Below are 106,015 nucleotides of genomic sequence, written 5' to 3' on the forward strand. Positions count from 1 at the left end.
GATTTGATTTAGCTAACAATCCAGGCTAAACTTTGCTCCTCCACCAAATACAAATAGCTTAGTCTCTAGATTTAGATGCATCACTTCAACAATACTTCATTGATACCAATTATTCCCACTTTTCTCAAGTGAGGTATTTGGTTTATTTGTGCCATCTTGTGGCATTTTATGGCATTACAGAGAGCATGCAAAAATAGACGACCAGGATTTTTTCAGCAGAAAAGCCGAGGAATGGTTACACAGGGGGGGAAATGCAAATAAGTTAATTTGTGCGCAACAAAATGTCCTGCACATGGTTGTTTGATTTCACACATGATGGGTGGGAGGTGCACCAGAGACCTTACAATTTCTACACAAACATTAAAAAGTAAATTTTCCAAAATAGGTCTGACGATATCTGATGACTGAGTTACCTTAGCAGAATTTGGGCCATTAAGTCAAACTTCAAGCTACAGTGACATTAACCACAGCGATGAACACACTACAAATAACTGACACCTTATCGGTCATGCCTTCTTTCTTTGGAAAAAAAAAATATATATATATATATTTCTTCCTGCCGATTCTGGTCTCTGCTTCCACAGTAGAATCAAGCAGCTGGTCACAGTGCACACTTCCCTTTGAGGCAAAAGCCACTGGCCGCTGTAATGGGAACACAGCAGCTATATCAAAAGTGTCTGTTACTGCATGAGCATTATGCTCAGCTTTAATTGGCACTGTGGGGAGCTAACGATTAGTTAATTTATGTGGTTTTTGGACATATTACCACCCTCATGTAGCGAAGGCAGCCAAAACAGAACGCAATCAGCATCGGTGAAAACCGACCATTTGTTAAGGCAGAATGAATTAACACAGCTCTTGTACCGGATCTCATTTGATGGCGCAGATGTAATAATGACCGCAAGTAATGACGCTTCACATTTCCATCTGAATGATGGTTAAAGGCTTTGCCCAGCGAGTCATTTTGAAATCTTGCAAGCGCAAGAAGTATGTGGCCTGGAGCCTGACTCATTAGGATGGATGGATGGATGGATGGATGGATAGATAGATAGATAGATAGATAGATAGATAGATAGATAGATAGATAGATAGATAGATAGATAGATAGATAGATAGATAGATAGATAGATAGATAGATAGATAGAGTCCACTTTTTATGACTTTTTAGATCACATTTAGTCCATTTTAGAACGAGAGTGTGTTCTTGAATGTACATGATGTCATAATGCCTCGACGCACCCTGCTAAACGAGATAATGGGATGGTGGAAATTGGTCTTGCAGGGCGTGCGCGCGCAAACACGCACACACTCACACGCAGACACACGCGCGGGCGATTAGTGGCCTCCCGTGCAGCCAGTCAGAGAACCTCAGCAGCCGGGGGAGGCTGAGGGATGCTGCCGGTGGTGGTGGGTGGAGGGTGGCGGTGGCGGGGGGGCGCGGCAAAGCAACAGTCCCAGTCTTGCGACATCCTCTCTCTAGAGAGAGAGAGCGCGCGCGCGTATTCGGAGTCGGACCGGAATCAGCGGGACAAAGCATGGGAAGCATGGCTTGTTAGAACTTTGAACCTGCCATGCAGCTTAAGTTTGGAGCTGACGCACGGCGCGCGGTTTTACAGAGGTGATCGACAGTCCGATTGGCAACATGTGGCACCCGAAATATTAGGCACCTCTCACGGCGCGTCAAGTCCCCAACTCTTTATTCCCCCCTCTCAGTGATGGAATGAAGACGAAGCCTATCATGGATGATAAATCCAGCAAGCTCATCCTGGTTCCTATCCTGGCTGTGCTTTTTGTCACGATAGGTTACCAGTACATCTGTCCCGCCGGCAGCCATTCGTGTCCGCTGAAAAACGGAGACGCGCCGCGGGGAGTGAGCCTGCTCTCCGCCGGGTACCAGGACGGGGACGATTTCGGGGACCAGGACTTGGAGGACGACAGCCCCGGCAAGGTGCCGTCCCAGTTCAACTTCACGCAGCGAGACTTGGACCGACGCGTGGAGTTCAACATGAAAGGGGACGACGTGATCGTGTTCCTGCACATCCAGAAGACCGGCGGCACCACGTTCGGCCGGCACCTGGTGAGGAATATCCGCCTGGAGCAGCCGTGCGACTGCAAGGCCGGCCAGAAGAAGTGCACCTGCCACCGGCCGGGCAAGGACGAGTCGTGGCTCTTCTCACGCTTCTCGACGGGATGGAGCTGCGGGCTACACGCCGACTGGACCGAGCTGACCAACTGCGTGCCTGTCATCATGGATAAGAAGGAGGTCCAGAGGAATAAAAGGTAAAGCTAAAAAATAAGAAAAAAGGAAAAAGAGCATGCACACATCTAAAATGACTTTAAAAGCTCAGCATTAGGCACACAACTTTCCCATATTATGTTTTGCAAAATCACAAGTGCTTTAACTGTTTGGCGTTTATCACTATCACAAGAAAAAGATTTTAAAAAATAAACTTTTTTTTTTTTTTATGACTGTCCTGGCCCACATCTTCCCACTAACAATCAATGTGTACTTTGATACAGTACCTCCCTATATTGAAAACTTTAAATGCAACCAATCACCTTCCAATGAGGGACATTTTTTTCGTATCAATACCTGCAACCTGAGAGAAAAAGCATCCTTTCACACTCAGCATGCAAACTATAAATAGACAAAAGGTTCTGGTCCTCATGTGCTCATCAGTCCCACACAATGAGGCTCTGTCTATAGCAGTGCCGATAATGTTATTCCATTGCTGCTGCAGTCTGGCCCATTAACCAACTGTATACGGGATCTTTTCAATGATGTTATTTGCCAAGATGTGTTAAAGCACTCCCTGTGTTTACTTTAATGGCCAATAGATCACCGTTCTACTCGCACAATTGTTTTGAGAGGCTCTACACTACAAACACACTTAGACTCACTGAACTATGATGGGGGGGGGGGGGGGGGTCCATGTAACGCACACATCTTCCTTGGCCTGGTTTGAAATGTGTCAAACTGTTTTTTTGTTTTTTTAAATGTACTTACTGTATGGCCTGGGAGTTACTTTATTCAACTGCAGCTTACCAGGAATTTATTAGAGGTAAGATGTTTGTTTATTTATTCATATTGATGCATTACACAATAATATTTTAAAGCCTTTTTCTCATTTGTGTGGGGTGGGGGGCTGATGAGTGAATTTCAGGGGGTCATGTTGGAAGAATAAAAGTTAGCACATCATTCCTCAATAACGTGTATTAAATGTGCCATTATATGCTGTGGTTTTTACATTTACTTACCTTTACCGCAATGAGTTGTTTTCAAACTAGTATTAGACTATAATTCATATATTGCAATAATATAACATGAAATTCATGGATCAGTTGATTAATAAATGCCATAGAGTGGCACTACCTAAGGCTAAGGCTCTTCAATCTACGATCCGGGGGCCATTTGCAGCCCGCCATACAGTTTTCAGTGGCCCATGGCATATACTAAAACTGACTTTGTGTCACTACTACTAATAAATACTGTAGCCTCTCTAGATATTAAAAGAAGCAAACAAACTATTTACAAGTACAATAACACACTGTCTGTCCACATAACTATGATGACTAGAGATAACTCATTTTTTAGAAGAAAAAATAATAATTTCTTCCACTTTTTGCTCTATGTATGCATGTTTGGTCAATTGAAGACTCTGAATCAGTAGTTCGCAAATGTTTTACACTAAATACTGCACTTAAAAAAATACTTGTCTCTCCAAATACCATCATGATGACCGAGAGTGAATGCATATTAGGCCCAAATGTTCACCAAAAACAAGGCAGAGGTTTTATTCCTAAAAAATAAAAAAAAGACAATGTAGCATTGCAAAATTTGAACATTGCTCCTAAATATAGTAAAGTTAAAAAAAAAACGTATTATTTAGCAACACAATTAAATGTATTGCATATAAAAGTTAAATGAGGATTTTACCTACATAGATGTGAATGTAATGTCATTTTGTAAACAAACAAAAAATAAAACATTTCTAAAAGAGTAGATGCAAATATTTTGTACTTTAAAGTTAAATCCAGCTGAGCTGTGACAGCAGTACAGCAGATGCACCAAACTTGATTTTTATTCATTTTTTATTAAGTCACTGTACCATTATGTTCAGTTTAAAATTTTAATTCAGTGATTTTTTTTTGTGATTTTTTTTTTTGCATACCACTAGGGAGCCCTCAAGTAGTGGCACATGTACCGCATTTTGAAAGTGTGAATAGGAAACCCAAGTAAGCACGGTGAGAACACGCAAACGCCACACAGGAAGGCCCAACCCGGGATTCAAACCCAGAACCTCTGCAGAACTGTGATGTAGACATGCTAACCACTAGCTCACTGGGATGCAAAATATGTTTTACTTGATGATTACCTCATCCAGAATCAATAGTCCTTGTCTTTAATGGTATTCACCATGAAGAATGGATGGAAAAAGGCTTGGTTGACAATTTTGACTGTGGAGTGGTCTCGAAGAAACATGCACTGCCAAAATCAGCTGTGGTGCTTCTATAAAGATTCATGAGCTCAAAAAGTTTGTAACAGTAAGTTTTTCTCTCAGCAGAACTGCCGTATGCTTTATTCAGTGAATCTGCAAGTCTTTAAAAAGCACTACACATTAGGCTAGTCATAAAACGACACATTAAAGCTGCATCAGTCCGAGTTATCTCCTCAAAATGTAGCTACATGTGCGCATATCAGATTAGGAGCGGAAAAAAAGCACCGCCGGAAATCTTTATAAGGCAGCGAGAACTTCCCATCTCTTGTTTTGAAAGCTACAATCGCACGCTGATGTATTAAAAAAAAACACACACACACACACAAAAAAAACAGGCGCGCATGATTTATTTCTGCTGCGCCAAGTGTGTTTCCTCCACTCAGAAAAGTGCTCAGTGGATGCGACAGCTCTTCATTTCACAGCTGCAGCATCCACTCTGCGCTCACAGTCCTCCCAGCCCCGTGTACTTAAATCCCGCGGCGTCCATTCTGAGGCCATCCTGCCTCCTCTTCCTCATCCGGGACACATTATGGCATGACTAATAGCTTTATGCACATATTACTTTGGTACATCAGCATATTCTGCTGTAATGCCTTAATTAAAGATTCTTCAATTACAGTATTTCTTCACTTAGTGGAGTTTTTATTTACCCAGGGTCAAGTGTTTGTTGAGTGAGGTTTGTGCAAATGTATAATTTCTTTGTAATATTTGTTTTCCCAAGTAAATAATTATCATTCAAATAACGTGAGACTAAATAGGCAATATGATACTGCAGTTCCTTACCATATTCCAAAATAGCATGCATGTTAAATCAGTTAAAGGCTTTAAATGGTCCATAGGTGTCTATGCAGAGTCAAGACTAAAAATTCCAGTCCTTTTGTTTTAAATCTTAGTCCCATCTGCAACAGCCACGTTCAGACTGTACGGCATTTTTTTGCCTCTCAGATTGACTTAGAGTCACAGTGCAGGCGCTCACCTCAACGCCTCCTGAGATGGAAGTGTGTTGGAGGTTGGGGGTCGATGCAAAAAGGCTCATGATAGTGATTGTACCTTCACCACACTGTATTGGCCTATTGGCCTTTTCAGCCCAGACACAGCCAAAATGGCCGCCCAGCCTGGAAAGGTCAGGTGTGTCACAAATGATTAGTGTCTATCTCCTGCGGCATAGCTCATCTGGAGTTTGCTGTCTATCTGCGGGAAAGTGGAAGAGTCAGGAAATTTTGGAGTTTGTATAATCTGATCGGCTGGATTGTGATCGGAATGGCCTTTTATTATTCCGGTGATCGACTGTAATGTCATGAATTGTGCGGTCAATCAATGATGCCATTGATCTGCGAAATAAGACATTACAACCTTGTTTACTCTAGAGTCGTTTTGTGCTGCTATTGTATATATGTGAACCTGAAAGGTGATCTATTTTTTAGCCTTGTTGAGGCGGAAGTAATAGCGCTTTTTGTTCTCTCCCGAAAACCATTTTATTAACTTGTGACCATGCACGTTCAGCCAATCACAGATGCAACTAGCAGGCAGCCCTGTTGCTTTTAACTTTTAAGGATACGAGATAAACGTGGCGGCCGTGGCTCAGGGTGTGGAGACGGTCGTTCAGTAACCAGAAGGTCGGCTGTTCGATCCCCGCTCTCCCCAAGTCATGTGTCGTGTCCTTGGGCAAGGCACTTCACACACATTGCCTCCAGTGCTACTCACACTGGTGTATGGAAGGTGCGAATGTTTGGTGGTGGTCGGAGGGGCCGTCGGCGCCCACTGGCAGCCACGCTTCCGTCAGCCTGCCCCACAGCAGCTGTGGCTGCTCAAGTAGCTTACCGCCACCACCGTGTGAATGTGTGAGTGCATGAATAATGCAACCCCTGTGAAGTGTCTTTGAGTATCTGATTAGAAAAGCTATATAAATCTGATGCATTATTATTATTATTATTAAACTACGGTCGTAATGAACTTGGAAGGTCCCTACAGTTTGCGTAGATAGGGGGGAATCGCTGCAGGAGCCGAATGGCTTTGCACAGCGTCCTGTGCAGATAAAAAGTGGACAAACACAGCCAGCTTCGGCAGCAGGAACAGAATGTGAAGCATGATTTAAGTAAGTGTATGGGTTGTTTACAGCTGTTGTGCCAAGATAGCATTAGTATTTAACATTAGCTTTAGCAAAACTTCAGGCCATCTGAATGACTGGTGATGTTCATGCATTCTTTTTTTTATCTCAGAAAGAGATGTTGTAAACATTACATAATAAGAAGAATAGATTACATGTTATATTTATTGTTTATTGGCATTTTTTAAACAGATTTTTTTGTAGTTTATTTTAGTTTCCCCGATACATTTCAATGGGTGTCAATAATATGTGGATTTGCGCTACGGCAGGGGTTAAACTGTAGTGTAAATATATAAGTTGTTTGACTAAATATAGTTCTCCATCTTTTGAATGAATTAGAGATTGAGTGTTTTTTTGTTCAAACTAGCCAATTGACTCCAAAAACGTTTAACTTTTTTTTTTTTTAATAAACCGTAAATAAACAAGATATTTAAACAGACATATTGGTCCTTTTTGTGATCAGTTTTTTTTTTTTTTAACTTGCAGAAGTCGAACACTACGTTAGTCTGTCAACTGTCATGTTGCATTACTATGCCGCTCCCCATGCCCAAATACTGTATACGTTTTTAGTCCATGTGGTATATTTGGTAAATTGGACATCAAACGAGACATCGCACATGAGCATTTCTTGCTTAATGTACAATATTCATTTTCTTGTCCTTCGTTTTAATGAGTATCCCATCAGGGTTAAATCTGCATTGGACCGTATACTCGCCGTATTTCTGGATAAAATTTATATACGCTCCTTTTTCTTTTTCAGCAGCATTTTCATTGTAATTTATGCTGATGACTCAAGTCTTTGAAAAACAGATATAAAATGGTCATTAGACACTTTCTCATTGCTTATACATAATGAATGCTTAACTCAAGAACAGAGCCGCAGCCTCAATGCAACACATTACAACAGTGCAATACTAATAGTAATTGTCTTCCACAGTTTCTGTAATTCCCCATTACATTGAAATTCCTCCATGCTGTACTACTTTGCACTGCTCCCGAAAGTATCCATCACTTTAATGTCTCCAAGGTTACTGCTGAAGTAAAGGACTGTTATTACTTACATGCCTCAGCAGTGATGTGCCCTAATCCTTTGCTAAATAACATCTCTCCTAATATTTTATTCATAATAATTGATGCGGAGAGGAGATCCATTTACTGTGTAGTAGTTTCAACTTACGACTCAGATTGTTAAATCATGCATGTCTGTTCGCCAGACGCAACTCGTGCCGTTCATCACTGTTGGCCTCCTTCCTCCCGTCACAGTATTGAATGCAGCAAGCATTATTATTCAATCAGGGTTAGTGCATTTAGCACAGTTCAATGGAAATTCTATGGTGGAACACAATCCGTCCTGGGACAGAAAATATTTGCAAACATTTGGAAATAGCAGGCATCTACTCTAAAATGTTATAATTGTCTATATTAATAATTTATCAGACAATATATATGTTTTTAATTTATTGAAAATGTTTCCTTTGATTCAGAATTACTAAATATGATACAGTAGTCCTTATTCAGACAAAGCTGAAAGAAGAAAGTGGAAAATGATCATCTCGTACTTCCATGATACGCTCGTCACAACGATGGGATTTTGGGTTTATTACATGTGCAAGTGTCTTCCGCAGACCGGAGACTGCTTTCTTGTGTGTGCGTCATTAATTCAAGTCTTCATCGCTGCCAGCTCTGAGCAGTAATACAGTCTCGTTGTTAATTAAGTGCTACCTATATTGAGAAGGCAACAGCTATACTGTATGTCAAGTATTTTTTCCACTGCCTTGACATGGCAGTGGCATCTAGGAAAAGTGTTTACTGTTAGATAAGAACATGTTTCAATGGGAAGTAGTTATGCATAACCCCCCCCCAAAAAAAAATGGTTTAAATGGTGGCTTAGGAGAACTATATGCATATTTTTTTAAGAGTTCAGAGTTAATAAACATATTTGTGACATTTGATTCTTGGGTCAACTTACACAAAGAATAAAGAGCTACAGCGCACTTAATATCCACTTGTCACTCCGTGATTCGAATCCCACCATTTTTTGGGATGTTTCTAGACTCTGAGACTGCAGGTTCACCCCTTTGCATCCAGATTGTACATGAAATAGCGCATACGCAAAGCCACCACTGGCTAATTGATCATGTTACGTATAACAGTGGGGCCGGAATTTCAAGTACACCCCATTAGTGATTGACTTAAGTGATTTTGGTTACGATTAAGAAAGCCGTGGAAACTGGCTAGATAACAGAACTTAAATTCTTATGAGCTATTTTTGTTGTCATCATTGTATTGCCCCAAGCAAATGTACATTTGTTTGTGCAAAATTAACACAAAAGTGGAGAAACAAGGGTGGTCGTCATTTATTCCTTGACTTTTTAATGACACATCACATCTTTTCACCTACTTGATCAAATTACTCCTTCATCTGCTTCAGTATTCCCATGGCAACCAAAATAAGAAGTCTTCCCTGAAAGAAATGTTGAATGATTTTAAACAACAATAGAGGAGCTGTCTATCAATTTAGTAGAGTGGTGCTTAAAAACAGCCGACCGCCATCATCATTCTTTCTCACCATTTGGGGAGGTTATTAATCTGCCATTATAAGGTTAGGGGGTTGAGCAACATGATTGTTCCATAGAGGCTCGGGCAATTATCTAAAATCCCGTTCTTGTTTCCTAAGTGAGGAGTGACCGAAGAAATTGAATCCAGAGTTAATAATCACAGCAGCCTGCAGCCACTCTCACCTTTACAGAGCTCTATAGTGTGTTTCAGTTCGATGTTCTGTTTACTTGGCTGCAACTTCATTGATTCGGTTCATTCCTATGGGTCTTTTTTGGTCTGTGCGAGAAAGCTCACCCTATCAGCAACATGGATCAAAAAGACAAGTTAGCCAATGTACCTGTGAATATTTTCAGGACATGATCGAGACCAAATTAATCACAAAAGAGAATTATTATTATTTCGATTGGAAGTCAGTTTATTGTTTGTTTTAAATTTGATATATGCCTGTCTCATAAAACATGCGCAGGCATCGTAAAGTACGCTTAAGTCTAATTTTTAGTCTAAACTTTGATTTGTACTGCTGCCAGGACTGTAGACAGTACTTGACACAATACAGTGAACACTGTACAGTATAATAACAGTCAATTTGCAACCTACTTTAAAGTAGATTGTCCGGAAGCGTATATTTTGTTTCTTTTCTTTCCACTTGAATTGAAAATAGGAATTAGTGTCCCAGTTCTTCTGTTTGATACTTGAAGCACCAGGGAGCCCTGAGACATCTTCACACATTTTTGTTGAGTCCGCTTTTGTTGAATAGCTTTGCTGCTCTGTGCCACTGCGACATTAGCATCACAGGTGTATATAAGTTGTTATGGTTGCGCCTCAGTGTCCATTTGTCTTGGGACGTTAGTGTGGCTGGAGCTTAGACTCTTTCTTTAAAAGCCACTCTATGTAATGAAAGCCGAGCAGCTTGCCAAATCAGCCTTGTAGGTTCTGTGAGGCTGCTGTCAAAAATACTTGCTGGTCAGGCAAATATGAATCTCCAGATGTCTGAATCAGCTCTTACAGTGTGATTAAAGGATGGCATTTGGTCGAGTGGCTGGATCCAGTCACAATTTCCTGTTTCACTTCAGCTTTGTATGCAGTTCCATGTAAATGACATATTTTTCATCAAGCATGAAATAATCAAGAACTTTCTTTTCCTGACATTTAGATTACACTGTGGTATGAATCTGCAGTATAAACCATAAACATGCATCTCTGGGAGCTAACACAGCTGATTTAGTTCAGGCAACACATGTATCCCTTTATGGGGGACACATTCGAAGGCACCTGGAAAAGCCTTGTCAGCTCTTGTTAAATGGGAGGGTCAGGTCTTCTGGAGATTTCTTGGTTCAGTCATATACAGCATCATAATGCTAGGTTGCTACATGTAAGCATAGGTCAGTTATTATATTGGTTTCAGTAAGTAAATTGGAAGAAACAAAACTCACAATATGCAACAGTAAAACTACTAATTTTTCAGAAAATGAGTAACTACATATTAGCTTTTCTTAAAGTTAAAGTAACACTGATTGTCACACCCACCTAAGTGGGGTGAAATTCATTCTCCGCATTTGACCCATCCCCTGAGGGAGCAGTGAGCAGCAGCAGGGGCCACGCTCGGGGATCATTTGGTGATCCAACCTCCCCAATTCCAAACTTTAATGCTGAGTGTCAAGCAGGGCGGCAATGGGTCCCATTTTTATAGTCTTTGGTATGACCCGGCCGGCGATTGAACCGACAACCTCCCAGTCTCAGGGCGGACACTCTACCACTATTCTTTGTAACACCAAGACCTTGTTCTTTGTACCTCCAAAATAATCACTTTTCAGGGGACCCCCAAAACGGCAAGTTTGTTAAATCATTAACTTTGCATCATCAAAGAGAGCAAGCCATTTTCACCACTCTAGATTGGTCAATAATTTGTAAAAAAAAACAAAAAAAAACACCCACACGTGAACTGACCACCAGAACAGATTTTTTGGGGAAAATATTATATTTACCAAATTATGCCGACGCCAGCGATATCCTTCAATGTAACGATATCAAAGCAACGTTAACCACAAAAATTCTCAAAATAGACCACTTTTTTGCCAAGGTAAAAAGCCAATGGGCTCCCTGACTGTTGGTAAAGATTGAGGAGAAGAGATGGGCTAAAACCTAGACCGACTACCCGCCAAACGCTTTCCCAATTCAGGGGCTGCACCTACCAGATTGTGTAATCAAAAGTACAGTACAGGTGATCTGGTCCTGTCCAACCAGCATGAGACCTCCAGATAGGCCTGAGGCCACCTTGGAGCTGGAGGAGGTGGCTAGAAACATGGAAGTCATCGGAGAAGATAATGGGGTGTTTATATGACAAACTTCAGAGGACACGATCAATCAGGTCCTTGGCAGCAACACATTCTGAGGAAACAACACAAAAGTCCATCTTTCAGGAGATTATACAGTATTTTAACCTTACTTAAGTCATGTATTTCAACAGAAATGTCATAGCTGTAAAAGCCCCAAAAGTCGAATACATCTGTTGATTTTAAGTGAGTAACAGCTCAATACAATATATTTGTGCTTCTACTATTCAATATTCAGAACCTATTATTGTCCATACCTTCGGACACTGTTTCTCAGCCCCGGTCCTCGAGTAGCCCAATCCAGCTTGTTTTTCATGTCTCCCCAACCAACACAGCTAAAGATTGTGATCAGGCTTCATGTAGAGCTTGCTGATTAGCTGATCGTTTGATGCACGTGTTTCTTGTGGGAGACATGGAAGACAGTTTGGATAGGGGTACTCGAGAACCACTGCCTTGGGATATAGAAGGCCTCAAAACACAGAAGTGATGCATCCAGAAAGAAAACACACACACACAGGAGTAGAAGGCCACAATTGTGCTCTGCATGTGAAAGACCCTACAAACAGCCTCACTCTGTGATATGACGTCATCGGCCTTCAAATGCAACATCTGAAGGACGCATCCCCTAAACTGGGACTGTAATAGCTTCAAATGACAAGAACACTGACAAGGATCCATCAAAGATGGAAGTGAACGAAACACAATTAGTTTATTCATGCAGACTCGAGGCAGCTGGTCCATGTCAAGGACAGGCAATGAGATAATTGGCTGACACGGGAAGGGTAGGGCAAGCTAACAACACCTGCTGAGGCTAATGACAGAGACAGAGTGACAGATGCAGGGGAGAAAAACCCCAAAGGGCTGGCAGAATGTGATTGGCTGGGCACAAGAGGGCATGGCCCGAATGACTCGATACAACCACTACTCAGAAAAGGACTCGCTAAGACCATACATGTGTGAAATCACACTTCACAACTTTGCTGCTACTTTATTTTACTTGGATGTTTGACTTAGTATTATTATGGTTTCATCTAACATGAACTGCAAGCTCCCTCAGATGGTCTCCTTTGATCAGACATCAGCCAGAAACGGAGCTAAAAGCAGAAGATGCCACAGTGCTCGCACTGATCTAGTTAAATATAGTCATCAGTAGATGGGAATGAGTCAGCGAGTGCAGTGATTCAAAGATTCGGTGGTTAATGTCCCCAAGAGTCCTGTTTGGTGGCTGAGTGGCTTAAATGCTCTTATTAACAGGGGGGCAATTAACTTTGGCTCTGTTTTTCCTCTAATTGGCAAAAGAACATTCTCGTTCGGTGCTTGAAATAGTCCATGAAATGCTATCACGCAAAATTAGATTTATACAGTAAATTCTCTAATATTGCTGAGCCGGAGTGGCTTCATCAGCAAGTTCGTTATTACTACCTGGCTGCCCTGCCCAGATATTTGTGCTCTCCTGTGATTGCCGTCTTTTTAATCACAAGACTCAATTTAATGCTGTAGTCGACTTCTTTTCTTGACATATTCAACAGAGACGGGGGGGGGGGGGGGGGGGTAGCAGAGCTCGGAAGGTAATAGTTCACAAGTGATACCTGCGAGGCATGAAAAAGGCAAGAATAAGTGACTCTGCATTTGATTTATTGTAACAACCTGGAGAAAGGTCATCTGTCCTTATTTGGGGCGGGCTGGTGACAGAAAGTGCGGAAAGGCGAGCTGGGGGCTCACGCCATCCCGCCATTTGGATTCAGCGGTCGACTGAGCAGCGAGCTCACTTTAAAGCCCAGGTAGAGTCACCTTCATCACCATCTAATCTCCCGCATGGTGTGTGCGCGGCGACAGTATCTTTTGACAGGATAAAGTCGCTTGACGTTGTAGGCTGTGCTGGCCAGCAATCTTTCGGCCTATGTAAACGCCTTATGATTGGATGAAGGTGAGTTCAAGTGTGCTTTCGCCACATTATGCATCAGAGATTCGAATAATGTATCATAGCCTCTTTACCCTTAAATTTCGAGAACAGATGGACTTATCTATCCATCCATTTCCTTTACTACTTGTCCTCATTAGGGTCCTCGGGTGAGCTGGAGCCTGTCCCAGCTGACTTTGATTGAGACAGACTCACTGGTCCTCAGTTGGTTGCAGAGGATGGCAGGGATACATTTATTTTTATTATGATATGAATCATATACAAAGTGATTGCATTTTCACTGATTGGTGAGTAATTTAATTTTTGTTAACGAGCATATTGTTCCAGAGTCTTGATCATGTTGCATGTTTTGCCGACGGAAAAAAACGTGTCGTTTCCCACTGGAGCACTATCTCTCTCTGTGGAATGCATTTTCCTGCATTCCCACCTCTATTGAATAGTGTAAATTGGGTCCCATGTCACAGTGTGGTATAACAAGTAAGGAAGGAAAACAGGAACATGTTCCAACAAGAAATGATATCACAGAGTGCTGGTGTGGAACACAGAGCGCAATTCAACAAAGATTCCAAATCATTTAGACATTTTGTTTTAGTTGATATAGAAATTGACAACTAAAATTAAAGGATCTTCTCAAAAAGTAGAAGCCAAACGTTTTTTAAAAAGTTTTTCAAACTAACTTTTTTTTTTAAATGCGCATGCGGAAGACCATCCTACCAGCTCTCCTGCTCGTCTGGGGGAAACACCTACACTGTAAAAATGGGGAGTGATATTTATTTGAAAAAGCCTAGTAAAGGTTGATGCACTTAGAAATTCTAAGTATTTTTTTTACAAGGAATTTAACTAGAATTTCTGATGTGGAAAAAACTTTACTAGATTTTTTTTTTTTCCAATTAAATCCCAACATTTGATATATCAAGTGTCGGGAACGTGCGAGCTCATCTTCATCAGTCTCTGCAGTCGGCCGCACTTCATTGACGGATGTCCTCTTGTGACTTTCAGCCATTTTCAAAGTATGCGGTGAGATCAGTGGAGCTACAGCGAGTTCAGCAGCTACATGCTACAAACACTCTAAGTGCTCATGCACAGCTAGGAACGAGCACGCACGACGTTGTTATAGCAGATTGATTGACGGGATCGAGAACCAATCGTTAAAATGATCCACCCGGAAGACGCAGCAACAAAGGATCCTTGAATACACCTGTAGCCAAACAATTTGTTAAGGTCATGTGATTCACAAGGTCAATCCCAAGGTCAACTAAAGGAAAAAGCTGAAAGATTACTAAAATATGTAAATTTCCATCAATACGTGTTTTGTGAAGATTGACCTAGTAGTTCCTGGGATATAATGTTTCAAAGGAAAGTGGCCACGCCCCTTTTGTCAATGTGGAAATTTGGTGGGCCGTAGCTCCCAAACCCCTACTCCAACTGACCTGAAATTTTAGATTTTGTGTTGTCCCACCATTATCACCACGTACACCGACTTTCATTCAAATCACAATTTTCAGATTTTTTTTGGGGTGATTTTGCATGGAACGAACTTTTTACAGTGTGGTGTCTCCCACATATTGAAGATCAGTGTGTCCCCTACTTTATACGAGGTGTGTCAGAAAAATTCCAAGAATGGTGTCACACATATATTTCGAACCCAGTGCATGAGAACAGGAGTTGTAGCAAGATAATGCCCAAGTTCACAATTCTCTGAGCATCTGACAGTTCCTGGCCAAGAAGAACATCTCCAATGCCGGAGCAACCTCCCATTGTGATTTTTTAAAATGTTTTCCTCTTTCCCAAACTCAAGGGGAGCTTTTTTGAATATGTGGATGACATCAAGATGCCTGTGACTATAAGGCTGTAGAGGGTTAGCAAGAATCCTTCCAGGAAGTCTGGGAAAGTGTGTTAGACTTCAGGAGAACTACTCCGAAAGAGAAAAGTTTTAGTTTTTTGTTTAGATTTAAAATATATCTTTTGTGACATCAGACCTGGAGCTTTTCAGACACTCCTTGCATGTGTTGCCATTCAGCACATCATAAGAGTGCCGCCGTGCGTGACACGGCCCTCCTCAGGTGCCACATTACTGCCTGCGAGGTAGAGCTTTAAATCCCACTCACAAATCCAGGGATCAGTTGAGCTCTCATCATGCTCAAATAGATAGTCGCCTTCGCTTCATTCATCACGCCGTTTTCGAGCCTCAACCGCCAGCCTGTTTACTCTCTCTCTCTCTCTGGGAGGCTGGTGGGAGGAAATTGTCCTCACACTGGAAGCATTCACCTCCCTTGTAATGCCGGGCATGTCCGTGAATCCTAATAAGTTGAACGGAGGGGAACAATGCAGAGTTCTTGCTTTCGGATGCCGGCAGCAAATGGCCTTTCCCTCCTTGCAGGTGTCATCAAGAAGCAGATTATGCCTTTGTTAAATATTTCAAGATGGAAAATGTAGCCATCCATATTAACAGCAAGTGACATGAATTAGAATTGATTCACATTTTGACGTGCCTATAAAGGGCAGTGTATAGCAAAAAGGTAGTTAGAGTGCTTGGAGAAGGCGATGTGGGGTGCCAACATGACTAATGGGCCTAACCTGGATCTATCGACTCGCACACAAAAATACCGGAGGATTGATTGGACTGCTTATGCCGCTGCCGCAATCGCACCATCGATGATATGGTTTCCCTTGTGTTTGTCAAGTCACCGCTGCCTTTTTGAAAAATGATGGCTCTTATTATCAAGTCTGATCATGTCTGATGCTCACTTTTAAATTCAACCTGCCTCATCACCTCTACATTATGATAACAGATGGATATTTTCTTTCCTCTTATTGAACGTGCTTGTTCATATTCGGCACTGTTTGATTATAACAGAGGCAATGACTGTCATGACTCCATTCAGATTGGTTGTCAGAAAAATACAGGCGAATATCCAAAGTAGAATGCCCCACAAGTAGGATTTAAAACAAAATGTCCTTGAAGTTTCTTGGGAGCTGTTCAACTTTGGGAGTCTGTAGCTAAAAGCTAATGAATAGCATGCATGTGATGTTACATTTCTCTTTGATGTGTTAAGTATCAGATACTTTTACAGCAAATATTCATGAAGAAACTACGAAACACTATAAAACGTCAAATTGCTTTAAATGGGGGTGGCGTGGCTCCGTGGTAGAGTGGTTGTCTCACAACCAGAGGTTGTGGGTTGGATCCTATGCCATTGTGACTATGTCAAAGTATCCTTAAGCAAGATACTGAACCCCCAGTGGCTCCTGATGCTACGTCATCAGTAGGCGAATGAGTAATTGAATGTAAAGCGCTTTAAGGGCCTTGTAAGGTGGAAAAGCGCTATATATAAATAAATAAAAAAGAAGTACAAAAATAACCTGCCTGACGTCCAGTTAGCCTGCGACCCTAATGAGGACCAGTGCAATAGACAATGGATGAATAGATAGAGTAACTGATCGTTAACATCCTCCATAATCGACTGATGTCAAGTGCCCCACCTTATTTAAAGGCGTGCGGTCATTTCCACTTCCCTCCAATGCTAACGGAGAGCACTGAACATTGACCATCTGTTCTCACTCAAGAGCGTGGGTCCATGCAGATGATTGATTCAGGTGCGGTGAGGAGGCGAAAAGAGGGGGGCCTCAGGGTGGTGGTGGTGGAGGTGAGAAGGGTATACCGCTCTGTGCTGTGTCCGTTAATCATACTGTATTATCACACAGTAGACATTTATCACCAAACACCAAAGGCTGCGGTCTACGGGGAACACTGGAACCAATCTCATCGCTTACACACAATCCATCCCTGGCCCAAAGAGAAAGTAGCATTATTGGGTGCTACCGGACCCATAAATTCTATGACAAGGGGATGTTCCTAAATAGAAAAAGTCAAAAAGCAGAGTGGCGAAAGAGGGGTTTAAAAATCCTATTTTTACTTCATCCACCAACAAAGCCTTGAGGGGGCTTGGCGGTCAACAGCAGGGAGTGCAAACATTTGGAATTAACCTGGTGCAGTCAGAGCTGAGGCACCCCTCCTGCTCAAACAATGTAAACCTTTGCATGCTTGTTTAAGATACCATTGAGACGATTCAAAGGAGTGTTCACATTACAAAAGTACCATTGGACTTGTCCCTTTAAGACAAATGGTCTATTTTTTCTCTCACTGCTGTCACTCTAAGTACAGAGAGACCAGTCTGATTAGACGAACCCAAATGTAAAAAAAAAAAAAATCTGCACTTCATCATTCAGTGTTGGAAATTTAGGGGAAATGAACTAACTCGACCTCTTTCAATATACTCCCTTGTTTGTGCTGCTTGTGTTACACATACAGCAGTTCAAGTGACAGCAGGTATTCTTTTTTTGTTTTGGTCCAGCTTTGGCTGACCGAGCACCAGCATACCCATCCCTGCAGGTGGGCGAGTGCTGCTTGCATGCTGGAAATGTGTTGTTAACGGCCACACGGACCTGAAAAGCGTTCTGCCTTGTGCTTTCTGTATCAATGGACCAGATGGTTTGTCTCCGAGGTTCACCTTTGGGACAAATGGATCCACAACAGTTCAATATGAATACAATTGAAACTCCAGAATTGTACACAATCTGTTCTGTGACTGGTCGACCTCCAGTTTGTTCAATTTACACGTTTTTCCATTGTAATGAATTCGATTTTGAATAGTTCCTTGTGTAGTCAAAACTGATCATAAAACCATATGTGTAATTTTAACATTGTCTTTTTAACAAACTTAAGAGTGATTCTAAAATTAATAAACCAATATAGCACAATTTAACACTTTAAAAGCTGCAGTGCTTAGATTGTTTGATTTAACGTATAGGTTATGAACGGCATCTTTAGAAGGACACCTGTTGGGGAAAAAAAATGGATTCTTCAGGAGAAGTCACTACTATAGGATCATTTTCTGCTATGGAAACACAAAGTAAAATGTTTAGATTGTAGAGGTGTGCATCTCTCCAATAAAAGATTCAATACATCGATAGCTGCCATTTCAAAGATGGATTATTTTAAAGTGAAATGATTCAGTTCCATTCAGTGGTATTCCGTTTCAATATGATACACCCCAGTACTCTTAAGACTAGCACAGATCAGGGTTAGCCCCCAGCCATTAGCTTTTGGCTAACATTGGGCTTCTTGTTAGCTTCCGCTGTGCATGTGTCAGCACAACTTTACTGAAACTACGCAAAATCTGCAATTAGTGTGTTGTCAAACATATCGCAACTATTTACTAAGTATTTTTGCCCATTTTAACTTGTTTGAGCAATAGGACCCATCATTTTGTGATATAACAATCGGTTACAGGCGCAATGAGCTAACGTTCAGTGATTTCCACAAGAAAATGTGGTGAATCCGTCATGGCGACAGCCCTGTATTATTCATTTTTACAGAGGATAAAGGTTATACACCTGTGAGTATTGTCTCTCTATATGATAGATGCTATTCACGAGCCCATCTCTGGTGTTTGCCATTACGTGTTAGCATCAAGCTCATGAACTTTAAGGCAAAGTTACGTGATTGTTTTAACTACACAAAGTGTAATTCTCTTTGTAAACTTCAACTGGGAGTGGCATTAAGCATCTTGAAGCGACTTTTCAGAATGTCTTTTTTAGCATTTTTGCTTTTTCTCAGTGAGTTCTTTTTTGTGTTATTTTGTGTTTGATATACAGCAAATGTATAAACAAAATAGCCCAATTTGTAGACGTGTGTTCACTGAGTGTTAAAACACCTCCATAGGAGCACACAAATTCATCCTGATTAGTAGCCTCGGGATTGGAGCGTACAAGCTTGCACTCACAGCATCTCACTTGTACCCGTAAGCCTTGATAATGGCTTCCACAGCAGGATGGAGGTTTTAAAAGGCAGAGAAATAATGTTCCACTGGTACATTTGGCGAGGAAATGCCAAGCCCTCATTTGTTAGGCTAAAGTATTTGAATTGTTTTTGTCACCGTCATAATCCATTGTTGCTCAGATGTTTGTGTTAGTTGTTCATTTACGCCCTGTTCTTTATTGATGCCATATATTTGCGTAATTGCCATTTGTAATTTCTCTTGCGCAAGCAGCAAACTGGCTTTATTGCGACTAGTGTTTTATTATGGTTCCCCTGTAGTTTATTAATTACAATCACTGCATGACTTTTATTCTCCTAATATTTGGCTGCCGGTGCCTCTTGTGAAATGATTGCGCCTGAAAAGTGCAATGAACAACAAGTTCAGCCCGCAGAGAGTCTGTGTCGGCCAGACCTTTACACTGGAACGGGGGGGGGATGGGGGATAAAATGGCCGAGCGAGGCTGCCTATTTGACTGCCGGCGTTGATTGTTTAAAAGCACCGACATTCCCGCGGGAGCATCGCACAAAAGCAAACAGAGGCCTGTTTATCAACAGCTTTGATGAGTGTTTTGTCACATTACAAAGACAAATAACGCCCAGGCAAGGGTAACAACTGTTGATTTTTAATTTATGCATGCAATCACAACAATTAACGCAAGCTCAAAGTCAAAGCCATCTAACCAAGATCAAACCCAATCCATTCGGGGACGCTGGTCGGCCAATCAGCATATCCCAATGGAAATAATGAAAATGAAAATAATCCACTCCAAGGTGAAATTGTTGCCTTTATTTACCTTACAGGCAACATTTGAAAGTACACATGGAAATGTTACTTTTAATTGCTTGTGTACAAATTAGTAATGTTTGAGACCAAATTTTCTTTCAGACCGATACCGGTACGAGTATGGTACTCTTGAGTAGTCACCGATACAATACTAAGAACTGAGACTGCTAGTACTTTTGATGCATAAATTACCCCCCCCCCCCCCAAAATGACAGACCATTTTAAAGGAATACCTTTATATCCCAATAGTATTTTTTTGCTTAAAGTGAAAGTCAACCTTAAACATTTCTTGACAATAATAATATATATGTGACCTCACTAGTCTAAACATGACATTCTAATAAATATTCTTCTTCTTATCCTTCATAAAGGTAAGCAGAGCTGCATTTAATAATATTGGGTGTGCAAATTTGCGTTAGCTAGCAGCGTTAACTTGATGAAGTCGGCGAAACTTTATTGGTGCGGTGGCTGTGGGTCATTTGTGTTTTTTCATTTTTTTCACATTCTGAGCTTTTTCCGTTGAGCATGGATGACGCCGCTCGACAAAGGTACCAGAGTCTAACGGCTTTGTATATGAGTTTGCTTACCTTCTCTGCCATGCTTTTTTCCAGCATCCACACATTTAATCAACCAAGGTGGCGTGTCACAACTTCACGCTTCACGATTTTAGAGGCATATTTTTCTGAATCACATGACCGTATCTGTGTTCAATTATTCTGATTCCGCACTCTGAAGGCGAGCGCCAACAGCGTGAGCTTCTTAATGTCATGAGAGGCTTCAGTCCATTGCAGCATAATGAATCGCCCCTCATCTTGACATGTCAGACAGGCCGTCCAGTAATATATATTCATGTCTGCCGTTGGACACGGAGCCACCAGGAGGGTGGTCCTGCGCTGTCAGCACCAGCTGCTGATGTGCACTGGAGGGAAGAGAGTGACATTTAACCATGTGAGGGGGGCCGTCCCTGAAAGCCCTGCTGTAAAATTCGTGCGACTATGTCCCGCACATTCTACATTCACAACATTAGGTACATCAAAGTGAACATTACCTTTGCAAAGGTAGATTTTTTAAATTTTAAATCCAGCTCTTTTATTAGATCCCCCTGTAATGGTACAGGTATGCTCAATGTGAGCCCAGCAAAGGGTTAAAGACATCAGCGAGATTCTACTTCCCCCGACCCAGTCAGGGGAGACAAACAACAAAATCAATACTCCCACTCTGGACAGTTCACAATGAGGGTCTCCCCCGACACCTCTGTCTGTCTGTCACAGTCATTCCCTCAAGTGGGAAGTGCTGACAAGGTGGGTGTCGGAGAGCGACTGGAGTCTTGTTCAGCACCACAGACAGCTCCACGCAATTTCTTTGACTGGATTTACGCTGCAGAGTTCATGCAGACCGTCTTTATTTATTTATTTGTTTTATTTTAAGTGGCACAGTTGAGATATGCATCATGACAGTGCAAAGAGAAGAAGCAAACATGGAATCAGACATCTTCAGATCAAAATCCCACCTCTTCCAAATGTAGCAGAATAGGACATACCTTGACATTACTGACATACTCCGATTGGGGGGTGTATATAGCTGGGTCTGTCAAAAAACAACAACGCACATTTAAAATTTCAATCTGAGCTACTGCAGAAACATCAAATACGGTCTAAATATGCTGCATTTGTCCGTCATTAACAAGGTTTCAGCAGGTCATTAAAAAACATTAAAAGGCTTAAATGACATTAAGACGCATTACATACGATATCAAGAGGCATGCTTTATTTTACATACAACGTTGTGCAAAGGAGTCACTCTAACACAGTTTGCCAAGAATAAATGTGATGAAAATATATTTATTTGTGGGGGCTGGTGAATAGTTGTAATTTGCAATGAACAAAATAGTCTGGAGCCCACGAGTTGCTTCGTGTTCCAAATACCAATTGCTCTGAATTTAAAAAGAAACTAACAAATAATGTTCCTGTCAATGTCCAACATGAAACACTAATGCCACCCAGTGGCAGAAAAATGACCTCAACACTAATTTATGACTCGGTGCATCACACAGCTTTAAACCCTAACTGGTAACTCTATCTTCATGAATTACTTACTATAAAGTTACTTTAACAATGAACTAAAAATACAACCACATTTGTATTCTGTAACCATTCATGTCCACTTTTATTATTTGTTAATTAACAAGAGTATAAAACCTTGAAAAATACATTTTATTGTACAACAGATGTGATTAATTTATGATTAATTGTGGAAATTTTGCGAATAATTACGATTGTGATTGCAATTGACTGACAGCCCTAATCTATAAACAGTCCATGCATATACATATGTATGTACGTATATTTGTGCGCATTTGTGCAGTGTGAATCCAGCCTTATAGACAACAAGGCCTGTATTTTTTTGTCAGACATCTTTTTTTATTTGTTCAAATATTTGCACAAGGATGTGATCCAAACAAATTAATACTACTATACTAAGACGGGACCAGATTGAGCGCTCTAGTGTGTGTAAGCAACCTACGCAGTTTGTTTGAGGCAATTTCATTATGGTATTAGCATTACGCTAATTACTTTGTGGGCTGTGCTATTATGCACTCGCTGCAAGGACGTATGACCAGAATGACATGCTTTTTCCGTGTAGCTTTTTAAACGACTGCATGAATAAATTAGCTACTTTCCAATCTTCAGTGCGTCTTTAGTCAGAATTTCTTGACATGTAGGGCAGTTATATTTTTCCACACATCCATTTTCTGTAGCGATTTTCCTCATGACTTTGGGCAAGGGGCAGAGTTCACCCTGGACTGGTCGCCAGCCAATCGCAGGGCACATACACAAACAGTCATTTACGCTCACATTCACACAGATTGTAGCGTAACTTGGGTTCTCTCTTGGACTCTTAGTACACATTCACAATATTTCGTAGGGTTCTACTGACATTTAACAAACTTTCATTATTTCATTATTTTTGCTGCTTTGTTAAAACAAAGAAGGCATCGGCAGTTCTTGTAGGAATTCAGTATCTGCTGCTACCCTACAGCTACAGGGAGTAAACAACACACAATTAATCAGTTTGTGGTTTATTATTGATGCCCTAACGGCATTTTTCATACAAATATCTACTGTAATTATAACTTTACTACTCCTGTCAGCGTAGATTGATGACGGTCTGTTCCGACCTGGGTACAAATTCAGGTTACGTCGCTGCCGTAGGAACGGAACTAGAGGTGCCGCAATTAATCGATTTAAGCGTTTAGAGACCTTGTTTACCTTAAAATGACGGAAATGTAATTGTGTCAATTGTGTTTTTGAAAAGTGGCGTTCTCTAGGGTTGTGAGTATTGCGATGCAGCTATTATGCAGTGTCCATTTTCTATCCTGCTTGCGCTTATTGAGACACAGTGTATATTATAGGGTAGGTAGGAAGGAAGGGATTGCGCTACATTTCTCAAGGGAATAGTGAGTTTCAGCAAGAGACGTCCACAAGAGTGAAGGAAATGGAGTTGCAGTTGGTGCGAGACATCCCTTTTCTTAAGCCCATAATCTAATACTTTCCCTAAAACCATTCCGTTTCACTGCACTTTCAGAACCAAGCAGTCACAAAGGCCATACTCAGCGGCGTTTTTTGCTGCACTTCAGCAAAGAAAGCCACAATGAAGGGAGAGTGCTTTGCCACCTACAAAAGCAACATCAAGCAGCACATGTGGCCGAGGTGTGACATCCGCATTTGGGCCATGACATAGGTAACGGCACCGGTGGCCCCTCTGGGACTGATTGCTTTTTTTTGTTTTTGGGGGGGGGGTCAACATATGGCATTATCATCCTGATGGGTGTCAAGTAGAAGACAAGCTTCGCTAAAAAGCATTGGTGTGACCTAACTATGCTCATTGTTATTGTACGATCAGTCCACTGACTGATTATTTTTGTGTTGTATCAAAATAAACCATTTGCTTTTATGTTTTTAAATAAAGGGATCGAAATTAAAACGTTTTATTTATTTATCTGATTTGATTAATTAAAAGATAGAGAGAGAGAGAGAGATAGAGAGAGAGAGAGAGAGAGAGAGAGAGAGAGAGAGAGAGAGAGAGAGAGAGAGAGAGAGAGAGAGAGAGAGAGAGAGAGAGAGAGAGAGAGAGAGAGAGAGAGAGAGAGAGAGGGAGTGAGTGAGTGAGTGAGAGAGATACATAAAAAAAAAATATATATATATGTATGCATGTATGTATATATATATATAAATTGGGGGGTGTATCTCGCCAGAAAAAAAACGATTCAATACGGTTTTCGATGCCTGGGGTGCAATGATTCAATTTGGTTGGACTCAGTAGAATTATGATTCGATATGGTACGGCTCATGACTTTTTTTGTTGTCATTTTACATACATTTGAATGAACTTGCCATTTCCTTCTAAGATACATCTATCCAATAAAAGAAGATTCGATGTATGACTCAATATATTATATCACGGGGGAACAATTTGGTTCGATTCAATGCACTCGCATCTTTTAAATCAAAAAACAATTTTCCGGTTCAGAGGTTGTTGTCGTTGTTGTTGTTTTTACACCCTGAATGAAAAGTCTAACATTTTTCTCAAAGTGGCCTAAAATCTTCCTTAAAACTGCAGATACCTTGCCAATAAATATTGCAAAAACGTCTCCCAAAGTTTGTGCTCTGCTGTCTGGTTTCCCCGTGAATTAAAATAGCTTTACAATAGTGTTCCTTTAGCCGTGAATTGTTGGTTATGGTAGAGAGAACATTATGGATCGGAACAGACCACTCGCGGCGAACACCTCTTGTGAGACTGCGTTTCTTGTCATAATGGAGCAGTCGGTGGGTGGCTTGGCGGGAACACGTCAACAGTTGCGTTTATCCATTTGCGCAAGCAGACTGGGAGGGTCATCCTCATCGCTGTGCAGCGCCAGTGGTAATGAAGCCACAACTATAAATGGTCTAGTCATTCATGATTAAATGGCATGCCATGCCTGAAGTAATTGCCTTAATTAGCTATTGAACAGGTTTCAGGGTTAATGGGACAGCAGGTTGGCACTCAACTTGATTTACAGTTGGAAGTTAATGATTTTACTCTCATCCTCCCCTCATTCCCGGAGATGATTTGATTAAGCGTTGGGGAGAAACAGATCCCCTTGTTTGTTAGTACAAAATCAATTTCACGCATGGCCGAGCTATCTGTGACAGTCTTTTTGTTGAGCAAGCCAGGTCCTCAGTCAGCCGGCGCACACGGGACCGAGGCAGAGAGCTAAATCTGACGTCCGGATTGGCGGCTCTTCCTCCTCTGAGCTCTTCTGTCACGACGGAGCAACCAGTCCCATGTGTTTGGCGGAATAAGCCTGTGTGAGCAATTGGGAAGCAGCTACCGCCCAGAAATACGTTTTACATGACATCTCAAAAAAGGTGATTTCAAAATAATCCTGAAATACACAGATGCAGTGACTATTGTTTTTGAGTAAAGATCAATCAATATCCATAGCCATTCTCTCTTGAACTTCCATTTCATTGAAAACAGTTTAGACTGGCTTCTTTTGTAGTGTATTGCGCCTGCAGCTTGCTGGTTGTATTTTGGCACAGTTGAAATATTACACTCTTCTGTTTTCATTTCTCTATTTGCCCCAGGCTGGTTTTGCAGATAAATACTCTTCTTCTCTTTTTTTTAAAGGAATATGTTGCTTCATCTTCTTCTTCTACTATTACATTGCAGTCATTTTTTTAAAACAGATTCTCACACCCACAGCTTTCGGGTTTGACGTGGTAATGTTTCTGTGTAGTTTACCCAGGTCGCTGTCAAATCATGAGTGGAGATAATCATATCATAATATTCCAATTATCCTGATTGCGATATCACAGTATGGCTAAAAACACATTAATTGACATGTGTTGTATGGGTAGCCAGCTGTGTAGGGTGTGTGTACGCTGCAGTCAAGATATTGTCGGTTACTATGCACTTGATTTGGTCCTATATTTGTCACTCTAATTTCTTCATATAGGCCTATAATCTGTCATATAGAATTTTGTGTGGTCCTAGCTGGAGTTGCCATGTGAGTTCCATGTGTTCTGCATCCAGCCCAAGGGGTCTTTGTTTTGTTGTCGAGGCTTCTTCGTCAAGTTCTTCAAGGGCATCTATATCCAGCCCTGCGCTACGTTGTTACTTTGTATTTGTGTATATAAGGACTCAGATTTTCAACTTCCGTGTTTGTTCTTCAATATATATATATATATATATATATATATATATATATATATATATGCGGTATAACCGTACAACTCTTATTTTATTTTTATGTCAAATGCATTTTTAATGAATCACTGTATGTTACCAGTACATTTTTTTTCTCTATTAAGTGCTAAGTTCAAGGCCAAGTTTAGGCCAACCACACTACTGTATTTGAATGTTGTTATTATTAGGACTGGCCTGGGTTCTAATACATTTTCCTTTTCCGAGCCCAATATCGATTGATAAAACCATGAATCGATTCTTTAATATATATTTCCCTATTAATATATGAGAAAATGTCATTTTAAAGGCCTAAATGTTTTTGTTTAAATGTATATATTTTTTGTATCTTGCAGGTTTTTTTTTATTTACTGTAAGTAATTTCTTGCATTTTAAGACAATTTGGAATATTTACAATTTATATTCACAATTATTGAATTAGAATTAGTATTTTCAATTTATCCTTGCTGATGTCAATGTTTGTGTAACGATAATATTTTACATTCATGAACAAAAAAAACTAAATAATTTCAGCAGTTACTGTCATAATTTAATTAGGAATTTAATGTTTGTGGAGTGTTTAATCATGTCCTTATTTTTTTTAAGAATTGACGTTCCATAAATATATTATATTAGTCGATATTGGATTGAATGGAATTGAAGCGAATACAATGGTACTAATAGTATTTTTTGAGGCAGTACTTGGTGTAAAAAGGCAGCGAGCAGCTTCACTAGCTTTTTGTACAGTTGTATGCTCCTCCAAATTACAACCATAATAATCAACATATTGTTAAATTAAATAGTAAAGACAGATATATATATATATAAATACATATATATATATATATATATATATATATATATATATATATATATATATATATATATATATATATATATATATATATATATATATATATAAATACATATATATATATATATATATATATATATATATATATATATATATATATATATATATATATATATATATATATATATATATATATATATATATATATAAATTAATCCATCCACTATCCTGTATTGGCTCTCATCTGATTATACTGGATTATTTAGAGAAATGTTCAGGAGCGTATACATTGTTGGAAAGACCATCTCTTCGGATGAATCAGAAAAAGAAAAAAAGAAAAAAAACTGTCCACGCTGGAAATGATCTGCTGGGCTGCTTATTGTGAATGCCGATTAGACGATTTGCCATTTGTGTGTCTGGCTTGCTGCCCTGCTCCATCTGCTCAGTGCAGATTGTTTGGAACATATCAGGGTCAATGACCAAACAACCATATTTGACAAGTGAACACGTTAGAGCTCTTGTTATGGTTATAATCACGGAAAAATTCAAATGAAAACCCTTGAATATAGTCGTCGTTTTCTAGAACAACAATCCACAATTGTTTATGCGATCATTAAAAACAACTATTCACAACTATGAATCATTTTCAGTCTCCGGTGTCATTCAGTTTTCATGTAGCCTAAATATACTATACAGTATGCACTCCCTTTAAAGTCACATGCTTCATCGCATTGATAGTTTGTTACAGTATCAACAAGCAAAGACGGCATAAAATAAAAAAAAATCTATCGACTTTGAGTAGTAAAATGCAAGAAAGATTCTGCCAGGCTGCAAAATAACCTTGCTCAACCCCATTGGGGGGTCATAAAAGCGCACAGTCGCACACGGTGAGTGCATAGCTTTACTTGGGCTGAAAGCTGAGTAAATCAAACTTTGACAGGAGGAAAAGTAAACAAGGGAGGAGGAGGAGGAGGAGGAGGAGGAGGAGGAGGAGGAGGAGGAGGAGGAGGAGGAGGAGGAGGAGGAGGAGGAGGAGGAGGAGGATGCTTGTCTCGATGGAATTCTGAGTCAGTCTTTGTCCTGTTTGTGGAGTCACAATAATGACTGCATGGATGCTGTGGCAGTATTTTCTATTACTGTAGTAAACACCTGGAAACACAAGTTGAGAACAAAAGTTTTCATCTTGCAAGTAGAAATTTTACAGAGAAAATTGCATCCTGTCTTAATAGGTTCCCCGTGATGTCACACTGTTGGAGGTCATCGCATTGTTTTGTTCCGGTGCTTTTCGAATACTCCTGATATCAACGGCCCAAAATCCATGTGGCATTAGGCTTTTAAGTCCTTTTTTTTTTTCCACTATTCTTTTTTATGTGTCCATATTAACAATAGGGGCAGCACAGTGTGTAATCATTAGCACGTCTGCCTCACAGTTGAGAGGTCCGAGCTTCGAATCTTGGCACAGGCCCTCCTGTGTGGACCTTGTTATCCCTCCCTGTGAGTCTTTCTCTCCATTCGTCCATCTGTAGTGCTTGTCCTCATTACAGTTGCAGGTACGACGGAGCCGTTTCCAGCTGACTTTTGAGCCAAGGTTATCATAGTTAATAAAAATCTAGCACAGGAAAAATATTTTCATTCATGAAATACAATAAACAAAAACGTATTAAACTACAGTATAATTATAGTAAAAATGTCCTTCAATTTTCGTCGGTGTCAATCATACATGAGCTTTAAGGGTATTTATTTTAGTATTGGTGTACATCCGTACAGAAGAAGGAGGATCTTTTGAGAATTGTAGTTGACTTTATTACGCAATACTTAGTGACTATTTTCTAATCTTGCAATCAACAAACATATATTAAACTAAATATAAAACTCGTATAAGATACATGAGATAAATGCATCAATAAGCGTGCATTTCTTGTTCTACGTCCCCCTCAACACTTGTTTATCACTCTGGCTGTTTACTCGGTGCTCGGGAACTTCTGTGGCCCAAATGAAAGGACTATAACGTTGAGCGCCGGATGATGCGCGACAAGGTTTTTCATCTCGGCTATATGGAGTGCCAGTGTTCCCCTGCGATGACAGCGAATTCTGCATTAATTATGCCGGGGATGCGGAGACCTCATCATGAGAAGGCAGTAGGCAACAAAGATATTATCCTGGCACGTCCCTTTCCTTTCCTTCGCTCACTTCCTTATTGTCTCTTCTCATTTACCGCCGCCTTTCTCTGCTCAACACAACCCCGTGATCAACTTGTCGGCACTGCAGAGGCCGGCCGCTCAGATTGTCAATGAAACTTTCGTCGTCCGGGCGGCTAATGCGGGGGGGGGGGGGGGGGGCTTCTCTGACGTCGTGACGATAGCGAGGCTGTGCGTGGGGAAGCGTTGGAGCGATTGAGGTTGAAGGTTGTGGTATTGTGCAAGTAGAGCACGGCACAAACATCCGAGCTGAGCTTAAATCAAACCAAGCTTGTTGATTTTACGTTGCTGACATTTCGCCCGTGTTTGTTTTCCCCTGAGCGCAAAAATGCAATCACCTGTCACAGCATTAAGTACACCTGCAGAATCGAATGGGATCCAATTCAAGGGCTGTACCGAAAAAAAATCCATTTTGATGTGGAATATGGGTAGGGATAGACAAAAATGATCTCAGTATGTCAGTATGATTCATAATGACAGAAAACTGCAATAATATTAAACGTATTGTCCGAGGCCAAGGTACTTCCACCCTGAGGCCAAGCACTGTCAAAAATGTATGGATGGCAGATTATAAAGTATTTCAATAATCCATCGACCAAAACATCTTTGCATGGGCGCCTTTTGAGGCCAATCCATACAGGAATGCCACAGAAATTAAAACCCATCTGTTGTTTTTCTGTACAGCGTTTCCTCATTACAGCCACAGGAAATTGGAGCCTGTCGCAGCTGACTTAAGGTCAGAGGTGGAGTACCACCTGGACTGGGTGGCAATCAATCACTAGTCAACACCAAAATTCTTGACACCATCTGAACTAAATAAGTTTATCTTGGTCTCATCAGACCACAGCACATGGTTCCAGTAATCCATTTCCTTGTTCTGCTTGTCGTTAGCAAACGGTATGCGGGCTTTCTTGTTTATGTTTTTTCTGACATTTAACTTAATTTGGTAAAGTTAGTTTCAATTAAACATGCATGATTACTTGATATAAACATTGGGGGGGGGGGGATCAAATGGCATTACCCATGGTAGTTAGCTATGTTTAATAAGCGTTAGGTTCGTGGCATGTTCCGACCTACAAATTCAGGTTACGTCGCCGCGGGAACGGAAGTCCGTCATTAACCGCGGACCACCTGTGTCCCCATTTTCTAGTTGCACAGTTCAGGTAATTGCGATAAACGGAGGGCTATAACAATACGACTATTCTCTCTGTCCCATTAGACTGCATTAAATAAAGCAGCATGACACGTAGAAGATAAATCGTGGATGCGATCGGGTTGAAATCCAGAGCTACACTTAGCGTTCCTTTACTCTCGGGGTGACCAAGATCAGCAGCTACACTCCTCTGAGATGAACCGATAAACTATAAATGCTGAAGAGCTCAGAGCCGAAAGTGGCGAAAATAGCCTACATTTCCGTCTGCTAATAAAGGCCATTCTTCTGTCTCTCTTTGGTCCTTCTGAGCAACTGCCAAAACGTCCAAAACACAGGAGGAAAGGATGTCCAGACTGTAATGGTCGCGTGAGCGGTGCTGGCATCTCGCAAACGCCTGACAAGCTCTGCAGCTGCCCGCCTCTAATAAGCGACCGAAGCTTTGCTTCATATAGAAATCCATTTGGAGATGTTGCGCGGGTGAACATCACACTTAGCTTTTGAAGTACGATACTTGTCGAAGAGTCAAGTTTACACAACAGGAAGGATCTAATTTGTGTTTTTCAGGCAAAGAGATGGGATAGACTGAAGCGTGCTGGCTACTGACTCAGCCATCTGGACGAAGGGGCATCCCTGTGTCCATCTGTGCTCACTTCAGTCATACAAGGGAGAAGAAATCCAAAGTGACATCGAAAGGACAATTCTTAGTTTTGAAATTACATGAGGAAGAAAATGGCTTTACTGAATCCTCCAAAGTTGACCACAATCTGTTCTGTGACACTGGTTGGCTTTCGTTGTTGATGTTTCAAAACTACTTTTCCCGTAGCAAATAATGCTCAGTGAACCCTTCCAATATTGCGGTTCAGTGATGTTTTTTCTTACTGTAATGCTCTCGCATGTGGGAAATGAGAGCCACAGTCGTAAAATGCACATTTTTGCGACTTATTGAACGCCTGGAAAACAGTAGAACATAATACAATGAGCACAACCACACAGGAGATGCTCTCATCCCCAGCTTCCACACAGACACTCGGAATCTCATATATATATATATATATTTTATATATTTATATATATATATATATATATATACTCACCGAACCCTGACCGGGTTAAGCAGTATAGAAAATGGATGAGTGGATGGATGCATTGAATGTTACTGTTAAAATGCCACTTAAACTATTACATGAACAGAAAGCAAAGATCATATGATGATGGCAGTTTGACTTTGGGAAAAATAATTCCAAATATAATTGATCTCAATGGGAATTTTTATCTCCTGGTTGACAGTGTGCCGGATGTCGAAAGTATTAGATAAACAACTTGGATCTCTAATGTCATCCGCACTTCTCCCAACTGCATCTTACTGGATAATGTGTCCGTATTGATCGAACATTAGAGTTGACGTCTCCTTTTTAGCGATGTACGACCCCGTGTAATCGTAGTGTTGCATGATGATATCGATTATTGTGCTGCATGTTATATTCATGAAGCACAAAGTTAGTTTTCCCGCTCTATTGATTGTTTTTGCAACGCAGCAGTGAAATCAACCAGTGAGGTTTTGTATATGAAAGACATCATAGACCAAAATCAATAAAGAACACCATAACTATATTGCATTTGATCTTAAACAGATGCTTCAGAATTGCGGATTGTGTTTTATTTTTTTTATTTAGTATGTTACGTTACGAGAATGTTTTTGCCCTGACAACAATAAAAAAGTGCCAATTAGAGCGGTCCCTGTGAGTTCTGGCGAAAGGTCATTTTCACTTGCTCATATTTCCACCCAGTAACCCTCCTGCAATGCGGCAGACCACAGCCAGGGTAGAGAATAATAATATTTTTGGGCTCATGAACTGATGACATCATGTCGGTCTAAACCTGGCTCCTTCTTCTTTTTTTTATTGATTTCAATGCACAGAACTGTATAAGCAGGCCGCTTCTGTATGCTTTATAAATAATGTATGAAAATTGTTGCACCAGGATGATGGAGTGCCCAAGTATGCCTGTGACATTAGCTGATATTAACACATTGTAGATGCTATATTTAGGTATATACACTGTATCTTCCTGCACCTTTTTGTTTTTTTACCTTTAAAAGTGGCTGAAATAGACTCATCACACCTGGTGGGGTAAGGGTGCCTGAGAACTGATCAAATTCAGAGCACAAATGGATGCGGTGTGAGTCCAGTTTCTGGAATTATCCCGGAGACTGATCTAGCCTTAATTGAACCCTCCGTGAACTTGTTCACCACTTGGGGAAATGTCAGATTTGAACCCAATGAGGCGATTATAGTGCTGAGCCATTTTGCATCAGCATAATTGCGCATTGCTACACAGCTTGGACATCTAATGTGCAATTTGAGAGGGGACGTTTAATATGCCATTTGGAGTGACAATACCCAGTATAGCTCTTGTTCCAACATTAGTTTGGTTTAAAGGAGGTGGAGATTTCGGCTGTGTTCACACATCAGGTTTGGTTCTGTTAAAACGAACTCTGGTGTTCTGATTCGGTTTGTGCGATTAGTAAACACAATCATCTGAATGCTAGCGTACACTGTTAAAGATGCATTTTTTTGGACGTCGCAGCTGGTCAAGATGGAATTTTGGTTCGGAACATTTCATTTTTGTCACACAAATGCTGTCCAATCTGCCAATCAATCACAGTGAGGCCCTGAACTGAGATTCCAACCCAAAACCTGCCGCCTGTGATGCAAAAAATGAATATCAAACTTTCAACATGAACAGCCGCAATAATCATTCAATAACAAGAATGTACATTTAAATTTCTGTCAGACTAATTAGGATGATATAGCTTTACAGAAAACAGGGCAGTAAAATCATTAGCCCGTCGGCAGTAGAATAATTACATTTGACCATTATTTTTCATTTCACTTATCCTAATGTATTTTTTTCTTGTGGTTCTTATGATCCATTATTCTTTCCACTCACTGTATCATTCACTGTGGGGGGAGTAATTAATTTGCAAAGATAGCACAGATAGCTAGACCCGAAGCCACTTTTAAATCGGATGTCAACCTCATTTAAGAAGGAGACTTATAGATGTTCCGCCTCTGCCTCTGTGCTCATGCTGCATTCTCCTTTTTTGCACACCATCCAGATAAATGCTAGATCAAACATAAGCATGCCCTGAGAAATCATTACATGTACTTAATTGGTCTGAAAATTAAGATTTAGTTATGACAAATAATGTCTGTTTTCAGCTACCTATGTGATCGTCATACTGTATAGTGGGAGGCTGAACATTTATATTAATCATAAACGTAAGGCGCAATGAACAGAACTTTTTTTTTTTTTTTTTAGGGAACCACAGTTCAGAAAACCTCCTTAATGTACCTTGCAAAGTAAGTTGAGTAAGGAGGCATGACCATCAATCAATAAATCAATACAATACAGTAGACAAGGTGTTATGTTATGTCCTTGACTGAACCTCATTTAAAGGAGCTAGCGCTTAGCAAAACTTTTACTGACTGCTTCAACACAAGTGTCGCTGTTTTCTATTCAGCATATCTCCCAGTTGAACTATTAGTACACTCTTTGTTGGTGCTGGCACTCGACGACACCTTTACTGCGCCTCGAGAAACCCGCCAGTCGCTTGGCAACATGAAGCAAGGACGTTAGCGCAGCCTTGTTGACAGAAAATCTCCGCGCAATTTAGTGGTAATAATGGCTTCGCAGGACCCAGACGCTACACTCGATTTGTTTTCATGTAACATGCTCTTCATCGCAGACTATCTTTTAGTTTGACGCTTTGTATGTTGAGTTTGGGACTTTGGAGAAAAATGTGAAAGACGATCATTAGCTGCCATTAACTGATCAGGGCTCACGTTGGTGGGTCGTCAGTTTTCTTCTTTTTTTTTATGTGCTGTCAGTGTCACGGATGCCATGTCAAATCTCAAGATAAGAGTCATCACCGAAGTTGGTTAGATTTGACATCGATTTGATCGGCTGGATTGCCAAATCGAATATCGGCTAGTTATAATTTGCCGATCGATCAATGACATCATGGAGCAGATCCGCAAAATAAAACATTGCAGCAAACATTCATTCCAGAGACGTTCGGTGCTGTCGGTGTTAATAATCCAAGGTTTCACAGCATATACAGTTGGGTTTTTTATTTTATTTTTTTCCCTAATATTTATAAATAACTAGCTTTTTTTCACATATTTTTAATGTATTGAACGTTTATCAACGTTTTTTGTGAGAATTGTTAGATAGTATTGACAATGACAGTAAAGAAAGAAGTTGTTTATTAGAAATATTAATCCATTTTATGATGGGATCAGTGATTGGTTATCATGTTTAAAAAATTTGCTTATCAATAATCACCTCCAAAATCTTGATCATGTAAAGCCTAGTTAACAATCATTAAAAAAAAATCGATTTACCAGTATGGCTGCTCAATTATGAAGAAAATATTAATCACATTTATTTTGGTAATAATTGAAATCATGATTAGGACGATCATTAATTTTTTGGTGCAAAACAAGAAAATGTTTAAACTATATTAAATAAAGACTAATACAATTTGTTGAAACACTATAATTATGCAAGTTCCTTTTGGATGAAACAAAATGTACTATAGAAGTATTAATTATTTTTTTTAAATAAAGGTGCAAATGTATGAATTTAAACAACTCAAAAATGTGTGATTAATAAGTGTGATAATTGAAACTTTACCAGTAAATGGAATTGGTAGAACATTTTTATTTTGCTGTATTCTCTCTGTTTACATTTCAAGAAAGTACAATATTACGGAGGACTTAATTTATTTTAGTGGTACAATCCAAAAAGTGAAACTCATATCAGATTCATGAGTCCAACTTTTCCACATTTAATTTTGACATCCCAAATTTGCCATCTCAAAATATTACAATATTATATTATTTGAAACAATATTTTTTAATATAAAAATTAAGTCCTGAACCTATATAATACGTGTATGACACTTTTTAAATTGAACTACTGAAATCAATCAAACGACTGCGGCAAAAGTTCCTTTCCAGGTAGAAATAGTTGCATCTGAATATACCAACTCAAATAGGGGGATAAATCTCTGCTTTGCAATTATCCAGGCCATTAATCTGCCTTTTGTTCCATTGTACTTCCATGTTGTGTTCTCAGAGCTCTGCAGTCAGACCATAACTTTGTATCCAGTCTGTTGTCCTCAGTCGGAGGTTCTGTTCCCTCATAGCGAGCTGCGACAAGAGACCAAACTGTACCAGAACCTTTTGGGTCAGTCAGCGTTGAACACAGAGCAGAATTGCAGAATCAGTGACTATGACTGTAATGTGATCCCTTTTCACTACATTCCTGTCCCAAAGTCCTAGGCCTAGTTTTTACTGTTCCGTACTGCATGCGAGCTGGTGAAATCCTCTCCACAGAAATGTTCTGTGCAGACCCAATCAGCGTCGGCCCCAATTCACAGCGGAGGGGGTTCATGGCAGAAACAAATCAGCGATGGCCGTTTGATATCGTCTCTGCAGAGCAAAGTCACATAATCCAGTTTGTGGCCAAAAAAAAGAATAAAAATACTAATTCAAGCGCAGCCAAATAATCCCCTGAAATAACAGGCTTAACCGCTAAAATCCCTCTCTAATTTTATCTGGAATCTTCCAAACACTGACACCACAATGACATCAAAGCAGGACAGGAAATGCATGGCAAACAAATAAATAGACGTCCGAGTGGCATTAGGGCTTAATACGTGGCAGAGTGGAGCTTTAGGAAAGCGGCGTAGGTTTCGGCTTGGCGGGAGTGCGATGCAGCGACATGGAGAGACGCTCAATCAGACGCATCCAGCCCGCTGTGCCACTTATCCCATTGCGCTCGCCAGCTTGACGGCCTGCAAAGCACTTTTTTTACGCTTCGGCTGGATGAAGCCATTGTTCGCAGTCGAATGTGGACGAGATATTTCCTCGCTTGTCAAATCCAAAAGCTTGCAAAAGTCGAATAAAAAAACAACAATCATATGTTCAGTATTTCCAAGCGCATTTTGCCACCTGGATTTTAGACCAACAGTTTTCGGATATACTGACATGTAGACACAAGTGTCTTCTTTTTAAAAATAAAATTTCGTACATTCAATTCATAGAAAACTGAGATTTCCCCCCAAAATTCCTGCAAATACAGCGTGACTTCCAAATTGACACCAAATGATACTTTATTTAAAGGTCAAACAAATCTTTCCCCAAAAGTTAAACCTTAAAAGTATTTTAAAAATGAGAGCACATTAACAATGTGCATGGTGGATATAAAAAGTCTACACACCCCTGTTCAAATGACAGAAAACAATGAGACCAAGATAAATCATTTAAACACTTTTTCTACTATTAATGTGCATAAACCTGTAAAAATGAATATTGTGTTTGCGGAAGTGCACACACCCTCTTATAACTGGGTCTGTGGCTATGTTCAGAATTAATCAATCACATACTGTACAAACTCATTTTTAAGTGTCACTGATTAATGTCAGATGTTCTAGAGGGCTTTTCCCTGATATTTATTTTGTTTGCTAGCAGAAGCCCGGCGGTTTTACTACTAATTGGAACTGTTCATAATTCCCTCCAGCATAATTTTAGACCTCCACCAAGGCAGAGGAGTAACTACTACAAATTCATAAATAACTGCATGGGGTCCTCACTCAGTTTACGGTGGAGTTACAGTATGTTCCTACGATAGTGACTTTACCTGAATATGTACATACGACGCACAATAGTCTATCACTAATAAGTTAACAAGTTACATTCCTACGGGCAATTTTTTGGAACACACCATAGTTTATCACTAAGCTATGCTAGCACAGTAGTTAAGTCATAATTAATAAATATATGTATGAAAAAAAAATTCCAAGCCGTGAATATCAAACACATAAATGAAAATCAGTCGATATGACTCATGCATCTGCGTGAAATAGATCATTGTGCGAATCGAACCCAGTGTCTCCCGCCACTAACACACCTGATTCATGAACAAGATCGCAATCAGGCTTCTACAGAGCTTGCTGTTTAGCTGATCATTTGAGTCAACTGTGTTGGAGGAGGGAGACGTGGAAAACAGGCAGGGCAGGAACTCTCGAGGACCAGAGTTCCCTATCCCTGATCTAACCTCATAAGATTAAACATCAAAACATTCTTTGTCAACACGACCTTATACAGTTGAAAGCTACTGTTATAAACATTAGTTGGGAGTCGGGACTTGTGAAAATATGGTGGCCTTTAAAGGTAAAAAGAGGCCATTACAAGTGACAATATCCGATTACGGGTGTCCTGGGTTTCGAAGTTAGAAACAAACAAAACAATCAGTCACTGTTATTTATATAATTATTAAGCAAAGCCGGCTTCGTTCCTCAAACAAATCTCGTACACACAGAAGCATTTCAAGACTTGCGTGTGTCCAAAAGAAGACGCTGAGGACGTTTTCGGCTGTAATGTATACGCCAAGTCTGGAGTGGCGCAGCCACAGGGAGTTAAAGGAAAGCGTAGAAGAAGTATCAGCGAAGAAGACAAACACTTTTTTTTTCTAACTTTATCGCAATCTACAGAACAAACACGGCTTTTTGCATGTATCGGAACAACATGAAGAAGACGAACACAGGAGAAGTGACAATGGCGGGTAATTCAAGTACAACACCGCTTGTTGAACGTGGGAATAAGGAAACAAAATATTTTGCTGCAAAAGCATAAGCAAGCTAAGGAGGCTGCGCAAAACCACTACGACACGGCTATCCGCCATTGTTGTTGACAGACAGGCGGTTTGCGCGTCATCGAGCTGCGACCATTACGTCATCGCTGGAGGAGTATCCTGCATTCGGTGTCCAGACGGACGCCAAATCTTTCCACTCCGGAGCCCGGTTTCAAAAGTGATCGGTTTCGAACCGCGCCATCGTGTGGACAAACGGCCTAAACGGTAAGAAACTTGTGAGGATACACTGAAACTGGCTTTCGTGTGGACGGGGCCTAAACCAATGGTTGTGTGTGTGCGCGTGTGTGTTTTCTTACATGCTTGGTAAGGTTAAACATCTGACATTTTGTTCCTTTATACTCTGAAAAATATATATTTTTTCCCAGTCTGGGAGCTTCTTTGTGAGCTCTCTCCGTCTGCAGGGAGGTGCCAAATAAAAGAAACATTCCACCGTAATGACTTCTTCCTTGGCACATCATCAGCGTGTTTGGTAATAACATAATTGTTCTAATGGACAATGTTTCCTAATTATATTGACTGTTGGAATGGCAGTTTAATGAGCAGTACTGACACAATTCTCGTGCTGTTATCATTTGAAAGTACACTGATGATAGCAGTATTTTTAACAGGGCCCGTGTCGAGAACTTGGGATGACGTGTCAAACAGAGCCGCGTGTTCAAAGGTGGTAATTAGCGGCGGGCGGAAAAGTGCCCGTAACTCAAGGACACAGCACGAACACCTCCTAGCTCTCTTCTCCACCTTCACCAAATGCTTCCATTGCTCTGAATGTTGCCTGGGGGTCATTCTCCATATTTTTTTTTTTATCTCTTTGCTTCAACACTTCATATTCAGCCCCATAGGCTTTGCAGAGGAAATGAATGACACACACACACACACACACACACCAGGCGGCAGTTTCATCTTCCACTTGAAGTCGTTTTCAGTCATATTCGCTTCCATATGCTCAATCAAAGATGACTTTTGAGTATGAAACCCAAAAAGTAAATGTGTTGTGTCTCTTTGAGCGAGGCTGCGGTGAGACGGTATAGAGAACATCCATCACTTGAACTCATCTGAGTTTTGTCTCACCTACGTTAGGATACAGACGGGCGTGTTCCTCCGTGTCACCGTAGCGCTGAGGTGAGGACCGTTTTCCCAGAATGCAGCGCTACGTCGTGTGGTAATTGGCCAAGGAGCACAGATGCTAAATGGCAAAGTGAAAGTGAGATAAATGTGGCTTTGGGTCAATGCTATTATGCGGTTTTCATTTATCACCTTAGCGGCAGCCCGGAGGAGTCACTTTAAACGGAACCGCTGTTGCTGAGTAGAAACAAGCTTGACTGGAGACAATTAAAAGTGAAGCAGTTACTTAAGTGCACGTGGCGTCTTTGCCTTATTTAAGTCAACCAGCGTGATGCTAACACACAATTCAAAAAGGAAACTAGCATCAATGTCATATTATATTATTATAGACCTTTACCCCAGATATGTGAACACAAACGGTGAAGCAACACATGTAGACAGACAATATACAGTAACAATACTCACAGGCATACATTCTTTATGTTTTGTGAAAAACAGCTCTAACCCTAGACAAAGTGCAATTTCTGTAGAAATTGCGTGGGAATGCTGAAAAGCGGATTGCTATTAGCTGAATGCTAAGATTTGAATGCATGAGCTTGTGAAGTAAATTGAAAGATAAATTACTAAAGTACTAAAATGTGGTTCCAAGCGGGGTTTGAACGCAGGTACTCCATGGTGGAAGGCAATTGCTCTAACCACGGAGCTAACGTGACTTGAAATCATGGCTAATGGCGTATTTATAAGTGTAATCTGATGCTGAAAGCTAGCATGCATTTAATAATTTCAGTGAAATTATAATGCACCTCTTGAGTCAGTTGGTATACATGTGTATCACTTAGCATAAGCTAATGCCCATGGATATATTTGCAATGTACAATTGAAGGTGGGATTTGAACCCGCGATCTCCAGGTTACACTTTATTACACTTTACCAACTGCGCCACTGAGCAGTATCAAACAGGTGGTAATGATGATAAGTGTATGTATGGAAGTGGGCGTGGACAGTGGGAACATTTCAACGTCTGCCTCATTGAAAATGAATGGGGGAAAGTTGATATTTAACGTAAAATTGTGCGAATACTGTAAGTAATGTGAAATCAGACAATATATACCCCGGGAGGCATGAATTTTTGAAGCAAGTTGAAATTTGAACTATTATGTGGGAGTTGTTACATGGCAAAAAAGTGTGGAGAATAATGCTTCAGCATTCCTACAATTACTGTAGCTTACTAATGTATTTATTATGTGTTATACTGCCCCCTTGTGACAAAGGTGTGCACACCAGAAGGAATTCCAACTCACCCGCTAACCTAATGCGGAAAAGCGGTATAGAAAATAAATGGATACTAGAGATATGGTAAGACGTAAACATAAAACGTGGACGCACACAACATTGAGGAGTGATCACCTGAACACAATATAAGTGTTAATGACGACATCGGCACATAACACAAGATCATTTAATATGTTTCTCATATTTTCATACATCCAAGAGACTGTGTGCATGCTTTAGTATTGCTGTTTTTGGTTAACCACAAATGTGCTTGGTATTTAATTTTTAAATATGCAAATAATAGAGTCTGTTAACTGAAATAATAGCAGTTGCTAGTCTATTTGAGGGAAAGTTTATTTGTAGTAGCTGAGGCACCCAGCAAATAATTGGGGCACGGCGTCTATTAAAAGGAAGTCCACTTTTTGGGGAAATGGATTTTGACAAACAGAGACTTTGCAGTTTTTCAAACCACTCTTGTAAAAGTCGAATTGATTGCACATAACAACAGAAAATGAATGTTGGGTGGGGGATGGCTGTCATTGTCAACATAAGTGCATTAAATTGTGGGTGATTGTTGTTTCATATGAAATGCTGTGTGTCTCTACTTTATGACACATTCTAGAGTTTGGGTTATGTATGATTTTTTTTTTTTTTTTGGGGTGAAGGCAGTGTGTGTAGATGAGCGTGGAGATACATGTTGGATTAATTTTTAAATATCCAGTAAATCATGTAAATGATCAATTTCAAGGGAAGTCAATCATTTCATTGATTGTTAATATCACGATACAGGGGTCACGATACGATATGATACGTATCGCGATACACATGTTCAAGGCAAGATGTGCTGTATCTCGATATTTTACATTACTTGACATGCATTTTTATGAAAACAGTCAAATGTCTACCCGAAGGATATTAAAGTACCACATTATGCTGGATGGCAAAAATGTTTTATACTTGTAATTTTAGCAGCACTTCCGGTTTATGGTCAAAATGTGTGCGCACTGCATAGCAAAGACCAGCTTTCAGTGACTGAATGTGCAATATCAATTCTGAGGCCTCCATATCGATACGTGGATTGTAAAGAGGCCCGCAACATTTTATTCTCATATCGATTTTCTGAGCACACACCTACCATGGACCAATTACGATAACAAGTCTTGTCATTTGATACTTACAGTGCTACGAGAACAATTGAGGAAAAGAAGAATATAAAAGGAAATGCACAGGCCTGGGAATTAAGAATGCTGCCAAAAATAATCTCTTGGTGTTGCTTGAAGCCATCCTGACAAGAATTCTTTAGTTGATCCACTACAAGGACTAAAAGACTTTATTCTCCGAACGAGACGGAATAGACTGCATTTGACTTTTCCTCGAAGACAGACACGCACTGATCCACTGCCAGCCCTCTTCAGGAAGTCCATTGTAAATAATTGATCCTCCAATATCCAGGATCCAGATGAGGTGATTAAGCTGCTCCTCTGATGGACAGCTGAAATGTGCTTCTATGTCTCGTGGCCTTGGGTCATTCCAATCACCTCTGGCTCACACTTTTTCACAGCCTGTCTTTTTCTCAACTTTTATTTACCTAATTACTGCACAGCAACACGGGTCGAATATATGAATTAATGTCAGACAACAACACTCAATGATTCAAGACGTTAAAAAGGCTTCTTCAATTGCATTGTGACAATAAAAAAAGAAAGGAAAAAAAAGAAATGCCATGCAGCTGCTTTCCAACAATGGCTCATTATAAAAGGCATTTATGCTTAATGAATCGCTTCATTTGCAAACATGTTTTGCATTTACTCAATGCTGCTGGAGACCTATATCTTCTTTGTTGATATTTACTTAAGCATGGGATAGCTTTTACTATAAAGCAATTTTCTGTCATTTATTCTCTCTTGTGAAAATGTGTACTGTTTTTGGTCCTTGTGCTTTGAGTAAGGTTGCGGCTAAAGCCATGTCCTTCCCGTGTTCGCAAACGGCTTCACATGGCACACAGTCTGTAATGGGTGGGCGTTTGGATCCGGAGAAGTTGGTAAGGCAGGCAGTTGGTTATGGAGCTCAACGGCAGGTAGTGAGCGTGAAGGCAGACAGGTTGATGTTGCGTAGGCAGGCTGCTGGGAGTCTTGACAGCTACTTCCATCATTAACTCTCTTGTTGTACCTTTACACAAGTAAAAAAAAAAAGAAGAAGAAAAAAAAAAAGAGAGCTAGCTTTTTACATCAGGTATATTTCCTTGCTTTTCCGTGATTTCTCATAGGGATGAACATTAATGGAATTCAAATCCACATGTAGTAGAATGCCATTTTTAAATGCATGGGCTGCATTAACCCATTCATTCTTTCGCAACCAATCTACAAATCATACACTCTAAAAACAGTTGGGTCAAAAGTAACCCAATTGTGGGTCAAAAAATGGACTGATCCACTTTATGGGTAAATTTGACCCAACTTTCTGGGTTGTTTTATACAATGACCCAATTTTTTGACCCAAGTAAAGGATCTGACCAATATTTACGAGTCCTATTTCTTGACTCAAAGTCCGGGTCAAATAGACCCAAGTAGAGGATTGGTCCATTTTTGACCCATAGTTGGGTTATTTTTGACCCAACGGTTTTTAGAGTGTACAGTCCCACCCAACACTCTTATCCAACGTATCCCTCAAACATCCGCCCATCTAACCGACCATCGTTGTGCATCCATTCATTATCCATACCTTTTACTCATGTGGGATCGGAGCCCCATCACCCTGGCACTTTGACATATAAGAACATATAGAGAGAGAATATACAGTATGTAAATAATGCATATGCATTTGTAGAGTCACCCTTTCGCACCCAGCATAGATATTTTATAGCCTTCAATTACCTCCAACATGCGAGCTCCTAATAGTAGTTGTTTAATATGGGTGACAGTTATGTGTGTTATTTTCGTCAGTACACAGAATAAACAGTACAGCAGTTGACCTTTTCCTTGACAGTAATTGCACAGGCTTCAGAGAAAAAGTAAAGCGTGAACATCCTGCATATACAAAAACACGGAAGGTGCGGGGAGCACACAAACGCACCGCTTCTTCAGTCAGTCAAGAGGAGACCTGGAGTCTCTCCAGCGCTCACATCTTTTGTCGAAACACTGACAGACTTAATATCTGCAAAGCTGCTTTTGTGCTGTCGAAATTGCAGTGTGGAGCCTTGGGAGCCTTGCGGTATTATTTGCCACGATTGCTTTGGATTTCCTGTTCCTGCTGAGACGTGAAGAGTGCTCGTTCTCCAAGCGAGGAGCTGGTATGCACCTAGCACGCAGCATATTACAACCGCTGTACTTGTTCCGGTAGCATCGCTGTAATTGGAATAACGGCGCGACTTACAGTTTGAATACTGTCTGTCCTCCCCGTGAGACGTTAGAATGATTGATGACGGAATTCCTGCGTTGGGCCACATCCGACAACCCATCTATGCCATTGTGAGAGCGTGCTTGATTACACGTCTTTGCTCTCCTCTTGGACTCATGAGGTAGAGTGGCTGTGGGCCTCTTGTAATTGGAAGGTTACCGCTTTTGGCCCCCAGCTCCTCTAGAGAACGTGACAAAGTGTCCTTGAGTCTAAACACCGATTACCTGGTTTGGCCGTATATGTTCGCCATTTACCGTTGCACTGCGTCGTACCGATGAGCTGCAGTACATCACATGGGGGGAGTGTTAGAAACACCTCGAGGTTTATTGTAATGCGATTGTGGAATGAACACTCGGCAGCATGATGTCCTAGTGGTTAGCACGTCCGCTTCGCAGTTCTGAGGTAAAGGTTCAAATCACAGCTCTCCCAAGTGTTTTTTTTCTAGGCCTCCTTCCACATTCTAAGAAAATTTGATTTACCTTATGTTCCTTGAAGCCTCGTAATTGCCCATAGCCAGACCCACCACACCAGCATCTATCAAAATTCAAACAATCTGTTTCTTCCTCTGATCGTTGAATCGGTGGAAACTGATGTCTGTGGATCTCACTCTGCTTCATCTGTCCTTTCCTTCCTTTCCTCAGTCTCTCCTTTGGTCTCTTGAGGTCTCCCTAATTTGTTGGAATTGAGATGTTTCTGGGGTTGGTGAAAGACTGGATTGCACTTTCCTTTCTTTTCTTTGATCCTTCCTCGGGTCTCCTGACAACCTCACGACTCTAGCTGGATTCTGAAGTATTCGGTTGAGGTGAACGGTATGGAATTTTTAATAGGTTTTAGGTGAATTAATGAGTACACACTCACACGCACGCACACACCCGCACACCCGCACATGCACATACTCACGCACGTAAAAAAAAAAAATAATTAAAAATTAAAAAGAGAGAGAGAGCAATGATGATGACATGTCAAATTGGTAAAATTACAGAATGAACAATACTGAGCTTTCTCAAAAAATTAAAAAATAAAATAAATAAATAAATTAATTAATTAATTTAAAAAAAACTGAATTAATTGTCCATAGTTGTGAATGTGAGTAAGGATCGTTTGAAAAATCGAAATTTTTCCATAAACTAATTCCAGTGAATTAAAACGTTGAAACTAACTCTAGGCATTTGTTGTATGAGTATCTGAGTACTGGTCTGGACTAGATCAACCATATTAAGACTACCTAGAAGGGATTGTGTTGGTATGGTTCCAAAATAATTTGCCATGGTAAATTTCTAAAAATCAGACCTTGTTCTGATCCAGCTGGCCAATTAACTGACCAAGTTTGGCTCTACTGCTACATCCAGTAAACAGGAAGTCCTCTGTGGTGATGTGGCCCAATTGTGTCTATCACTAACCTATGCTAACGCAGTAGTTAAGTCTAGTTAATTCATTATTGCAGGAATAATGTGTATAAAAAATACTTGTAGGTCACAAATATAAAAAATATATATATTTTAAAAAATCTAATGAAAAACAGTGAGTAAATAGTAAATAGACTTCAGGGTGGCCGACAGCCCTGAAGCTCACTAGACTAGATCCACCCCTGCACTGAACAGCGACCAAATCCCATCTCCACATTCAGAACCAAAAAAAGAGAACATTGTAGTAAGTTCACCATTTTTAAAACAGCTACTTGAGGATCAATAATGTCCATAAATCAGACCTTGACATCACAACAGCAGAAAGTGGGAGAAAAAAAAAACTATTTTTGATTTTGAAAATAATTTCTTTGTTATTTTAGTCCTATATGTTTTTTTTGTATCATTGCATATATAGTCGTAGTAATTTATTAGTAGTGGCATCTATATTTTGGACGGCTTCCCTTCTCATTCTGGCCACCTCCACTTTTATTTATTTATGTTTTTGCTTGTTGGGCCACTGAAAAATGGGTGGCGGGCCGCAAATGGGCCCCGTACCGTAGTTTGAACACCACTGTGACTAGTTTATTGCCATTTGTAACCTCGAATCTTAGTACGTCTGTATCGTTGTAAACCGAGGACCTCCTGTAGTCGCATCCCACCGTCCAGCAAACCAATCTCCACTTGTCTGTCCTTGCCGTATACCTCCACAAAGTTTAGTGGAAGTAGTTTTCAGTGAAGTGGAATGTATTAAAAGTATTGAATGTATAAAAGGTACCTTGCAAGTACCCGGATAGGCACCTTCACTTCTACTCAGTGACAACCCAGTCCAATAGAGATGCGCGTTAAAGGAAATTGAAAGTCATGTAGCACTTCAGTAAAAGCGTATTTATTGCACTCTCCCTCCCACTGAGGTAATAAGTAAGCGTTGGATTGGGCGCAGTGGAAATGGCTGTCCGTTCTTTCAGGATAAAATGGTTTAGTTATAAAATCAATACCAGCTCTATTGTTCTTGATTAAACATATTTGTTATGTTGCGGCCTGGCAGGAAGTAGAAGCGCTTAAGATAGTTGGGAGTTATCTGGTCATGGTTCGTCTAAAAATCATTGAGAAGCTTTGTAATGATCGCCTCTGCGTTTTTTTGGGGGTTGGCTGCATAATTGTCTTTCATGTATCTATTTAATAGTCTCGAAACATAGTGCAAGCAATAAAAGTGATTGATGGGGCAAGGTCACAGAGGATGAGAGGCCATTGAGATAGCCAACAATTTTTTGCTGATATCATGATGTGGTGTGCATGGAAGAATCCCTAAATGGTTGTTGTTATAGATCAAGTTACAAAAAAACACTTAGGTTTGCTAACATTTACTGCAAAGTAGACATTTTAACATTAATTTTGATATAAAGTAGGGTCTGGCATTGCGCTCTCTTGCCGGTAGTACCACAAGTACCCTTAGCGGCCATTCATGGCAGCTTCCATGGCCTGCTGCTGTCACGCTTACATACTTTTTATTTTCGTTTTATTTTCCCCATAATAATCGCATCATTTTACGCTCACACTCGATCACTGCTTTAGCAACCATTTTGTCCATAGGGAGTGAGCTATGCTAAGCTATGTTAGCTTGAGAAGCTTCAACTTGCGCCCAGACGACTTTAGGATGACGATTTAGCGTAAGATGCTTAGGCTCCAGTAAATTAGTGATGGGATGTAATGAAACCAATACTAAAACTAAACTACCTGTAAGCATTTTTGAAATAAGTAAAACTGATAAAAACTAACACAGCCGCCCTGAAAACTAATTAAAAGTAACTAAATTTAAAAAACAAGACTCAAAATGAAATAAAAACTAACTATAATAAAATTTCCAAAACTAAAGTTCAGTGCTATTTTTCTTAAAAAGTACCATACTGTAAGCTGCACTTTGTGAATGTGAGACTACACTCATACATAATACTAGCATCATTTGCAAAAAGAATACATGAAAGAGTTTGTATGGGAAAATGGAGCCTACTGTATTCAAAATTTCATTGAATTGAAGGTTGATCAACGTACCAGATAGTGTTCCACTGTATAGAACTTGTAATCATTTGTTAGATGTGCTGCGCTCCAAACATGGTTACATTATTAACTCATTCACTGCCATTGACGGCTAGAGACGTCAAAAATTAATTTGAACTATTGCTATTAGTTTAACATTTTTTCTACTTTTGTTAACAAGTTGTTAACCTATATTTTTTACTGTACATTTAGAACAGATATAAAATGTGTGATTAATTGTGAGTTAACTAGTGAAGTCATGCGATTAATTACGATTACAAATTTAAAATTTTCATAATTTTGAAGTCGCGTCAGGCGATTACATTTTTAATTAATCACACGTTTTATATCTGCATTGACGGCTAGAGATGTCAAAAATTCATTTGAACTATTGCTATTAGTTTAACATTTTTTCTACTTTTGTTAACAAGTTGTTAACCTATATTTTTTACTGTACATTTAGAACAGATATAAAATTTGTGATTAATTGTGAGTTAACTAGTGAAGTCATGCGATTAATTACGATTACAAATTTAAATTTTTCATAATCTTGAAGTCGAGTCAGGCGATTACATTTTTAATTAATCACACGTTTTATATCTGCATTTCTAAAAAAAAAATTTGAGGTTTTCATACTCTTGTTAACAAAAGTGGGAAAAAATGTCAAACTAATAGAAATAGTTCAAATTAATTTTTGACGTCTATCGTCGTCAATGGCAGTGAATGAGTTCAAGAAATGCATTTCAGACACCGGGTGGCTTTTATGGACTTTTTACCAACTCGTTTATTTGCCCCAGCGTGGCCCAAAACGCTTCTGAAAGCAAGTGGCCGGCGTCCTGTCGTGCCATCATTGCTATCATAATTCCCCATTACTTGTGGTTTTTTTCTGGAAGTACAGTACACCACTTTTGCTGTATTTCCCCTATTAGTGCTGATGATGACCAAAGAGCTGTTTCTACCCTCTGTGAACTGGAACGGTGTTTTTGAGAAAAACGGGAAAAGTTGTACAGTATGTGTGAGTGCAGCAGATTGATGGGATGCGAAGGTCCCATGGCAGCATGCAATGCTCTCAGTGTCTTCAGCCTTGGCATTATATGATGTGATTGTGATGTTGATGCTGTGTGATTTCCACTGCCAGCTTGTGTACTTGCTTGGCTCCTCTGGCCGTATTATTAATTCAGAGATACGCCTTCCCTCCTCCGCCGTTTCTCGGAGAGAACGCGTGCAGTGGGGGGGAGATTAAAAAGGAGGGTGTAATTAGAAAGGAGGATTTCCACCATGGTGGTAAAATGGGGGTTGCGCTGTCATATTACAATATCTAATTGGTCTCAAATGACAAGAAGAGCAGTTAAAAAAAGCGCGGAGTCACTCGCCGGCGTTGCGGCTCATTCAAAACTCCCGTCCGACCTATTCTCCTCATCCCAGCACAACTTGTCCAATTATTGTGCCGTTTTCTTATGCATGAAGCGTCACTTGCATTGAATGTTTGCCTCGTCGAGCTGCTCGTGTCCTGGTACGTCGCTTCAAAAAGGACTGCCGGAAATAGCACAGTCCCTTTAAGCTAGATCTGCTACTTTGCAATTAGCGCTGGAAGCTATTGTGATTCAAATGTGTTCAAATGTCTGCAGTTAAATAAGCATGACAATTCATTGATCAAAATTACAGCAGGTATAAAAAGTGCCAAATTAATCATTTAAAAAATGGGCCGATTATCAACTTAATTTAAATTGGTAGCATAAGTGTGCACACCCTCTTATGACTGGGGATGTAGCTGTGTTTAGAATTAGCCAATCACATTCGAGCTTAAATTTAAAACTTAAATGGGGGTGAGCACACACCTGCCATCATTTTCCTCAAACCTCAACTAAAGTTCAGATGTTCTTGTAGGCTTTTCCTTACATTTTGTTTTTGCTTTCTAGTACTTATGGGAACAAGGCCTCAGTTTTCATGTTTGAGCTATTCTAAAGTTAAATGATTAGTTAAGCCAATTAATCAGCTGGTCGAATGAAATGGCCAATAATAGGTATTTTCAAGTCGGCAAAAATGAGCCAATTTTTGCAGATTATTTTTAACTCATTAACACATTACAACATAATACAATCATTTAAATATCAGCTGATTAATCGTTTATCAGAATTTTATACTGCCAAATATTGAAATCATATCAACCTTAAAAAACAAAAAAAAATATCAGTCAGGCCCACAGCTACATTGAGTTTCTCCTCTCTGCCTATGACTGGAGAGCTAGGCTGGGCAATGATCTGCCATTTTCAAGCAACTGCCAGTTCCAGTTGCCGGCCGACACTCAAAGTGGCAAAGATGTTGGTTCTACAGTCCAAAAGCCTTTTACTGTGTTATTGTGCTTTGCAATATGCAATCAACTGCATGCCCCAGATCCGCCACCCCATAACTGAATAATTTTAACAAGTGTTATAAGTGGATGCTAAAGATGCAAAATGTGCTGTAATTTGTTACCCTTTGTGTGATTTGACCCTCGCAACCTTTTTGAATAGTGAAAGAAATGCATATCATGCCTCATTTAAATGCTTTTTTTGTGTGAAAATAAGCTCAGAGGACTGACTTTTTTTCTCTACAGCTTCACAAATCGTCATTTTTGAGATTATTGGCGTCAGCGGATTTGTTTGATGTACGAGCCGTGCGATATTTCTTCAACTGTGTGACATTGTTCGTCTTTCCTCTGTTTCTTGCAATGAAGGATGAGATGTTCCTCCTTTGAAGGACAATTTCCCCTCCTGTTGTTATCTTCTCTCAGTACAAGCGCTCTCTGTTTGCGCGTCATGTGAAGTGCTAGCGACGGCGGCGTCCTGACAACGAAATGAAAGGTCCCATCCTTCTTCAAGTTTGCTCCCGGGTGACACTCCTCGTCCCCATTCCGTCACCATCAAAACGCCCCAACACGATGCGGGGAATCTCAAAAACGGTCCATTACGGGCTGCCACGGGGATCGCAGACACCATTAAGGGATGCTATCGGTTACAAATAATGCATGTCTGCAGTCTTATTCTTATTTGTCTGGGAGGAACGGGAACAGAGCGGGGATGTGGAGATGCGTCGCAGAGAGCGCGCATACACAATAACGCCAGCCAAGGACATCTCGGCGTTGAGATGCTAAAGTGAGGATTGGAGCCTGATAACCCTGATGTAAAGCATTTAAACACCTTGCGTGAACAACCCACACGACTCGACTGAGCCGAGCAAAGCACACCGCAGGCAGTGGCACTGTATGGTGTGCCGTTATTCTTGCATGATAGGCTATAGGTCACCATTGGAAATACAGCGGTGCCTTGAGATACAAATTGTATTTGTTCCTTGGCTACGCTTGTCATTCAAAATTGGATCTTACATTATTATCACTGAAATGTAATGAAATACCTTTAATCTGTTCCCAATCCAGCGTAAAGGACAAATCATGCTTACAAGTGTTGATTTGTATTCAAATTTCTGTAGCTTAATTGGTTATAACATGGACATATTAGCATCAGCCTTAGCCTTAGCAAGCGGATAAAATGCTAAGTTTGGGTGACCAGATGTTTCGAGATACGGTGGATTTCGCCAGTCCCATTGTTTTGTCCCACCTTTACGCAGGTGCCAACAGTCTACAATTTTTTATTTATTTATGTTTGGTTGTATTCCAGTCAGCAAGCCAATTGCTAACAGGCACTGTAGAACTGTAGTCCTACTAGCCTCATGCTGCAGTCGCCGGTCAGACCCAACGCAAGCTGAGCTTTTCTGGCAGCATATTTCCAACATTACAATGCGGGACTGGCGCGAGCTAAACGGCACAGCTAGCTTCCAATAGTTGCTGGGACTTAGCAAAAAAAAAGTTGGATGACGGTGAGTCCATTAGCACTTTCAAACTGTCAATCAAGATAGCATTTAGCATTAGCTAAAGCAATAACACAACCACCATTGACCGGATTGACTATCGATTAAATTTGCTCTCAATAGTACACAGCAATAATTTATTGTATATTTGATTTTTGGTGAAATTGTTGTTGGCTAAGTTGTGCGGTTGTTCTAAATACACAGCTTGTGACTGTCTTTATGCTAAGTTTGCTGTAAACTTCAACTGAGTGTCAATAAATAGCTTGAAACTTCTACTGAAGAATTGCTACTAATTCTATCCGACATTGCCACTATACAGCACTCTGTCTCAAGTTTATGAGTTGCAAGTCAAAGCAAAAATATCAGCCGAATAACTTCTGGTACACTTGTATCTCAAGGCACCACTATACTCCCCAGTGACCAGACCACATGCTTACTTACATACTTCAAATGTCTTACTAAAGTCTGCTAGCTTAATGCAACACCCAATGCAAAACATCATAGACATGCTAACAAAAGTAGCATCAAAATTTAGACAGACTTAGACAGTGCTACACTTTCAAATCGAAGTGTGTGTACTATACTGGCCGTAACTCCGGGAGAGCCTTGCTCTCCTCTTTTATTGTTGCTAGTGTGCTAATGTAGCGAGTTGGCTAACAATTTATAGTTTGACAAGTTGACTGGCAGACAGTGCTTCTGATCTGACGAGTCACACCCAAAGCAAAGCCAGCAAGCTATTTACACCTTTGATGACTTTAATTTGGGAGAGCACCAAAATGAGAAAGAAGATTGCCGAGGAAGCCCAACTGAAAATAAATGAATTGTTGCAGAACACGACAGCCATCTGAAAGCAGATGACACCTCCCTTGTACTGGTGGCTATCAGACAGCCCAGACGCGAGCCCTCCTGCTCTCCGAGCGAGCGGCAATTTCTAAGATGCAATCTTAAAACTCCAAAGGCTCCATCTTTCACTTGGAAATGCCATTAAGTTCACAGGCAGTTATGTCTTTTTAATGAGAGCACTAAATTGCCGTCATATGCAGCGATTTTTGTGCAAAATGAAAACGGCGCACACCATGAATGTCAAGCAGCAGAGCGACCCGGCGTTCCTCGGCGGGGAGGTACGATTCACGCTCCCGGCCGCGTGATGAGATGGAGCGGCGGGCCGCTCTCTTGTCTCAAGTGGAAAATAGTTAAAATGTAATGAAGCCAATTTGCCTGGCGCTTTCTGTGCTTTGACAGTTACATCAGTGCTGGTGCATGCGTAATGTGATGACAGCCAAGCATATCCGTGACGACTGATTGATCTCTCAGCTGTGGCTGTGGAGAATATCGGCTTGTTTTTCTCTTCTTTTTTTCTTTTTTTTTTTACAAAATCAACAAGAACATTGATATCGTGTGAAATGTGTTGTTCTCACCTCTAAATAGGAACCTTTAAAAGAAGACAGATTTGTGTCTACAGTTACAGTGATTCTGGCTTTTTATTTGGGATGGGCATAATAATTGATCAATTCATTGTTATTTTTAGTGATTCCATGCACCCGTGGCTAGAAAGTAAAGTGTGGAGAGTCTCTGTCGTCAGGGTCAATAGGAGCAATCGATCATAGATCAAAATTTTCACATTTTCCTTTATTCTCGCCCAATTTGTCTTCTTTGTGACCATTCATGTCTTCCTTGATAATCAAGCCATGTTTTTGTGGGTCAATGGGGAAAAAAAACATCAGTGAGGCAAACGTACTAACTTGCTTGGTACAATCCATTTGTGTATGTTGGGAATAATTGCCAAACCACTTCCTGTCACAGTAACATTGCATTTCCTGTTCTAAGTTCTTTAGATGTTTGACTTTTGCAAATGGAGAACATGTATTAAGTATCCCTTTAAGGAAATTTAGTCCAAAGCCCATCCATCATAAATATTAGGAGTGTTTTGTTTGTTTGTTTGGTTTTAATAATAATGACTGAAAACGCAAACTTTTAAAGTTGACACTGACATTAGTTGTAGTTTTCACAGTTTACCTTTTTAAAAGTCCTTGAATGTAACTTTTTTAAAGGATAAACAAAATGCCTGATTTGTGATACTTATCCAAATTGATTTTTTTTTCTGTTGCTTTGGATGCTCTCTAAAAAAAGAAAAAAAAAGAAAAAGAAAAAAAAGAAGCAGACAAGTTTGGCATCTTTTGTCCTTGGCACTGCTGTGGACAAGAAGTAACTAATATGCAATAAAGGATTTCATCGGCTGGCAGAACAAAGCAAAAAAGGTGATGTCTTTCTTCCTTTCCCAGGGAGCTATAATTTGAAACTTCCTCTGACTCAGAAAGCAGAGGACGAAAAACTGTGAGCTGATTATTTCCTGTGGTCTCACTGGCCTTGCTTCTTTGTATAGAATAAATGTGTCGAATCCCGTGAAATTGTTATACCCCCTGAAGAACAGCCATTAGAATGGTTTCACCTGATTGGATCATTTGAATGAAATTGACTGTTATTAGTCTGACAAAAGCCTACGAAGTTGGAACTTGGTGTGTATAGTCGTAGCACAGTCCACTTCCATGCTACTTCAAATTTGTTCGCATACTAGCCCTAAGCTGTATTTACCGTCCACGTCCTAAAATTTGTCAAGGTTTGAAAGTCTTTTTCCTATAAAGAATAATGGAAATGTTACAGTTAATCGTCACTATTCATGGGAGGTAGGAACCAACACCCGACACAAAAATATGTGAATAACAGATGCTACCTGTAATTTATTCATTGCTTTTCAAACAGTCCAAAGTACGGTCCACGATATACTTAAATTAACATCGCATTGTATTACATTTCAGCAAATTGTAAATCGCGGGAATAGTGATTGATTGTGTCACTTTCTTCTCCGTGTTGAGGTCGTCTTTTTGCTGTTGTTCTGGCGGAGGTGTGAGTCTGTCCCTGCAGCAAAAAGTTGAGTGTTAAAATGACTCCCAGGGTCAATTTCAACACTTTTTTCAGGTTCATATAGCTCCACACTCTACATAGATGAATTAACCATTTCATAGAGTTAACTATTTTACACTGTGCCAGAGTAACGCTATACTGCTGAAATATATTTAACAAACTGTTTAGTGTTAGTGTTTAACTCCCAGAAATGTTGAAATAATTCTACATAGATGAATTAACCATTTCATAGAGTTAACTATTTTACACTGTGCCAGAGTAACGCTATACTGCTGAAATATATTTAACAAACTGGTTAGTGTTAGTGTTTAACTCCCAGAAATGTTGAAATAATTCTAATTATAGCCCAAGTTTCAAAGCAAACATGGTGAAGCGGCATCTAGCTGTTATGCTGCATGCAAGAGGAGTAAGTTGCCAATGGAGCATCTCAACTGAAACATTCAAAGTTACGGTGAAATGAAGCCGTCACACGACAGGCACATGAACATGGAGGGAATCCGCTCCCTGTTGCTGTTGTGGGGCAGGAAGTCATCTGGTACATTTAACTGTAACATTTAACACTCCCAGAAGTGAATCAAGTGGGCGGAGCTTACTTTGATTAACTCTGGTTTACCACAAAATAAATCAACTGTCATTAACACCAACATTTAAACAGTCCTGCAATCTGTAATCTGCAATCTGATTACTTTTTCCCCAAAATATTCATCGCTAATTTGTTACCTAAAAACCATGGTTATCAGAATCATGGCCTTCCTGCGACATCTGCCAGCTGACATGATCTGGTATCAGATGTTCCTCTCAGATCTTGTCTCGGGGCATCGGGTGCGCACAACCGGAACGACCCAGTGGCCATGTAGCTGACAAGTACGAGTCTTCATGACACGCTCACTAACCCCGTGTCTCCATAGACTCATGACCACCGGGGGGGGGGGGGTTCGTCTAGTTTCCTAGGGAGCGCCTTGCAGCAGTTAAGTTGCAGTCTTTTGTGTCATGCTCTTAAAATTACAACGCTATCTCAAGCTGAAATTGTCCTCCAAGATAGAATCAGCTCTACCGCCGCGTCTCCTCGCGCTCTCATCAAGTTCCTAACAGAACAAGCGAGTCTTTTGCGCCGAGGACGAGAGTGATGGCTGTTATTACTGGCCTCAGGTAGAGAGGGCCACCTGGAGAGAGAAAGAGAGCGAGACGGCGACTGGAGATAAACAGTGGCGAAAGAGCAGATTGACAAGCGAATTCAGCGGCGTGATTAATGTGACAACCTTTGAGAAAAGGTTATGCATCCGTAGGGAACACTAATGTGTGCCGGACATGGAGGAGGAAGAGAAGAAGGGCAGGAGGAGTCAAGTGAGGCTGGAGAAAGTCATCTCACTTGTCGGCTCTATTTGGGCCTCCGGCGCCGACGCTCAACATTACAATGGAATCGTTTTCGCATGCATTAAAACATTGTCACTGGGTGTCTCCTTCCATTAAGCACATTCCGACACGCTGCTCTGCATACATACTAACTGCATTTTGTAGACATTTAAGGACAGTAGTGGAGTTTACATACGCCCATTTTTTTTTTCTAGAATTTTCAAGAAATGCGAAAATAAAACTGAATGGAAACGCTAGGGAAAAAAAAGGGCCCAAATAATTACGCTTAGAGGATTTTGAAGCGTATCCAAAAAATGAAAATGCGAATTTTGGCTATGGAAACAAGTTTATACATAAATAATCAAATAAACACTGACAAGACCGGATACTCGTCGCATATTTCCACCTCACACGTACGTTTGTAGTCACAAAGCAATGTCGGACGATGAAGTAAGATATGTTTGGGGGGGGACATATGAAACAGAAATCTTTTTGGAATTAATTAAGGAAGTGAATATGAATGCTATTTTAGATGGAAAACAGCAAAGAAAGGCTACAGTTTATCAAGAATTACAAAAGTAAACTCATACGACCTCATTGCACGGCACAGTCGCTTTCTGTTTTTCTTCTTATTATTTTAAATTACTGGTGGATCCCTTCTCTATGGTGTATACCGCCACCTACAGCGGCGGAGTCCCCTCTGGATATTGAAAAATCAAAAGAAGAACAGATGGAAACGGGTATAAGTCGCATGTCCGTTTTGCGCATTTGCCGTAAATTAGCTTTAAAAATTTGAAACAATTGGATGGAAACCTGACTAGTGATGCACCTGAATGAGTTGATAGAACAAAAGCTCATGAACTTTTTTCATGAACTTTTTGGTGAATGTGCTCATTCTGAGGCGGTGAAAAGTAGTTAATCATTTCAATTTTTAACTTGAGAGGGGAGAGCAATCTGATTATTAACAGGCTGTATAATAGGCTCCTAGAAGAGGAGAGCTGAGTTTGACCATTTTAGGCCATTGTCTAAAAATGGTTCTGGATCCTCACCCAGCCTTGCCTCCAAATCATGGGTGGATAAATCTGGTGTGGGTGTGGTTGTTACTTAAATTGGCCAAGTCTAGAAGCTCACAAACATATTATCAGAAATAGGCAGAAACATTTACTCAGTTAATTAATTTCACACTTGACTCGCAGGCAGTCCAGAGACACAACTATACAAACTTTAAAAAGTCAGTTTTCCATAGTACGTCCCCTTTAATGCTAAAGATAAATACAATACGCTAGTGGGCCTACCATATTTTTATTTTCCTGTTAAATTGGTGTTGGTCACTTTGAACGAAGCACAATTATTTATGTAGAACTTTTTAAAAGTTTTCCTCATTAAAAACATGGAGAATGTGTGTGTGTGTTGTATGTGCATGTGTGTGCGCAGCAGGGGTTTTCAAGAGGCAAATGATCATTGTGAGCGAATTTGTTCACTAAGAGCTCCAGATATTTTTTGGAAAGCTTTGAAAGATGAGCAAGAAGGACTGCATGTTGGAACAGTGGTTAGCATGTTTGGCTCGCAGCACTGAGATTATGGGTTCAAATCCATGTTTGGACCTTCCTGTGTTTCCAGCTTTCTAAAACATATTGTGAGGTTCACTGGAGACTGAATTATTCATAAGTGCGTGTGAATTGCTTTTTTTGTCTATATGCGCCTAGTTGTGATTGACCAGCAATTAATCTAGGGCAGGAGTCTGCAACCTGCGGCTCCAGAGCCACATGTGGCTCTTTAGTCCCTCTCCTGGGGCATTTTGTGAATCTAAAAAATGTTTTGTAGAAATTAATATTTTTTTACATATTTAAGTTTAAATGAAATGTTCTTTTGATGAATTTATGATTAAATTAAAAAAAGTTAATCAGACATTTTACAAATGTGAGAGCCCACATTTTTAAGTTGTCAGTAAAAGGCAAACGAAAGGTAGATTAAAAAAAAAAAATTTATGACCCTAACATGTCCAAAAAATGTCAGAGAATTGATTTAAAAAGGCAAAAAAGAAAATGTTCAAAAAGTAACCACGAAGAAGAAAGGCAAAAAAATTACCATAAAATGTCCACAGAATTTCCCCAAAATCTGAAAATATATATATATTTTTAAAAAAGCAGAAAAGAAAATGTTCAAAAAGTAACAATAAAATGTCCACAAAATTGCCAAAAATATCAGAAAATTTACAGCAAAAAAGGCAGAAAAATATATATTTTTAAAACATCAATAAAATATCCACAAAAAAATGAAGGAGAGGCAGAAAATAACCATACTATGTGCATAAAATTGCCAAAAATGTCAGAAATTTTACAGAAAGGAAGAAAAGTATTAAAATGTATTAAAAAAATTACGTATGAAAAGTTAAAAAGAAATAATAATAAAAAACCGCAAGACAAAAGATAAAAGAAAATGAATATCTACATATTGGAAGCTGCATATTTTTCCGTTTTGGTGCAGCTCTAATGAGCTCTTGGGCCCTCAGTACATTAACTAGCACTAACACACTGTTTCCATCATCACAATCTGCAAATGTTTTGCGGCTCCAGACACATTTTTGGTTATTTATTTGGCCTAAAATTTTGACAGGAACGGTTGCTGACCCCTGGTCTTGGGTGGAACCTGCCTCTCACCCTGCAGTCAGCTGTGATAGGCTCTAGTGCAAATGTGCCCCTAATGAGTAAATGCCATATGGAAAATAGACAGATAGACAAGCAATAAAGCAGTAAAATCCAGCAAAAGTGATAAACGTGAGTGGTCGTCGTAATGTTGACTGTGGGCGAAGTCACACTGTTCTCACTCTGATACTTCAAACTGCTGCTGAGCAAGGACATTCATTAATTTGCTTATTAAGTTACAGTAGACGCGCCTCTATTATGATTATGTTGCCGCAGTTGCTCGATGAGTGAACTGACACTTCTTTGCTTCCACGAGTCCGCGCGCAGGCGGCGACAGGCTGCCCGCTCTGTTCTCTTTGGCTGCCTGCAATCAGGGAGAAGCAGGGGGCAGCGCCATTATGGGCTAATTATGGGCAAATAATAAGCAGTTGTCTGTTGCCCCGGATGCTGACTGGGTATGAAACGCGGCATCTCTTGTGGATTGTGCATTTGCGCCGCATGAGTCAGTTTGTGGAGCAATGTTTGACGCAAGGCTCTCTGTGTGCGGCCGTGTATGTCTGTATCTGTGTGTGGTTGGTGGCCAGTCTGCCAAATTGGTCATGACAGTAATATTCCTCACTGTCACGCATGACGTCACCCACAGCTTTATAGAGTCCCACTTTGAAGTCCCTTTGGAATTGGCATTCATGCCACAACGGGTGAAGTGTAATCATTAAAGTACCAAATCCAATTATTGTGGGGAATTGGTTGTTGATTAATTGTGTCTTGAAGCAATTGAGGCAAAACGGAAAGGGGATCCTCCGTTGTTGGTTAACTTGCGTTTTCAATTAACCACTCCGCAGAGTAAGAACATAAACATACAGCCATGGCACTTTTAATCACTTTCTACCAACGAGCTAACCGTAGCTCCTCCCCTAAATTAAGAGATCCTCAAACAAGGATGTCATACTTCCTTGACCGATAACTTTTCACGTCAACATTTATTAGCAAAATCCTTGAAAACCCCTTATAGCCCAGGGTTCAAAGCAAACATGGTGGAGCAACATTTAACTGTTACGCTGCACGCAAAAGCGATAAGTTGCCAATGGAAGTGAAGCCAGTCCCAAGTGGCAACAGTTAAGACTGTGTTTGGTGTTGGGTCATTGGGTTATATGTGTCTGTTTTGGGTTTGGTCATGTGGTCATAATGTTATGATGTTGATGTTGTCAGTTGCTATGCAGTTGCTATGTCCCTTGTGATATTGGTAGTTGTAATGCAGTTGTTATGTCCCTCATGATGATTATGTATTTGTCTACTGTTGTTTTGTAGTTGCTATGCAGTTACGATATATTTTGTGATACTATTTGTAATTGCTATGCAGTTGCTATGGCCCTTGTGATGACAATTATGTGTTTGCCTTAGTTTCACTCTTATTTCATAGTTATTTTGCAGTTACTATGTCCCTTGTTATATTGGTAGTTGCTATGCAGTCGCTATGGCTCTTATGATGCCAATTATGTATTTGCCTTATTTTCACTCTTATTTTATAGTTCCTTTGCAGTTGCTATGTCCCTTATGATGATGCTGATCATGATGTCAAACAGTTACTATGCAGTTGATAATGGTCCTTTATTAGCCACTCTTAGTTTGTCAGTCTGTCTATCTATCTATCTATCTATCTATCTATCTATCTATCTATCTATCTATCTATCTATCTATCTATCTATCTATCTATCTATCTATCTATCTATCTATCTATCTATCTATCTATCTATCTATCTATCTATCTATCTATCTATCTATCTATCTATCTATCTATCTATCTATCGATCTATCTATCCATCTATCTATCTTATTTGTCACATAGAATTGTGCCTTGCCCGAGCTGGAGTTTCTGAGTGACACTTTTTTCAGTACTTCGAGGCTCCTTAGCCGAGGTTTCTTTTTTTTTTCTTCTTTTTTTTTTCTTCTTTTTTTTATGTGGGTGAGTATGTGTATATGTATGTGTATGTGTATGTGTATGTGCGCGTGTGCATGCGTGTGCGTGTGCATGCGTGCGTGTGTGCGTGTGAGTGTGTGTGTATTCGTTAGTTCACCAAAAACCAATTAAAAAGAATCCCATACTGTTCACCTAAACCGAACACCTCCGTCAGGAGACCCGAGGAAGGACCAAAGAAAACAAAGGAAAGTGAAATCTAGCCGAGGTTTCCTATCCCAACTCTTCCATGCAAGCGGTTCTTCCATGTGTTCGTCGAGGTTGCTTGCATCCAGCCCAGCTCTCTCAATTGAGATTTCTCAGTTAAGATTTCTCCATCAATTGTTTTATGCTAGGACTATCTAAATCCAGCCCAGCTTTCTGTTGTTACTTTGTATTTTTGTGTACAGAGACTGTTTCCCAACTACTGTGCCTTGTCTGCGTTTGGGTCTTAACTCTGCACCTCATGTGTCAAAATCCAGATTTCGTGACAAAAGAATCACACTTAAGGGATTAAAAAACAACAATTGTGCACTCGTCTTAATTTAGCTCCTATTCTGTTTCAAAGCAGAATATTACGGTGAGATTGTCTCCTTTTCATTACTGATTCATGATTAACTTCTTCTCAGCACCTTGTCAACACGCTGCTGGGAAATCTTGACTGTGACAATGTGATTTGCTTTCACGGAAACCTTGATGTAAAGCCTTGTCGTCGTCTTTCCAGAGCACGCTAGAGTGACTCGAAAAAGGGGACGGAGAAAGTTTACAGCGCCGTCACTCAAGACAGACGCCTGAGCCTGATGCGTGCTGACGCTGATGGTGCACACGTGTGACCTTTGGGCCGCGGAATGCACTCAGACAACACCCTCTGCATGCCTTTCAAGTCCCAAGCAGACCAGCCAACTGTGTCTGCGTCTGTGAAACTTTAGCAGTCGCTGACAGGAGGCATCTGCCAACAAGCACTCACTCACTTCCTCATCAAATATGAAATATAAAAAACACGGTCCACAATAGTGATGTTCAACTTTGGAACAACCAAACAGGTCAGTTTTGTACTTGGATAACATATGAGTGATGTAAGCCACTGCTGTTTGTCCATTGGTCAAGCAGATTAATCATGTACACATCATTGTAAAAATTGAGGATACGAGGCAGGGAATGACAAAAATAAACAGTTACCCTGCTTGGATGCTTTTGCACTCCAAAGTCCCAGCCATGCTCCTCTGGAATAAAATCCAAATTCACCAAACGTGTGATGAAGTTCACAATAAAAATTTTAACCCAAAATAGAAGATTAGCTTATATTTAAATGTTTGCCTTCATTTGCTTTCAAAACGTTTCTCTTCTACTTTACATGCAGGTAGGGAGGCACTGCCTCCCCTGCCTACCCTGACCATTTGTCCCTGATATACACATGCTAAAGTTAGTTAATGATGCTACTACTTTTCTATAGACACTGCACTCCACCGCCTCCAATTTCTCGCTGGATTAACTAAATCAGAAATTATTAAAAGAATAAATATATAGACATGCAAAATACGGGAGACTCGTTTTGTCCTCTACAGGTTGCAAAGTTTTAGCAGGGTTTAAAATGGAAACCTAACTGCTTGTTAGCTACTGCATCTGATAAGTTAAAAGTCCAAAACAAACTTGGCAGTTTCATATTAAATACAAGACGTTTTGAGCCCTCTATTTCATGAGTATAATATTTGTTGCCCATTAATACCCTGACTAATATGATCTGACACATGCATTGCATGGATAATCCATTAGAGGGCAGTATCACCCAGCTGATGGCTTTTCCAGCGACCTTGCAAGATTGCCCCAATTGAGAAAGGAGAGACACCAATACTTATTAATAATGGGAAATGTTCTTTCTGAGTTTTGGAAATACTAATATGTTTGATATGTCCGTTTGACAGTTATAAATGTATGAATTTAAAGCATTGTGACCAGATGTATCAAATATGATACAAATCAAAAGTCATATGTGGAAGTTGATTTTTAAAAAATTGTTGTTTTGTTTGTTCAAAAAGACCAATAAATACTCCTATTTACAAAGAATAAGAATTTTCTCTCATGTGTTTCATGGTTCAGTCTTTATTAATTAATTTGCTCCCAAAAACATTAAATGTTTTAAGTGTCCCAAAGACATTTATAAGGTTTTTTTTATGCTAGAGCATACAGAAGGCTTTAATGCAGCCTCTGTCCTGAAGAGGTCGCTCAAAGCAATTGTAGTTATTACAAAAAAACTGCCAGCAGGTGGCAGCAGAGCAAAAGAGATGAACCAGGGCCATGTTGAAAAAAAACTAATTTAACCACAGTTCGAAACAGATTTGTGAATTGTGATGAAACTTTATTCTAAAGCTAATTGCTAAAACGGAAACAGGTAGAAATATACTTGTTTCCTGATGAAAGAAGAGACTCTAATCTTTCTTTTGGTAGGTTCCATGTTTTTATAGCAATAGAACACAATATTCTGTGGGCCTTGCAAGATCAGTCAAAATCCAGTAAAACAGCTGGCCGGGAGTGAAGGGGGTTGCTTCAGTAAAAATGTCTGGGAGTGAATGAGTTAATAACAACAAGCTAAGCTATTTACCGCAGTAAAAACAGTTTTATCTTTCCAGTTTGAATACCCGACGAGACAAAAGTAAGTTCCTACTTTAATAGAATTGACGGCAATTATCCAGTGACATTTGATAGCTTGTATAACCCACACACGCGTATAAAGCTCCTGCAGTTTTGTTTCCCAACCTGCAGTCGTCCTTGATTAGTGTGACGCGCAGTCACGAGTCGCCATCTCGCATGCTGTTACGACGCTGACTGGCTCACAGCATGCTTTTGTTTTTGTCTGGGCTTCAGGAACTTCTACTACATCACCATGCTGCGCGACCCGGTCTCCCGCTACCTGAGCGAGTGGAAGCACGTCCAGCGCGGCGCCACCTGGAAGACGGCCCTGCACATGTGCGACGGACGTTCGCCCACCCAGGACGAGCTGCCCACCTGCTACAACGGCGAGGACTGGTCGGGCGTCACCCTGGCCGACTTCATGCGCTGCCCCTCCAACCTGGCCAACAACCGGCAAGTGCGCATGCTGTCCGACCTGAGCCTGGTGGGCTGCTACAACCTGTCCTCCATGAACGAGAGCCAGCGCGACCACATCCTGCTGAGCAGCGCCATGAGCAACCTGAAGAACATGGCCTTCTACGGCCTGACCGAGTTCCAGCGCAAGACGCAGTACCTGTTCGAGCGGACGTTCAGCCTGCGCTTCATTTCGGCCTTCACGCAGATCAACAGCACGCGCGCCGCCAACGTGGACCTGAGCGAGGCCGTGCGACGACGCATCGAGGAGCTCAACTTCCTGGACGTGCAGCTGTACGACTACGCCAAAGACCTGTTCCTGCAGCGTTTCCAGTTCAGTCGGCAGAGGGAGCGGCGGGAGGTGCGCTTGAAGAGGCGCGAGGAGCGGCGTTGGATACGCGAGCGTCAGCAAGCCAGGCCGTGGCCGCCCATACGTCGGGCGGAAGCTTCGAAGAGCCTGGAGAAAGAGGACAATGACTTTGCTAGCACCACTGAGGACTACACTAGCCAAGTGGCTCGCTGGTGATGCCAGAAACTGAACTCAACATCACGGGACACTACTCACAAAAACGTTGGGATATTTGGCTTTTAGGTGACTTTACTTTTGAACCGTAATCTCTACAGTTGACCACTCTAAACTTTTGAATGTCCAGTTCTTCAATGTTTCAGTTCTTTTTCAGGGTTCCCGCAGATCCTTAAAATGACATTTAATCCATGAACCTAAACAAAGCCTTAATTGGCTTTAAAAGTCAATCTTTCAGTCTTGTTATCACATGAAAAAAAATTACCCAATGACTTGTGGGCCAACAAAACAGTGATGAGGTTGTCTTTGTTAGTCCTAAAAATAAAAAATTAAATGGTGCCAGTGGGTACTAGTTAGCCCCAAGGACAACATGAATAGTCCACAGGTCTGTTTTAAAAATAAAATTAATGATAAAATAAATAAAACAATATTAAATAATAAAAATAAAATAATAAAATTGACTGTCCTCAATGGGGGTAAATGTTGTTTTTATTTACTCAAATATTTAAAAAATAAAATAAAATAAAAAGCAGTAATTTTAATACCATGGCAGGGCGATGTCTTTGCTCACGATTATCATATTGTTAGATACATTGATTCATGCCTAGTTGGAGACTGTAGCAACTTTAGACAACATGGGACATTGGGAAGTTGATTTTAAATATAATATTTAATGGAATTAAAAAGTCTTAACTTTAATCTGTCCTAAACTCTAGGAACACCCACCACCTTCTGCTCTTCCGTAACAAGGAGCTGAACGGTAAAAATTTTGTTTGATCCATGAATACATCCACTTCTATGCCTTTCTGTGTTGCGTTAACACTAAGGGGACTGTTTAAATACCAATTCTAATTGAATCAGGAAATGTCTTGGTCTATAATGGATCAATACCTGTTGTGACTTTTGCCAATCAACTCCTTGTTAAGAAAGTTGTGGGAAAAGTACTGAAACAGTTAGACATGTGAATTCAAAAGATTAAAGAACGTCACCTACGTTCACCTCTAAAGGTTAGAGTGCATTTTAGGTTCATCCTGAAATGTCACCCCAATATCTCAAAATATTTGTGAGTAGTGATCATTTCATCATCAATGTGTTCCTCAGCTTTTTGGTGTGCACTCGTCTTTCTTTACAACAATGGTTCTCAAACTGGGGTCCGGAGCTTGGGGAGGGGGTCCACAAAATAAATCACTACAAATTTTTATGTAGTGGCAGTTTCAAAAAGTCTATATGGGAACTGGCATGACTATAAAACAGACAAAAAATTACTCTTCCCTACCTTCACTTTGGGCCAATTAAATGGTCATGTTTGATTGTGACATACCGTCACATAAAAAAAAAATCAAATACATAAATAAATAAAAATCTCATGGCACACCGCCAAACTAAAATTTCATAAAAGTATACATACTGAAATAATGATGATCTTAATGATCCCATTATGTTGTTGTATGAACGGTAACAAGTGGATATAATAAACAAGTGGATAAACTGTTCAATTGTGTGCCCTGCCATCTAGTGAAAAAACATGTAACTGTTCTGGCTGTCACTATATGTCACTGGCATAAATGGATGAACAAAGATACAGTAAAACTATCTGCAGTAAATAATAATAATAATAATAATAATAAAGAAATTGAATATATTCCCGCAGAATATTTTATCACAGGACAGTTGTTGGGAATCAGATAATAAAGTTGTATTTTCCTAATTCTTATGTTGTTAAAATTATGTTTTTGACATATCCGCGTGTCCAAACCAATAAAACGCATAATTTGGATGATGTCAACACCTCTGGTTCATGACTGGATCTTAACTAACCAATCACCATCGCAAGTTGATTTGCATGATGTTCATGTTAAAAATGTTGCATATAAGCTTGGTAAGTTTACAATATGCTATAGCCATATTATCCTGGCGTCCACTATAACAACTAAAAATTTGAGATAGCCCCCCAACCCCCCCAAAAAAATCCATGTTGTTCTTATGTGGGAAATGATTCAAAATTATCACAAGACAATTTGCCCAGTAGAAAAAATGCGTGTGTAAAGGGGCTACAAAAAACTACAAACATTTCAACTTTTTGTTGTAAGCATAACATTGTTTTTTTTCTAAAAAAAAAATAGGCAACTTTTGAATTGCTTTGGCACACACTGTTGCTATGTTTAATTGGCATTAGGATCACGATGGGGTCCTTAGAGAAATGTCCCCCCATGAACCCAACCAGTTTGAGAACCTCTGCTTTACAAGTGTGGGCACTGCCTCCAGGTGCCCGTTTTGCTGTCTTAAAACTCTTCAAATGCTGTGTTTATAATCATTTCATTGCTGCCTTGGTTCTTTTCCAAATGCAGCTCTTGCCAGAAAAAAATATTAATCAGAAGCTGCTTTATGTAAAAAAAAAAAGGAAAAAAAAGATGAATGTCATCAAAATCACAGAAACTTTTTTAAAAAGTAGTCGTAGACGTTTGCATGCCACATTCACACTTGCACAAGTAGTCTGTAAAGAAGAATTAACTTTTTTATTATTATTTGAAATCAATGAAAAACTTTTCCTTGAGAGCCACTTTTGGTGCATGAGGACTGATTATGTTTTTGAGTTGCGATGGTCTCTTTTATTTTCACAAGTGCAATACCTTGCTAAAGAAAACCCTCAATTTTTGGTATACAGTGGAACCTTTCAAATCAAAAACTTTCTCTTTTGCGGAATGGCCTTCAAAGTTGTTCTAATTTCAAAACAGATTTACTGAGTTTGCAGTGTTAAAACTGATGGCAGTAAGTGAATATACTAATGAAATGATTGTCATCTTGCCAGACATGTCTTCTGTCTCTATTTTATTGTTTTTAAAGTGATGGACCACCAATATTAACCATTACTGTATAATATTATAACACTTCTAAAAGGAAAAAATTGCAAACAAAAATCTCAGATTTGACCAATAAAAACATTGGGCAGTTTAGTTGTCAATTTTAAAGGTTTATTGTGTAAAAATATTATTTAATCAGTAATCAATAAATCAATAATAACAACAAAAATAAAGATGGATTTTGAGCAAAAAGAGTGATACAAGAAATGTCATTAATCTGCTCTAGCACCCCCCCCCACCCCCCAAAAACAGATAAAAATGTGATAAGAAAAAAAACACAAACAATAATATTGTACTTAACAGGGATGTAAAGATAACGGCAATATTGTGGTATGGCGAAAACTGCCACAACATTGTCGTCGTCATGTCACAATATTAAAAGCAGCACGTCTGTTAAACAGCGAGGTTGTATTCCATTTGTGCAGTTCCAGCACCCTCTGGTGGTTAGTTACTGAGTGCAGTTTAATTTTAATTAGGCATGTTTAGGCCACTGCAGCGGTTATCACTCCCATAAATCAGTCATATCAGCAAACATTTTTCAACATCTCCATTACAAAAACTACTTTTCACCCACTTCAGCTGAGCACAGCATTGTGAACAACATAGACCAAGATACTTTGCGCTACTGAGCCAATAGGAGCACATGACAATAAAATGACTGGCCAAGCCTATTTCTTTGTCACTGCTGTTACTATGTGCAAAAAAATATTGTATCGTGATATTTGGATATCATTACATCCCTAGTTACTTGAAGACACTGACGCTATTTGTTAGCTCGTCTATGATGTTTTGAATTGTTTATTAGCATCAAGCTAAACATACTTTGCTATATGGTTACTTAAAATATATATGTAATTTGCTTTGTTTTATGTTTAGTTTTTGACTGTGAGGATGGAGAAGTCGCAATAAGCTCCACTTCCTGCCCCGTGCTCGTTACCTGTCATCACACTTTTTCATTTTGTGGTATATACCCTCTGTATGGACAGAAAAAAACACTTTGGAGGTTCCACTGTATTTAAGATGGAATAAAAGTATAGGGTTGTTGCTTCACGAAAAAAATATGCTAAATGGTCCTGCACCGCAGGGAGTATACAAATGTCTCGTGTACGCTATGCCATTATTGTTTTCTGACGCGACATGAACACACATGAAGATGAAAGAAGGTTTTGTTTAATCTCTTTGTGTGCTTTTATGCTTCTTATCTCGTATCCCCTAAAAGGCCCGCCAACACGCAAGCACGCTATCACGTCCTCCCATTATCAACATAACAGAGTCGTCTATTTTTTGTTTCTTTTAATTGCAGTTCTGAAATACCTCAATGCCTTGTTTTCCCCATCCTTACGATTATTTCCGTTCATCCGCTCGCAAGCGTGGCTGCGTTTGAAGAGCACAGATTGTTTGCGCTTGTCGAGTCATGTTTGCTAGCATTTTCGGTTTCAGTGTTGGCGTCGTTCAAAACAGACTCATTCTGACGGCGACCTTCCGCGTTACAGTGGAAAATGTCATCTTTAAAATAAATCACATTCATGAATATTTCATTTCCCAGTCGATGGTGTTGGTTTTGCGGTTGAAATAAAGCTTTCACTGCTGTGTGACAAGCAGCAGGAGTGAGAGGACGACAGATGGGAGCGCAGTATGTGCTATAGACGGTATACTGGACCGCTTGCCGTACGCTACATGGACTGCTTACGTAAGGAAGCCCTAAGATGGTTGTTATCATTTTGGATGAGGTTGAAGTGAGGCAATAATGGCGTCGTGATGGTTGGTTATTAGATTATGTGAAAGCATAATTGACACATGTCAATTACGTGAACAGTGGATATAAAAAGTCTGCACACCACTGTTCAAATTACACATTTTTTGTAGTGTAAAATATGGAAGAAACTAAGATGAATCAATTCAAAACTTTTTCCACCATTAAAGTGACCTCTAACCTTTAAAACTCTCATTTTAACTCATTCACTGCCATTGACGGCTATAAACGTAAAAAAAAAAAATCCTTTTAACTATGTCTATTAGTTTAACTTTTTTTTTTTAACTTTTAGTTTTACTTTTTTTTTACATTTAGAACAGATAAAATTTGTGATTGTGAGTTAACTAGTGAAGTCATGCAATTAATTACGATTAAAAAATATAATCGCCTGATGCCCCTAATTTTTAATAATCTTTTCTTTTGAAAAAAACATTCATTTAATTGTAATTTTTTTTATGTCTTTAATTTTTTTAGATAATCTTTTAAAATATTTTTTTATAATTTTTATTTTTAATAATCTTTTCTTTAAAAAATATGTATTTCTATTTTTTTGTAATAATTTCTTTTTTTTAAATCATTTTAATTGTGTTTTTTTATTTTTAATAATCTTTTCTTTTTAAAAACAAAACAAAAACAAAAGATTATTAAAAATTAGGGGCGTCAGGCGATAACAATTTTTTTTATCATAATTAATCGCATGACTCACAATTAATTACAAATTTTTATATCTGTTCTAAATGTACAATTAAAAAAATTCTAGGTTTTCATACTCTTGTTAACAAAAGTGGGAAAAAATTAAATAGAAATAGTTCAAATGATTTTTTTACGTCTATAGCCGTCAATGGCAGTGAATGAGTTAAAAAAAATTATTTTCAGACTGAGCAGTAAAAATAAACACAGGGGTGCACAGCATCTTTATAAATGGGAATGTTTTTAAAAATAAATAAATACATTAAGTGCCATTCTTTTATGGTCCTCTCTTGACTGATACTGAGGAAGCTTTCTGATGTGACTACAAAAATGTCAGAAAAAGCCCACTAGAACATATGAACTTTATTTTAGGTTAATCAAGGGCACATTAAATGGAGGGTGTGCACACATGCGCAACCACATAATCACAGTTGCTTGTATGAAAAAAGGAAACAATTTCAATTTTTCAATTGTGTCATACAGGTTATAGGTCACCGTTATGGTGGAGTATGTCGGTATGAATGTATGTACTGTAACTGTACACAAAGTGTGTATGGCCTTTTAAATTTCTGTTATTTGAAAAGGTGAAGAACGTCATGGCTGCTTGATGGGAAATGTCTCACCAACACGTCATTGTGTTGGTAGGGAAAAAAGAGAGCGTGTTCTCTTGTGTAACAATTTCTGTACATGTTCAAATGTCTCGTGATAAAATGAATTGCCTTTTTTTGGCGTGTGACATTTAATCTGCCATTTTTCTTGTCACCTGAAAAAATAAAAGACTTATGAGTAGAAATAAATGCATTGAATGACAATGATGCTGTGCTGTTTGTTTAACATAGGCTTTGCCTTTATGCACTACCATTGCATGTTTGTCACATGGAGAGTACCTCTTCTTCTTTTTTGTTAGACAATAGGCATCTTAATGTGGTATTTTCACTAAGCCAAATCCCCAAAATGCAGAGTGGCCAATCAAATAACATAAAGGTTTGACATTTTCATGAGACATTCACCTGTGCTGAATTCATCCAAAAATCAACAGGCACGCCTTGGTCAAATAATGCCATGATGTTGGTAGCCCTTTAGCCAAAACGCTAATGTTATGCTTCTAGTGACAGTTCTTGGTGCTAGCTAAGGCTAGCTACATGTAGGAAATCTTACTTTTAATTCCTCTAAGTAACTGTTACATGCCTCAGTGTGTGTTCCTGTTTTGGTCATCAACTGAAACTTAAATGGGCTCTGTTTTGTTTTGGCTTTGGGTTTTTTTTGGGGGGAGGGCGGGGTCAGACCATATATAAGTGTGTGGTCATCCACACAGTGTGCTGAATGTAATAAAAATCAACAGGCGCAACTTTGTTAGCTCATTAGCCAAAATGTTACCATTATGCTAACATGGTGGCAATTGCTAAGCTAACAATGCAAGCTACAAATGGGAAATCTGAATCTTCACACATAACCAAACCCAGACAAAAAGGTGAGTTGTAATTGGTCGTTACCTGCTTAGGAACTGTGATGTCATTTTCAAGAGACAGCAGGTGTCAAAATAGCCGTTCCCTGAGATGGATAAAAACAGGTAGATTTTGCTGCTTAATTCCTATTCCACAAACAATACGAGCGTTTAGACTTGTGGGGCTGTATAATAGGACATATTATTGTTTTAAAAAAAAGAGAGAAAAAAGGATTGACTTTCCCTTTTAGTGACGTGTCAGTTGAGGCCACCAACAGGTGTGCTAAGAATGCAGTTGATTAACTCTACTATATTACAAATGCACCAAACTAGTGCGGGATGAGTCGACTGTACTGGTGTTAGCATTAAGCTACTAGTTACTATCCACAGCGCTTAGCAAGCTTAGCCTACAAAGCTAATGAGTCTACAGGTAGCTCATATTTGTAGCATTATTAGGCTTAATGTAAACAGAATAAAGCCAGATACACCTCACTATTATCCTCTTACATCATCACCAACCAGCCACGAACAGCGATACATGGCCAGCATCAGTTTTGACGCATGATGTGGTATGCTTTGGATCATGAACTTTTCTCCTGCCTTCCCATGAAGAGCTCACTGATGTGGGACATTTTAAGTGGCCTCTATTTGAACATATTTTTCATTCCATTACATGTGAAAACCTTGTGCCTCCCCCTCAGGTTGCGCTGCACGAATGGTTAGCATTTCTTTCAGCCGGCTGCGGCACAGATGGTATGATTGTATTATCTCCAATGTTTTGACCGTAGGAAGCGTTTAATGACTTTCAGGAAAAAGCGGGAGGGGGTTGGGGGGGTTCTCGCGTTTTATAGTCAGCAGAAAAAGCCAGTTGCTGATTCCATGTGGTTCTCATTCTGCAAGGAACATTGACTTGTTCATATCACAACAAATAGAAGAAGAAAAAAAGATTTATGAAATAAACAGGGTAATGTGATGAATGTGCGGTCTTGTTCACAAATTTAAATGGCCTGGATTCAATTTAGTTGCACCTGATAGAAAGAAATATTATTTTTAAATAATAAAAAGGAAGCAAAACTTATTAAAATTATTTAACTAAAATGTTCCAAAAAGAAGACATTTAGAAATGTATATAGGCTACATGTACAGGTATTGTTATGGTTCTGGTTAAAAATAGCTGATGTCCTTAAGAATGGATCAACTTTGCTCTTATTTTTTTATTTTTTGGTAGTATACAAATATGTATTATTAAATATTAAAAGGTTAAGTAAATAAAGCAAACTACAACAATCCTAATGTTGCAGTTCTAAATGATCTGCTTTCTAGTTGTATTATCATAACAAATAATTTTAGAAAATATTTTCTTTTTAAAGAAAAATAATAAATCTCCTTTTGGCATTTTGTTTATGTAATTGTATGTTTTTACCCCCACAATAATGCATTAACTTCATGCTTTGCGTCAGCAAGTTCTCTGTAATATAGCATCACAAGAGTCCATGCGTATTACAAAACTAATACTACACCCCCATCAAGTGGTCATGCCTGAGAATTGCAGCCTCTCTCCTCCATGAAAAAAATAAAATAAAAGTTACTGTATTTCTATCAAATGCTAGTGAGAAAACAGCTTGAAGCAAGACCAGAGAAGTTTAAAAGAAAATAAAACTATTAAAATTAGACATATTTATTAACCCTCATCTATGGTTTTCCTGTTTGGCGTTTTCATGTTTTCCCCATGCTTGCATGGGCTACCCAGTCTTCCTCCCATATTCCCAAAACATGCGTTCATTGAACTCTAAATTGTCCTTAGGTGTAATAAATGTGAGTTTGAAAGCTTGTTTGTGCCCTCCAAGTAACTGTCTGGGTGTAGCTCTAACCGAAATGTCAGTTCACTCATAAGCTTAACAAGGACGAGTGCAACAGAAAATGGATGCAAGGACATTTTGCTTTATAATCCTGCCTTATATAGTAGGCATGTGTCGTGAATGCCAAGTCCACGCTGGATGCGATGTCACAAGAGGCTTGTCCTTGTCACACTACAACTGTCAAAAATGTGTCTTTTCAGGAAACTGGATTGCAGTGACACGCATCAAGCTGAATAAGCGTTTCAAGTAAACAAAGTAGGCATGAATCATGAATCTTTAAAGGGAATGTACGTATTATGGGAAAATTACATATATGGCTTGTACTTTACACAAAAAGTTGGGTCTGCCCCACTGTTTTAACAATTGGGCAAATGTACATAACCACCCACACACAAAAAGTGTCCACCCATGACATGATGTTCTAGGTTGGCTAAAGTTCCAGATCCACTTTCTAGTGCTCTAAAGTGCATGAGTGCAATTGTGGAACATCATTCATAATATCATGCAATTATATAAAGTACGTAGTCCTGATAGTCACAGAAGCGTCAACAAACAATACGATAGCATTAGCGCTGTAAACAAGCCAACGTTAGCTAACTAGCCATGGCTGCTACATTGGTAGCATGACTTACTCGTAATAGATCATTTCTATAGCACTAAATTTATTTTATTGTATGCTATTTTGTTATATTATTGTATTTTATAAATGTACAATCAACTAAACATATAGGCTGAGAAGAAATGCTAATTCCATGTCACTTCTGAATCTCCATATTTTCCTAAGGTCTCTATTTGTTCTGCTGATCTTTACTGTTGTTAGCCAAAAAGTTTTTTTTGGGGGGGTGGTGGGGGGGGGGGGGGGGTGTTCATTCTTGATCCTTAGGGTGTTTTGACGAAATCATGTGACAGATGTTATTAAGACACCTGGGTACTGTTTTAAAAAGCACAAAATATGCATTATATATTTTAAGGATATGGAAGTGCATATTCCAACAGTAATAACGTTTGAGATGTTTTTATATGTGGGTGGTAAAACATGAGGAACAATGTCATGCATTGTTTTTGTTTCTCTTTTGGTCATATGACTCATTCATTCACTCAGGGACTTTTTCCTCACAGGGAGCAATGTACTGACCTCGGCATGTGACACCGAATGCATGCTGCATTTCCTGTTTGCTGACAGATCGCATATGTATTTTTTTTAAAAAAACACAGACAAGTATGTAGTATTATAGAATTAGGTGTTTGTATTATTTTATTTTATTTGTGCTTTGATAATTCATTAGTTTGTTTATAATTCCCCTATTAATATTTATTTGTATTGTTTTTTTTTTATCAAGGAATTTAGGACATATGTAAAATAAAGGACAGATGTGGTTATTCGTCTTATTTTGTTAGTTTGATATTAGATATACTAAATTGGTATGATGTTAGTGTTTATATTTATTATTCATTTTTAATTTGTTATGAATGTAGTTATATTATAGTAAAATCCATAATGCATTAGTATTTTTGAATATTTTAGTATTTGGGTATTTCATTTTAGTTCGTTGTTTGAATTGTTATTCTTATTATAATATTTATTTTTAAGAATACAGTACATATTACTTAATATTTTGCTAATATTTACTATTATTTTCTTTATATGTCTTTAATACAAATTCGAGACAGGCCACCAAACACAACCAACTAACAGCAAACAAAAACACTGAATGTTAATGGAACACATTCTACTTCATCTAATCTTGCATCGAGGGGAAAAAAGCACCTTAATGTCACATAATCACATTTGAATTTGTATTCATACAGTGCACCCTGTTGTTAACATATCAGCAAAATCCTTCCTCCCCTGTAGTGTTAGCATCTGTCTCGTTTGACCTTGACAAGACTCGTTAAACTAAGACACCGTGTGCATTGTCGTCAGATATTATCCGCTCATCATATCTGCAATGCATACATTTTATTTCAGTGTGCAGGTTTTACTGTTTATAATGGCGCGTTTAATGTTAACCACATAATGCATTCTATCAGTACGGGTTCACGGTGGCAAGATTTTGGAAGGAAAAAAAAAGCTATTAAAATAGAAGAGTCGTTATGATTTTAATGCTAATAATAATACAAAATAAAACAAATCTCACATGGATTTATTGCTGTTCCCTTGGTAACAAGGAAACCCTTTGCCCTTCGAGCCTCCTGGCTTTCGTGTGGACCAAACCACACTATTTCCAGAGGGGTGCCCATATGTAGACGTTGTCAAATGTATATATCTATTTCACTGAATAGGCTTAATATACTATATATTGAGATTTAAAGTAAATATTTTTCTGGTTTAGGTCATGCTAAACGATCTAAAATTAATTATTCACGTTTTAAAGCCCCGCGGTACTTCCCCACACCCCTCCGTGACATAACGTCAACGACTGTACAGTAAGCTGTCAAGAGCTTGTTGCTCAAAGCTGTGTAATGTCACAAAGTAATGGCCGTTGGAAAATGACGTCCACGTAGTTATACGAGACACTTTAGCTACCGTTTCGCTTAACATCAAGCGGTTGTGGAGCGCTCGTTTCGGCCTCACGGTTGTTTTTTTACTCGCCGTGTCCGAGCTGCGCTGCGGTGCGGTATAATTGGCGCCCCCCTCCCCTCCTTCTGCTCCCACCAACCCCGCGGACAGCGGTTCATCCGCGGCGATGAGGTAAGCAACTTCTCGCCCCTGGCAAACCGGAGTTAGCAGCATGCTAAATGCTAACACGTCGTCATGACGTGCGCGTGGGCCCAGCCTTGGCGGTGCTAATGCTAATGCTACGTCAGAATTAGTATATTTTATTGTCGACTCATTTGAAGAAAAACACACGCCCTACGTTATAGCGCTGATGTACGTGAGAGGCCCGTGACGTTAAACTGGCCTTTTGACGTCGTAATAGTGACGTTGTGTCTTCTGAGTGTCATGTCGTCCAGGGTACGTCACAGTTCCGCGTGAAATGGAAATAATTCATTTAGTGCACCGTGAACATCCATTTTGAACACAATTATGTTATCTGTTCTAAAGCAGGGGATTGTTTTCATAGGGGTTAAATTGTCTCCAGATTGAGAGGCTAGAGCTGTACATTAACCTCGCAGGCTTAGCAAATAGTACTTTTTTTCCCCCAAAGGAAACGCCTGATATGGTCATACTAAAAGGAAACAAACTCTTGGTGTCTTCTGTGAGGAAGCATGGGCTTCTTACTAAAAGTTACCATGGTTTTGTATGTAAAAAATCAGAAATAAAATGTACATTTCTGCATTCAAATGTGATGATTTCCAGTGGCAGGGAATATTCCATCAGTTGCAAAGGAAAGTTTTTATTCCAAGTAGCAGCAGTGTTTTGCAGACAGCTTTCACCCTGTGTATCCCTTTCTTGTTCCCAATTGGTCCATTCCAGACTGGGAGGATCTTCCCGGCAGGAAGGGGGGGGAGGCTGGGAATGTTGGACTCAGTCGCGCCAGTATCCCTGTTGTCGAGGAGAAAATGTATTTTTCCCACTGAGTTGTGTTTGTCTTTCATATGATCTTTTTAAATCTGTGCCTCAGTGCCTCTGAAGTTGTGGACGGGCGTGCTGCATATAAGCGAGGGCAGCTGGGTAGGTAAAGTCGGTTGCCCTGGCTCATTTCCTGACTTGTGCCCCAAAGGAATGTTCTCTTGTGTGCGACGGGATTTCACGATGGCTCGCGACAGTAAGCTCTGGGTCAACCAATGCGAGCGAAAACTTAAGCCTGTGCGTTTGTCAAGCTAACTTCTCAGAATGCACTTTATATGCTAGCTAATCCATTTCCCCCTCCAGCCTCAACTTCCTGTGTGTCCCACGGCTAAGTGTACAAAACAGGAGTGTGTATCCTGTTCTGTGTTTGACTAGCCCTGCACGTGTGTTTAAACATTGTATTACCTACTTTGTTTTCTTTACAGACTGATGTCAATCTTAACTAAGCATTGTATAAAATGTTCAGTGTCGTAAATGTATTAGATTTGCCACAACACTTCTTGCCAAACTTTTTTTCTGAAGGCAGTATTTACTTTGTACAAGTGCCAAATTCTGATGCATTGTATTGACAGCGATTTCTAGTGAGAGATACCCGAACACATGAAGCAAACCACATGCACAGACAGACACCCAGGTTGCACACAGTCAAAAATGGGCAGTCACAACATGTAAGTAAGCAATAATACATAACAAATACAAATATTGACCATTATTATTATTATTATTATTAAGTTGGTCCTCGGTGTGACTTGGAAAATGAGTTTGAATTACCTTTGGCAATTGGTCTAAGGTTTTACTGACTATATTTCCATCACTGTTATCAACAGAGTAGCCAAAAGGTCCCATGTTGACCTGAATAAACTTGGAGGGTCTGCAATTTCAGGGTCATTTGTAGTAAAACCATGCGCCTTTATATTTCCCATACTACTATGTGTAGTTTTTGTGCTAAATCTAGCTCAAAGTGAGGTCTAACGCCCAATTCACACTGTGGAACAGCCACGGTGCGTTTTCCGTACGGCTGCCGCACGGACTGCAATTCACACCGCGTGCGTTGCGTGAGCTGTCCGTATCCGGAAATCTGCACCCGCCAGACCACAAGGTGACGGGGGTTCACGCTGGGGAGTTGAGTTCACGCGATAACAACCGTGTATATAGAGTCCTATTTGTATACAATAGCCACACTTGCCTGTTGTCACATCGATATGCTTTCGGACATTATTTCTGGCTCTTCTAGCATGGGTAAGTACGTTTTGTGTTTAAATTGTGTTATTTTTTCATGTTTAATTTAATCTGAGCTCGTTTTTTGTCTTTAAATGTTCGACTCATGTCATATTATGCAGTTAGCTAGGTTCCCTCCCCCCGAAAATGAGTTCACAAACGGTTTTATTTTGAAATATACTGGATCTACCTTGATGCCGACGCTCGACTTCCTGTCCGGCTCGTGTAATTTCTTCAGCTTCATGAAAATCTGCAAGCGTTCCGCATGCAGCGTCCGGGAAAAATGTGTGAATTGACACGCAGACTCGAATGCTTTCTATTCCTTGCGCCGGCCGTACGGAAAACGCACCGCGTCCGTTCCGCAGTCAGTGTGAATTGGGCGTAACTGTGCAGGCAGGTGATGTTTTCTTTCTTTTGGGATTTTCGTAACGACTCACAGTTAGAAATGGGCCATTGCGCCATTGTGGGAGTGAACACAGCCCACTTGCTTCCTGAGCAAATTGAAGTGGGTTCAGAAGAGGCGCACAGTCTTCATGGTGGAAGCATAAACTGACTCAGTGGATTGCACGCAACACGTGATTGACACGTGCCAAGTACGTCTGAACACACTACTTGTAGTACATCGACGTCAGTGAAGGTAGAGAATTGCAATTTTTGCTTTGCATTCTGTATAGATGCAGGCTTAATGCGATTTGTGCATTTTACTCAATTTACACTGGCATGACGCAAAACCCAATTGTGCAACTCGAGAGTAAAAACATTTTTAACTGGATTTTGATGAAAATTGATGTCTGTCTAAGACACTTGGATTACCGCTTGAATATGATTTGGATCTGAAAGGGGGGTATTTTATGTGAGAAAAGTTGTGAAGTGACCGATTACATTATCTTTGGTAACAAATTGAGGAAGTTTTGAGCATTCGTGATCTAGTTCCTTATCTGGGTCATGTTCTGTCCGTGGTTATATCTCAAAAAGTGTGTCCATGTCGACAGCTGCTGCTACTGCAACAAGCGTGAAATCATATTCATGACTGCATTACAAAGAAACTTGGCTTATTACACAATATTTGCTTAGCTCTTTAATTCGGTCGCAACACCAAACTATATGAGCTACGGATACAGTCACAATACAACAGGGATCACCAAATATTCATATTAAGTCAAACTCCATTTTTATTTAAAAATTTACAAAAATACCATTTTGGAATTCCAGCCATGTTATGCAGGCTACCTCAATATTCTAGCTGTTCAAAAGTATTTAGACAAATAGCTTATTTGCTATTGGCCTTGTAAGGTACATTACCTTGTTAATCCAGAAACATTTTTCAGTGGACATGTGTGGCTATGATTAAGTAATATTTCTATTTCTGTGTGTTTCAGATCACCAATATAAGTGCCTTTAAGAAGATAACCACAGCTTGAAGTCGGAGGAAAGCTTGTTTTTCCTTCTGGGCCAGAAACAACATTTGGGGGGCACTATTTTTCACATCACAAAGAAGGATAATGGTGTAAAGAAGCAACTGGTCGCATCATTTCCAAAGAAAAGCCAATGAGTGGTGGTGTATGACGGATGGGTAATCTCCAAGCTCAGCGACCCTCTTTTTCATCCTTCTTGCTCCAACTCATGGAGGACTCATCAGCTTGTTTTAGTAGAGGATTTTGATCGGCCTTTCCGCTTTCAGCACCGTGATTGTCTTTTAATAAAAACAGTTTATGATCAAAAACCTTTGGACATGGCGTCGGGGAGAGACACAAAATGGCTGACCCTGGAAGTATGTCGACAGTTTCAGCGAGGGAACTGTTCTCGCAGTGACGAAGAGTGCAAATTTGCTCACCCGCCAAAGAGCTGCCAAGTGGAAAACGGGAGGGTCATCGCCTGCTTTGACTCGCTAAAAGTAAGAAAGATCACATTATACAGTTTTCAGTGCTGCTGCTTGTGCTGGAAAGTTGAGGTTTTGGTGGCTATCGGCTATCAGCTGGCTTGTCCACTAATGGCATCTATCATGCCATGTGATCTCGTAGCAAGCGTCCCATGACTTTCATTTGAAACAAACATCCTGCACTGATGTCTTTGTAGATGTTAGCCAGCCGCACAACACCCCAGGTTAAGGGTGTGAAGACATGTTTTTCTTTCATGTGGCTAACAGATGCTCATGCAAAGTATTGTAGTTGACTATTGTCTGCCTTTTTGTTGACAAGCACACAAATTCAACAATTAAACTCGGTCATTTCCTAACAAATTGACAGGATTCTCTCATACAGTGTCCATAGGCTTTTATTTCATTATCAACAGAGAGGACAAGGCAAGTATTAGCCGTATGGCAAGGCTTGAAATAAAATGGGTTTGCTGCGCGTTTTGTGAGTCAACATTTTCATGCATTATTAAAGAAACTGCTGATGTTTAATTATAAACAGAATACTCATCCTCTGTTGGAGGTAATGATATTTTTTAGAGGGGAGGCTTTTGTTTTGATCAACTGCAGAGAGTACCTGGCTTTTCTTGGTAGCAAGACATTTTATTTTTAGGGGAGGCTTTTGAGTAATCAGCTGCAGAAAATACTGGGCCGCTATTTAGGGGGGCTTGGCATTTATTAGAGGGGAGGCCATTATTAAACCCCCGCAGAGAGTAACTGGCGTTTATTCATGGTATGGCATTTGTTAGACAACTGTACCTACCCAGTGCTGATTGGAGGAGAGGTGTCAGCATAGGAACAGATGAAAATGTTTTATTTTTTCACTGGCAGAGAGAACCAGATGTCTGCTAGGAGTTTAGCATTTACTAGAGGGGATGCCTTGAATATTTAACTACCTGCAGAGAATACTTTTCGAGGTTAGGTACTTTTTAGAGAAGAGGATTTAACTGAGCTACAAATAACACCATACCTTGATTAGGGAAAGACATTTATTGGATGGGATGCATTTATTTAATGCAATGCAAAGAGTACTGGTCGTCTATTCATTGGTAAGGAATTGTTTTTAGTGCAAGGCTTCTGTTTAATCAACTGCAGAGAGAATCAGACCTCTATCAGGAGGCAAGGCTTTAATTAGAGGGGAGACCCTAATTAATCTTCTGCAGAGGGTAAGGTGCCAGCTGTCTATTTGTGGAAAGCCATTCATTAGAGGGACACTTTTATTTAGTCAACTGCATACAGTACCAGGTGCAGATTTAAGATGAAGCCTATAGTGACTCTTTCTGGCCGTGGAGTCAGTTAGAAAAAAGAGAAAACGATTTGATCTCTGAAGTACTCCAAAAACAAATGATTTCCTCACACGTGTGAAGCATAAGCTTGCACTCGATGCCACGTCACTGTGATGAGCTCGCTAATGACACCACTGCCGCTGTGGAGGAGTGTGGACTGGTGACCGTCCCTGATGGTCGATTCCGAGGATGGAACCTTGCCTGGAAACTTGTCTTCAGTGGAAAATTAAATAAAAGGAGCTTAATGTACTTCCTTTGCTGCTGTTCTCTGAATGCAGGGTCGATGCTCCAGAGAGAACTGCAAGTACCTCCATCCGCCTTCACACTTAAAGACCCAGCTGGAAATAAACGGCCGCAACAATCTCATCCAGCAAAAGACAGCAGCTGCGGTGCTTGCCCAGCAGATGCAGATCATGATCCCTACGGCCAGTCTGCAGTCTGTGGTGAGTCCCCCACCTTGAGCTCGAGCAATCCCACCTCTCTTGGCCCTATTGCCTCACATCCTTCATTTCCTGGGACACAGGGTCTTGGCACTAACTCTGGTCTTGGCTACGGTTCCTACTTGACGCCCTTAAGCCACGGGATGGGCTTGCTTCCCACAGACATGCTCCCTAGCAGCCAGGTTCTTGTTTCAGGTAGCCCGCCCATCACGGTCCAGAGCTCACCTTCTTCCTCCTCCTCTTCGCCCTCCCAGAAGCTCCAGCGCACTGACAAACTGGAGGTAAAGTTGAGCCACTCCAATCTAACACACTGCTTGACATCTGATTGTTTGGGATTTGAAACCATTGGAGAAAAACAGAAATAGAAATAATGTGTTCCTATGTCAAAATGTGGTCGTCAAAAATGTTCTTGCCATCAAAATAAAATTTTTCCCTACTGTTTTATCTATAACTTGGCTCTTAAATGAGTCTGTGATCTGGTTCTAAGTTTGATATCTATGCGGTTTGTTGACTGCTATGCAATAGCTGTTTGCAAAATGTATCCAAGTGAGCCGATCAGATTTGCGATTGCAGGTATGTCGTGAGTTCCAGCGAGGTACCTGCGCTCGGGGGGAGACCGACTGCCGCTTCGCGCACCCCAGCGACAGCCCCATGATCGACACCGTCGACAACACCGTTACCGTTTGCATGGATTACATCAAGAGTCGCTGCAGCCGCGACAAGTGCAAGTATTTTCACCCGCCTGCACACTTGCAGGCCAAAATTAAGTCCGGTCAACATCAGACAGCCATGGCGGCCCAGGCCACAGCTGCAGCCGTGGTAAGACGCCCATGCCGTCCCTCTCCTAAGAATGAGCTCAATTAATTCATGTTTAATGGCAGCTAACAACAAGTGACATATTGTAGTACAGACTTTCTAACATGTAAAGTCTAATTTGTATTAAGCTATAAACTGAGTTCAGACTGCAAGTCATAGTTTAACCAAAATGTGCTCTTTGTTACGTGTGCTATACATGTTCTCCATAGACCATCTGTGTTGTTTGAACGTAAACCATCATATTTATTTCTCCATTTCACTTATACTTTACTGCATGGCTCTAATATGTAGTTGGTCTAATTTTATCTTCGTATCTTGTTATGTACCAAACAAATATGAGATAGCTGCTGTTGCACTCAAACGCCTAACATGGCTCTCGTTTTGATCGTCTGAAAACACAGCTACATAGTCCGTTATGTCATGATATTTTACAACATTCTATGTATTTTGTGTTACTTCGCTTTAATTTTCAATGGCATGGTGTATGCATTGTAAGGAGGGGCACGTAACTAAATTTGACCATAGGGAGGAAACAATTAAATTACATATTTTTTAATGTCGTTGCACCACAGATAATGTTTCAAGAATATGTGAGGCCTAACTTGGCTTGAAACTAATTAATATAGTCAAGTAGATTACTGGTTCTTGTCTAGAAATAGAAATAGGTAAACATGAATGTATTCCAAAAATCAAATGATGCAGACATGCTAACACGCTAACTTCACTAGCCAGGATAAACTCACTGGTTGCAATCGAGGGATGGGAAAATCTGTTCTGAACTCCTGTATACTAGTCAGTGTCATTTGTCCCTTTTGTTCTTCAGGCCCACAGATTAGTTTAGACTAAATCAACAGTTCCAGCAGCAACAGCCATGCACTCCATTTTGCCTCAATTATTTTAAGGAAAAATTAACGTGATTCTACGCAATTAACAATCGATTAATGAACTAATCAGTTATTATGCCCATCTCTAATGCATCGCTCCCATGAACACATGCTGGTTGTGTTTACTCCATGTTGCCATATTCTTTAACAGCTCCTGTTCTTAGTGTTTAACAAAGACTGCAACAGTATGTAGAATGATGATCTGTAGAATTGTAAAGCTACTGAATACTAAATGGCACATGCTGACCGTCAGGTGTTTATCGTTAGACAGTGAGTGGTTATTGTGCATGCAAACTGTGTTTTCTGTGGTATACTACATTCAGCTTATTTTTGTTTTCCCCCTTCTCATCTATGCACAACGCTGTCCCCCATGATGCACCTCTGCTTGCTGTATGTTAATACGCTTGACCCCCCATTGGCCCACTGCCATCATGTGCTCGCTGTCTGCTCTTAAAAGACTCAGTCGACTGCCAAAGCAATGAAGCGACCCCTCGAGGCAACTGTAGACCTGGTATTTTCACCTTTTGCTTTGCATGTAGCCAGTAAATGATACTGTGATAACATGTCTTTTCGTCACTGTGAGCTTCCTGTAGTTTCATTTGTGTCAATCTCAATAGAGTTAATGTGATACATTATTTCCATTCGTATTTGTATCCTGAAACCACGAGTGCATGCTGTGTAATTAACAGATACATTTGTTGTTTAGTCTTTTTTTCTTCTTCTTCTTTTTTTTATTGACCAACAAATAATTACAAATGTGTGCTTAAATGAGTCGTGTTGTTTGCGTTGCAGGGTTTCCCCCACAGCATCCTGCAACCGCTACCAAAGAGGGCAGCTCTAGAGAAGAGCAACTGGGCCAGCTCATTGCTCAGCCCCAGTTTGTTGCACTACCAGCAGGCTCTGGCCAGCACGCAGCTGCAGCAGCACGCGGCCGCATTCTACCCCGCAGGTACGCGTTGACTCACTCGACAAGGTTTTCCCTACAGAAATGAGCAAGTGGGCTGTTATTCTGTCAGAGAATCGCTAAGGAAACTTTGACTGTACATTGTTTACCTTCATTGTCATTAGGTGTAGCAATCTAATGATGTCCGATTAAAAGAGATCAATTGTGCAGTCACAAAGATGATGACAAGGAGAATTTGTGATGCACTTGGTTACGTATAACCAAAGGATTTATGATGGCGACAGTTTGTTAGGGTTAGGATACAGCTGCGCAAAGATATATATTGTTACATGTGGATATTGTTGTGGCTGGAGGGAAAGGCTCCTGTTCAGAAAGGATCGGAGCAATCCATGTGCAGGGTCCAGGCAGGCAGGAAACAGAATCCGAAGCAGGACAGCAAGAGAAGAGCACAAGTCAGGCAGGCTGGCTGGGAACAGAGTCCAGTACAGGGCACTGTAAGTATTGCAGGATATAAATGTTAATTGACTACATGGCCAGACAAAAACAATCTTGACAAAGGGTGTTGACAATCTGCTTGTGCGGTTGAGGACAAGACAGGCTTACGAACGGGCAGCTGTTAATGGGGTGGGTGCGCTGCATTGGCTCCAACATGTCATTCGCAGAGGTGCAGTCATCTGACGCACACTGCCGTTCAGCAAGCAGGACCAACCGAGACATGGCTGCTACCTAGCAACGTTGCTGTTGACATGACAACCGCTTATTTGGCCACCCTACTCTCATTTTGAATGTTTTCTTTTCATAAGAACCTCTTGAGCTTGTACAGTAGACTAACTAGAGGAACAAGCAGATATTTTTTCAACATTCCCTTCTCTTTCCATTGTACCCACACAGGGTCTGTTTTGTGTATGACTCCTGCGAACAGCGTCGGTAAGTAACTTGCCTCACATCGTCCATCGTCAGCCAGGTGAAGCTCACTCAAATGCTAGAACATAAAATCATATTGCACTCAAGATGACACACATTTTTTTTCAATGTTGTTTTTGCACTCATGTCTTCTTGTTACATGGCATTAATATTCCGTTAGATGTTACCTCAGCTTTTAGAAGTATAATTTTTGAATAGGCATTATCCTTGTGGTAGGATAAAAAAGTCAAAACTCGCAACATTTTAAAATCCATGCTTTCTATGAAAAACACTCGTAAGCCACTACACGCCCATGAAATATCATGACGGAGCTGTGAAAATGTTTAAATTGATTGCTGATTTAGAAATTGTGATTTTGATTTTGAAGGTTTTGTTTTATTTAGCTACTTGAGAGAAAAAAAAGATTAAATATTTTAATTTGATTCAAAAAAGCAGCTCAATGACTTATAAAATGACCGTAAATTCAAATTGTTTCAATTGTTAAAAAGTGAAACTCACTTTCAATGGATGTTTCACCACCTCAAGAAATTTCAATATTACCTAAGAAACGGTGAAAATTATTTTAAATATAGAAAATAACTAGGACATTTTTACTGTGTTTAATGAATCTAACATAAATTTCACTGAACAGTTTTCAACTAAAATCAATGAACTTTTTTATGACATTGCAATTTTTCGTGATACATATAAATTGTCATCTTTTTAATTAAAATGTTGTTTTTAATTTAGTTGATTCTTTTATCTTGTGTGCCTAACATTGCTGACGGGTGTATCTATGATATTTTACAACAGTATTATTTTGGTAAATATATATTTTAAAAAGCTTTGGTAATATTTAGTGGTGTTGTTGCTTTTCAAATGTCAAATAAATGTCCTAATTGTCCCTATGATCAGTCCTCTCTTTATATTCACCCCGCTGCCTTGCTCTGCTGTGTAATCTCATGCCAGCTGCAGCTCTAACCCAGTGACGCCTTGCTGCTAACGTCATTTTGTATTTGCCTGGCAAAAATAAGAGACAGACACACGTCGCTATGGTTACCATAATGCTCCACCTGCCTTTTCATTGCTTCCATGGTTCCCCCTTCCTGAGCCAGTCCCCATGATGTACAGTGCTACGCCTGCTAGTGTCTCTGCAGCAACTTCTCCCGCCACAAGTGTCCCCTACGCAGCAACAGCACCAGCCAATCAGGTTTGCTCCTTTTTTTTTCTTTTCCTTTCGAAGCTTTTAGTCAAGACAACCTTGGGCTCTTTTAAATTGAAGGAGTCGCTTTGTATCCCTGCTTGCATCGGCTGCCATTGAGCTTCATGTTGCCCGTCGATCAGCTACTTCTTCTAGGATCGGCAACACTTGTAGAAACATTGGCAAACCTTGTGTGTCAATTTTCACACTTCTTTTTGCTTTTCTCAATGTCTTTCACATTACCCAGATTGCAGAATTTCACAAAAGTTCTCACAGGTTCGGAGGAGGTACAGGGGAACCTCCTAATCTGAACCCACTAAAAGTTATATAGTTTGGACACCTGGCAAAATTGTGGGGAAAATATGTATTAAAAAAAAATCTTAGCGTTGTCACTAGCGAATATTTTTTAGAATCGATTAATTTATCAATTATTCAATCGAGTAATCGACTAATCAGTTTCATTTAAATTTTACATTAAAGTGTATTACAAAAGCATTTTCTCCCTGATTACTGTTTATTAACCAGTGATTGGTGGTTATTTCGTAATTTGTATTTGTGTAGTGATTTTTATTTTTTTATAAAATAAAAAAGGTGGATTGACGTTGTACTATGTTACGAGTTTGGTCATTGTTTTGCAAAGTAAAAATAGATGTTTCCAAATGTCTTATTTTGATTAAACCCCTGAAGATAGTCTTCTTTCATGAATGACTTTCAGAAATCCGTGAACACTTACTGTTGATATGCTGAAATCAGAGGATTTGGACAATTTTAAATTTAAAAGTGGCTCCAAACGATTATTCGATTGTTAAAATAGTTGTCAATTAATTTGATCATTGGTTACTTGTCGATTAATCTATTCATTTTGACAGCTCTAAAAAAATATATACTGAAAACAAAGCAACAACAAAAGTTAAGTAGAGTCCGGATCTGATCACGTGATCAGATTTTTTTATTTTTTTATTGTGACAGATCATGTCGTTTTCAACTAATCGGAATTTGCATGAACAAAATGGGTTACTGTGGTCCCAACATACGCGGTTTCAAGGTTATAAATTTATCTCCATCGTAAACTAATTATTACCTATCACGAAAGTTGAAATAAACCTCCGCGTTAATACAACTTTACAATGTTTAAAATAATTTGTTGGGCAGTATTCATTGTTGGTGTTGCTAAAGACGCTGTCCCCATCAAGATTTTATACCATTTTAAAGGAGACATAATCCACATTTCTTTCGCACGTTAAAATACTTTCTAGGTGTCTTAATAACGGTGACATGCTCCCGTCAAAATACCCCCAAAATCATGGGATATTTTACGCACACAGTTTTTGTCTCGTTGTTTTCTTCATGATAGTGTTTCAGACAATGTAGTTCTGCATCTTGAAAATGGCTCTATATCTTCTCTCCGCCAACTATTTGAATATTAAAAACATCAGATGTGAATAGCATGTCCCTTTTTAATAATGGACAAAAATGCACATTCAACCCAAATTTCTTCTGTCCACAACACTGACGGATATTTAAGAGCACTTTGTCATGTTTCTACCGGTCCCTCTCTCTAAAACAGATTATTCTCAAGTAACCACCAGAACCAGGACTCAGTGCCACAAAGATCCAGCGAAGCCCGTCTGTACATACAGTGGCGCACGTCACCTGCAGCCAGCCGCATGCTGATCAAGCACCACCAGTACGGTATCCCATTAAGGTCACATAACAAGACCCTGCGCACGGACATATACTGTACACGCATTTGCAACTGTAAATCATCCGCGGTGTATTTATTCCCCGAAGCAACTAGGGAAAAGTAACAATAGTCAGAACCATATAAACAGCAATGTTCTGGAAGATACTAACAGATAGAATTGCTAGTTGAAATTCTAATGATGTAAATAGTCACGTTGGATGTGTGTTCATCATGGCAGTGCCCATCATAAAGGGGTAGCAACCATGTTCGAGATTGTCCACTTTCTTGAATGCGTCGTTTCTTTGTAACAGTAATGATTGTTTGACCTTGTGCCAGATTAAATTGTTTTATTAGCTACTAGTGAAAAGCACTTATTTTAAATTATATCAAATATAAAGATGGCCCTCAGTGTACAGACTTTTATCCACAGTGAGCAGTGCTCCTCCACCTGGTGTGCCTTTGCATTGCATTCAAAGTCTGTTTGCCGCTGTCGACCCAATCGAATGTGCTCTCCAAGGGCACACATTCAACTTTTTTTTGTTGCCCCCCTCCCCCTTTAAAAAAAATATATTTAAATGATGGGTCAGAATGATTGGCGTTTTACTTAACCATTAGTTTATTCAATGTATATTCAAACAGAAGTGTGGTCCTGCAAGGACTGAACTAATGTTGTAACCGTTCAGTCTTGAATGTTACAAGTGCCTAAAGAGTTGTCATATTTAAGGGGCTCCGAATGACATTGTCCTGTATTTAAAAAAAAATAAAAATCTGATCTAGAAAGTCGTGAACACGTCTTAAATGCTTTGCGAAGACCTTTATGAATATTTATGTACCTTCATTATTATTATTACAAATTATTATCTACTCTTTATTTTATTGCATATTTAAGATGACTAGTTCCCCTCTGCCCACCCAACAATGTTTCTTAAGTAGTTGAATGTGCAGATGATTAGAATAATTTAAAGAAGGACGTAAAGTGTTGACAAGATGGAGGACACTCTGTTAAATATGTTGATTATTACTTTTATTCCTCAATTTTACCAACTTTTAAATGTTTAATAGGGATGGGCATTTGACAACATTTCATAAATTGAACATTGGGAAAAGTGATTAATTGATCTTCTTTACTGTTCTAAATTCCTGTTTCAGTGTCAAATTGAGCGTAGTAATGCAGCCCGGAGGACTTGTGCCATAGTTTTTGGCATGCGTGGAACTTTTCAATAGTTACGATCGTAAAGCCTTTTCTGTGTGGTTCTATGGAGGGGAGGAGACACGATTTTCAGTGGTGTTAACATGTGTTAGGACGTGATAAGAGTAGTAAGCATACACATGGTGATTTGTTTTTTCTCGTCAAGTGTGAGACCTGCCACGTTTTAAAACGATTAAAAAATAATAATAATATAATGTGTATTATATATATTTTAACTACTATGTATATATTTTCCTCCTGGAGCTGCTCAGAAAATGGTGAGGACTGAGAGTCTAAATGATAGACCAGTCCAATATTCACAAACGCAAATCTTAGTGTGTGTGTAGTCAACACCGACAGTTGGTTCGGGACAGGAAACTCACAATTGTCCGTGGTGTGTTCATCTCGAGAGTGCCACACACAATAAAATGAAGCAAAGTGAGGACGTTTTTCACACATTTAAATAAGTCGGTTGACATGTTTAAAAATGTGTGGACCCTGTCTTAGGCAGCACTTCATTCACTCTCAGTTGCTTCAAGACACGATTTCAATTAACCAGTCAATTACAAACAATTCTTGAAGATCAATTAATCGATGAATATGCCCATCCTAAGTGTCCGTTGTTTGTTTTTGTTTTTAAACACGACTATGTTTGATTAATTCAGACAATCTATTAAGCCGTTATATTATTTCCTCTCCATGATGTCATTTTTTTTTAAATTGCAAATTCTTAGACTTTTATGCTGATGTATGTAATGTTAACCGCGCCAGAACTTACTCCGAGGTTGTCCGTGAATGTAACTTCATATAAGCTTACTTTAGTTGAGATTCTTCAAAAAAATTTAATCCAAGTGGAAAGTGATCTCATTTGCCTCCGACAAGTCGTCGTTTGGTGTTCAGGGTGTCTGGAGGAAAAGACCATAGAATTGTTGAAGTAACTAAAGTGCATTTTGTACGTGGTAGCGTAATAAGCGTTCATCTTTCATCTTACTCGTCACAAACTAAGGATGTCTGTCGTCGCTGTGATTGTACTGTCAACCATTTTACTATGGTGAAACTATCCAGTGCATAGTAACACTTATTTGGTATGGTGGTGTGAAATTTAAACATACTGCAGTAAATAATCCACTGTTAGTGAATCCATCAAACATCAGTATCATTTCGATTGAGATTTTCTGATGTGGAACATTTCTTTGAATCTCTTCCACGGCAGTCAATATAACAGAAAAGAGACTATTTTTCTTGTTTGTTTTTTAATTGTGATTGTTGCCTTATTCATCTATGTCTACGTTTGCATTAAATTCCACTCTGCTTGTCAAAAGAGAAGAAGACAACTCTGGGAAATGATGGCCGATGGAGACTAAAAATGTCACTCAGCCCTCAGAAATGCTTTATGATGATGATGATGATGATGATGATGATGATGATGATGTCGTACTGCTATAAATGTCTACATTAATATTGATTTGTTCCATGAGCGGGCCTAACTTTAAACATGTCCTCATTTTCTCATAATAGTGGCGCTTATTTTATTGTGTATGCATTTCATGTGAATAGTGATTTCTAAAGTCTATAAAAAGTCTAATATTGTCAATAAACACTGTCTAAGTGAAGGCAATTTTGTCATCTACTGGTTTTTGTTCTTACACATTTTAAACTCATTATACAGGGCGAGCCAAATGTTGGCATACTGTTTAAATCTACTTTTTTTTTTAATGATGAGAATAAAGGAAAAGGTGTCACTGCCTTATTGAAATTGATGCAGTTGAGAATTTGTGTGGAGCTGCTTTTAGGAGATTGAACTGTTTAATGTACCTGAAGTAATTAAGTGTAAATGTAATAAAATTAATTTTTTAGATCATATACTCTACATACTTTTGGTCCACCCTGTAAAATTATATTATCTCTGAATTCAGTGAACATAAATAAGACCTGTGCATATGATTCAGTTTAAAATTGTGAGTGAAAGGAAATTACACTGAGAAGTGTATAAGAACAATTAATAACCAAATGTATACAGACACTAATATAGTATCTGTGGCAGCTTAAAGACATCTCAATAGATGCGCAGGTATACATCTACATGAAATATCCCAGCATGATGGCAAATTTGTCAACACATCCTGTAATGGTGAATATCAATAAATAAAGCCCACCATTCTGAAATTTGAACAGGCCCACGACGATGCTGTGTTACCATGGCAACAACATCCGGCTCATTCTCCTGGATACGCATCTCCCAGCCGTCCGTGATTGGTCGCTCGCCGCTCGGGTGTCACTAGGGCAACCGAATGATGGGATTTTTTATTTGAACACATTAACGGAAACAAGAAGCTGACTATCTCATTGGCAGCCTGCTTTCTGCTCCCATTCAAGGTACGCAGGCTTCACAGTACGCCATTGGTCCGCCTCGCTTGCCAATCAAATGGAAGAACGAGGTGTGGGCGGTCGTTTTGCTACAGAAGCCGGGAGGGAAATTTACGATTGGGTGGTTGCTCAAGCAGCAGTAGTGGGTCGCCACCCGACACTGTGTCGGCTGGAATTGTACCGGAGAGCAGCCGGGGGATGAATACATGCCCGAGATGTTGGACAAAGAATTAAAGAAACCGGAATTCGTCGTGGATTTGTAGGGGTAGAGTTCGAGGCTATTTCCGGGTTTGCTTCTCAGCGTGCGCGTGCGCACATTTGTTCTTTTTTTTTAGGGGGCGGGGGGCAAGTCCAGGCATTTTACCCCCTCAGCGTCCTCCATGGAGCAAGTTTGTTTTTTGTGTCAAAGACCAAGCATAAGCACTTCAAAAGCAGCACAGTTTTTGTTCCGTTACCCTCATATGTTACGGGCGGTCGTGTAGCCGCCGGCGCGTGGCCCTGCGTTGTTTGGGGTGGAGGGGGGAGGAATTTCCACAATGAAGCCCTTGCTGGAGCACCGGGTCTTTGTGCTTTGATTCGAACCGACCGTGTTATCATTGTCAACAACCGACACAAAATGGTGAACGGTGAGATTTTAAGCTGCTTTTCGACTTGAATCCAACGATGCGTGAGTACAAAGTGGTGGTCCTGGGCAGCGGTGGTGTTGGCAAGTCCGCCCTCACGGTCCAGTTCGTCACCGGAACGTTCATTGAGAAGTACGACCCCACCATAGAGGACTTCTACCGCAAGGAGATCGAGGTGGACTCCTCGCCGTCGGTCCTGGAGATCCTGGACACCGCCGGTACTGAGCAGTTCGCCTCCATGCGGGACCTGTATATCAAGAACGGACAGGGCTTCATCCTGGTCTACAGCCTGGTCAACCAGCAGAGCTTTCAGGACATCAAGCCCATGAGAGACCAGATCATAAGAGTTAAAAGGTGGGTGGAATGTTGGTGTCAAAGTGTAAAATTCATGTAAATGTCACATCATGGTGCAGGGGTGGGCCTGTAGACTCAATACAGTAGGCCTGTAGGCACGAAACACATGGCTGCTCTATTTTGGTGGACAGTGGACACTTGCTGTGAATAATAGCAGACATTTGCAAATCGTGAGCACTCCTAACCTAAACATGTTGATCATTAACTATATTTCTAGTTAAACCCTAATAATACTGTACTATTTTTCCCCAAACGCTATCATTTCAAAATAAATCTTTCCACAATCAACAGCAATAGCATGCAGGTAATTAGATTTTGAATGTGCAAGGATGCTGGTGTTTGTCGCCACTTTGCATGACTGTTGTTCTATTAGCTGTTTTGTTAAATTTTGGACACAGTGATACTTGTATATCATGGGTCTCCAAGTCCGGTCCCTTAAGAGCCCATATCCAGCCGGTTTTCCTATGTTTCCCTCCTCCAACACACCTGAATCAAATGATCAGCTCATCAGCAATCTCTGCAAAAGTCTGATAATGATCCTGATTATTTGATTGTCTGCTGAAAATCTCCTATACTTGCTGTTTCTGTGCGCCATGTTATGTACGGCATCTTGGTGCCTAATAATGTTGCAGTGAGTTGAGGCACTTCATTTAGACAAAAGTAGTGCTTTTCCATTATCCTGTGGCATCATTGTGCCAAGAAACTATCTAGGATTTTCGCGTTTTATCCCCACCATATAAAATCTATTTTATTGTTTGAATTCCTTGAAATACCATTAACCGGTTTCACACTCCCAAAAACACCACTTTTGACTTTTGAGAAGTAAGATGAACTCTTTTTGATTGGTCAAAACCATCTTGTCACTTCCTACTGTCCACTAACCTTACGATTACAATTCCCTTTTTGCAACTAATTTAGTGAGGCATTTGGTACAAAAGCTTCTTGTGTTTATAGAACAAATGAAGCACTTGTGACTCTACAAATAATTTATTTCATAGCAAGTGATTTTGCTGCAACTACAACATTATTTTGGTGTATGAAAACTTACGGCCTACTTTGTATGTCCAAATTATTTTTGCTGCAACTACAACTTCATTTTCTTCTACTGCATTATCTTTTGTAGCTAACAATTTTGCACCTAATTAACCTCTACAGCTTGTTAGTAAGTTTGGCTACAACTACAAATTTGTTTTCTACAGCAGCTCCAAGTTTAGCACCCTCCATATTTACGTTGGTCATCTGTTCGTCCACCAGTGCTATTAGCAATACAAAACTTTCTCTGCATTATCTTGAGAAGTTGACGACCCTTCTTTTTCAACTCCACAAGGAGCCTCGCCCACCTGTCACACATCCACTGGTGGTATCTCCCGTCACGCTGCTGTTCGCTATCACGCCGGCTGGCTCGCAGCAGGTGGCCAAGACTAGCTACACTTTGACTAACATGGCGCCTTATGTGGAGCAGGGCGTTTGGGGCGGCATTTTAGAACGTTGCAGAAAGCGCACAAAAAATGCGTGGATGGGTGTGAATTGTGAAAAGCAACGGGTTTGCCATTCGCGACATACTGCAGGCGCTTGTCATCTAATATACTTTTACTGGATCCGTTTGAGACAATAAAGCGGGAGGACCTGGGTCAGGTTAGTAGGTTGAGATGTTTTATTTAACAGGCTGTTAAGAAAGCACACTTGACAGTCTGGGAGTGAAAAGTAAGGTTCACCTGAATAAGGGGTTCAGAAGGGGCCTGAAATGTGCCATTCCGATTGAATGGCTGCATCCATGCTTTGTGTGTTTTTTTTGGGGGGGGGGGGGGTAATTTTGGACTGTTTATCAACTTTTATTGCACACAATCATACTGTATTTTACATTTTGAATCTTTCTCAGCTCGTGATGATCTCTTGTCAATGAACTCACAAATGCACTTACTCAATTGGAAATCTGGCCCAAAAAGGTGGCATACTTGCAGGAATTGAGGAAACACTCATGGAAATCTTTTCAGCCTAATAAAGTGAAACTGGATAATTTCCCACGGCACACTAATGTGCTATGACACTGTCTGGGAATTACTTGTCTAAATCCATGTAGATTTCAAGTGACACGAGACTAGAAGTGAGCAATATGGTCAAAAATTTGTAAAAAAAATTATCTGTATCTCGATACAGGTAATTTTAGATCTCTAACAATAAATATCACAAAATAGTATTTTTTTCCTTAAAATGACCATAAGTAAAATTAAATTAAATAAATGCAAAAAGACACAGAGGCTCAAAAAGGAGCCCCAGAAAAATAGATAAAAAGAAGATTTGTTTTCACCAAACATACTTATAATTTCATACTATCTTAATGGGTGCTTTAACAAATATGACAAATGTGATTTTTTTTTATTTATTGCTAAGACAAAAAAATGAATTGTGTCACTTGAACCATGCAGTTTAAATTGTATGTAAGACTCCATCTTCTGTCAGGCTACCACCCCAATGTCAAGCTATTATACATATTATACACCCGGGTACAACTACAGAAATAGGTAGGGGTACAGGTGGTAAATCTACACCGGGGTTATTTTTTTTCAAGTTGAGACCCAAATAAAAAATGTGCTTCCTGCTCAGGGGCTACACTTACCGTACTAAAATATATCACGTTCTGCACTAACACTGACGTTTACTGTACATAATCTAATCATACGCAATGCAAGAGATGTGAATTTATGGCAAAGCGTCGTTTGTGTGCTTGATGGGTTATAAAATAGCTTACAGCATTTTACTCTCGACAGTCGGCAACGCTATAAAAATTGATTGATACACATTAATGTACCCCATAGGGCTCATTATAGGGGGTCCTTAATTTACGACGCTACTGAGACGCAATGAACAAGAAGTGTTTTTCTTACAAATATTTGCTTTAATTATGACTTTACTACTCCATTTGCGCAGGTTTGCGATTGAAGGAACATAAAATAGCTTTTTTTCCCACTCTGACAATCCACAACACTATAAAATAGATTGATCTATTAGCCTCCAAACAACTGTATCTTCTCAAATTAAAATTTTCCCCATGATCAATCAAGACAGTTTAGTCAAACAGCCACCCCTAATTTGTAGTTTAATGCTTCACATAACTGATTTGGGCGCTGCTAGCTAATGTGGGATTAACCCTTACTCAATGACCCATTGACGGTCCTTGACTGGAATAATCTGCCTTTAGAGAGGGCAGCAAAAAAAAGAAAAAAGGACGGCAACAGCAAATTAGAGACTGTGGAGCAACAGCGTATGCTAAGGTTAATTCAGTTAGTAGTCGTTTGTTCTTCTCATTTCTTGCCTTGTCTCTTTGACGACAATGTGCTCGACCAATGAGCGGCAAGATGTGGTTCACCTGGTTGAATATGTACTATAAATAGTACCTTCTTTTGCCAGTGGATAAGTGGCGGTAGTGAGGTAACTTGCAGTGGAAGTGGGGCACGAGTCTGTTGAGGTTTGTCCTGGTATGACCCTGAATAGGATACGCAGTATAGAAAATGAATACAAGAGCAAAAGCACAAATACCAGTCACTCAATGTGTTTAATTAGAACTTTGTGCATCCTCTAAGCACTCGCACAACCGTGAATGAAGTAATGAGGTCAGTGCATTTCCTGCCACTTGTGTTGATACCTATTTCCTGCGTGTTTTTAATATGCTAATGTATACATGCACGCTCGCACTCCAGCTGCAGCCTGACTGTTGCGCGATTTGGCCCCGCGCGCCACCGGAGAGAGTCTGGTGTTGTTCTCTAATGTCACAGCACAAATTTATTTTCACATTTTCACACGCCACTCACGCCTACACACATCCTTCACTCTGATGTTTGACGTGCATTTAAAAAGCCTCGGGTTGAACAAAGATCCGTGTAAAGGGAACCTATGGGAAATTTACTTAATTGCTGGGTGCGCTGTGGTTAGCACGTCTACTTTACCGTTCTGAGGTTAGGGGTTCGAATCTTGGCTCTGGCATTTCTGTGTTGGAGCACTTCCTCACTTTGTGCTTGTGTGGGTTTTCTCTGGGTACTCCAGCTTCTTCCCTTTAAACGTGTTTAGTTCATTGAAGACTCTAGAATCACGCCCTGTGATTGGCTGGCTACCAGTTGAGGGTGTAAGATATTTGTTGCATTGAATGTAATGCAATGTACAAAGTGTCATTCGTGTGACAAAACTAAAAGCAAAGTGGTTGAAAAAAAAAATCCACAATGTGTTGTCATTGCGACTTGTCTTGTCCCCGTCACGGCTGCATTAGCTCGGGTCAAGGCCGTCGCTCCGTCAGCGGCGGCTGTCATGGAGGCTACGGGCGCACATGATTACAATGTGATCCGGTGCGAGAGCGTGCCGTGCACCCAATCACCCCACATGCCCAGGGACAAGCTGTGATTGGTGGCTTTCCCGGGCATGTAAATAACAGCACCATGGTCAGAGAGTGATGAGGAAGTGAGATAAAGTGATAAACCTTGATGTTTGCACTGCAATTGAGCTTTGGCGCGTACTAAATATGATGAAACCCTTAACACCCGCCATCCGTCGAGCCAACCGTTGATTATATATGAATGTAACGCTTATCAGGGGCAAGGGACTTTGGTTGAGACGTAGGATGCACCCTGTACTGATAGCTGCTCAATTACAGGGCTACCCTAGAGATCCATCTACAGGAATAATTGTGTCCTGAAACAGTGTAAGAAATTTTGACCCAGTCCACTGTCCATTCATCGTTTCACCCTCACAATCATGTCTATTGGTTATGTAAGGTCTTCAGTATGCTGAGTGAAGGAAGAAGCCAGACAAACACAGCAAACTCCACACAGGGAGGCCCAAGCTGATATTTGAACCCCAAACCTCAGACATGTGAGGCAGAAGTGCTAACCACGAGGCCCACCGACCTGCTGTGTTGGCAAAAATGTGAAAGCTACCAGCTGCTTTCCAAAAAGCATTTATGTATGTCGTTTATTTCAAAATGTGAAGGCTAAGCCAACCTGTGGTTGCACTATACTGTATGGTCAGGGTTCCATAAGTCCCCGTGATGTTGACTACATTTACATGCAGTCAATAACTCTTTCAAGACATGAATATTGGCAATATACGGATTTTGAAAAATTTGACCCCTGGGTTATCCCTTTTCTAACCGCAACCCACCGGAAATACACACGCAGAGGTAAACGAACAGAGGTGGGAATTCCATCACCACTGACGGAAGGTCTGGCGGATTGACGGATGCCCATTTTGCTGATGAGTGACGGACAGTACTGACGGAATGCCCACCTCTGTCTGTCATCCTAAAATAGTGGAGTGATGATGGAAGTGTGGTTAAAATAGAAGGAAAACGACCTGCTTTATTGGTGTGATGAATGCATTTGATTGATGATAGAAAATAAGAAGCAGAAATGACATTTGTTTGCATCATTACGTTGTCCTCACCATTTAGATGAGGGTATTCCAATTGACTTTTTACGCATGTAAACTTGTTATACCGAATGTTTCAGAAACCCGACTTTTGACCTTAACCCGACTATTAACTGCATGGAAACGTAGTCGAAGCCATGATTATTTTTGCCGTTAAGTATCAGGGGAAATTCTCATTGGTTTACCCTAATGTCTTTGTTGGGCAAAATATCCGTCATCTGTTAGTAGCATCAAGCATGGAAGGAAGTGGGAAGGGCTGTTTTTAAAAGCCATGGGAGAATCCCAGTTTTCAAATACCACCCTTGATCTTGTCTTGGGTTGTTTACGAAAGACATAACTCTGATCTTCACTGGATTATATCTTAGATGTGCCAAAAGAGAGAGGCGCTTGTAATTCTGTGACTCAGAACCTCCTTAAAATAGCTATTGACAAGAAGAAGAAGAAGAAACCCAGAACCCCGCCTCGTCTTGTTGGTTCGAGCCCAGATATACAAAATCGTCTCGAGTCTTGATCCCGTCGGCGGCTTGCAGCATCCGTCAGCAGGACCGACGCGAGTTGATGCATCATGCATTATAGATGAGATGCGTCCGGGAACGGGGCAGTCACAGTAAACCCTTGTGGCCGCCCTGAGGCTCACCAGCTCAAGGCTAAAAGCGTGACATTTTGTTTACCGTGTTGGAGTCGCTGCATTAACACAACCAACATTTGGTATTTTATGATATTTTCATTCGATATCTCCATTTTGTTTTCCATCTACAAGAAATCTGTCTCGACAGCTACACGTAGTATCTGGTATCACTGCCTCCCTGGTCCAGACCCAGAATGGTCGACACCTTTTTTTTCTTCTTTTTTTCTTTCCAAGGCCCTTGGAGCTTCGGTAACTTTGGCAGCCGCAGTCTCACACCTCCTGGGAGCACAATTTTCCTCCTCTGTTATTATGACTATATATAGCCCCCCTCTCCTGTATGCCACATGTCTTTGTGAAGCAAAGAGGCCCCAGTGAGCCACACAAGTTGAATAAGTGCCTCTATTAGATAGAACAGAGAAGCAAGCAGTTTGAAATCCGCTGATGGATATTAATGTTCCCTGATGTGGCATTGCTGGCCCCTTTTAACAGCTTTTGAAGGATTTTAGGAGTTGGACCAAAAGCACAGCAGGGTGCATCTTAAATGGCACTTTCACCCTGATTGAAGGGCAAGCTCCTGCAGATTCTTGGATTTTAAGGCATGATTCTTGCAAGGGAAAATGCCAGTGCAGTTGGTACCACCAAATTCACACACGCTCAAAGTTACAGGTAACAGGTGGGAAACTCGACGTGTCTAGAAAATAATGCTACGTTCACACCGAACCGAAAATATCGCGACGCTACGCCGGTCTTGCGCGTGTTTGTCTGCGGGGTTCTCAATGGAATTTGTTTTGCTCCGTGCCGCAACGGAGGAAGAAGAGGGATTTCCGCTTCGGTAGGTGGTGCTAACATTATTATAGCATTGCTAGCTTGCATCACACTTTGAAATTTAAACAAACAAAAAACTCACCAGATCAGCCAACTTCCACGCTTCTTCCTCCAGGCAATCTCCTTTTTGGCTCCTTTTTTGTCTGCTGTGTGACGTGGACTATCTCGACACCAATTGGCTGTCGCTGACACGATGGCGCCAAAAGTTCAATTCAGCCAATGCAGACAAAATGGCCGACGTGGAGAAATGCTCGGCGGAAACGGCCCAAACGCGCCGCTCGTGCAGTACACATGTTTACATATTGTTTCATGAAACATGAAAAGTTGAATTTATAATGCAACAGATTTGCTTGCAGTTTTGTTGTAATCTGATATAATTGATTGATGTGTTTACGCCACACTGGTACGGTAGACTTTTGTGAAATTGTTGTTGAGAACAATTAAAGTAGAATTTTGTTACATCTGGTGGTGAACTAATAAAATGCAATGACCTAAGTTCGAAGCGCTTGCTTTTTGAAGCACACGCGCAATGATGCCTCTGAGGGATGAACATTGAAAAATTCTACACACTGTCTCTTTAAGCACTGCAAGTCACTGTTTAGTTGGGGTTAACACTTTTGACATAGATAAACTGTCTTCCATATGAATTAATGGTTCATTAGCCCTAATTTTTGCATAAGCCCAACCTATAAAACCAAACATTTATGTATAGTAAATCTCCTATTTATTATAATACAGATTAATTTATTGCAAGTATTTGTTTGAAAAAATACATGGGAATTGGACTTTGAAAAAAAAATAATGAAATCGCAATCACAATATTGAGGGGGGGGTGTGGGGGGTCACAAAGTAATTATTTTTCTAAATTGTTCAGCCCTACACTGGAGCGGTTATCACAGGCTTAATATAGACAAACTGGAGAAAAACAATTGCTTTCGCTTTAGTTCTCATCGCTGACATAATGCTGCTCTTCTTTATAAATGGAACTATTTGAGAGTGAATCTAAATATATTCCGGCCAACTGGCAGGATTCTTAATGATCACTTAATCAAATGATATGCCCATCCTCGGTGTAGCTAGTTTAGCGCAACATTTAGCAAGAATGAGCTGTAGGAGGAACTGGTGATTAATCGTCATCCATCCTGTAAAATCTTCTTCCCCTCGCAGGGTCTGAGCAGGAAAGTTCAGATTAAAGTCCACTTGGGATAATGTATTCAAGAGTAGATGAAAATGAAATGGAAATATGCAGGGATCGTGACATGGAAACCCGTTGCCGCTTCTGTCACCAACCGGCTCTCTCGTTATGCACCTTAAACCCTCAGGTACGAGAAGGTCCCCGTCATCCTGGTCGGCAACAAGGTGGACCTGGAGAGCGAGCGGGAGGTGTCGTCCAGCGAGGGCCAGGCGCTGGCCGAGGAGTGGGGCTGCCCCTTCATGGAGACGTCGGCCAAAAGCAAAACCATGGTGGACGAACTGTTCGCCGAGATCGTGCGGCAGATGGACTACGCCGCCCAGCCAGACAAGGACAACCCCTGCTGCTCGTCCTGCAATATACAATAGCCGGCCGGGGGGTGCGGCGAGGTTGGAGGTTATGGCAGCGACATACAGACACGCACTTGCCACTCTCACACACATGCGCGCACACACGGCAAGAAATGATTGATCACGATGGATTTTAACTCTGATATCAACAGTGGCATTATTCGAGAACTTTACAAAAACATACCCTCGCCTTATGTTGCTCTCCACCTTTTTTAGTCGTCATCAGCAAAGAATTACACCGCGGGACCTTCATTATTATTACTTTTTTTAAAGATGTTCTTAAGATTTACTTCGATGATGCATTTACTGTGACAACAAAACACTAACTGATTTCTCGCATCCCTTTGCTTCAAATACGAACAAAGGTTTGGATTTGTGTACATTTTGTGCAGTGCTTTTTGGGAGGGTTTTTTTGTACTCATCGCCGGGCTGAACCAAAGAGGTGACCTGAAAGCATTTTATCTAGTTTTTCCAATATTGTAAATAGAGAGGAACAGCGGTGCACTCATTTTTTTTCTTTTCGTTTTAACACAGTAAACGCCATTGTCTTCCACATAAAAAAAAAAAAAGATATATATCATCTAAAAATTAAGTCTTTATGAAGCTTTGGCTGACAGTGTTTGATTATTCCAAATATTGATGAATTGATCATTCACTATCACTTCTCTGTAACGCAAAATTGTGTGCACTACCTAGTTTCAACCAGTAGAGGCGTTGTTGATCACTCAATCAGTTGGCTGTCTTAAGAAAAATAATGGCCTCTATCACCGCAGATCTCTGTTAGGCATGTTCTGAACATCCAGTGATTAATTTTGCCAATGTATTGGTTGCGTAAAAAGGAGCTCAGAACATTCAGTGTTATTTTGTCTCTACGAATTGAAATGAAAGATCAGAACTTTGAGTGCTATTTTTTTTAATAATTTGGTGGTGAAAACAGGAGTTAAGAACATTCAGTAATATTTAGACTAATTGGTTGTGGAAAAAGGAGCTTAGAATATTCAGTTATGTTGTCTTGATTAATTGGTTGTGGAAATAGATTCAGAACCCTCAGTGCTGTTGTCAGCTCGTTGGTCTTCAAAAAAACGAGTTCAGAACTACATTTTTTTTTTTTGAATTTGTCATAAAAAATACAGGCGTTCAGAACAGTCTGTGTTTTTTTTTCTGATGAACTGTTGTCAGAATTAGTTTATAATATTCAACAATACAAATTTTTTTTTTAAACCAATGATTTGCTCGTGGAAACAGGAGTTCAGAACTTTACTACAACTCGTCAGTCAAGATGCGATCATACTTTTGTTTTTTTCCTCGTCCAATGGTGACATACTAACAAATATGATGCAAAGATGAACTCAGATGGTGGTGTACATATTTTTTATGGGAAGTGCCAGCTTAAAGGGGAAATCAACCTTAAACATTTTTTGACAATATGTTATATGTGACCTCACTAGTCTAAACATAACATTCTGATTAATATTACATTTGTGGGATATGAGTTATGCAACAAACCCCAGCTGTTTTCATCCATCTTAGGTGGGGCCATTTTGCCACTTGTTTTGTTTTGCTCAGGCAACGCAACGACCAATCACAGCTCACCTGTTTTCTGAAGCTGAGCTGTGATTGGTTGTTCCCTAAGAGCAAGTGTGATGTCATTTTCACTCGACAGCAAGTGTCAAAATGGCCACCTTCTGATGTTGATAAAAAACTGCTGGATTTTGCTGCTTAACTCCTATTCCACTAACGCAATATTAACCAGAATAACGTATTTAGACTAGTGGGGCTACATACAACATATTATTGTCAAGATGTTTTTTTGAGTTGACTTCTCCTCTAACAAGTGTTATTATAAAGCGAAAACATGGAAAGGCAGAAAGAATATAAGGACAAACAAATGCAGGTATGAATCCTGGACGATGTCTCAACTTGATTTACACCAGGAAGCAGACTTTTTCTGATTCCCTCCTTGTGTAAGTAGCCATGTTGATTTCAATTATTATTATTTTTTTTACATGACTCTTGATTCCTCCTCTGATTCTGTTGCTATTTGACACCTGCGTAATAAAAGTGTTCAACACTTGGATCGACAGCTTTTTATGCAAGGGGTTGTGTTTTGGAATTTAATTCTCTTATATTAACATTTTAAAATGTCATCCAGCTGGAGGGAGGGGGGGGGGGGTTGGTGGGCGCTAGCAACACCTTTGATGCTGATTTCCTCTGTCTTGTATTGCACAGGTGCTTCCTCATTCCATCTGGTCTTGGCACATTGCTCTCATAATCCCCCTGCTAGACAACACTGACAGCAACTACTATCAAGTGAACACTTCAATGCCTAATTCTGTGTTACTATCAGTCAGATAAGTGCATGTTTACACTATTTATGCAGTATTGTATATTATAGAAAGGTTTTGCATCGCCTTAGATGTTGCTCAGATTCAGAGCGCCTGCAGTATCTGATCAAGATCAAAGGTAAATTGACCGTATCATTAACTGCATATACGTTAAATGTCATCAATACTTAGCTTCACAATTAATCATTAAACATGTTTTCGTGGGAGTTTACCACAAAACGGCCGACGTATAGGTCAAAGTACCATAAGTCGAGCTTTTCTCGCGGTATGATGCAGGACCAGTGCGAGTTAAACTGCGCAGCCAGCAAAAAAAAGTTGGATAATGGTGAGTGCGTTGTCTTGTTAAGCACTGTTGAACTGTCACCCAAAATAACATTTAGCATTAACTACAGGTAATTTCACAGACGAAGATTTGTAGCTTCCTGGTTTTTAATTTTGAAAATCTGGTCACATAGGTAACTCAAAATTGTGCTGGATAACCACTGATGCTAATGAATGCGCTCAACTTTTTATAAAGTGGGATCTAAGTACATCAATGGGTGCCATTTTAGCCACTCCCCAAAAAATCAGGAAAACTGAAATGTTGAAAAACAAATATGATCATGCATTTCAGGATTTATGTTAGCATTTTGATTGTAAAAGTAAGCATTTCTTTTTCGTCGAGTGCCAGCAGCTTGTAATGAAGACTAAAAGTGTCTTTTAGTTGTTATTTTGTTTTATTTATGGTCAAGCAGAGTAGGAGGCACATTTAGGCTGCAGCAGGAAGGGGATGATTTGTTGTTTTTTGGAGGATGACACAATGGGAGCAACACACATATTCCCAATGGACGTTTAAGCTGGCTCTGAATGAGTTTCGGTCATTCCGCTAAAAAGAGACAACATCAGGGCTTAAAAGGAGCACAAACAATTCGAGCGTAGCAAGAATGGACGCCTTTCTTTCCATTTTCCGGTTCACTTTGTTGACTTAAACCGCGGCCGGTTTACGGAGACACGCTCTGTTGCTTTTTATAGCCGCCGTCTTTACGTGCGGCAGTGAAAGTACAGTATAATAACTACTGTGCTGCATTCCAACTTTGACAATTATATCCCAGACATAGCATGGCCAGCCACGATGACTTTTCAACTACTTCTTGTCCTTTCCTCAAAGATTGGAGAGCAAACGGGGGACACGTCCATCACGGCTGATTCGTCTTTGGCTGTTTCGAATAAGCTTTGTTCTTAATGAGTATGGAATATGTCTTTGAATATTGAATTTATTCATATCTTGCTTTCATTATAGAGATAAAGCAACATGTGAATGTCCAAGGTCAGCCATAGACCTTGAAAGTCTGACTTGAATCTTTCGGACTTTTGACAGTTGTAAGTCGAACACAATCAATTTGGGTTTTTTTTATTCCCCCGAAATAGTAATCAATTGAAGTTAAAGAGGAAGTCAACCTTAAACATTTCTTGACAATAATATGTTATATGTGACCTCACTAGTCTAAACATGACATTCTGATTAATATTACATTTGTGGAATATGAGTTGTGAAGCAAAATTCAGCCGGGGGCGGCCATTTTGACACGTGCTGTCGACTGAAGATGACATCAATATTGCACAGGGCTCAGTCAACGACCAATCACAGCTCACCTGTTTTCTGAAGCAAAAATACAGCCCTTTTTATCCATCACAGCGTGCGGCCATTTTGACACTTGCTGTCGACGAAAGATGACATCAACGTTGCTCAGGTCTCAGCCAACGACCAATCACAGCTCACCTGTTTTCTGAAGCTGAGCTGTGATTGGTTGTTACCTGAGACCTGAGCAACACTGATGTAATCTTAATCGACAGCAAGGGGCAAAATGGCCGCCCCCTGAGATGGATAAAAACGGCTGGATTTTGCTGCTTAAGTCATATTCCACTAACACAATATTAACCAGAATACCATATTTAGATTAGTGGGGCTGGATAGAGCATGTTGTCAATTTATTTTATTTTATTTATTGGGGGGGGGGCTTCCCCTTTTAAAGCTAAACTTATCTCTTCCCCAACATTCAAAGCTTGTTTCAGTCCAGACTGGGCTTGAGGCAAGATACTTTGTACAGCCAGACCTGGTGGCCACGCAATGACATGTTTTGCGTGGACACCATGCTGTGAAATGAATGAGCTCATCCACCTTAATTCACCTCATGTTGCTGTTCTTATGAACGCGAGTCTGTAAACAAGGCATGCGCGGTGCGTTCAGGTGCTTCATTTACTCTAATGAGACAGGCCAGTAGACTGAGGGGCTTAGACTGAAGGTCTCTGCGGGCTTCATTATGGACAAGGAGGACCAGACTGTTGCATCATTCACACTGATGTATACAGTATATTGTAAGTGCAGAGTTGCAGAGTGCTAATGAGAAAATAAATCACACCACATCCACTGTTTTCTTAAAAATATCCTTGTTGGGGTGGCAGGAGTGACTTTCAAGGAAGCCGTCACGCAGGGAAGGAGACACTGAATGGGAAAAATCAAATTCCCTTTGAACATGTCCCACCGGACCTTCACGGCGCAGGTGTGTGAATTAAAAAGCCGCCGACTCCTTGTTTCCTACTCTGAGCTCCCCCGGCGTTCCATCTGTGAAAGCGGGCACGCTGCGCTTCCTCCAGCTGGGATCCTCCACATCATTTCTTGTCAAAATGACAAGGGAAGTGCAGCGTTAGTCACGACTGCACGGCTGGCTCACCATCCTGAGGAGGAAGACGAGCACCTGACTGTAATGCAGGGGTGACCAGCATTTTTATTTATTTATTTATTGAGAACTACTTCTTGGGGTACTGATAAATATGAAGTTTGATAGACACTTCTGAAATTAGCTCAAAATACCTGTGAAGACCCGGAGCATGTTCATTATTATTATTGTTTTTTAATGTGGGCACTTTGACATTTGTATAACAATACGCACAGGCAAAGCCACTTTAAGTTTACTCACTCTAAACTACTAACGCTAGTTGTGAAACTACTTTTCTTTCTTAATGACTATTGTACTGCCCCCCGGTGGATAAGACAGGTACAGTGGAAGGAGCAGCATTGAATTGAACTGCAGCATGAACTGTTTAATTCCTAACATTGTATTAAATTTTCTTATTACGCTCTCTCTATACAGTACAGTATTAGAGTGGAATATTTTTATATTAAATACAAAAACTCAATGAGGAACAAGATAATAGGCACAACAACAGCAGTATTCGTCCCACTTGTATGAATCTCTAGAAGTGTTTACATTTGTATCCTTTCTACAACATTCAGTTGTAGCTGGTCAGCTATTTTAAGGACAGGCTACTAATATACAGTAGTCCATGTCCCTACAGGCACCATGTTGGTGAGCCCTGCAAATGAAAAATACATTTAAATATGATGCAATGCAAACCACAACCACACTAATATATTGAATAAATAAATTCTCAATTAATAGTGAACCCACCAAAGGCCTACACCCAAAGTTGTACAAAAGAGGGTGTGTAGACTTTTTATATCCACTATTTATACAGCTTTCATTTTTTGGAGGATGATGCCTTATTAAAAGTAATAATGTAAGAAACTAAGAATAACCAAGGACTGAGACTCTATTGTACAATGCACATTACTGTACAATATGTCACTTTATTAGCTACATCTGCACAATGTGATAATATCTTTAATTGTCTCTCTTGAAGTAAAGGACCAACTCGGAGACTCCTCTCAACTTTTCTGCAAAGTTTTA

General features: G+C 40.0%; 3 protein-coding genes across 6 annotated transcripts; all 3 read left to right on the top strand.

The window, feature by feature from the left end:
* The first annotated feature begins 1,509 nt into the window (after nucleotides 1-1,509).
* Nucleotides 1,510-68,917, top strand: hs6st3b (heparan sulfate 6-O-sulfotransferase 3b). The gene is made up of 2 exons (XM_086090559.1): nucleotides 1,510-2,280; nucleotides 62,889-68,917. The coding sequence occupies exons 1-2, from the start codon at nucleotides 1,721-1,723 to the stop codon at nucleotides 63,631-63,633; spliced, it is 1,305 nt and encodes a 434-aa protein (XP_085946685.1). The 5' UTR covers nucleotides 1,510-1,720; the 3' UTR covers nucleotides 63,634-68,917.
* A 5,746-nt stretch (nucleotides 68,918-74,663) lies between these two features.
* LOC147164616 (muscleblind-like protein 2a) lies at nucleotides 74,664-89,806 on the top strand. Of its 4 annotated transcripts, none has more exons than XM_086090974.1 (10): nucleotides 74,664-74,929; nucleotides 78,349-78,863; nucleotides 80,446-80,610; nucleotides 80,691-80,888; nucleotides 81,181-81,426; nucleotides 82,765-82,818; nucleotides 83,100-83,256; nucleotides 84,103-84,138; nucleotides 85,230-85,324; nucleotides 86,883-89,806. In XM_086090974.1, the coding sequence occupies exons 2-10, from the start codon at nucleotides 78,702-78,704 to the stop codon at nucleotides 86,895-86,897; spliced, it is 1,128 nt and encodes a 375-aa protein (XP_085947100.1). In that variant the 5' UTR covers nucleotides 74,664-74,929; nucleotides 78,349-78,701; the 3' UTR covers nucleotides 86,898-89,806. The 4 variants fall into 4 exon arrangements, with proteins under 4 accessions (XP_085947100.1, XP_085947102.1, XP_085947103.1 ...); XM_086090975.1 differs by lacking the exon at nucleotides 74,664-74,929 and adding an exon at nucleotides 75,688-75,853; XM_086090976.1 differs by lacking the exon at nucleotides 85,230-85,324.
* An 868-nt stretch (nucleotides 89,807-90,674) lies between these two features.
* On the top strand, nucleotides 90,675-102,016 carry LOC147164617 (ras-related protein Rap-2a). Its single transcript, XM_086091314.1, has 2 exons — nucleotides 90,675-91,532; nucleotides 99,723-102,016. Exons 1-2 carry the CDS (start codon nucleotides 91,219-91,221, stop codon nucleotides 99,958-99,960), a joined length of 552 nt encoding a protein of 183 aa, XP_085947440.1. The 5' UTR covers nucleotides 90,675-91,218; the 3' UTR covers nucleotides 99,961-102,016.
* Nucleotides 102,017-106,015: the final 3,999 nt, after the last annotated feature.

This window comes from Leptonotus elevatus, chromosome 12 (assembly GCF_054856555.1).
Source record: "Leptonotus elevatus isolate MCC_2025b chromosome 12, RoL_Lele_1.0, whole genome shotgun sequence".
NCBI lineage: Eukaryota > Metazoa > Chordata > Actinopteri > Syngnathiformes > Syngnathidae > Leptonotus > Leptonotus elevatus.

Coding starts and splice junctions, on each gene's coding strand:
- hs6st3b (XM_086090559.1), top strand. CDS start 1,721: ATGAAGACGAAGCCTATCATGGATGATAAATCCAGCAAGCTCATCCTG. Junction 2,281..62,888: donor GAGGTCCAGAGGAATAAAAG/GTAAAGCTAAAA, acceptor TCTGGGCTTCAG/GAACTTCTACTACATCACCA.
- LOC147164616 (XM_086090974.1), top strand. CDS start 78,702: ATGGCGTCGGGGAGAGACACAAAATGGCTGACCCTGGAAGTATGTCGA. Junction 80,611..80,690: donor CGGCCAGTCTGCAGTCTGTG/GTGAGTCCCCCA, acceptor CCTGGGACACAG/GGTCTTGGCACTAACTCTGG. Junction 82,819..83,099: donor TCGAGGCAACTGTAGACCTG/GTATTTTCACCT, acceptor TTTGCGTTGCAG/GGTTTCCCCCACAGCATCCT.
- LOC147164617 (XM_086091314.1), top strand. CDS start 91,219: ATGCGTGAGTACAAAGTGGTGGTCCTGGGCAGCGGTGGTGTTGGCAAG. Junction 91,533..99,722: donor CAGATCATAAGAGTTAAAAG/GTGGGTGGAATG, acceptor TTAAACCCTCAG/GTACGAGAAGGTCCCCGTCA.